Source organism: Haliotis rubra, unplaced genomic scaffold (assembly GCF_003918875.1).
Source record: "Haliotis rubra isolate DU_JTF1 unplaced genomic scaffold, ASM391887v1 Scf511, whole genome shotgun sequence".
Lineage (NCBI taxonomy): Eukaryota > Metazoa > Mollusca > Gastropoda > Lepetellida > Haliotidae > Haliotis > Haliotis rubra.
In genome coordinates this window covers 280,164-424,342 of record NW_025767204.1, presented here as the reverse complement: position 1 = coordinate 424,342, position 144,179 = coordinate 280,164, and the positions used below count along the sequence as shown (strand labels likewise).

The following is a 144,179-nucleotide window of genomic DNA, read 5'->3' as shown; positions in this document are numbered from 1 at the left end:
GTCAATGCTCATAAAACAAACATAATTATGATATGAATGTAAATGACTCTTATGTGGGTTGAAAGTGATGGGTGTTGCGATACGTTTGTTTTCATTTCTATACATATATGTATGGTGTTACAGTCGTAGATTCGGTCAGTGCCAAGCAAACGCAATCTCTCGCGCAACGTTTTCTTTTTAGCTCTTATGAAAATGTGCATGCCGAGTGGGTTTCCACGTGTTTCACGTTTAAAAATATACACCACACATTATAATCTCAGTTGATTCTGTTTTGTTACTGTTCCAGTCATACGGAAACCCCTACTTCATCGATGCCACCTTTATCTACGTCACCAACAAGACATCCTCCAGAACAACTAGAAGCCACGGGTAAGTGGGAATAGCAGATCAAAGCTTCAAGGGCCCCGACCACTGTTCCTTGAACTTGTATTCTGAGTAATGTTTGTTACTTGGCAGGTGGTATCTGTTTGACCACCAGCTTGATGTGGTGCTGAAACCTCCTCTTAAATGGGGGCGGTGGAGTTAAAGCGTTCGCTCGTCACGCCGAAGACCCGGGTTCTATTCCTCACATGGGTACAATGTGTGAAGCCCGATTCTGGTTTTCCCCGTCGTGATATTGCTGGAATATTGCTACAAGCGGCGTAAAACCATACTCACTCACTCCCGCCGCCATATAGCTGGAATATTGCTGAGTGCGGAGTAAAACTAAACTCGCTCACTCACTCCTCTGAAATGTTTCATTGTAAGAATGTTTTCATTCTACACGTATCACGGTCAAGCATGTCCTGCTTGACTGTATTGATTTTTCCATCAGAAGGGATATATATTTACATGTCAAAACAGTTAAGGATCTTTTTTATAATGTTAATTATCATTTAATAATTTGAATTTAAACTTACTATGATTTAATAATTTGAATTTAAACTTACTAACTTTTTAAGCGCAGTATATATGTCGTTTAAATTTATGGCTAGATTGTCTAACATTGCTAATAGCTGAAGGGATAGAGTAAATCCAGCTAGGATCCATGAAGGAAGCAAATGTACTGTAAGTGCCCATGGTCCCTGGTATGGTGATCTACCTTCAGCTGTAGTTTTAAAATTATAACTGTGCTATTCTAGTTAATTTTTTCTCCTTCGCTGTCAGGTTTTTATAATTTACCTTTACTTATTGTGAAATTAAAACTTGTTTTAGTGACGATATAGCTGAAATACTTAAAATTTTACCTCACTCATTCCACACGTAATCCCAGTCTACTAATACTGCAGCTTCCTGACATCACTTAAGACAGCATGCGTTGCAATTACATCTTGTTCAGTTTCAGAACGGAAGATTTCAATATCCAACTCAGACACATGCGATGAAGAAGAGCCCCATCACTGTGAGTAGAACTTTGTGAAATATTCAAAATCTTTGCATTTCATTTCTGCCCATTCATACCTGCGTGAGGCAATTAAGGAAATATACACTTGTATGGATAACACCTCCATCCCGTCAGAATTTGAAGATCCAATCAAGCAGTGGACAGTTTTCTGTAGAATACAATCATCTTATCTGACGGTCAAAAGAAATGTTTAGCGGCTCACAGAAAATGTCACCTGGCATACTCCGTCATTCCTCTTGGAGGGCCTGAATGTAGCTCAAAAGTTCAAAAGTTCTAGTGCATGGGTGGCTCTGTATGGGTGGCTCGTGGTAGTTCTGTATTGGTTTGGTATTACACAGGCCTTCCCTACCATTTATATTTCTTGACGTGTGGCTGCGGCATCGAAAGCGACATCTGTTTTACATGTGACATGGACGTGTATCACTTTCTGCATAGAGCATTGTTGTGTTTGGACGATTTCTTTTGGATTGATTTAGTTTAAATTTAGCTATTTAATTTGTGTCATTTCGTTGGTAAATTGCCTTGGTATAGTTTCTTTTGATTGTCATTTTTTTAAATTAGTATCCAGCTTGTTTGACCTTTCAATACTCACTGTCTACCTGTCACAACATTTGCCACTGTGGGTTGCAACTATTAACTGATTGCACTTCGTTTGACAACCAAAGAATTAAGCACCTGCATATGCTGCTTGAAACTAGGTCAATTCAACATCGTGTTGTAAACACCTTTGGTGTCAGCTGGGCGGTCACCACTTCGTGACTGCCACCACACTCTGAAATAACCGGCGAGACGCCAGTGGCCTTACCAAGAACAAGGTTACAGTACTTTTCAGTGATGAATCGTGACCAGACTTCATAAGCATGAACGATATCGCACGACCTCATTGTGACAGGGGCCAAAAACTTCGACAAGACCACTTTCGGCGGCTCCCAACGCAGTGCACTCCCAATTAGAGCTATATGGGTGCATGGATATAGAAACATGCCAGGAACCAAGTTCTCGAGCGAAGCCTATACCGAGATCCGATCGGGTCGTTTGTCCCTTCGGGAAGCGAAGAGGAAGTACCACATATCGCAAGCCCAATACACGCGAATCCGAGGTGGTATAGACAAGCCCCAGACGACGACATGGCCGAAGTCTTCGAGGGTCTGCTGAAGAAGTGTCGCCCCATGTTGCTTTTCGGCCGAGAGAAACAAATCCTGGAGCAATCGGGGACACACCTTCTACGAGCACTACCAGATACCCCACCAGTTTCTCGAACTCTGTTTGCTGTGTTTTCGCCCACTAGTAGAAGCCGGCAAAATAGTCAATTTCGTCTTCATCTACCCACCCCACCAATTTCGACCCTCGGCGGGCAAACTCCGAATCATTCTCGCCAACGACTGCTATCCGAGGCCCAAGGACAGACACAACCGATGCACCGACTGCCTCGCCACTCTATCGGAATTGCCTGCTCTCTTCGGCCCCGACAACTCTATGTGCAAGTGTGGTGCCATCGACCACTGTGCCGACAGCAAGAAATGCGTTCTCTGGGAAAAGAAAGCGATTGACTACACACCCCAGGAGCGACTCCCACTCGAGGTTCCAGAAGAGATCGTGGTCGACAGCTGTTTCGCGAATGTAGAGAACCTGTACGACAACGCCTGCGCTTTCTGGAGCATACGGTACGCACCCCTCGCCAGCAAATTGGTGGACCATTGTCCGTGCAAGGAGAAAGAGTCTTGTATCTTCCGGCAGCTGTCTGGGAAAGCAGAGGTACCACAGGGAAGGAGCAATATTAGGCATACACTATTGCCCAACTATGGCGGGTCCAAGGATATGGAAGTGGCACCCCCTCCGTGCAGCGAACACCGAAAAGCCGCGGACGTCCCAGAAGGAGTCTACACATGCAAAATGTTTGCTGTAGCAAGATACGAAGGGAAGAACCGGCTGTTGCTGCTACTTGATTCCCCGACTGGGGAAATGATTCCAGTCTATGGCTACAAGATACGAGAAACGATTCTGGCCACCGTTGGCATAGAATGCCTATGGTTGGTGCATGAACCATTTCTGTGCACGCTCGGCAAAATCTGCCGCTCGCCAATATCGAAAGAGATAGACGATAGAGAAGTCGAGTTGCTGCTTCCAGACCTTGGGCGAGAATAGGTTTTATTGGTCCTTTCAGACATCGCAGGGAGTTGTCGTCGTCTGGGGCTTGTCTATACCACCTCGGATTCGTGTGTATCGGGCTTGCGATATGTGGTACTTCCTCTTCACTTCCCGAAGGGACAAACGACCCGATCGGATCTCGGTATAGGCTTCGCGATTGGATCTCGGTATAGGCTTCAGATGTTTTTTTATCCAGTGTCTGACGTCACCAGTGGGTGTGCCACCACTTGGGGTGTGGGTGTTACCCCCTGTCAGCGACATGACCAGGGTTGATATGATGAAGCCCAATGCAGTAAGAATGCTGGTGACAGTAATTCCTTGCTCTCGGAAGAGGATTCGGATCCTGTTGGCCAACGTGGTGTCTTCATTCAGGACTCGATAGATGGTTTCCAGCACGCGGCTGATCTTGGATCGAAGCTGTTCCCGGTTCGAGGAAGCGGATTCCAACCGAGTCCGTCTCTCATCTTGCAAGTTGCGCAATCGTTTTTCGATGATGGTTTTCAGAGACTCGTCTTCCGTTTTGGTGAGTTTTATTTTCTCCCGAGCAATGTGCTCATCGATTTCGTTCAGTTTCCCCATGTTGTTCACGAGTTCTCCGCTTACAAGTTTCAAGGCTTCGTCTAGGCCTCGCAGTTCTCGAACAGGAAATTCGAAACCCGGTAAGGGTTTGTCATGGTACGTGGCCAATATTTTTTCGATACTGTCTGATGTTTCTTTAGACATATCACCTTTACCGCTGAGTTTCGGCCCTGATGTTCTGCAGATCTTGGGGGAAGCTTAGGCCGTGCTCCCCCGTAATCTATGAAGCCTAGTTCATCACGGATCAGTTGCCCCCCATAACAACTGACTAGCGTAGACAAGGCAAGCGGTTTTCTCTTGCGCTTATTCACGAGATCGATCTCCGGATGAGCTTTCAATCGCAGTGTGCCCTTCTTATCGATGGTAAACTTGGAATAGCCTAGCCCCAATGGATCGACGTAGTTTCTATCTGACTTCCACGCGTTGTAATGATCGTCGACGGTTGATTTTAAAAGTTCACTGCTAACGGTGTCGCCCATGAATGAGGTGTCATCGTAATCCCCATCATCGAGCGCACCAGCGCCAAAATCGTCCATCAAGATGTCCTCATGGCCGCCTTCAGCCATTATTTATATTAAACTTTTATAATTTATCTATATAACAATGTATGGTAGGAAACTAGATCCTTTCCGAAGATCAAGAGAGCCTCTAGGCGTCAGAGACGTGCGCCAGTCGGTGACCATCACCAACAATCCCAGCAAGATAGACCAGAACCAAACGCTGCTGGTTAGATTCCCAAACCTGGGTGAGAATGACCTCATCGTACCAGGCACGGTTCGACTGACGTTCAACCTCAGGTTGACCTCCGACAACGACAAACGCGAGCTCGTGTGGAACGTAGGTCGGGGCATCATCAAGAAAACCACCATCAAGATCAGCGGCAACGAGGTGCTGAGCATCGACGACAGCGACGTGTTTCACTGCTACGGGGACCTCTGGAAAAGCGAGGGAGAACGCGTCAATGACATGTACCAAGGTATCAGCAAATCGACTTGGTTGCGCGTGGGGTACGGCTTCACGCAAGACCAGCTAGACAAGATCTCAGAGGGTGAAAAGGCCATCACCCAAGCGTCGGGAACAGGTTCTGCGTGCCGCTCGACTTCGAGTTGCTCACGGGCCACGCGCGAATTACCAGGCCGCGCTGGGTGATAGGCTTGAATACGAGCTCACGTTTAACGACTACAGCAAAGTCGTGCGTACGCCGAACGGTGATGAGGCTAGTTACGCCATCGACAACATCTCTCTGGAGTTCGACATGGTCACTAGCCCAGAGCTGGTCAGGCAGGTTTGAAACCAGTACTCGGGGAAGGTGGCCATCCTGTACGACCGCATACTGATGCATAGAGCGATCATACAGGATAAGAGCGACACGCTGTGGAACATCAACCTAAACGTGCCGGCGCGATCGATGAAAGGCATCCTGATCGTCCCTGTGGAGGATTATGAGCCGTTCCGAAGGGACAGCGAGAAGTTTTTCAACCCGCAATTGAAAAGGTGGAAGTGACCATCGAGGGCGTGCCCAACCAGCTGTTCAGCACCGGTTTGAGGGCACGCCAGCAGTGGGACGAGATAACGAAACTACCGGCCCGGCACCAACACGTCATCAAGGACCTGGACCTATCCTCCGTGCAGATCGGTAAATACCTGACCACCAAGTATGCACTATGGTTGCACATGCGATCCACGGACGATGATCAATTGCACGGCAGCGGTCGCTGCATCGACAACGGCAGCGAGGGGATAACAATCCAGATTACCAAGAAGGCTCAACCCGCGGGCAAGTTGAAATTATATCTGTACGTGATTATGGACGCGCAACTTAATATGGAGAATGGGAGATTCGTGCGAGCCATCTATTGATTTGCCTGGCGGCAAGCCATCTATTGATCTACCACGCGACCCGCACTGCGCCATAGTGTGCGGGCAGACTGGCTGTGGGAAGACCATTTTCATGCTGGATATGCTGGAGGGGTACTACCAGGATGTGTTTGATAACATCGTTATCATGTGCCCTACTCTGCACATGAATAGAACATACACGGAAAGACCTTGGGTGATGATGGACCCGGACGTACACAGAGTCGACCCGGGAACACGTCTGCAGGACTGGTTGAAGGCTTATCACGGAAAATTAAAAGGGGAGTCGACGCTGTTCATACTGGACGACTGCAGCGCTAATCGAGAGATAACAAAAAAGAGAGACATGCTATCGTACCTCCCCTTCTCCGGCCGGCACGCAAAGCACAGCATCTGGGTGCTGACGCAGAAGTTCAACTCAGTGTTGAAAGACCTCAGGGAGCAGACGCGATGTGTGGCCTTATTCCTCTGCAAGGACAGGGATTCATTCGAGGAGTGCTTGAGAGAGAACGATGTGATGAACAGACTAGAACGAGAACGTGTGAAGAAACAGCTCGCTGAAACTAAGCATGCTAAGCTCGTGCTTAAGACCGACCAACCCGTGGCCTATAGGGTGTTTTAGCTTAGCAATGCTTAGCAAATGCTTAGAAAATGCTTAGAAATGCTTAGCAATGCTTAGCAAATGCTAAGTAAAACTTAGCGTTTAGCAGTTATAGTTATGACTTTTTTTGAAGTGCTAATCGTGTGCAACTTAACCTTCATCTCGCTATGTTTCACCTGCATCGGGTATTATATTATTAAAACTAAAACTTCCTTGTTACATTATAAGATGGAGTGTGATGAACTGCTCGAACAACTGTTGGTGTCGCAGGATCAGAGTGATGACAAGCGAGAGAAACTGGTTGCGCTGGCTGTTGGTGGTAAAGCCAAACAATACTTTGGGGACTACACTCTCGATAAAATTCACAAAATGTCAGCCGAAGAAATAGATAAGCTGTACGCGAGATACAGGCTAGACTCGGGGCCGAGATGACAAAGACTATAGGATCGGCTATGACCCAGATCTACACTGGTATAGCGTCGTACTTCCTTCCCTTCCCCAGGAACGTCGACTTTACCTGTAGGAGGACCTTGAGAAAGACCCGTTTATTGAACACGCCTTGAGCTCTGTCAGCTGCGTGCTGTACCACAAATACGGTATGTTTTTAGCCCCGGTGACGGCGGCTATTAACAAGCCGAAGCATTGCCAATTTAAGGAGGGAAAAAATAATAGTAATGGTATACAAGATGGATCAAGAAGTGACTCCGACCCCAATAGGGGAGACCCCAATAGAGGAAACACCAATAGGGAATCCTCCCCAGGAGGAGAATCCTACAGTCACCAGGAAGAAGAACCCTAAGAGAGTCGCCGCCGGTAGAAAAGGAGGCTTAGCCAAGCAACATAAGAGTAACTACACTCTGTGGATTGCAGGCGCAACTGCTGCCGTGGCTCTCTCATTATTGTTATATAATAAACAACCACCCCCGGCACCACAACCACAATTAGAGGTCAACCCACATATCATGTTATAAATATATATTTTTATATCATATACATAATGTCTGAGGGGAAAACGTTCGTCAACGATGCATATCACGCCACTGTGGTCGCCAACGTAGGGTACGCTCGGTTGACCAAAATGGTGCTTAAACAACCAACTATCAAGCTAGAGTTCAACCTGCAGGATATGGGCAGGCTCATAATGAACCTTGGTATGGCGATGGCCACCAAGGACATCCTCGTAAAACAAGGGATCATACCGGAAAATATTTTGAAGTAAATGTAACTATATATAGGATGGCTACGATCGCCATGATGGTCGGCGGGGGCGTTAGTAAACGCCCTGGCATTTTCCGGCAGTAATTTCCTCTTCTCGAAACTACGGGAGTCGAACGCGGCCGAGGTAGAGGCTGAACGAAAATGACACGATATAGCCATAGAGAAACTGCAAGCCGCGCAAGCTGAGTACGCGAAGAAACGTATACAGAGGATCAATTACATTAACGAACAACTCCAGCGTGAGAACCATGCCGTTAAAACATTCGAGAACGTTGAAGACGCAGCGAGAGAATTATACCTGCTAACCGGTAAACAGCTAGAACCACTCCATAAGCCCACACTCACTCAGTACCACACACCATCCCAGGGGCAAAAGAACCGGGAATTGATCTTCATTGCGCTGGGTCTAGCAGCGACTGGGTTGGTTGTAAAGCAATTAGACTAAGTCCCCATATGAGTATACCAAAGATGAGACCTGCTGCGTACCGATGCCAGTACATACTTAGGGGGAAGACCGAGACCTGCGGTAGGAAATGTAGGATGGAGGGGTACTGCTGTTTTCATAGGAGGTGTTTCATAAACTACACGTGTTCCGTGTGCGGTATTGGAGTGAAATGTCACTACTGTTTATGTAAAGCCAACGGGGCAAACGTAGTCAGGCACCAGCTTATCTACGAGAAGAAAAAGGACTACATAAACGAATGTAGGCGCCTCCTTAGTATGGAGGTGTAATTTTTTAACCCTTACCCAGTTAGAAACTGTGTACACCTAGGTATAATAATGCCTGCGTTCATACGAATTCCACCCCCGGCTTTTGGCCTGAGAAGCTGGTTGATGTTTCCGGGTAATTGTAGTATTGATAACATCAGACCTCTGGTCATTAGCAAACTCGAAGAGGAAATAAATGAATTGGGACACATCAACTTTCAAATGATTGTGACTACAAAGCTGGATGTCTTCAGAGAACAAGTATTGACTGAATCAGCTAATATATATACGTGTATCCCCAACGTTCTGGAAATAATAAAACGGGAAAGCTATCCTGAACCCAGAATCGATACGGTTATTCTAAATATGGCGCTGGAGGAGTTACCTCCCTTGTTGGCGACCAATTAGAGATTGTAACACATGAGTTAACAATGCCTACTGTCCGAGAGCTCAAGCACATTGCGAGAGAACGAGGTGTAGTGGGTTACTCCTGAATGAGGAAACCAGAGTTGTCGAGATTACTCAACATACAACCCCCTCCCATGGTAATACAACTAAAACTCCGAGCGAAAGAGCTGGGGTTGACGGGTTATTCCCGCCTGGGGAAAGCCGGGCTAGTCGCACTATTACACGACCCCGTAGTAAAGACCCCCACTGTGCAACAACTCAAACAGGAAGCCCGAGAGCTGGGGTTAGTAGGTTATTCCCGTATGAGGAAGCCTGGGCTAGTTGAACTATTGCGTCATCATAGAGCTGTTGATCTACAGTTCGTGCGCACTGAGCGCGCTATAGCATATCTGAGAGGCTGGCGCATGCATGTTGATAAGAACATAGACATCGCCGACATCAAGCCTCTAATCGCTGATAAAGTTAATGAGGAACTAAGCGATTTAGGAAGTATAAAGTTTCAAATCACAGTGAAAATGTCACTCGATAAACAGCAGAATGGGGCTATTGAGTACGTTCAGCCTTACTTCCGAGGTAAACAAGAAGTCGTGACTCATACCAAGACTATAGACGAGTCAATCGATATCAGTTTTCAGCAGATACGAGAATACCTAGAACACTACACGCACATGGGTTCCGGGTGGGTCATGGATAAAATCGATAAGGTCTATCTAGACATAGCTAACTACGTACCGTTCAGAGGCGGGTCGTACCTAGACTTACCCCCCTACTATAAGAAAAAACAGGCCAAAGTCAATATCAAGAATAGAGGAGACGATTGCATGAGGTTAGCTATCAGGTCAGCCTTGTTTCCGGCCGACGTACATTCGGACAGACCTTCTAGCTATTCCCAAAATGATGGGCTCAACTGGGATGGTATAGATGAACCCACCCCCATATCCCAGATCACTAAAATAGAAAAACAGAATGATATAGCTATTAACGTCTTTGGGCATGAAGGTAACACAACGATCGTGCACAGGGTCAGCCCAATGGGTGTGTGTGTGTGTGTGTGTGTGTGTGTGTGTGTGTGTGTGTGTGTGTGTGTGTGTGTGTGTGTGTGTGTGTGTGTGTGTGTGTGTGTGTGTGTGTGTGTGTGTGTGTGTGTGTGTGTTTCCCCCACAGGAGGGTCGCCGCGTGATCAATATATTCATGATCAGGCGAGGTGGGAAGTACCACTACGCCTGGATCAAAAAACTCAGCAGGCTGTTGCACGACCAGTCGAAACACATTGGGAAAAAACACTTTTGCGTACGATGCCTACACGGCTTCACACAAGCTGATTTATTAGAATCCCACCGGGAGGATTGCCAAGGTGTGGGGCAGACGGCCATACGAATCCACATGCCCAAGGAAGGCGACAATATCCTAAAAATCGCCAACCACAAGAATCAGATGCCCATGCCTTACATCATCTATGCGCAGACTTCGAAGCCTTGATCAAAAACGTTGACATCGGCCCGACCCCCAACACACACAAAACACAGGAGCACGAGGCATGTGGGTTATGATACGTGGTCTTCCGATGTGATGGGGAAACGAAAGCTCCCGTAGTATACAGGGGTCCCGACGCGGCTGAAAAGTTTCTAAAGTGTTTGCAGGAGGAAGAGAAAACTATCAGGAATGCTCTGTACACAGTCGCTCCCATGCGTATGACTCAAGCCGACCGGCTAGCTCACGGCTGCAGCACTCACTGTCATGTCTGTGATAAACCGCTGAGCGGCGATTCGGTGAGAGATCACTGCCATGTCACCGGTAAGTATAGAGGCGCCGCTCACAGCACGTGCAACCTCAAGCTCAGAATCAACTCCAAGTCAATCATCATCCCTGTGGTCTTCCACAACTTGAGAAGGTACGACTCTTACTTGATCATGCAGGCTACGCGAGGGTTGACGGCAACCTGACGTGCATCCCCAACAACATGGAGAGATACATCTCCTTCTCCCTGAACGGCCTGAGGTTCATCGACTCGGTTCAGTTCCCCCTGTCGTCACTCGACAGTCTGGTCAAGTCCAACGAGACCTTCCCCATCACTGATCAATACACCAACGCCGAGACTCGACCCCTGCTGATGAGGATGGGTGTGTACCCTACGAGTACATGGATGGCTGGGCCAAGTTCGCCGAGACCCGACTGCCTCCCATCGGCCGATTTTACAGCAACCTGACCGACTCGACAATCACCCAAGACGATTACTCGCACGTGATTAACGTATGGAATAAACTGGGCTGTAAGAATCTGGGTGACTACCACGACCTGTACTTGAGAACAGACGTACTCCTGCTAGCCGACGTGTTCGAGACGTTTAGTAGGATGTGTTTTAAACAGTATCAACTCGACCCTGCATGGTACTACACCAGCCCAGGTCTATCTTGGGATGCCTTGCTGAAGAAAACCGGAGTTAAGTTGGAATTGCTCACCGATTACGACATGCACTTGTTCATTGAGAAAGGCTTGCGAGGTGGGATCTCCATGGCTGCCAAACGCTACGCAAAAGCCAACAATGAGTACGTGAAGGGCTACGACTCGAGCAAGCCCACCACTCACATCCTCTACCTCGATGCCAACAACCTGTACGGCTGGGCTGTGAGCCAGTATCTACCCACAGCGGGATTCGAATGGGCATCACCCGAGATCGATGTTATGAGCATTGCGCCGGATTCGAACAAAGGCTATATCCTCGAAGTGGACTTGGAATACCCCAAGGCATTGCACACATCGCACAACAGCTTGCTGGGTGGGCGGGTGGCAGACGTTGAAAAACTCGTGCCCAACTTAATGAATAAGACCAAGTACATCGTACACTATCCCAACCTACAGCTGTACCTGTCGTTGGGTATGAGGCTGACCAAAATACACAGGGTGCTCGTGTTCGACCAGAGCCCCTGGATGGAGCCCTACATCAGAATGAACACGGACCTGCGAAAGCTGGCCACCAGTGACTTCGAGAAAATCCTCTACAAGCTCATGAACAACCGGTGTTCGGTAAGACAATGGAGAACCTGAGGAAACGCGTGACCGTGAAGCTGGTTCGGTCGAAAGAGGAAGACAAGCTCAGGAAACTGATAGCCAGCCCGGCATTCAACCGGAGCAAGATATTCACCGACGACCTGGTGGCCCTGCACATGAAGAAAAGCCACATCAAATTCAACCGGCCTGTTTACGTGGGGATGAGCATCCTCGATTTATCCAAACACCTGATGTTCGACTTTTACTACAACGAGTTCAAAAACAGTACGGCGACAGGTGCGAAGTGCTGTACATGGACACGGACTCCCTGCTGATGGAGATTCAAACCGAGGACGCGTACGAGGACATGGCAAAACACATCCATTTATACGACACCAGTGACTACCCAAAGGACCATGCTATGCACAGCACGGTTAACAAAAAGGTCCTCGGTAAGATGAAGGACGAGTGTGCTGGCACGCCCATAGCAGAGTACATAGGCTTGAGGCCCAAGATGTACTCCATCCTGAAAGCCGACAATAGCGAGATCCGGAAGGCGAAGGGTGTCAAGAAGTACATGGTGAAACAACACATCAAACACGCCTGATTCAAGGAAGCCCTGTTCAAGACCCGCACCTTCAGACATCAAATGAACACGCTTAGAAGCGATGGGCACAGGATATACGGACTGACTATAAACAAGACGTCCCTATCACCGATGGACACGAAGCGTTGGATAGCCATCGACGGGATCAACACGTATGCGTACGGGCATGAGAAAATTGAACGAAGAACATAGGTGTATATATACAATGTCACAGAACCAAAGAAAGTTTGAGGCTATTTACTACAGCCCGCGTGGGTACTGGAAAGGAGCTAGCGCCGTACATAAGCTGGCCAAATGGCCCGAGTACCCCCGGATGAGGCCAAAGCGTGGCTTGAAAAACAAGCCCTGTGGCAGATCTATTTATCGGCACCACGCTACGTGCCCCGAAGAAAGTTCGGCATTACCCTACCCAATAGCGTCCACCAGGCCGACCTCCTGTTCCTACCCCGAGACAAGAGGCACAAATATGCCCTAACCGTCGTTGACGTTTCCAGCCGCTACAAGGAAGCCGAACCCTTGACTGCGAAGGATGCGGCCCAAGTAGCCCGCGGATTCGAACGCATATACAAATGCAGTCCGTTGACATGGCCCACAGAGCTGCAAGTCGACCCTGGGCGGGAGTTCATGGGTGCCGTGTCACAACTGCTAGCCAAACACGATACCAAGGTCAGGTGTGGCGCGGCCGGAGCCCATCGCAGCCAAGCCATAGTCGAGAGATTCAATCGGACTTTGACCGAGCGCTTATTTGGACACCAGTATGCGAGAGAGATGGTCAACCCAGAAAAACGATCGACGGAATGGGTATCGCGGCTACATCAGGTGGTGTCGGCTATCAACCACCAAACCACCCGTCTCACCGGCAAGAAACCAGCCGATGCTATCAAACTGAAATCAGTGATAGCCGAACCGGTTGCACCATTGCGTAGGAAGGAGAAACAGATACCCGATAGGGCCCTCGTGAGGTACCTCTACCAGCCGGGGGAACACGAAGGGGACACTCGGAAACGAGCCACCCATCCGATATGGTCAGTCAAAACTTACAACATAGATAAAGTGGACATCAAAGCTGACGAGCCGAACTTGTACTACTTGAGAGATGGGCCAGGGAGACGTTTCGTTAGAGAGGAATTATTAGTCATACCGTACGGCACAATGTTACCCCCCAAGCAAAATATTTAACACTTACCTTGTCGGGTAATCTTAATGGTATCCTGTCAACACGACATAGAGTGATCAGGAAAGTGCTAGTTCGCGGTCATAGTGACCTGGAAGTTAACTGGGGATTCAAAAGTAGTATATACGATGGCGGCGAGATCTAAGGGCCTGACAAAAGCTTTTGTTGGACTTGATCTCGGACAATCATTGTATATACTACTACGTTTGCTCTCTTTTAAAAAAAAAATTCAGCACATTCTAATTAAACGTTTAGCATCATCTGAATAAGCTTTCATGATGACAGCTAGAAGCAGTCAATGTGAATGATCCAAACGGTCTATCACTGTGCAGTGCACAGGTAACTATCATGAACTGCACGTGCATTTACCTTTCTGACCCAACACTGCCGCTGTTACAGGTCATTGGCTCCCTCCCTCTGCAAGCAGTCTCCTTTCTGCTGTTTATTTTGTTGACAGTTACATAGACAGATTCTTTAATACAAATGCATACAATCGGTGATTTACAATGTGATTAGGTTGTCTGACAAAACATCCACTTGCACAGTTTGAGATCGATTGGATCATTGGATGATGGGATATTTACAAAAAAACGGGCCCACATGCATTTCATGCCAAGTTATAGTACCTGTTTGGCCGAATCTGGGTGAAAGATAAAGTTCTACAATACGTTGTTCGCGTTAGGAGTGAGCAATGTACAAATGACACCTCACAAGACAACAATGCTGAGCACTGGCTGCAACGCAGTAGTATCACGATGTACAGGTGGTCCCATTGTGCTCTATGAGAAGATTCACAGACATTGTTACCACTTACCCCCTTGACCCACTGTAACATCCACCAACATGTTATCCGTATTGACTCTGTTGACGGAGGTGACATGATTCCCTTGACAGTATTGTGGAGAGACGAGAAAGAGCCAGTGTATAATGAAGATTCCATAATTGTCTTATTTGTTATGCCATCACTTATTAAGTGTACATGTGCGCAGCATAGACATACATAGTTCGGTTTCACAGTCCTAATATGATTTTCGCGAAATATAAAAAACAACACCAAGGCGACGTGTCAGCCAATCTTATATCTCAAACATTACCATATTAAGCTAATTTGGATAATTGGAATATTCAGACGATATCTATTTCTGTAATGATTTGGACATAATGATATAGTGCCATAATTAGGTCATTCTACAAATGCAACTTCTTCACTTTCAAATGTGCCTTGTCCTCAGGGTTTCAGTGATCCAAAATACACGAGAATCCTATTCCATACATTTTAACATTCTCATCACAACATGAACTGCGGCACTGGGACTGTTTTAACATGTGTGACACGAGTTCATGATAATCAAAACAGCACAAATATAGCAACTTCTTTGCCATCATTTTTTTGGGATGAAATGAAAAACATGAAAAAAGTCCTGGCCCAGATGGCTTTACTTCGGAATTTCAAAAATTCTTCTGGAAAGATCTGGGCTCTTTTCTGCTAAAACCGCTAAATTATGGATATAATAAAGGCAACTTGTCAGTCACCCAAAAGCAAGGCCTTATAACGTATATCCCTAAGGGAAATAAGCCTAAGAAATTCCTTAAAAATTGGCGACCAATATCACTATTGAACACTTCCTATAAAATTGGTTCAGCAGCAATAGCTAATAGATTTAAAAGAGTTCTGCCAAGTAGTATTAATGAAGATCAAAAAGGCTTTATTAAAGGGAGATTCACAGGTGAAGTTACTAGATTGATTTATGATCTAATGGAACACACAGAGACCTATCAGATACCAGGACTACTTTTATCAGTAGACTTTGAAAAAACATTCGACTCAGTTGATAGAAATTATTTGATACATGTCCTATCGTTTTTTAACTTTGGTTCAAGCATTGTTAGATGGATTAAGACTTTTTATAATGATATATAATCTAGGATTATGGTCAATGGTTTTGCTAGACAACCTTTTATGATTTAGCGCGGGTGTCGCCAAGGCGATCCTGTTGCACCGTACTTGTTTATTCTTTGTGTGGAAATATTACGTATAATGCTACGTAACAATGATAAAATTAAAGGACTTAGTATCGGTAACATAGAATATATTCTGTCGAAATTTGCTGATGACACTACTCTTTCGTTAGATGGATCCGAAAAATATCTCTATGCAGTTCTGTACGTCTTGCAAATATTTGCTCGCTTTTCTGGTTTACAGGTAAACGTTGACATGACAAAACTCATTTGGATTGGTTCAAAGAAGAGATCACGTTACAAACTATGTAAAGAATACAACTTTGATTGGTCTCAAACAGATTTTAGTCTTCTAGGAATTAACTTTAATATTGATCTTGAAACCATGATTGAAGATAATTATAGGGACAAAACTGCAAAAATCGAAAAACAAATGAATATTTGGTCAACGCGTTCGTTATCTCCTTTTGGGAGAAATTCTATTTTAAAATCCCTTCTACTTTCAGAGTTAAATCATCTATTCTCAGCCCTTCCCAATCGACCAAAATCACTACTCGATAAATTACAAACAACATGTTTCAGATTTATATGGAATAATAAGCTGGATAAAGTAAAAAGAGACATAATCACTTTAAAGGGTACCAGATGTACAAAATGTAATTTATGCTCAAAAACTTAAATTGATAAGTCGACTTAGTCCATATTCCATATACCTAGTCCATATTCCATCTGGTCTGGTAATTCAAAGCAAATTAAAGAAATATGTATTCCAAATTTATCCAATAGATTTTGGAAAGATGTTTTTACTGTTTGGGAAGTCTTTCTTGAAAATATGAATCATATATATTATTAGAAAACCAAATTAAAAGTCAAACTATCTGGGGTAACTGTAACAATACTATTGATGACAAACCGATAATGTATGAAACTTGAAGACTAAAGGTATAGTTTTTGTAAATGATATTATACATGAGGAAGGTAGGTTATTAACATTCGAAGAATGTTCGAACAAATATCAAATAAGAACCAATTTTCTAACCTTTGAAGGAATCAAAGCAGCAGTAAGGTCATACGCACACAAACATAAAATTTACGAATTTTCAGAACCGTTGCAAAATCCCATCTTTCCCTTTAATTACCAATCATTAAATAATTCTGCGGGAAATAGACATTTATATAATACTCTTTTGAATTCATCCTTCATCGTGCTACCATGCCATTCCAAAATGGAACGTATTTTAGACAGATATTTCACTGACAATCATTATCCCAAACAAATGTACTATAAGTACTGAATTTGGGTGGTTACAATATAGGATTATCCACAACATTTTACCAACAAAATCTTTTCTTTATAAAATAAAATACATAGAATCACCACTTTGATCCTTTTGCCAAAAAGATCTAGAAACTACTGACCACCTCTTTTGGAAATGTTAAAATGTAAAGAAAATATGGAACGAAGTAACAAAATGGCTTCATGCTGTTCAACTATCAGTAAATTTTACGTTTGAAAAGGTTTTGTTTGGAATTAAAGGTGAAAATAATAAACCTATTAATGTAATCATCCTTCTAGTCAAACAAAGCATATTCAAATGTGCTACTGAAAACTAGTTGCCTAATATCAATTTTATTAAAAAAGAAGTTATTAAATATTATGATGCTACCAAATATCTCCATTTATCAAATGGTACTGAACAAATGTTGTTTTTTACAATTCTGGTCAACGTTACACTTGTCCTTAGGATAGATCTATATTAATCTATAATACTGTGTACATGTTTTTACATATTGTGTACCTCAGATGATTTACCATGTACTGTTTGCTGCCTACCTGTATGATCCTATAATGTATGCCTGTAAAAAATATTGAAAATAAAAAGAAATAAAAAACACTTTTTTGCCATCACATTCAACGCCTTTACCGACCTATGCCATTATTCACCGTTTTCTTTGTGATTTGATTTTTTGGGTTAACTTAACCTTCAGTACTCTTACTCTACTGTGTCCGTTGACAGATGCCGATATACACACCGAAGATGAAACCAGCCGTAAGTAATCAAGCAATGCAAGACGTCTTGATTTACATAGACTGTTCCTATATATCACCGTTTGCTTTAAAATTGCCCTACTTTATCGCATGAGAATATTCTACTTTAAATAACTTCAGTAACCCATGCTTGTGGTAAGAGGCGACTAACGGGATCGGGTGGTCAAGCTCGCTGACTTGGTTGAGTCATCGGTTCCCAATTGCGCAGATTGATGCTCATGCTGTTGATCACTGGATTGTCTGGTCCAGACTCGATTATTGTCAGATCGCCGCCATATAGCTGGAATATTGCTGAGTGCGGCGTAAAACTCAACTCAACTCACTCAATTTATTAGTAGACAGGCACTACAAAACCGGCATAAGTACATATGGTTGTAAAATGCTTTCCTGTTGCAGGTTGCGGCCTTTCAAGACCTGAATGGTAAATGAGTTCTTGCATCTTCAGTGTCAGTGAATTCATTATTTCATCTTGGAGGTAAAGTTAACAGTGAAACATGTTACTACGACATGGCACAACACTAGTGGGAACAGAAGGCTGCTTAATGTCCGTGATGAAAAAACAAAAAATGCAACCGAGAAATTTGGTCGGGCTTTCATTCGCCGTGAAATAACAAAACGAATAACACGGAAAAAGAACACAAGCATAGTATTACTGACAGAGAACCTTAAGGTCTGTAATTAGCGAAACCCAAATTTGATCACTGACAATTCCGGGTACATGTACAAAAATTGTCTCGATTCTCACAAACTGAGGTTATGTAGTGAATAAATAAAAAAATCTTTGGCTTATGCAACCAATATTATTCATAAATGCCTTCTCTGCCTGCTCATGTGGATAAAACGGGAACACTGTCTCATCAGGTAGAGTGTTTCATTTTGACCAACGATGTGTAAGTGTAATCAAAGTTGGTTATTTACAGGCTTTAATGACAGGTCAAAGTATCTAATGTGATTATGTGTTGTTGAAACAGTGACGCCGCTTACGAAACGATTGAACATAGAAAAGGACTGCAGCCTCTACAAAGTTCAAGCTTCTATGCCGCTTACGAAACGATCAAACATAAAACAAGACGGCAGACTCTACACAGTCCCAGTTACTCTAACGGAAGAACGATATCTACTAGTCATGGAGACATCATGACAACAGATAACAGCCTTGACTCATCCCTCTCCACTCCAGCGATTGTTGATGCCGCAAGACACAGGAGGCCTTCCAATGAAAATGAAACTGGCAGACGTTCCAGCAGTGCAGTCGGTAGGGCATGGGAGACACCAGCCCCTCGGCAAAAACCTACAGCTGAGAATGATTCCACAAGCTTGGATTCTGATGACCTATATGCATCTGGTTCGTCTGCTTTGAAGGGAAGAGCAATGCAAAAAATGCTGCCCACGGATGATGATGTGTATGGCGTAATCGATGGCCATGTTCCGCGGAAAGGTAAGAATGGAAAGAAGAGGAACAGATCGAAATCGAGGGATTCACGTACAAGTTCCCGGTCCGGATATCCCGTGCTGTATGATCCTCGCATTTTTAGATCCATGGAGGATTAATTGTAACGACGGTTGCAATAGGCAAGGTTTGAATTCATCCGAAAGGGAAACAAGCGATTAAATCTTAGGGACTGTTGAAGCTAAAACCTAATATGTAAATATAGAAAAATGACGATGTGTGAATATGAGGTAAACATCCTCCTCATACAACACGGCAACTGTGTGAATAATACTTCGTGATTCTGTGTAAGTCATTATCAACGTATACTTATTTCCTGCATATTTCCATTTTCTGAAACGTAAATGTGAGAAAGCTCACAGAACCTCAACATACAAATAAATGGTAGGGACAATTTTGTGTTTCTATTTGGCAATAGGAGTCTCCCTGCACCCTGCTGTCAGTATCCTGAAAATAAGTCTTCTGACTGGTCGCTAATATACGAAGTTTCTGCAGCAGTTCTGATGAGTTCGTCATCATTGAAAAATCTGGTTCGACGCGGGTGTGACTTCAAATTTCGAAACATGTGAGATTTGCCATGTGCCTATTTTAGGCTTCACTCCACTCGTTGATGATGAGGAGTATTAGACATGTGTAAATGGTCAAGATTATATTACAAACACTTCAATGGCTTTTCCCATATTCACAAGCTATTTTTCTCAAATTAGACATCATTAACACCTCCACTATTGCGATGATATCATTTGGGATATTTGTCATGCATTCATGAATTTTGGTCGCGTTGACTCCCTCTTTGGTGAGAAACATTATCACTGCTCTGTTCTCATTTGTTGTTTTCCATGATTTCAATAGGGTACCTCGAATAACACTTGAATAACAATATCGAAAGGTGCGAGATGCTTGAACGTTCGTTGCTAATTCATCAATAATCCAAGTGTGAAAACTCAATATCAACACAGCTGTCTTGTAAATGTAAGTAGTGAGTAGGAAGCTTTTGACCGCCCCTCATTAGAAGATGGCTTGTGAACGTTTCATTTTTCAGTTCCAAGACAAGTGAAGCAACTCATGCTTACGTTACTTTCGAGTGACCTTTGTTACATACAAAGAAAAATGTAGCTTTTTTTAGAATAATAACAACCGTTACGATAATAATATACCTCTCTCTACGATATTTTTAATTCTAATCTGCAAAAGCATAATACAATTATGTTGTATTTCATCTTAATCTGTGAAAACTATGTTGCTTTATCATCACTACGCATTAGCTATATAACCGGAGTTTTCTGTCAGTCTTTTGTATTCAAGTTTGCTGAAACAGTTTTACCATTCAATCATTAATGATACAATATTAGAGTGTCTTACATAATTACAAGGAACATCTTTTCCGCGATCAGCTAAAACCACAAATTTATTGTACATTTTCTGACATTTTCTTCATAAACATCACCATGGTTAGTACACACAACCTGGATCAAATTCATAGTGTTCTCAACCGTGGGCTTTTAAGACGCAGATTCGTTTGAAACATGTTTAATATTGACTTGTATTATGGGCTTTTGGAGTTTATAGAATATTCTTGTTAAACAAATGATCAACTGTAAACTATCTCACTCGGTTTAAAAAATCAATTAAAAATCAATTTATCCTTGAAAAATAGCCATCGATAATACATTCTCGTTATATACCAAAACATGTAAGGGATATTGGATTTACAAGATTGATAAAATGCAAATGATGAAGCCAATGAGGAAAGAGATGATGATGAGAAATTATGACAAGGAAAATGTGACAATTTATTCCATTCCTTTGGAAATGTTTGGGTATATATTTCTTTTCCCCATATGCATTTACATTGGCTAGTGTTATGCTCGCAAAATGGAATATCCCCTACATTTTGTGAATGGTATATTTGGAGGAAATGCAAACAACATGGCTGTCCGAAAATGTTTGAAAACACATAGTCCAACACTGAAAACATGAAAATAAATGTATATTATTTCCATAGTATTTACATTTGGAATAGGAATGTAATAGATTGTTGATATTTGGTCTATATCTGTTTTAGTTAATCATTAAACGAGCCAGCCTTGGGTGCATTTCAACTATATAATGATATATACTCTGACGTGTTTTGCATGAATTCATAATACGCTGATGTAAATCGCAATAAACAAATATGCACTTATCAATGTCTTCCCTCGTCTTCCCAGTATGTGCTAAGGAAGATTCATCCACTCTTCAGTAGGAGCATTGCCGAGGTCCTGTAGAGTTGCAATAAGAACAGGTAGTCGTGAAATTGCGATCTGCTACCTGTTCGGCATGTCTTCGATAAAGCTGAGATCTGTTGACCGGGTGTCCTGTTCAATGCATCTATGACCTTGGCACGATGACGTCGTGTCTTATCGTCTGTGAGGATGGAGTACGGTCTCACTTACACAACCAGAATGTCATCCCTGTAACGTCCTCGAAGGACAAAATTCTCCCAGCTATACAATCCAATGTCAAAACATGATTGAACAACTTCAATAGTTACGATGGGATTCTGGATCTTTTGCTCTTTGTACGGGAACCCCATCTCGTTCTGTCCAACTGACATGATCTCCAGCCTAATCCAAACGTTCCTGCCTGTGAAGTCGAGTCACTGGGATGCAAATGAATGTCCTTCGTGACCGGAGAACAGTCTCACAGACGCTTACGCAGCAGAAACGTTCAATTTCTGCATGTCTCGTGTGAGCATGGTGACAGTCTCAAAGAATTAAAATCCTCATTACCGAATGCTTATCATAACTTGATCCTCAGCAAACGTTGTGTGGCATGTAATATGTTCAAGCTAACGCTTCCAATTGTATTGACATATAAAGCTGTTTATGTGTATGTAAAAACATATAACCAAGTCAATTTCAGTGACCTGACACATGTTATGTTTACGATTTATAGACCGACAGGTAAAGGTTTTTGAAGAAATAAAATATTTGAGTTGAACTCTACATGTGTTCCGAGACTGTGTACTATGAACTCAATTACAAGTGATTGTGTTTGTTAGGATCAATGAACGTTATGTACAATAATATAGTCCAGAAATAATGTTTTAACCATGAACTGACGACGTCCGTGAAGATGTTTTTGATTCATCTTCTGTGGCACTTCCCTTCTTAATAATTATCAACAGTTTTTATCAAAAACAATTGATAAGCATAGCAATACTGATGTTACACAACCCCCTTTTCTCCTTCGTGGGAAAGAACATAAAGAAGACCGGTGCAACATTCTACCGTAATGCCTCGCGCACATTACCCAGTACGTATTGTTCACGGAAAGTAGGGTCGTGAAAAACTTTCAACTCTGAAGAATCATGGTATACTTACACGGCTCAGTGAATATGTTCAGTGCTATTTGATCAGTATTGGACTTTTAACTATGGTGCCAGTAGTGATGTTGCATACATTCAAAAGTTCATACGCCAAGTTTTTATATCACGATCGTTTGTTTGTACAACACAATTTGATTTGGTTCGGGTGACTTCTCGCTTACAGCGTTAGCCACGTAAACATCTCAGCAGTAAGGGAAGAAAATGGTTCACCAACAGAAGAGGTTATGTGAACGTATGTATTTTCAAAATGATATACAGAAACGTATTGTGGTATATACATGGTATAGGCAACTGTGGAGATTACCGAATTTGTCAGTGAACCATTGATCATTTGGACTATCATGTTCTGTGTTTGCTAATAGTTGTGATGTTCATGTCAATATTGTTGTTGAAGATGAATATAATGGTGGTGACGACAATGACAAGGATGGTGATATTGCTGATGTTCAGGTACATATCTCAACTGTAAATAAACTTGTTGAAAATATATTGGTTGGCATGCTTCATGCAGTGGCTCCGAATAATCACACTGGTATGGCAGATGCTAAATTAACAGATATCGAACTTTGTGCGCAAATTACGACATAAGGTTGACGCAGGACGCATCGTCAGTTATGTACTTTGCCATACACAAGCCAAACAGAAACTATGGGGGGAAAATCCGATATAAATTTGAAGAAAACAGAAACGTTATAGGTATTGATAATGGCTCAAACCATGAATTAAACTCAAGAGAAATACTTTTGGGCACACGTGCCAAGAAATTAACTGTAATAGTGTGTTCACAATGAGTATGATAAAATACGTTCTCATCTGGCATAACCCTAAAATCTTTATCAAAAGCCAGTGGTAAAGGATGCAGCGAGACCACCCCTAACCCAAGAGGGTGTATATACAAATTGAAATGTACATTTGGCACGAAAGAGCACAAAACATCAGTGAAGAAATCAGCCTTATCAGAACACATTATCCGGAATCCCAGCCATATGACACTGACATTTCCGTATAGGTCGACCCGTGAAGGTCCGGGTTAGAATGAACCTTCAGTAACCCATGCTTGTCGTACAAGGAGACTAACGGGATCGGGTGGTCAGGCTCGCTGGCTTGGTTGACACATGTCATCGGTTCCCAATTGCGCAAGACGATGCTCATGCTGTTGATCACTAGATTGTCTGGTCCAGACTCGATTATTTACAGACCGCCGCCATATAGCTGGAATATTGCAGAGTGCGGCGTAAAACTAAACTCACTCACTCGTATAAGTCGTATAAAGACCATGAAGCCCTCATCACTACTTGAAGCTATATTCAATCTATTTAATCTTAATAAATCAGACCATACTCTAACAAGTAACGCGTGTTGATTTAAAGTCATTTATATTGAATAAACTTAACTAGCTGGCTCTATATTTCTTCGTAAAATTTGAAATATTTTGTTTTGTGGACGTGTAATACTATATCCGCTGCTGGGTCACAACATTTAAAAATAACCGATAATGTAAATCGTATAAATGCTCTTCTCAATCAAATTGTAATCACTCTAACGAAATACGAAATTATAAGAAATGAATTTCGCAAGGACGCCTTGCACGGTTCAAAGCGTTCGTGCGCCAATAAACCACCGCAAAATCATTTCTTAATTGCATGTTGTAACTAAATCTGAACAATAAAGAAACAACGCGTAAGTATCACACTGTTGCAGTCGTATTCTAGTCTGGAGTCATTAAATTATATGAAATGTGGTAGAGAAAGATCAAGGTATGTGACTTTCTTTCTTTGGAGGATTGCTTAATCCAATAAAGGTATTTATTATAGCCCAATTAGCTCATCTATTGAACATGTTTTGCTGAGCGTATTCGTGAAGACTAGTTCATTGTTGATGGTGAAGATATTGTGATGGTGAACTTGATTACTATCAAAATCAGATAAATACTGACAAACACACTTGTTGTATTGCAAGTCTGGGATAAATGAAACTGGGGTATATTGTGTGGACCCACACCCTCAAATTCGCGGATCAAGCCGTATGTGTATGCTTACTGTTTGTGCAGAAGTTGCAGAAGAATTTGAAGTGACGGTTGACGTTTTCGGACAGGATTATGAAAGCCATCCAATAAATGTTTGATAGGATGTAAATCGACTAGTGGTGATGGTCACGACAGCATAACCATGTACTGGTTCTAAAGAACGTCCATGGTAACACACGTGATGTATTCGTCATTGCTTACTACAGTCCGTTTGAGTCAGAACGGACAGATGAATTGCAAATTTTATCATTGTACAAAATTGCCACATAAATATAAATAGTACACATGTTTATCATTTACTAATACCCAACAGCTTTCTTATATTTGAAAATTGTCCGGACTCCACCAAAAAAGTTGTTTAAGAAACTATCATCATTGAAAACGCAAAAGTTGTTATCTGTAGCGGCGGGGTGAAACCGCAGAAACGAAACAGCCACTATCTCGTCGTGCACGGGATACACATGCCTGATGACAAATGAAGTTGAATGCTGACGTGAAACAGTTGATGATTAAATTGTACGATTTTTTCCGTGCTGACGCCGAAAGGGGCAAACCATTTTATGCCATTAATAAATTCCGTAAGCGGGCAGCAAGAGCTTTAGGAGTATCAGCAAGGGTACTGACAAATGTTCTGGAACACAAACATTGTGAGGGTGATGCGAAGCAGGTAGGGGTCGTGTCAAAATCACACAAATTAAAACATTTGGACAACTTTCAAAAGACCCTTGTAAGGCAGTCTATCAACAAGCTCTATTCTGAAAACAAATACATGTCGCTGAAAATTTTTAAAAAGCATTTGAAGCAAGAACACAACCTCAGAGTATCAAAGTACACACTCTGGCGACTCTTACACTCTTTCGGTATCGTTATAAGAAAAGTTCGGGGGAGAATAGGTCAGTACTCTGTGAATGCCTCGCACACTGCCAGCAGTCAGTGGGTACCCGGTGGGGGTGATAAGGGGTCACGTAGAAATCTGCCTCTAGGGAAAGGAGAGAGACTAATCATTCTCCATGCTGGTTGCTCCAGCAAAGGCTTTCTCTCAGGGCAAAGCCCACAGATAACAGAGACTACCATTCCGAGATGAACGGTGCGGTTTTCCTCGATTGGGTTAAAAACAAGTTGGTACCAGCTCTACCAGAGAAGTCTTTTATGGTAATGGACAATGCCCCATACCACAACGTGCAGGACCCCGACAGTAAAGCCCCGACATCGAACAGTCGAAAAGGTGATATGATATCATGGCTCGACAAATTGCAGATCGCACGGCCTTCAAAGGCAACGAAGCCTCAGCTATATGAGATCATAAAAACCCACAAAGGTGAACCTTTCTACAAAGTTGACAGTTACATAAAAAGTAAGGGTCACGATATTCTGCGACTTCCACCCTATCACTGTGACCTTAACCCCATTGAAATGATATGGGGTATTGTCAAAGGAGATGTTGCCAGATCAAACACAACTTTTAGATTACGTGACGTAGAGGTTTTTGGTTAAGGAATCCCTTAACAAAATCACGACTGAAACTTGGCAAAACTGTGTCAACAAGGTAGCTAACGTCATTACAACAAGGTTACTGGTCTCGGGATGGCTTACAACAGGCAACTGTGGCACCACTTGTCATCCCTTTAAGTCGTGACTATGACACTACGACAGACGAAGAACCGACAGGTCTCCCGGAATAGATTTTGAGATCGGACCCTTAGTAGGAGGCGATATGAAAATGATAAAATATATCTTATGCTTAAAATCTGGCTGCTATAGTATAATTTAAATGGCGTAGAACTTACATATATAGCCTCTTCGGGTTAGGTTTGAGAGATGCGTTGTCAAGAGTCTCTATCACTAGGAAATGTGGCCAGTATTAGATCTGGGCAACCTATAACCGTAATCAGTATAAGGCTTCTAATGTTTCATCATCCGAGCCTAGATTTACTCCTCGCCTTTTGACATAATGCTCTGTAGAAATTACACGTGAGCATACGCAATATTCTTCACAGGGCATGACCTGACCAGCTGACTGATAGAAACGGGCCCATTCTACGACCTTTTGCAACACACGAAAACAAGGTTGCCCGATTCCATGTCAACCTCTTGAGATGAGAGTAATATAATGTGCGATCGTAGTCATGATCTGGTTCAAATACTGCAGATGAGCCTGACTGCTATCTCACCAACTCACTCACTTTTAACGTTAGCTTTATTCAGAAAAAGTAGCATTTCCCTGAAATATTAAATTGCAAGTGTATCTTTCAATGTTAATCTTGAGAAGTTATGTAAAAACTATTGCTGTTTTCGAAAATGGTGGGTACATACGACTGACTGACTGACTGAGTTTGGGTTTTACGCCGCTTTTAGAAATATTCCAGCAACATAACGGCGGGGGACACCAGAAATGGGCTTCACACATTGTACCCATGTGGGGTTTCGAACCCGGGTCCTCGGCGTGACGAGCCAACGCTTTAACCACCAGGCTGCCCCACGGCCCCGGGTACATACCAATCCAGAGATATGCAATTATGATGGCAAACACATGAAAGGTAGAAAGGCTTCATTTCTTTCGTTACCATATTAAAGGAGTATACATTCAAGCATTTCTCTAAAAGTAGTATCTACAGAGTATAATAGCTTCCATGGTCTTACGTGGTTCGTGAATACGGGATTTCATGGGTTAGCAAATATTGATTAGATTCACAATTTGTATAATTATTTTATGCGTTAATATTTCAATGCTGGATTTGGAAGTTTGTCAATGTTTCTAGATGTTTTGTGCAAGTATCCGTAAAGCCCTTCCATGAACTGAGTTCTTCTCCAAACAATCAACTGTAAAATGTCAACACTTTCCATGCTGTTTTATTGTAACCAGCAAATGATCATGACGTTCATAAGACAAAATTGTTCACAGTTCTGATGTTTTGGCGAGGTTCTCAAGGCGTCCACGAGAACGCTTTAGCAACGCGTGCGTTACTCAAAGTCGTCGTTTCGGGGATTTTCGACATTGGTTGAGATCTGTTCTACACTTGGCGCAAATACAGGGAAGTGACGCCACGTTGCAGCACGCTAATTCCCGCCGACATATATTCGTCTTGACTGTTTGAGGCAGCACATTCGTGTTGGTTAGCATGGCCAGCCTTTTTTCATGACCTTTTCCCAACATGTCTGCGATGTTATGGAACAACGCCTGCCCTATATGACCAGTAACGCTTCGCTCTGTCTTCTTTAGCCAATGTTTTCATTCATTAGCTGTCTTCAATGTGCAGCCATTGCCTCGGTGGCGGTCAGATCCGACCTTGTTAACCTGTTAACATAACCCTCTTTCGGGGCGCTTCGCTCTGTCTTCTTTTGACAATGTTTTCATTCATTGGCTGTCTTCAATGCGCAGCCATTGCCTCGGTGGTGGTCAGATCCGACCTTGTTAACCTGTTAACATAACCCTCTTTCGGGGCGCTGCGCTCTGTCTTCTTTTGCCAGATGTGCATTTGGGTAATGAATTTGTAATAAGAAAACATTGGTGAGACAAATTACCAAATATTATTTTAATCTGTAAATAACATGACGCTTTCACCGCCTGACATGAAACACTCTAACATTTCTTCAGCTAGACTAGCCACTGCTACAAATAATACGTAAGTTTATGTATGTTTCATTTACTCCATTCCCTTTATTCACGATGTAAGCAAAACTATAGGGATGCAACATAGTACAAAACAATAATATATTGAAGTGGTAACATATCAATAAGCAGACGGTTCATTAACGAGCAATGACCAGCAGATAGCTGGCATCGGTCACAATTCTGTAGATTTACACTGGATATGTATAAAGTATCTTCAAATATACGCTCGAAGGGAGTAAAATATCCGAACAAGAATCCAAGACACTTTCACACAAGAAAAGTGTACCATCGTTTGTTATACCTTTAGCCCTTGCTTAAATATCATTTACACTGGTTGACAGAGCCCCCCAACAATTTCTTCCATGAATCAAAACATACATTTACAATTATCCATGTCAAATATCAGTATACACATTTCCTCATATTGAAAGTAAGAAGCTCAAAATAAGTGAGGAAATGTTCTGACCTTAGGTTTCGTATATGAACATGCCTCAGTTTATGACGTAATTGGTTCCAATTTAGCAAGTCCTCTGTCAAGTCCCAACGCAAAAATCGCAATGACGAAGACAAAATATATAAAAGATACGCAAAATCTGCATTATATATGAAAACTGTAAGCAGCTAAATAGATTGATCGTGCGTTGTTTTATTCAGAAACCTTCACCTCACAGGAAATACTCAAAATGTACAACAATGTGGACGTATAACATTCCTACGGTTAACCGACTTTCCAGATTTGGTGCGTTCAATGACATGAGTATGCTGGATGTTACGAAGGAACGTTCGTTGAGTCAGAGAGATGGCATCTGTATAGATGTGAAATGTATGTGATCAGGAGCATTTTGTCTTTATGTGAAATAGTCAGAAATGCCGACATGTACAGTTGTCGTTGTGGGTGACGTTGCGTCAGTCGTATATATTATATGAAACTACTATTTATGTTGAAAAAGGTAAGACAAATAGATGTATTTTCAGCTAGCCCTTTTAAGACAGAAATGTTTTAGTTATGATTACAAATGCTTTCTTGGAAACGATATAATAACTGACTATTATAAAAATGTAACTGTGTTTCCCCAATATGTTTCCGGGTTCGATTCCTCATGTGGGTACACGGTGTGAAGCTCATTTCTGGTGTCCCCGCTGTGATATTGTTTGAATATTGCTAAAAGTGGCGTAAAACTAAATCACTCACTCCCTCCCTAATATGTTTAGTGTCACGAGATGAATCCTATTCCACCATTCTTCACTGACCAGTGGTCACACTGTGTGAGGCTAACTACTCCCTTGAGGTTAATAGGCTACATTCGGAAGATGTGTATACATTTGTGCAGAAAGGGTTTTGTCGGTTCTATTTACAATATACTCACCACTGAAGGCCACTTTACACGATGCTCTGTTTTCTGGAGCTTAGTAAAAATTAGAAAATGTTCCATATATTGTAGTTGTTCCGTCATAAAAAAGGTGTGGCTATCGTTACAAAGACGTGACCTTGGCCGGGATGTTAGTAATGTTTACAAAAGGCAGCTATTCCTAACAATATGATGGTGTGCCTACAGTGTTCAACCACGTTCCCGTGAATTCTCAGGCTGTGGCATTTGTTACACCTTATGGTATAAGAGCTCGCTCTATTTTAAAAATCAGAAATGACGCGCTGTCTAAATTGAACGAATTAAATGACCCCATATTCGTGCAATTGAGAGAGCAACATGTGTACAATCATATTTGAAAGAATATATTTGTGATATTTTTGTCAGATCATAAAAATATAAGGGGAAGAAAGGTTCATAGTATGGGCATTTTTGCAATTTGTATTGAAAAGAATTAAGAAATGGGTGGTGTGACGCACGTGTATGTTGATATATTTGTGTTAATGTATTCTTTTTATTAGGTGTTAGTTAGTTTTCCTTTGAGGAAATGGTACAACAGGATTGTTCTCTTTTCATGAGATATGAACTGTATCATTCATTCTCAAAACCACAGGCTTACACAAAACGGCTAGAACAGTAGTGGCACAACTTAGAGGATATTTAGTAAACAGTAAAAACAAACAGACATACGTTTAAATAAAACCGACACATTATATACCAACATGTTAACAGTGCTACGTCACAGCTCCCTCTATTCACAAATTGCACGCTGAAACAATAATAAGATAATAACAAACATATATGTGTATTTATACACACGGATATGGCACACTATTCTCTCGCTGAACTATCAATGATTGTCACACATAAATTCTGTCAGTAATACGTATGCAGGACAAATGCTAAACTGCAGGGGAGACCGGGGTCAATTGTAACACTTTTTACTTAACTTCTTGTAGTTCGATCCCAGACGACCGCTCACAAAGTTAATCGGTACTAACTAGTACATTGGCTTCTTGGCTTTAAACCTCAGTGTCGTTTCAAGTTCACTACCATGTCTTTACAAAGTTATTACGTATCAAATGCAATGACTACAAGTGTTACAATTGAACCCCTAGCACTGGGCAATTGTAACAGATGGATGGGGCAATTGTAACAAAGAAGGTTCAAACGTAACAATTTGCTTATTTTCCAAATAAAATCAAAATAAAATGTGGAAAGATGTTATCTTGATCAGTTGAGGTGGAAATGGATTAACAATAAACCTTTATCACCATCGACATTTAAAGTGTTTTTCGTTTAAAATTCTTGTTTTGGTATGCCCAAAAAATAATACAAAGACTAACACCAAAAACTTTCACCCGAGGCTAAAACTATCAACATAACACTGAACATATTCTACTATGATAAACCTAGTAAAGAACTAACATAAAACCTTCATCATAATTTGCTTTATTATTATAACACAAGGGAAAAATACACGGGGGCAATTGTAACAGTGTTACAATTGCCCCTGATGGCAGTAGCCATATTTCATGCCACATCACACGTGGGCTTCTCAAATATTTCTACTTCCAAATATGTCGTTATATCTAAATTTTACACTTGAAAAGTTAATTTCATACCAAACACCATTTACTGCATTAAGAACGCTTTAATACGTTTTGTGAAAAATTTACTTAACTATGTGAAAAACGATTTTTCGTCAACTGTATCTCGCCTTAATCGAGCAGATGAAAAACGCCTGGGTGAGTGCCGCAGGAAAGTAAAGGGTAATAACTCTACTCACCTACACTATGCTTGAGCGAAAACTTTTAGAGTAATCGCCCTTGTTACAATTGACCCGTGTTACAATTGACCCCGGTCTCCCCTACACCTTAAAGCACATACCAGTAATCTAGCCTGGAATTAGTAATATCATAAACATGAACACAATTCCACTCGTGTTGATTAACATCAGGAACATGTTGGTAATCAGGAAATGTCAACCATATACTTGATGTACAAGGCATGTCGCGTATGTGCCAATAATCACAACATTTGTTTTAGTTGGAGTTTTCTCGATTGTTATGTTTATGTTGTGGTTAGAATTGACTTGCCCCTTCTTCCTTTTCGAATAGAATAACTTTGTTCGTTTCTCATTTAGTTTGTCTATGCTTTCGGGAATGACGCGCCAATATGTCCAGTACGAATAAGCATCCCTTCTTCATCGTAGTTCATGGGCATTAACCATCAAATTCTACACAGGGATAAAACAAGAAAAATTTGCGATGCCATGCGATGATGATTATTTGCCGATACACAAGGCCATTTCACAATTGTTTGTCTGCAATGTGTATGGTGTACTCACTATTGCATCTTCTTCAACATTGCTACATGTTCCCATTTGATCCATCAGCATACGTACACAGATACCATCAATCACAATCAGGTGGTTTCAGTATATGTTTCGAAAGCAAGTGACTACGCACGCAGTCTCACAACGAAATGTATTGTTTTTCGATACACGGTTACAACAAAATTACGACATAATGTCTATTCAGACAATACATTACACAGGTGAGGCGTGGAATAATGTAATCAACAAATTCAACATGAGAAAATGTTTTTTAGTAACAAGCGCTTCCTGTATGAATAAATGCATACATTATATACACGGAAATAAATACATTTCAACAATAACAAATATCCCCGTGACTGTAAAGTGTAAACATCATATATAACTTATCCTGACTGATATTTCCCTCATGTTCCTGGACAAACATATGTTGAAAGTGAAGTATATCTGTGAAACCGAAATATATCATAATTATTATTATATCACGCGAACAATACTGTCAATACAATACGTGTTAAACGGATTAACTGATTTTACCAAAAGTGTTGAACATGACGGGACTTATATCCATAAAATAGCTCCCGGACACGTCCAACTTTCAACTGTTTTAGATCAGTGGCAATTACTGTGGAAGCCCTTTGATCAGTGATTTGGTTTTGTAATTGTTATGTTAACTGCGTTTTAGGCCGAAGGTGAGCTGCTGTATATATTGCAATATCTAATCTGCGCTACACAATATGTTTTGGAGACTTCTACCAGCCACCAGCCACCAGCCACCAGCCACCAGCCACCTCGAGTAGTATACACAATGGTGGAACTGCATCAGGTCCTTCCCAAGGCCTTAATTTTCCAAATTAAGGCCTTGATAAGTCCCAAATGCAGTTCCACCATAGTGTATACTACTACTGAGGTGCATCCAAAATTTTATGACAATCTGTTGAATAGTTTCTGAAATATTGACTTTTAAGTGAGCATGGGGTCGGTCGGGAAAAGGCAAAATGGCCAACTTTTTGTCGTAGTTAAGTCTTAATCAATCTAATGGAGTCATCGAGGGTGTTCCCAATGCCGGTGGCTATAGCGCAACCATCTGCCGAGATACATGCAAAATTTCACGAAAATCGGTCAAATAGTTTAGGCGATAATAACCTTTTAGTGAGCATTGGGTCGGACTGGCGAAAGGCTAACAATCCAACGTATCGTACTTGTTATATATTATCGAGGCGAAAGGTGTTTTCAGCCGAATGAAACGCAGCTCTCGGCAGTTCCCCTGAGCTGCCTTGCTACTGTCTCGTTAGGACGTACTTGTAGCGATGTGTGAGCTGTCTGAAGGTGAATGAAACGCAGGTCTCAGCAGTTATCACCTCGCTACCGTCTCGGGGGATGCTTTGAGCGAGCGCCGTGGACGAGTATAAGTGTGTGTGCGTGTGTGTCTCGGCTCGGCAATGATGATGCACGGCCGGCTGACTAGCGAGGCTACAGATGTCTGAAGGTGAATGAAACGCATCTCTCGGCAGTTCCCCCGGGTCGCCTCGCTGCCGTCTCGGTATCACCAGCGAGCGCTGTGAGCCAGTCGCAGTGTGTGTGTGTGTGTGTGTGTGTGTGTGTGTGTGTCTGTCTGTCACGGCTCGGCTTGTACATTCATTTTCGTAATGAAGGCTTGGGTCTGTTGCTTACCTTTTTCTATGAATTTTTTTTCTCGTGTTCGCTGATGACAGGTCTTATGACGATACGACACTGTGGGTGATTGTGTCTGGTATCTGCTATGAGCGTGGTGTGTGAATTGATAGTCAAATTTGAATCGAAAAAATCCCGATGGTAATTGGGTACGTCAAACCGTAAATATGAAGCCATGTCGTTTGAAGTTAACATGTTGCCCATGTCACCTGGTATTCGTAAAACTTGTACATCTCTGGAGTGAGAAGGATCCCATTGTTCGTAATTTTGGAGACATAATCATTGTTTTTGAAAGATATGTGGGGTGAGGTGAGGGTCATGTCCATCAACCAGTCGGGCTGTTTGATGTCTGCTAGTGACACCCGCTCGTATACGTTGTCTTTTAAGTGCAGGACGAACAAGGTGTTTTCCTCGCTGGGCAGATCGAATCCTCGCGTGTCCCCGAGATCTGCTAGCGTTACGTTGGGATGATGGTTGTTCATCGGTTGTTTTATACAAAATTACGAAATGGTTTTCAATTGGTTATCGGATAATTCCTCGGACGTGCACTTTAAACCCATGAGATGTATGTTGTCGAGTAGGAAAATTTTGGTGAGCGATATCGTGTCTTCCACGGTCATGGTGACTCCCTGCAGACTGGTGTAGGCGTTAACGTTCACCCGCACGTAAACGGAGCAAACTTGGTATTGTTGTTGTTTGGTGCAGCGGAGTTTGATCCCTTTCATGATTTCAATGACGTCATGCACCAACGGCAGTTCGCTGAGTTAGACTTGGATGTACAGCGTGGATTTGGCAGGCAGATTTTCCAGGACGTCTACCATGCTGTCGAATTCTGACATGTGTAAACGGTACACGCTTTGTTTAACAACCCGATGCAGTTCTGGCAGAATCAATTCAATTTGGCTGTGTGGTGTGCGACCACCAGGTGCAGCTGACGTTGAATGACACTCGTCGTGATGCGCTGAGTTGGTCTGTATTCTCGGTTCACGTGTACTACCAGATCAGACGTATCCTGAAAGAAATCAGTGCCCCGATTCCGCAGGACAAGGCGTGGAATGCCGTAAACAATCCGTACGATCGACGTGCGTACGAACGCATTTGTAGTGAATTCGAACTAGATCCGAAGACGGTCCATTGGCGTTTGCCGGGTCCGAACCATGGTTTGGGCATTCCCATCATTCACAACATGTCTCTCGTGGAAGCCAGCAAACAGCTAGTGAAAGATTGGGGTTACCATTCGTATCATTACGTCACGACGAACGAGTTGAACGACGATTACATGGCTTTCGACTACAGCAAGGATTACCGCCTTTGGAGGTTTGAGCAGGGACCCGCGGATGATTGGAAAATGTTCATGCTGGAAACTTCAAAAGGGTTTACTCGTGCCGGTTTCGTCAGATTAAACTATTAGATTCGAACGTATGTGTGGGCTGTGCTGGGCGCAAAGACACAAACGCGTTCCAGCATTGTGGGTCGTGAAGGGATGGCTTACGACGCGCAGAAACAGTTCATGGCTAGTGTCTAGGATGCCATTGCTAGACCGGTTGATCTGCCGAGTGCCATTGAACACTATGACCCGCCACAGCAACGACGAAAGCCCACAGGTTTTGACCGAGCCACGTGACTGTTTTTCGACAAGAAGCCTAACAACCAGGAAACGATACTGCCAAAGATGCCAGGCAGCGCCTCGGCGGCTTTGCTGGCCAGTTTAGCCAGGGCCTCGCTGAGAGATTTCAAATGTTTTTTTATGCAGTCTCTGATGTCGTCGCCTGATGATGAGCTTGTTGGTGATGGTGATCCCTTGTTCCCGGAACAGAATTTCGATCCTGTCGGCCAATGTGGTGTCCTCTTTCAAGATGGTTTCGCCCACACGGCTGATTTGCGATCGGAGGGCTTCCCGGTTGGAGGAAGCGGCTTCCATTCGGGTCCGTCTCTCGTCTTCCAGGTCGTGCAATCTTTTCTCGATGACGTTTTTCTAGGCTTCGATGTCTTCCACGATCCTGAGGTTTCTTTTCTCTTGAGCTATGTGCTCCTCGATTTTACCCATGTTGTTCACGAGTTCTCGGCGCACGTTTTTTAAGGCTTCGTCTAGACCTTGAGGTTCCCTAAGAGGAAATTCGAAACCAGGCAAGGGTTCGTACTTGACCAATATTTTTTCGATTTCAACCAACGCTTCTTTGGCGTGCTGGGGCACTTCTCTCGGATCGGCGGCAGCGCCAGCATCGCCGAGTTTGGTCCGTATGTTTTGCAGATCTCGGACAACCTTCGGCGGAAGTTTTCTGGGTCGTGCGCCACCGTAATCTCGCAGGTTTAGTTCATCGCGTATCAGTTGACTGCACGGACAGACGCACATATTAAATAATTAAAACGCACGCAATACATACATCATGGAGAAAATTTATTACAGCCTGCACGGGTACTGGAAAGCTGCGGACGCCATCACGAAATTCACCAAAGCTGCTATAGTCTCGGAAGACATCGCCAAGCTTGGCTTAAAAACAAGCCATCTGTCAAGTTTACCTGCCGGCGCCTCGGTACATCCCGAGAAGAAAATTTGACATTTCAACGCCGAATCGCATTCACCAAGCCGACCTCCTTTTTCTACCTCACGACAGGGTTTGATGATTCGAACAAAGTCGCCAAAGCCTTAGAACTTGACCTGGCCTGCCATATTGCAAATCGACCCTGGACGTGAGCCGTGTCACAACTGCTGGCCAAGCACAAAGTCCAGGTGTGGCAGGAGCTCACCGAAGGAAAGCCATAGTCGAGAGATTCAATTGCACCTTAGCTGAACGTTTGTTCTCGCATCAGTACTCACAGGATTTAATGGATGCCAAAAACTGAAACACGGAATGGGTCATACGGTTACCGCGAGTGGTGGATGCCATCAACAACGAAGTCACCAGACTCGTGGGCAAGAGACCCGTCGAAGCCATCAAAATGAATTCTGTCGAATCGTCGTCGGCAGCGGCACGTCGCGATAAAACAGAGAAAACATTACCGGACCGGGTCAGCGTTAGGTACTTGTACCAGCCGGGAGAATATGAGGGAGACAACAGAAATCGCGCCACCGATCCGACATGGTCCATGAAAACGTACAACGTAGACCTTGTCGACGTCAAAGACGGCGAACCGAACTTGTACTACTTGAAAGACGGACCGCCGAGAGCATTCGTCAGAGAGGAGTTGATGATCGTACCTCGCGACACAGTCCCTTACACATCACCCACCGTGTGATGATAGTTTCACGTCATGATTTTTTATCAGTCTTGCATGCCTATTTTTCTGCAAGCCAGCCACCCGTACACCAAGCCGAGAGAGACACACGCACACGCACTGCGACTGGTCCGCCCACAGCGCTCGGAGGAGCAACCACGCCCGAGGCGACCCGAGCCTTTTTCCCAACCGACCCCATACTCACTTAAAAGTCAATATTTCAGAAACTATTTGACCGATTTTCATCAATTTTTGCATGCATCTCAGTAGTAGTATACACAATGTTAGAACTGCATTAGGGACTTATCAAGGCCTTAATTTGGAAAATCAAGGCCTTGGGAAGGACCTGATGCAGTTCCACCATTGTGTATACTACTCTTCGTTACCCCCACCACCATCATACAAAAATAATGCAGGGGGTGCAACTATCGGTCATGTAGCTTAAAGTTACAAGCTGACATAAGACTCATATTAAAGCTATAATCAGTATCTAGTCTGACACAATTAACTTGATCCCAAAAATATATGAATGCAACACATGAAAATGTATAATACTGTTGCAATTGTAAATTTCAAAAACTCAATTTTTCAACATTGAGGCCTATAGGTGAGCCGAAAAACTATGATCGGTTGTTCGATTCCCAGATTTGTCCTGATTTTATTCACTCGGTTTTTCAACTTTCTTACTTACTCTATTTTCTCTGACGTGAAAATCAACAACACATTGTGGAAATGATGACGGACATCTAACAACCGGCGATAGACAATGTACCACAAAGTGGCTGACTTGACCTTAAGTCGAATGAACTAATTAGTGATCTGGTAATGAACATACGTCCAAGTCCCATTTTCACACAACATGACAAAGTCACCCACGCTTGAGTTCATAAATGAATATATCAATGTATATCTTTCAGTACACCACTTCACCATAGATTCTGTCGATCTTACTCATCACGCTAGGTGAGGGAGTTTGCTGACAGCCTGAAAACGCTGAGCAATTCTATAGTTTTCCTTCAGATCGTTACCATTCAGAACAAAAATTGTTTTCCCGTAGTATACCCATGGGCTATCATTGACAATATCAGGTCATTTTTTCAATAAACGCATTTCTGTGACCGACCCATTTTCATTTGGGCCATCTTGATAATAAAAAACAGGGCTTACTGTTGAAACAGTTTTAAGATTGATTGTCGTCAATATGTAAAAGAAAATATAATGATTGTTCAAACATTCCCATTAACATGGCATTTAGGGTTCTTGGACTCCATACTCTTCAATAATATATAGTCCTTTTTCTCAATTTTAGTCGCAGTGTCCTTCCGTCGACTGGTGGCCGCTGTTTTCGTTGTATCCACAATGTATTGTGTGGTGAAAGAATTACTCCTTTGATGTTCCGACCTTGACCTTTCTTTCAAGCATATTGGCAAGCATATTTTGAGATGGGACATTACCTGCAATGAATTGAAAAATGTAAAAGGGTATTGTAGATCACCTGGATATGTCAACAGTTTCAAATGTCCACAAAGAAACTGTTGTCCACAGCTGCAGCCTTCATTCATATTTGAATACATATTTGCATATATATGGAGGACTTCAATCAAACGAAGGGGCATGTGTGCCAAAGTTAAACGTCTTCATTTACTTCTCAGATTTTTACAGTAGAAAGAAAAATGATTTCAAAGAACTGGTTGGGGTGGCTTAACTCATTAAGGCCGAGAGACGCATATAAGGGGCAAATTAATCAGCTCATCACAGCGAGTGACTCGTTTATGGGGCAGGTAATTGGCAGTTTCTCACAGCGAGAACGACATTTATTCGTCAACAGAAATCACTTCTTATTCAGCGAGAGACGCACATGAGTGTTGTACTTTTAAAAATCGCACTGTACCGTGAACTCAAACAATTTAGTAGTACTGAGCAAATATTAGCTTTTCATACGAGAGATGCTACCTTTAGTGTCAATCAGAAGAAGTATTTAAAGTGTTTTGATAGCAATTGCAAATCATTATCATAGGCTTGTACAGCGTTTGGCAAATGAACACATGTCGTCGAGAAAGGGGATGATGATGTTTTTACAGAGGTAAGTGTCTGGTATTCTTCATACTAAAAACATAGTATGCACATTGATTGAATTAGATGTAATGGTTTAGAGGTTACTGAAGAATAAATTTTTAGGTATTGTTACGTTGTCATGTTTCATATAATGAAACACAATGAAACACAATGAAACATAATAAACACAAATAATATACATCCAAGCTCGAATAGATTAGACATAATTTATCTTACTAATTGGAAGCTTACTGAATTTTACATAGTTATTTTTCATAAACTAAAGTTGATAATGTTACCTAATCGAATATAAAGTGATAAGTCGAGCCTTTGATCGAATATATATATATATATATATATATATATATATATATATGTCAGTGTTATTACAACAATGAAATCTTTTACTACGCTGTTACAAATCACAGTAAGTTCGTAATTAAAAACAACAACAACACAGACACATGACAGATGTAGTATCATTGCCATGTTACAGAATATATGTTTTACTGGATAAACGTCTTAATAATAGGACCCGTGAAGGTCCGGGTTAGATTGAACCTTCAGTAGCCCATGCTTGTCGTAAGAGGCGACAAACAGGATCGGGTGGTCAGGCTCGCTGGCTTGGTTGACACACGTCATCGGATCCCAATTGCGCAAGTCGATGCTCATGCTGTTGATCACTGGATTGTCTGGTCCAGATTCTATTATTTACAGACAGCCGCCTTATAGCTGGAATATTGCTGAGTGCGGTGTAAAACGAAACTCACTCACTCTTAATTAATAATAGCCATAAATAGATGTTTCAATAAATCTATAGTGGTAAATGGTGTCCGAAGAGATGTTAAAGATGAACTGTGGACAAAAAGGCCACCGCAGTTCACTTTCTTGTAGACATGTGTAAATAGTAACTTAACAATGAAGACTTGTGTCCTCCAGTAACATAATCTCAGCCCTCTGGCTTCGTCCTGTTATGGTATCTGTTTACGTATTATATTATATGTATACCATGAGTTAATATCCATCTGGCCTCCAGTTCAATATCGTTATAGTATTGTTGGTTAAATAGTGTCTGTTGGGAAGGCAGTGGTCATGATACAAGGCCCAAGTTTAGATCTTCTAATGTAGTAACAATATATCGAACCCACAGTGCTTGTCTTCAAGTTCAGCGCTAGTTTTTGCATCAACTTCGTTATGACGAAACTTAAAACGTTATTATAAATGGCAGTTTCAACTATTCCACGTTTAAAAAGGCGTAACCTTCTGAATCAATGTTTAATGAATGAAATGAAATGTATATCTGCTACCAAACGTGGTTTCCTCGATATTTAATAAATGAGTGCTTTTAAATTATTAATACAATGTTGTATTAACATTGTATTTACTTCGTCAGTACACGAAGTGTTTTTTAAGGGTCAAGTTATGAAGTTTCAAATTCATTGACATCGTTTGAGTATTATTCATTTTTTCTGTTGTTTCGTTGGTAAATACTTGGAAACATTGAAGCAGAAGCTTCCTAAATCACAAGACCCGTGAAGATCCGGGATAGAATAGGTCTTCAGCAACCCATGCTTGCCACAAAAGGCGACTATGCTTGTCGTTAGAGGCGACTAACGGGATCGGGTGGTCAGGCTCGCTGACTTGGTTGACACATGTCATCGGATCCCAATTGCGCAAGTCGATGCTCATGCTGTTGATCACTGGATTGTCTGGTCCAGATTCTATTATTTACAGACAGCCGCCTTATAGCTGGAATATTGCTGAGTGCGGTGTAAAACGAAACTCACTCACTCACGGTTTCCAATTGCGCAGATCGATGCTCATGCTGTTGATTATTTACAGACCGCCGCCATATAGCTGGAATATTACTGAGTGCGGTGTAAAACTCATCTCGCTCACTCACCTAAATCACAAAGCGATCACTTGATATGTCTCGAAAGATTAATTTTTGGTGGGAAAAGAACGTACATATAACGCAAAAGGCTCAAGACTAGCTATGGAAAGAACAAGCTACGCTAATGAGAGAAATACCAAAAGGCAAAATATTGTTTCTTCTCGTCCCAGAAAACACGTGCTTAATGTACATTTAGTACAACTGTAAATACAAAAGTTGCATGCTTTTCCCTACCTTAATAGGAAAGATGAGATGACGTAACTTCCAGTCTGGGGAAATATTTTGAAGAATAGTTTTAGAAGCAAATAGTCTTATGTCCCCAGCCAAATTCATGACGAACATATACTAACAGAAAAAAGGTAACAGTGCTTAACATGAAATTGCATAAAATATAATTTATACGAAAAGTTATTAAAATAACTCTTAATAAAATTGAAGAACGGTTGATAATTCTCTACCCTCTGAATTTTGTGGAAAACACGGGGTTTTTTCAACCTAAACTGTGCGTACGGCATGTCACAGTTTACTGAAAATCGGCGTCTCCGCGTCGTGAGTATGCTGGAGACTTGAAAGGCCCAAAATGAAATGGCCAGACATTTTGGTGTCCATCGAAACACGATCCCATCTCTATGGAGACGTTTTCAACATAATGGGAACACGAGAGATTTGCCTCGGAATGGCCGTCCACGCGTGACATAGCGTCAGCAAGACAAACACATTCGGATGACCATCTAAGGAACCTATTCCAGACTGCCAGTTTGACGTCCAATCTTTTCCAGGACTGTGCGGAACAAACTTAGGGAGCACACCACCCGGCCCCTGCAATACGTCAAATGTTGCTCCATGGTCACCGACAGGCACGTCTTGCAAGGAGCAGACAGCATCTGCGGTACAGGAGACAAGATTGGGATGGTGTTTTGTTAACTGACGAGTCGAGGTTTCATCTGGACAGTTTAGATGGCAGTGCAATGGTGTACAGACGCCGAGGTGAACGGTATGCTGACGCGTGCGTTGTTCAACGTCGACAGTTTGGCGGCGGATGCGTTCTGGTATGGTTAGTCATCACATCTCATGGTCGGAGAAAACTGTCAATGGCAACCTGACAGATCTGCGACAAAGGAATGAGATCACTGGGCCCCATGTGCAGCCGTTCATTCAAAGATAGAGACGTAACTTCACACTTCAGCGAGATAATGCCCGTCCACATGTCGATCGGTGGGAGTTTTACCCCGCACTCAGCAATATTCCAGCTATATGACGGTGTTGCTCGTGTTATGACAGATTTCCTGAAACAGCAGAACATTCCGGTACCCCTCTTTCCAGCTATTTCTCCGGACCTGTCCCCTATCGAGCATGCTTAGGAAGAAATGGAGAGATGTTTACGTCCAGCCCAGAATCAGCCATTGGCGTTAGCTGAATTGGGACAAGCGTTGGTTCAGACATGGAGCAACATTGCCCAAGCTTTCTTCACTCCTTTGGTGTCGTCTATGCGTCGTCCTTGTCAAGCCTGCATCAACGCCAACGGTGGACAGTGATTAAGGAAACCATCACAAATCATGTTACCTTTTTGCACGGAAAAAGGCATGACAGCATATAATATGCACAGTTACTTTATTCCAGTAGTATATATTAGCTCCCTGTTTGGTAAAACATGAACAACTGCTGTGTGTACATCCTCTGCTGATATCTGTATTATATAATGTTATATTAATCATATTAGCATGCCATATGTATTACCCATAAAAAAACATTTAGGAGAATATGCCCTCAGCATTTAGCCTCCTGAATTAAATTCAGCGTTGTAAAGAGGGTGGATGGTTTCAAACAGATGGTGTGGGACAACTGAACCAATACTAGTATTTTGCAGATTAATACTAGATAAAAAACATTATTATCCAAAATTATCCTAATATTTTCAAGCATACAGAGTTAAAGAAGTTCAAGATCGCGAAATCTAACTTCAGTATTTTAGTAAGTGCAAAGCTCACCGGATGTGATGTCACAGACAGGGGTTGTCTGCAAAATAATCTTTCGTAACCGAATATTAGTAGTAAATTTGGATAATATAACGCCTGTCAAACACAAATTTAACACGAATGACTTCAGTATGATTAATCATAACTCATAGGAAAGAAGCATTGTGTTGTTGACTATACTCTAAATGTAGCCACTTACTTCAGTCAACTGATCTAAACTAGATTTTGCAAAATATTCCATACTGTTTAAGGGTACTGTTTACACATGAACTTCTAAAACCAATTCGTAACGTTGAAAAGATTATTGTTATGATTTCAATAAATTATGAAACTCAGTGGAAATTGGCGAATTCTTAAGAAAGCTTTACACTAAAACGCAGCTGTTCAAATGCACGATATTTGCACATGCTTTTCAGCAATATGATGCATGATCCTCGTGCATTTCATCTGCATAAGGTTTGCAGTTGGTTCCCCCAAGTTCGTGGAGAAATTCATCTTCGACGAAACCACATATATATACATAACATATAGTGAGTGTTTAAGTGAGTCTAAACTTTTGATGGGTAGTATATATAATTGGGATATCACAGAACCTGTTTGACCTTGTATACACCCGTGACCCAGTCAACACTCCACACGCAAGTTTCTCAATATCTTGTATTTGATTCTACAGTGAATATGTAGATATGAAACATAATTGTTGGTGATAGTTTGGGTTTTTTTCGGCCTCAACAACAGGTGCGCGGAATTCGGACAAAATTTGTGCTTCAAAATAACATTCATGTTTGTTTTTGTTATAAAATATTAGCAACTGCATGATGTATATATCATACTATACAGTATACAGTATTTAGTATCAATTATAGTTTCAAATGAATTAAGGATGATTTAATAAATTGTGTTTTCATGTTACATATATTACAAAATTATATGTCTCACTATATTAATCTATGCAATTTTAAAATTAACAGTGAATATTTATGTTAGATGTGTCAATGCTTAATGTTCCACAGGTGTTTACTGCTTTTTGATATGTTAATTGCTATTGATAATATTATTAACCTTTAACTCTCCCAAATGGTCATGGGTAAAGACTCTAAGACTCTGTCAATGCATTAGCAAACAATCTTCAAATACTGTTTTCATCTGAATTTCAGTGGTGTGGAAAACTAACTATTTGACAAAATTATTTAATACAACTATACCATAAAAAATATGGATAGATGTTTCATATTATTCTGGTGTATTTTGTTTCTGATCTTTGTTTTGTGAATTATTTTCAATAACAAATACCCGGCGTCAGATATGCTGTTGAGGTAACAATACATTTATCTGAAAATGTTATTAAGCTATGAAAGTCAACAGGACACATTATGTCGTTATTTGTCGGCCAAGGTGAATGGAAATTAACTTAGCTTAGTATCTTTTCCTGGGTTTCTGAGCAATGACATGAAAAGTATCTCTTCCTGGGTTTCTGAGCAATGACATGAAAAGTATCTTTTCCTGGGTTTCTGAGCAATGACATAATAAGTAATTAGTCAACAGAACTTTCAAAGATTGTAACTGATTGCTGAAATGTCTGATAGTGATATGCACCTATTATCTATAGTATGTAAAATCTGCCATCATAAAATATGAAATTTCAAGAAGAGCCTTCTTTGAAATTAGAAATGTAACACCTTTCGTCAAGGGTCTGCGGGTGTTTGATACTGCCATTGCCAAATATGTATGTAAATTAAATAATAGAACTAAAAATCTGAATACATTTGCTCCAAACAGGACAACAAAAATCGATTTCAGTACTCGATTTATGGAAATGAAAACTGTTTTCTCCTGGTGCCACCTTAGCTAATGACCTTGATGCCCCAGACAAAAGAAGTTGCACCTCCTTCTCAATATATAATTATCTGTTATTCCGAATTTTGGCATTGATGATTAACAACATCATTACAATAAAATTATTCTTGGTCTGATATGATCATTTTAGATTACTTCATAAAATTTCATGACATGAACAATAATTGACACTCTTACAGTCACTGTCCGTGTAATGATTGCTCCAATTTGCGGTGCGGTTTGTTTTTCTTTTGACAGCAAAATATGAACAGTGTGCAAGAAGGTATAAATATGAGGCTGCATTTTGTAGTTTTAGATTGCACCAGTACAAATTCTAAATGCTAAATCGAACCTTGGATTGGGTCACTTGACCACTATTTTTTTAAATGGACACACGTCAAACAATATGAAAAACTAGGTAGAAACGACAGGACCGCCATCCTTCTTGTAACGATACACACAGAACAATACTATGTTATTGTTAGTTTACCACATGGTGCATAGTTTACCTCCAAATGTGCGATGTAAGACGTGCTTCCAGTTTCATCAAGGGTGGATACAACTACATATATTGTGTTTATTTTTCATGATCTACATTTTTTGGTATTGAGCCGTATTGTTAGGATATATTCTGCTTATGAACGCGTATTTTCAAACATTTATCGATCGTGTCTTGCCACCTAAAAAAATCGCGAGTTGCGCTACGCCCTCACTTGTCATCTGCGGATGTCAACAATATCAGTGTCGGAAAGTTTATCAAATTAAGGAGGCACGTGAGTTAGTTGAGAAAATTAAGGAGGCACGTGAGTAAGTTGAGAAATTCAGTGAGGTAGGACGTGAGATGATTTGGGGGGTGAAGCTGATTTCAAGAGCATCACGATGACCATACCTCCATCTATTAGAGACTTGCTTTAAAGAAGGATAATTGCTTCTATTAGAGATCGGTACTCGCAACGCAAATACGGTACTCTCATCACCAGTGTATGAATTTCATATCAAAGGTCTGTCTCATGTCTAACCATGTCTGGAAATAAAGTAATAGTGACGGACGGAGGAAACAAGGTCCTATATATTGCTTATATATTGTGGCGGATAGTAACGAGTAACGAGTCATCAAAAGATGACATATTGCTCCGGCCCCCGCATATTTGCAAAATGCATGTAAATCCTACCCGATCAATGATTACTCAGCTCCTTAAGGATCGGAAAGGGTGCCATACCCTAACCATAACCGTAAGGATTGTAGACTGGCAGGGAAGGGAGACGAGCAATTATCGGGATATAGCAAGAGCGCAGTAGAAAGAGTCGCGCGGGCTGTGCTCGGCAAAGTGCATTCCAGACAAGAAATTAACTCATCCCTATACTAAGGCCAAATCCAACTCGTTTCCATGTGTAAGACTTGTTCGGATGCCATTGCCGGGCCAGCGTCTATAAGCGCGCGTGGGTTCGCACAGTGATTACTAAGACGGTGTAACATGTAGACTCAGCACTCAGCGGTCCTGTTACTGAACACGCCTCTCGCTCAATTCCAAAAGCTAATGGGTGCTACTAAAATGAAATGGATTTTCCGATTTTACAAATCGAAATTATGCAGTGAACTAGTACAAGTGTGCTCTATTACGTGTAAAATTGTTTTGAATTGAAAGTGTATCAGTTTATTAACGTTTTTGATCAGTAAAAACACAGAATGTGTTTAAAGTAGAGATTTATAGAAAATTCGATTTCCGAATTAACTATGAAGTAAAGCGGAACAATTATTTCGGATTACAGACATGGTCACGTGGCTCATTGGTCATTTGGAACTGAAAACATGCAAAGAGACTAAGCATCATTGGCTGAAAGTTATTTTGAATAATCCAAGTGTACACATAGAGAGGATTTTTACCTGAGAGACAAATTCAGCCTGATTAAAAGGTTGGAAGCGTTAACGCCCCCAACAAACAATCATATACTCGATGAATATGATAATTTCTTTACAAAGACATGAACAGTTACGTAATCGGACCATGTAATTAATTTCAGCGAATATATTTGGATATATTAAAAGGATGGCAATGGATGGGGACTTGCTTGTTTACCGCCGTTGCCATGACCGTTGGGTTTCTGTTCATCAAAGAACTAAAACATTGTTCAAATTGTTAAAAATTATTTCGTTTTGAAGGAAATATTTGACTGAAGTCAAAAATGGCCGTTGTTTGTGGCTGTGTGCCGAGAAGCTTGGCAAATATATTTTTAACTCGCCGTCCTGTCGTTTTATGAGACACAGACAACTTAAAGTTTATATATCAAGAAAGCTGAGCACCCTTGCATTCCATACATAAGTAAAATGAAACGTAAATGCTACTTTGTCAAAAGTTATTGCACGTTTTGTTTGGAGATGTCATTATGTTGCTCTCCAGTTGAATGGGTTCGACAGCAGCATTGCTAGGATTAATGAGGGTCCAAACAGGCCTTGTGAATTCAGATGTAACAGTAACTAGCCATGAGTGATATTAACACTTTTCAAAATAACATGAAAGATTACCTTTACTACACATTACTTGACATTTGTTGTAATATGGTGTGTTAAGGTATACTGTCAAGTTGCGTGTCTCGGATACAAGGATGTAGACATGTTTTATTGGAACCTGGACGATGACAGTGACCTATAGATAATCCCGTCCCGGAGGTGGTACATGTAAATACACACTAATACTTTAGTTGAGAAGTAAAGTATGGATCCAAAATAATGTAATTACAGCCATTTACCTCGTGGACATGGTAACCATAGTATTTGCCAAAACATTTCCCGAACATTATCTGTAGTGAAGGATATCGTCTAATATATTTGCGCGGTGTTTAAGAAAACACAAATATCGTGACGGTGACCTTGATTATGGAGACTTTGTCAAGAGAGGTGATCAGAAGCCGACATATATTTAACCCATCTTGACGACAACCTTTGTGAAGTCAGTTATTTGGCTTACGTCGCCGTCTGGCAAAGCAAGGCGGTCTTCGTTGTCCACTGTCTTGTAAGCGAATTGGTGACTCTTTAATTATACCTCTAGCTGTGTAATCACATACTTTTATCATGTATGTATCTTATATATGTTAACTTATACATGTTTGATGCCTTAGAATTTCCTTGCAAAATGACTGAGTCTAAGACGCTAAGACAAGTTTGCTATTCACGCGTGTTTTTCATCTATTTTATTGTCCAAGAGGCTTTTTAGGGATAGGCTCTCATTGTTTACTTCAGAGTTTTTTCATTTGTTATAAAGCGAAATGATAAAATACACTAAAAAAATCAATTTAGACAGTAGCTTTCATTTAACGAAGACTTCGTATGTACGGGTAGAAAATGGTATTCCGTAAGTCATGACCATATTCACGTTGCCAATCGATGAGATAAAGTTTATCTTTCAAGAAAAATGAAACTTATCTCTCCACCAATCAGTATTTCCCAAACAATGTAAACGAACATTCCAATTATCGTCCTATTGCACTTACATCCCAGTTTTCACGTGAAACCAAATCTACCCATGGATGGTAACTATTTAGGAATAGCTCTACAAAGCGACTCACCTTTGAATGATTGTTTTGGTAATATTGTTCGTAAAGGTCGCCCTATGTTCATTTGTTTGAGGAGTTGTATATATCGCCTATCGAGACAAACCATGGAAACTATATAAACATCTTTCATCTTGCCTAATTTTGACTGTTGCTCGCACATTTGTGATAACTGTACTCACAAACTATCGCGTATTTTAGAAAGCTTTGGGACGCCATGGGCGTTCAAAAAGTTGTCAGCCTAACTATATTCTCGATGTCCAATGTTTGAAAAGCTTCCATCTTATTTTGAAGAAATCATTAGCAAGGCGATTTTCAAAATTTCACGTATGTGGGTAATGTGGTTGACGAGATGTTAGTCATCACAACACATTGGGGTATAATATTTCTTTTTAAAAAAAGAGAGCAAAATTATGGTTTTCAAAATGGATGTACCTCTCTCTAAATCCGAAAAGTGGCATTTTGAAGGGAAACCTTTAAAAGCTGTAAATGTGTATAAGTACCTCGGACTAATGATGACGCCAAAGCTATTTTGACAAAAGCATGTAGAACATTATCGAGCCAAGCCAGTAAAGTGTTAAATCCCAGTTAAAGCTCTCATCAGACGCCTGAATATATCCGTAAATGAAGCTATCAATATATTTGACATGAAATTTGTGCATTTTCTTTCATATGGAGCGGATATATTGATCTTGTTCAAAGAAAATTCTACAAATACGTTTTAGGACAAGGCTATAAATCTTCAAACTGTGTAGCATATGGAGAATGTTGGAGAAACCCTCTATGGACTGTATATATGTGCAAATGTGTAAAGTATTGGCTCCGTTTGATAACTCTTCCTCCGAACAGATACACATAGCAGTGTTATAAGATGCGTTTATCGATATCAGCCCGAAGACGTAACAATTGGACAAAAATACATACGGAATCTTCTATTTAGATACGGATTCGGGCATGTATGGCTTTCTCAAGAAGTTGGTAATGAGGAACTATTTATAAACATTTTCAAACAACGTTTATTAGATACCTCAGCTCAAATGTGGCATGAACGTCTTGACAGCGATTCACTTACATTTTACTCTTCTTTTAAATCTCTATTAGAGTGTGAACATTATTTATCTGTAGTAACATCACCTATTCAAATACAGACCTTAACTAAATTTCGAAGTGGCAATGTGAACAGTGGAGTGGTGAAACTAAGAAGAGGACAGAGCACCGTAAATGATATTGACATATTGTGTAGGACATGTTTATCCCTCGAAGATGAGAGCCATATATTGTACGACTGCATCATATTTACGGACATAAGAAAAGAACTCATTCCAAAGAAAAACGATGGACATTACATATCTATTTATTCACTCTTCGATTCTCGAAACTATATATTTTCCATGTGTTTAAACACCGAGGAGAACTGTAAATTCTAACTTACTGTTAAATGGCTTTGAATGTTTAATGAATATGTACAATGGGTCGTATGGCCTTTAATACGAAATAAACATACATACGAACATACATACATACATATACATACATACATGCATGCATACATACATACATACATACATACATACATACATACATACATACATACATACATACATACATGGGGGAGTCACTGTAACTAGTCATTGTAGTTTCAAATTGCTGTTTTAATATCTAAGTTTGATTCTAGCGGATTTCTGCTTATCTCAAACACAAAATGTTTCTTGCATGTTTTGTTTCCTGAAGTTTGTGATGCATATATTGGGAGTACCAAGATGAAAAGTCAAACAAAATGGGGATCGTGAGGCTGGAACATAGCAAAACCAATTTGCTTGAGGCTGACAGATTGTGTAGAAAAATAAAACATAAAAACAGCTGCATTTGCATCATTTTCTAGGTGAGGCTGACTATTTTGAACGCCCCTCGCATATGTCGTGCAGTTTGTAATACAAGTCATGATAAACTTTATAGCGAGACCAAAACCTAGCCCTAAGGGACCGTTCATAATTTATGGCGGGGGGATGATTTTAAGGGGGAGGGGGTTCGCCCATTTTGTACTGGGAGGTAGGGGGTCAGCAATTTTGTACATACAAATATTTAAAAATTATGCTTAAAAAATATGGAAAGGGGAGGGGGTCATTGACTTTGTACATGACATGCAGGGGGGTCACTTACTTTGTACATAAAATTTAGGGGGGGTCATTCACATTGTACATGCTTCTCCATAAAAATCATCATCACACACACCACACCCCACACCCTAGCCATAAATTATGAACGGTCCCTAAGAGAGACGATAGAATCCTATACTAAGTTCTAAAGTACAAGGTATTTACTGTAGGACTGCTGTTAATGCCATATACTTCTTACCTGAAACAATAATTTTATGGAATGCTCTAGCTAATAAGTACAAAGAGTCCAGCAGACCCTATGAATTTAAAAAGTTAATAACAGGATTTGACAATACATTTTGCCCTATATACTTAAGATCTCGTTTTTGAGAAATCATATACTGCCACCTCAGGCTCGGTTGTAGTGACCTGAAAGCTGACATGCATAACAGACATGTATATGACCGGCCAGGCAGTTCCTACAGATGTCACTCCGAAGAGAAGAAGTTTGTATAACCATGGCTATAATCTGGAAAACATCATGAATGGAAACGGATATTTGACTACTTCTGAAAATATGAAAATTCTGGAATCAATTCACAATATAATCATAAAATCACAACGTTTCAAAATCTACACATCAATTCCATTGAATCCTCAGACAACCAACTTGTAGGTGACCAATTAATTATACAGTGAGACCTCGGATATCCGGACACATTCGTTTTTACGTAAATCGTCCGGATAATTGAATATCCGGATATCTGGATTTTTGGTTTTCATACACCTCAAGGAAAATCCAAAATATTTATGATCATCAAGCGTTTACTATACATGTATAGACATTCAAAAACAGCATCACAACATAACTGGCTTGAATATCGACACACTGCACTTTTATTGCTTTGACTGAATAAACAACATCGTATCACTTCGCGTGAACAAACAACAGAAGACAACTTTGTCAGTAGAGACGTCAAATTTGCAATTAAACATCACTAGACAAGATTATTTACCTTTTAAGTTATAAGTTGTTTTTTGCTGGGCATTGTATTATTTGCAGGGATTAAGATTATTGTATATGTGTTCATTTGATAGACTGTGTTTTAAATTATACTCTATAAAGACATCGTAAAGAAACGGTTTCAAAATGTCTTAGTAGAAATATTAATGTCGAAGGAGTGGAACGTTATCGTCAATCTAGATGCCCCCAAAGTCAGCAAGCGAACTGAGGTAATCACACTGACATTTTCTATGATATTCTCACGTCTGTCATATCTAAGGTTGGTTTATCTCGCTTTATCTAAACGCGACATGATACTCTGAAACGACTGCGTGTAAACAGTAGATACGGTTATAGGTATCGCACATTAAATGGTCTGAGAGCGTGCCTCCAATAACATATTTGTGATAATCGTACCTTCAAAATATACCCTAAAGATATTTTGGCTGACTGAAAGATTTCCAAATTAGAGGAACTATAAGCCATAACCCAATAGTCATCATTATTTTACCGGCAAGGCTATTATCTCTAGAACCTTTCGAATGTGAGATACGAGCATGTCATACAGTTTACAGTGTAATTTTGTGCTTTTTTATATCACCGTACTAAGAATCTAGAAAATGTGAAATTTCAAATATACCTCTTTGATTTATTTTTATAATCATCAATTGAAAACACGAAAACAAGCTTCAATAATATTAAGAGTTATATAATGTTATCATTAGAAAGACAAACACTGATGTTTATCATCTGAAACATTATTAAAGATTCATTTAAGTGATCATACAGTTACAGTACAACCAGACATTATTGAGAATTTAAAGATTATAATTTATTTTTTCACTCATTACTCACGTATTAATTGTGAATATTAGCAGAATATTAGCAGAACATAACTCCAGATTCAAAGACAGTATGAACAGTTAGTATTTTGTCAAGTCACCATGGGCAGCAATGTAGGCTTCAATGCGGCGGGGCATACTACTGATCAAAGAAGTTAGAAAGTCGTGGTCCATGCTGTCCCAATATCGGACCACCTCTTCTTTCATTTCAGCAATATTTGTCAGATTTGTCTTATTGACACTTTCCTTCATAAGTCCCCGAACATTTTCAATTGGATTTAGGTCAGGGCTATAGCTTGGCCAATCTAATAATGTCATATTTTGGGTCCGAAACCAGGCCTGTGAATGCTTTGAACGATGTTTTTGGTCGTTGTCCTGCTGGAAAATCCAAACATTTCCATAGAATACGTGAGCAGATGGAAGTAAATGAAAATCACATTGCCCCAGTTAAAATTTCTATGCTGTAAGAAGCACCAGTTCAACCTTCGCTCCTTTTGTTCAGGTTTCATGATCGGTGATGGAATTCCTCGACTTTTCTGCCAACCCATTGCATGCAGCTCAGTGCTAATTGTCTCCTTACAGACAGCCACAGTTCCTCTATCAATCATATCTAGCCTTAAGTTTTCCAAACTCCTTCGTTTGTTCTTAGAAACAAAAATACAAAGCCGCCTCCTGTCACCGACAGTCAATTGTCTGGGCCTACCTGCGCCTCCCTGGTGCTCCATGCCATATCCATTTGCAATATTTTTCAAAACACGATAAACAGTGGACAAAGGGATGCCTGTTCTACTTGAAATCACTTTAGCTGATCTGATGTCCTTGTAATAATACTCTAAAATCAACTTCCTCTTCTCTAAATCATCCATACTGAGGATCACTGAAAATGTCGTCTGCTAGCAAGTAAACAAAGGGGGATAAATCTTCACAACTAATGAAAAAGGATTAACGGAGTTGTCTCTCTTGAATGAAACCAAGCACTTGATAGCTGGTCAAGGTTGTTTATACTAGAAATCCAATTAAACATATTCCTAACATTCTCAATAATTTCTGGTCATACTATATATGTACGCTTCACATATGTACATGTATGCAATGATTGAATAGATATTCCCGCTTCCATTAATCTGTGTTCCATCTTTCACTCACCTCGCCGTTGAAGAAACAAAAGAGAAGAGCCACAACAGCACCCTGAAACAGCGTTCAACATGTCATATCAGCACAGACAGAGAGAATAGAGAAAAATAACACGTTCGTTAATAATTGTCGCTACAATTGTACTTTCACTGAACAGTGTATGACGCTGCTGACACTGATAATGATTCAAACCTTTCTTTCTCACAGATACATACAAATAAAATGGCACTTGCACCTGCGTATTGGTGATAACTTTGGCGAAGATTTCATACATCTGTGTCCAGAAACTGTCTGTGATCGGCCTGTAGACTACCAGGAATAGTTGAAGACCAAACAACGGAACCAACACAAAGGTGGCCTTGAGCGCTCGCCTGTAAAACGTTAAAAGACTTGCCTGTCATTCTTGTTAATTATTGAATCTGCTTGGGATCTGACACCGACAATCGTGGCCAGGGCAGATCTTCATCCACATGACTGCTTCTATGTTTAAAGAATGTCATTATTATGCCCCGAAGCATCTGTGGCCAAACTACTGCCACTAAGGGGCGCGTCCAGTTTGTCAACCATTAGTAACTATAGCGAAGAGTCGATGCCTACATTGGTAGCTAAATCTTGTAATACTGTTTTATATATGCATGGTGCGTGTAGTGATGACATCTCAAACCCTTAAAGTATTTATTTACAGGCAGAAGCTAGGGTAACCTAGAAAATGACTCTCACACTGAGGAGATAGGTCTACGGCGTTTACAGAACTTGAATGTATACCTCTTATTTTAATTTGTAACCAGCACTTCAGCGACAAGAGAACTTTGAAGACGGTGTACCCTTGGAACAAAAGGTCTGTTATCTCAGAATATTTCGAAAAAGGTAACGGGCAGTGTAACGGCCAAAATCACATTACTTTTACATTAACAGCTGTGTTAGTGCTTTTTTCTTTAGCGGTATGCATTTTAACCTTTGAGTTTGGAGTAACCTGCCTTGAGCACGGACTTTTCAAATCTGGCAGCGCACATGGTCATTAGCACGACAAGTTTCGATGAGACAAGTTGAAAATGCCACCGCAAACAAACGGTAACTATTTTATCACCAATGTTTTCTTTGTTAATCTTTCATAAAAGTAGGGAAAGTTAGAAGTAAACTTCATTCATTTTAGCTTTCATTTTGTATTTGAACTGGACATGTGTTAGCATTGTTTATGCTATTTTTCATAACAATTTATAGGCAATTACCGCAAACTTACAAATTATGTTTGTGTAATTTCAACTGTAATGTAGTGGTAGTGGTAGTGCTAGTTATATTTGGTGTGAATATTTTCAGTGAAGGAAACTTTGTTTTGCCTTTTTGTAAGAACTACCGTAAATGCCCTAAATATTTGCATCGATTTATTTTCTAAGAAATACATTTTATTTTGGGCTTTTCTTTGTTTATAAGTTGAAGACATTTTTCCAAATAGCTTTGGCATAAGGCCATTGATATTTTATTTACAATATTTCATTGCATAAGGCAATTATGTTCTTTTTCCTAATTGCATAAGGCAGTTGTAGGCATTATCATTCATTATTGTCTAAGGCTGTTTCAGGCTATGTTCTCATGTGACTGGATATAAACGCTTTTGTTTTTGTGTGTATATGATATACTATAAGTTACTATTATTGCTCATGTTAGTAATTAAGAATTTTGTTATGCTTTTTCAGTCAATCTGAATCTGTAACAGTGAAAATGAAACTGAACTGTAAGGATGCAAGGTTAAGAATGAAGAAGGAATGCAATAATAAAGAAAGAAAATCACAATAATAAAGAAATTATAACAAGAAACTGAGTTTGTGCACTCTAGAACATACAGGCAGTTATAAATGTAATAACTAATACTAATGTTCAAAATTGTAATATTCATAGCCTTTTCAATCTAAAATACGGGTTCGGGAACAATTTTTCTAAAAGAAATTAATAAATAACCACACGGCCGCAAATGTTTTAATTGTATCGTAACCTGTTGCAAATTTGCAGTTTTGACTCACCAAGTCATTTCTTGGAAATCCATCTCCCAATGTAGGGAAGAGAGGTTGGAGAAATTGTGAAAAAAATGCTGAACGAATATATTTTGCGTGTCTTTTTATAAATAGCAAATCAAGACATGTATGTACTACGTCACTAGCCATACATGTACAACTGATGCTGCTGATGTTGATGACCCTCTATTGTCTGTACTTCCTTACATCATTAAGATAAATTAACGTATGCACCTATCTCATACTTGATACGTGACATGTTTCGCTGCCTTCGTGACTAACTGACATACTCATGTGTTAGATGTGTAAACTAGCCACAAAAATAAGACATCAAATACGTCGAGTCCAAACTTCTTTAGCTGGTCGTATAGAACACGAATTACGACAGCAATGAGCGAACTTTCTGGCTCAGACATAAATGAGTTGATCGGATTTACACCGGCAGTCGGAATGTCAGAACATCAATAACAGTATTTGATGAAAGTGACAGTGTCGCGGGTTGGCCGTAAAGACATTTTACAATTCACTGGTGATGAGGATTAGAAATAGATTGCAATAAGCTACATAGCATTTGGCCTTTGAAATTATTCGACTGTCATAAATCAATCGCAATGATATAAATGCGAAATGATGAAATGCATTGAATAAATGAATATTAGTATTATCTTTTATTTAATACCCCCTTCACACTTGAGGCGGAATGAGCCGGAATGCCGTCGGAATGAAACCTATCGGAATATTTCGATTGCACTTGGAATACAGCTCGCATGTACATCGAATGCTCCTCGAATACAGTCAGAACGTCTCGAATGCGCTTCAAATGAGTCATCAGAACACCGCCGAATCCCTTAAAAACGTCACTGAAACTTCAGACATCATTCACACCTTCAATCTGTGCAAGTTGTCTCCAGCCTCCTGGCACCACGTTGTGCTGCTCATCTTCCTCATCCACCATACCATTGTGGAGATTAGGATAACGAGTCCTCATCAAGTTGTGCAGGCAGACACAGCATTCAATGATGTCCTTCACAACGGAAGGCCTTGGCAGCATGGTGGTGAGGAGGATTTGCCAACTGTGGGCCATGATTCCAAATGCATTTTCCACTACCCGTCGGCCCCGACTGATCCTGTAGTTGTTGATTCTCTCGTCTCTCTGGAGAGTCATATGACCATACGGTTTCATCAAGAAGGCTCTTAATCCAAAGGCATCATCTCCCAGATGGCATACGCTAGTCATCTTGTGGTAAGGAGAACGGATCAGGAAATCCTATGCTCCCGTCTTCAAGACAATCCTAGAGCTCGCATTTGTTGGAGATCTGAGCATCAGACATACTTCCGTAAGCACCAACGTCCGCCCACAAGGGCCATTTGGACCACAGAAAAGAAGCCCTTGTAGTTGTGACACATTGAGCTGCCCTTGGCAGGTTTCCTAATGGTCACATGTTTGTCATCTAAAGCTCCTACGGCATGAGGTATATTCAACCTGTTTCTTCAATGGGTGTCCATTCTGCTGGAGTGGTAGGGCAGATGATAACCTCATCCTTGTATTCCCCCAAATGACCTTACATACTTCTGAGATGATCAGGTTGATTGTGTTCCTCGCCACGCGGAAGCTGTACATGATGCTGGGGTATCACCTGAAGCCAGGAACCTCAATGTGATGGCTAGCTTCAAGTCTGGAGGCAGCACCCTTCTCCTATATGTATCCTGCTTCTGTATTCTTGGTCCCACTTTCTGCACCAACTCATCAAACATGGCAGGCTCCATCCTAAGGTAGTTGAAGAATGACTGCGTGTCCTCAAATCTGAGCTCTTCCATCAGTATTGTGTAATGTCAAACAGCCTTCTACTTTCCTCTGTCAGCCATGGTCTGGTCTGGAATCTCCTCGGTCTTCTCCTGTTTTTTTCCATATCTCTTTCAATCTGGGCTTGCTGGAGGACAGCAATCGGGAGCACCGCAACATGGTCCAGGTGGTCCATACTCTATGGGAGTTGGGCGGTGACTGATGAATAGTCCAGATTCAAGCGGTTTTTATACCCCATCGTGGACAATTCCGGCAGCATTCTTGATGCATACCGGACATTCGTGTTACATTCTAAGTGCATTTGAAGGACATTTGAAATATTCGAGCTGCATTCTGTTTTAATTCTTTTAACATTCGACCCATATTCGGGGGCCATTCCAAGAAGGTTCTGAATGCATTGTCTGTAAATTCGTGCAGCATTCGAGGTACGTTCCACCTGAAATTCGAGTGCTATTCACGCAGCAATCGATCCGGACTCGTACTGCAGTCGAAATTCATTTTAAGTATTCTTAGTGTATTCTAACGGCGTTCTAGCTGTTCCGATTCATTCGAACTGCATTCGTGATCTAGTACATTTGGAATGAGTAAGAATAATTCGAGGCGGGTTCGAAGTGCGTTCTAAGTATTCCAACAGCATTCTTACAAAGCTTGCAAAAAATTGTTTATTCAGACATTCTCTCTCGAATGCGGTTCGAATTTTGGAAATATTTTTTTTCTGGCTGATTCTCCTTGATTCCTGTCAATTCGAAATAAGTGTGAAGGACCCTTAACAAACGCTTCGTATGTACGTGTAGAACATAGTGTTCCGTAAGTCATTAAAACATGCACTTGAAACTTTATCTATCGAGAAAATAGAAACATTCTCTATTCAACTTATCTCTCCACCAATCAGTATTTCCCAAACAACTTAAAACCATTTAAATTACCGTCCTATAGCACTTACATCCTGGGTATCAGAATCATTTGAGAAATGTACATTTAAATATGTATTCAGTTTCCACAAAGATAACCATTATGATGTGTAGACCAGAGTATTACGTAATCCATTAAAACATGCACGCTGCCACGTCATGAAATAAACGTTAGCTGAAAAATCTATTTAGTATCATTCTGTTAATTTTCTTGCATGTGTAAATCTTATTAGTGCGTTAGTAATTACAATAAGTAAGTAATGCAAATTCAAAATAAATGCCACTCCAATTCAAAACTTGGATGTGGCTGTCAAGTTGTTGACAATCTGCGTGACAAGTGATACGAAGCCAGATGACAACCCCGATCTATGATGTATTTCAAACTATAGTATGACCAGAAATTATTGAGAATTTTAGGAATATGTTTAATTGGATTTCTATTTTCGAGTATAAACAATTAACCATGACCAGCTCCCAAGTGCGTGGGTTCACTCAAGAGAGACAACTCCGTTAATCCTTTTTCATTATTTTTATGAAGAGTTATCCCCCTTTGTTTACTTGCTAGCAGACGACATTCCTCAGTATGGATGATTTAGAGAAGAGAAAGTTGATTTTAGAGTATTATAACAAGGACATCAGATCATCTAAAGTGATTTCAAGTAGAACAGGCATCCCTTTGTCCACTGTTTATCGTGTTTTGGAAAAATATTGCAAATGGATATGGCATGGAGCACCAGGGAGGCGCAGGTAGGCCCAGACAATTGACTGTCGGTGACAGGAGGCGGCTTGGTATTATTGTTTCTAAAAACAAACGAAGGAGTTTGGAAAACTTAAGGCTAGATATGATTGATAGAGGAACTGTGGCTGTCTGTAAGGAGACAATTAGAACTGAGCTGCATGCAATGGGTTGGCAGAAAAGTCGAGGAATTCCATCACCGATCATTAAACCTGAACAAAAGGAGCAGAGGTTGAACTGGTGCTTACAGCATAGAAATTTTAACTGGGACAATGTGATTTTCTCAGATGAAAGTTCTGTGTGTCTGTTTCCTAAAACACTGAAATTCTGGACCAAACAAACTGAAAAACCTTTGTATCAGCGCCCAAAGTACAGTCCGAAAGTTTACGTGTGGGGTGGCATATCTGTGTTAGGGGCAACGCCCCTCTGTGTATTTGAAGGGAATATGAACAGTGAGCGGTACACAGATATTCTTGAGGGACATTTACTTCCATCTGCTCACGTGTTCTATGGATATTTGTGGATTTTCCAGCAAGACAACGACCCAAAACATCGTTCAAAGCATTCACAGGCCTGGTTTCGGACCCAAAATATGACATTATTAGATTGGCCAAGCTATAGCCCTGACCTAAATCCAATAGAAAATGTTTGGGGACTTATGAAGGAAAGTGTCAATAAGAACAAATCTGACAAATATTGCTGAAATGAAAGAAGAGGTGGTCCGATATTGGGACAGCATGGACCACGACTTTCTCACTTCTTTGATCAGTAGTATGCCCCGCCGCATTGAAGCCTGCATTGCTGCCCATGGTGACTTGGCAAAATACAAACTGTTCACCTGTCTTTGAATCTGGAGTTATGTTCTGCTAATATCCACATTTAATACGTGAGTATTGAGTCAAAAATAAACAATTACAATCTTTGAATTTTCAATAATTTCTGGTTGTACTGTAAGTAAAGTTGTAGGTTTACTATGATGATTTCACGTTTCTTTGTTGTTTCCTGGTTTTAAACCCTGTTCCAGTTAACTCGTGGAATTATCACGAAATATCCCTAAAACATCTTCACTGATGAATATATGCACATCCGACTTGAAAGTTGAAATAAGGTCACGTAAAACGACAGGCATTTTGTCCTCATTTTCAAACGTTTATCAGCAGTCGTACAATCGTAAATATATATTAATGTGTTTTGAAACCTCTCATTTACAGTCTAGAGCTCCAACGTAATGTGATCCTGCCTTCATTTGCAAGTGACACCGACAAACGTATGTCCATTTGATTTGTTTCGTTATTGTCTAAATCATGAGAAGTGTACATGCGTAAGTAATGGACATAAAACATTTCATACGTCATTTAATTTATACTAGTCATTAGCGCTATGTACCGATAACATAAACTGATATCCACAGCACTCGGAACGAAGCATTCATAGATAGTCAGTAGTGTTGCATTTTCATCAAAGGTAATGTCGCGCACGGCCCTTTGCACTGACATGAGTTATATGAATTGCAGTTTGCAAATAACATAATACATGTACATACCATTCGGTTTCCAAGATTGTCTCAATAACAGTATTGCATGTCCAATCACCATATAGCCAGTTGCTTTATGAATGTCAGTGCTCTCGTTGACCCGTATGTATGTTTATAATCCTGACTGTATATGTTTTATTGCCTTATTAAATCAATAGTTACAATTTCAGCAGATTTTGTAAGACAGTCGCGAGAGGTGCGTTAAGGGAGGAAACACTGACATACACATGAGCAATAATCAAACTCCACCCACCTTTTAAGGTCTGAAACAATACATGTTGTTGTGTATGCTTTCAAAACGAATTCCGCGTGTAACATGTTTTACTGATTAAATAAAAATAAAAACTGAAATTGATAGTTGGGGTAACAATTTACTTACAATCTGCAAGGAATACGTGAATATCAACAATGCAGGAAAGTAGAGTCATCATAACTAAGCCACCAGTCTGATTCTCATACAGTTCTCAAACATACTGAACAATACTAGAAATGTACCACCAATATAATGCGAAATATCCCCATCAGATTGAAATGTACCCATGTTATCTTATGATCGTCTGGAAGCTTAGAGATTCCTTCAACAAAGAACAAAAACATTTTTGCGAAAAAATATTTATTGACAGAGCATGACACGTATATAGGCACCAGGGGTCAAAACCCAAAGTCACAAGCTGTAAACACTTTTAGTAGCTGGTGTGTCCACCATTGGCGTTGATTACTGCAACACAGCGCTGTATGAGAGAAAAGATCACCGTCTTGATTATTTGCTGGGGTATCTGTTGCCATAGACGTTGCAGGTTGACCTCCAATTGACGGACATTGACATCAGGTTGTTCCATTAATAGATGTCGGCCCATTTCACCCCAGACGTGCTCAATGGGGGCCAAACCCGGTGACAGAGCTGGCCATGGAAGCACATCCACATTGTTTTGTGTCAAAAAGTCCATGGTGTGCCTTGCTGTGTGTGCTCGAGCATTATCTTGCTGAAGGATTTGGAGACGTGGATGGCGTTCAGATGGGGAATGACGTGGTTTTGTAAGACGTCGTTTCTGTATGTGGTGGTATTAACACGTCCTCGAAACACATGTAGTGGTGTTCTTGAATGATCACTGATGCCGCCCCAAACCATCACACTACCCCTACCCTAACGCGTTAGCTACCTGTCGCACACCGTAATCCGCATAGCGTTCTCCCCTTTCGCCATACACGAACTCTACCAGCTTCGTGACAGAGATGAAAAAGAGATTCATCAGTGAAGAGTACACCTCCCCACTGTCGCTGCGTCTGTCTTCGATGGGTTCCAGCCCAGACTAATCGAAGCTGTCCGTGCCAGGGTGTCAATATGGGGCCATTGTAGGGACGCCGAGCGTTGAGGCCATACTGACGTAAACGGCGCCGTATGGTTTGGTCTCTTATGATTCCACGTCGCCCTTGGATTGTCAAAGCTGTACGTGTAGAAGTCTGGGTTTTTTCCGTAAATAGCACAACACAATGTGTCGATCTTGTCTGGGCGTGGTGACACGTGGTTGTCCAGGACATTGGCGGTCACGCGTACTTCCAGTCGGCTGCAAGCGTTGGCGGAGTCTGACGATTGTGGAATGATGGCAGATGAATGTTTGAGCCACTTCCCGACCATCCAGCATTCACGTACCCCACTGCTCTTTCTCGTTGTTCCGATGTCAAACGTGGCATGGTAAACAGGGTCAAGTACTGTTGATTCTTACTTAAACTGGTGATTAACAGTTTGGAAATTGTGGTCATTTAGACCCATGTGCATGTGTGGATATTTCATCAGAATTCTGACTAATTTTGATGATATAGAGTCACAGATGTGGCTGCGTTTTGATGCAACAGTCCAAACCATCATGTGTGTTTTACAAGTTGAGATTCAACTTGGCGTCATACGAAACGCAACCCTACACCATCACCGAACTACAACCAAAGGGTTAAGCTCTATGGGTTATCTCCTGGTGATATTCTCGTAATAATGTTTCCATTAGCGACAACGCCCATCTTTAGAAGATAGCGACTTTCAACAAACCAATGAACCCAACGCCATGTCATCAAGGTCTCTTTGGAGCCTGCACCACGCCAGACGCCCCTTTCAACCCATCTGGGCAAGGGACGTTTGATCTGATGATGTTCCCACAGACCTCCTTTTGATGCTGGTGCTGGTGCTGGTGCTGGTGAAGAGTAGGACTCGCACTCTCCATTGCCAGCGAAATCCTTTGGCATCTGCCATGGGATTGCCAGGCGAATTAGGATACGGTCATTGCCTTCACTGGTCTTTCTCGGTCTTCCAAGTCTTGGACGATGCTTTACTCCACCGATGGCCACTTGCTTCCTCACAAGTCGGCTAATGGTTCATGTTTAAATTGCGACAGCACACCGACACGCCATGCATGCCAATACCTTGGCATGGTGTATTTCCGGATCATCCACGACCTTGCCACGTAGGGGAAAGTTCACTTTGAGTACTGGCATGAAGTGGCACGAAAATTATGCATACCAGAATTTTTGAACATTTCAAAATTTTCGTTGCGCACTGGTACGCAGCCGCGCACAGTTTATGCACACTTCACACCAGTTTACTCAGAAATTACTCATAATTGCGTACCAGTGTGAGGACAAAATTCGTGCAAGTTTCAGAGTGGCTTGATAGGAAAGACATTCCTTGTAAATGTATGGGAAAAGAATATTTTAAACTTATTGACAAAACAGGATATACTAGCTATAGAATAGACATACCTGTAACTGCTGGGCTCATTTGGGTGAGATTGCAGCTGGGTCAACAATATTTTCAGAATCCCGAGAAGGAAGAAAACGTTAACCTGTGATAATGCAAAATCATAGATATGAGCTCACCAAGTTAAAGAACTGACGATGGCACACAGAAAAGAGTATGCATCAAGAAACCCAAGGAAACGCAAGTATCTCAACAATGGGTAAGATATGTACATGATCAAAGAAAGCCTAATGAACAAATGCCACGTGCACATCTAACAGATACAATAGTGAGTGAACGAGGGAGACTGGTTGTCTATTTTTTTAGACAACAACAAGACATGTGTGGAAACAATTATATACATTTGAGAAATCTAACCGGGATGGCTGTTGTGAGGACATATTCTTATATAGCCATCGAGATACAATAATCGGAGTACACACATCAAAGAGGAAATAATGACATAGAACTGATTCTTAAATGTGAAAAACAATAAATTAAATGTATATTACAAAATTGTATATTTAACTGTCTTACCAGGATACAAAGAAGGTTTGGAACGTACACGAGCCATTCAAAGCTGCCAGCATTTTGGACCCAGCAGCTGTTTGACAAAGAGATGATAGTATCTTCCGTAAACATTTAAAGTCGATAACAACCTACTTATATAGAGATGCAACGATTAATAATACGTTCACTCTCCGGTACAAAACGGGTGGTATGTGAGGAAGATCTTATTAAAGCTGGGTTTTGTATGCGAACATAAATATTGACCTTTTCACGAAAGTTGAAGAGAAAGAGTTTCACAATTTATGTTGGTACATGTATACGATGTTTGTTTTTGGTTTTTTCTGTAGGATTACCATAAACTGCAACATTTTCTCTCGGAAATTGACTTATGTATTTTGGTAAAGTTCTGTTTGACATGGCAGCAATTACTTTTCCACGATACTTGCACTTTTAAATGAGGCTACAACGACTGAAAACTTTACGCCTTCACCATTGTTAGGTTGATCTTAAAGTGGCTGTACTCTATCACGCATGGCCTGACGTTTTCGCTAATAATATTCACCATAGGTTGCAAGCAAGAATTATGCTACCATCATGTTACAGGTACTCTGTGAAGTTCTTGATGACTTTCTCAACTAAAGGTGTCACGAGATGAAAATAATCGTTCACGGAAGATATGACAAATATATGCCCATTTCACATCTACTCATACAGCCAACAGTGTACTCCATACCAGCCCGTCCAAGTTTGGTGTCATCAAATACTTTTTGGTTTTCAAACAATCTTGTTTTCGATAAGCCAGCAATATATTAAACATCTTAATACTGATATCATAATAGCGTTCCAGTAGCCAATTCCCATCCAGTGCTTTACCCACGTGAAGGAGAAATAAATAGTACCAGAGAACCGCCTTTGTGTGTCATACTTACATCTGGGTATAAACATCTATCCGCCGGTATATATAGCCGGAATCGAACAATGGTCTCTGCTTTTAGCAGAGATTACTTATAATTATGGAAATAGTTTCATTTAAAATGCCCTTTGTTATGTCTATAATGTCTGTGCCAGTCTTATGCCATTGTTAGCAATATTCTAGATTTACCTCGGCGGGATATCCCACAGCTTCATACTAACGTCTTACCCTTTATCACCCCTGACCGCTCTGATCGCTGCGTATATCAGCACTGGAAGCAGCGGACCACCTGAAGCAGAAAACCGATTGTTTATCTCTGCATGACAGTCGTTTGTTCTATTAGGCTGACATGTTATGATAATTATGCTATAGGATAGCAATGCTGGGCGATATACATTAATATGATGGTTATGTATTGCTAAATATTATGATCAAATTAATTGGTGATTTACTGTTATATGATAGCAATACATAGATAACACATAAATGTGTACGGTTATATGGTAGTAATATTGGGTGATGTGTTGGTGTATGATAGTACTACTGAGTGATGTTCTGTTATATACTCTCCCAAAAAGGAAACGCATAGGTGACATTGATATATGAATTTCAAATATTTTTTTCAAAATTAGCGTTTGATTGCTATAATTTCGCTATTATAATGCTGGTTTGTGTACATGTTCGAATGCACGGCGCACAAACGCCTCTTCGGCAACGTTAATGTATGTTTAGGTTCGAAGGTGTCAATTTGAAAAATGTCATGGAGAGAAAGTGGCTCGAAATATGCGCGTAAAGTCCTGAGGAATCGTGAGGAGGGATATTGCCTATTTAAGTCTGTTTTAGCTAAATGAAAGAATATCATTATGCCACTAATCACTGCTATAAATCAAAACATTGTCATTGGACGTCTGGAGGCTGGGGAGTCTCAATATGACGTGCCACAAGTCACCTCAGTGTTTACGAGAGTAGCATCAGTTGTTTATGGGACCGATATCAACAAACCAATCCCACGCAAGATCGGCCACGAAGTGGTAGACGTCGGATTACCACTGCAGCGCAGGATAGGTACATCCGGGTACTTTATTTGCGGAAGTAAACTGTCACGGCAACTGCAACTGCAATGTCTGGTTTGAGGAGAGTGTAATAGATTCGTAATCGTTTACGAGAAAGTGGACTTCGAGCCAGAGGACCCTATTTTGCAAGAACTACTTCCATTGGTGCAATAACGATTTTAGAATCTACAAAACTTGCGATGTATTGTTCATTGATGAATGTCGCGTTCTGCTTAATGACGTAACGGAAGAGTACGTGTCGACGTCAAAATGAATGTTTTGCCCAGAATTGTGTCGAATCTGGTGGAGAAATCTAATTTTGGGTGCATTCAGAGCAATTTTACTGCAAGATACTGCCAGGCATCTCAAAGCACATGCCGCTATTCAGTATCTTCTGAATGAGAACATTACCGTGTTTCCATGGCCTTCAAAATCGCCCGAAATGCCGAGACTGTGCAACTTGGAAGGGATGCCTTCACTCATTGAACGTTTTATAGGCTGTACATGTAAACATATTTTGGTTCTTTTATACTGTGAAATTTGCCTGCAACTGAACCGGAATTACACGTGTTATCTCACTTTAATGATAGCAGAGTAAACGTATTGTTATATGATAGAGATACTGGGTGATGTATTATTATATGATAGAGATACTGGGTGATGTATTGTTACATGATAGAGATACTGGGTGATATATTGTTGTATGATAGAGATACTGGGTGATGTATTGTAATATGATAGAGATACTGGGTGATGTATTGTAATATGATAGAGATACTGTGTGATGTATTGTTACATGATAGCGATACTGGGTGATATATTGTTATATGATAGAGATACTGGGCGATGTATTGTAATATGATAGAGATACTGGGTGATGTATTGTTTTATGATAGAGATACTGGGTGATTCATTATTCTATGATAGAGATACTGGGTGATGTATTGTTACATGATAGAGATACCGGGTGATGTATTGTTATATGATAGAGATACCGGGTGATGTATTATTATATGATAGAGATACTGGGTGATGTATTGTAATATGAAAGAGATACTGGGTGATGTATTGTAATATGATAGAGATACTGGGTGAAGTATTGTTACATGATAGCGATACTGGGTGATATATTGTTATATGATAGAGATACTGGGCGATGTATTGTAATATGATAGAGATACTGGGTGATGTATTGTAATATGATAGAGATACTGGGTGGTGTATTGTTCTTCAGTAACACATGCTTGTCGTATGAGGCGACGGACGGGATCAGGTGGTCAGGCTCGCTGACTTAGTTGACACATGTCATCGTATCCCAGTTGCGAAGATGGCTGTTCATGCTGTTGATCACTGCATATGCTAGTCCAGACTCGATTATTTACAGATCACCGCCATATAGTTGGAATAGTGCGGAGTGCGGCGTAAACCTCACTCACTGTTGAGTCAACGCTGCATTCTTTGGCGTTTAGATTCCTGGTTGAACGTATTGTTTCAAGCTTGACGTAATCCCGTCTAGAGGTGGGATCAGTTAATTTGGAAGAATCGACTTACATGTCCAAAAACAGGACATGTGCACGGCGATAGGTGGGCACTATGTTGGTGAAATCTGACCGGACTTAAACGTGCCGGGGTCGTTGACGCCTACTTTCAACAGGAAACACTTCGCCTTGAATGGCCAGCCGTGTCACCAGACCCAGACCCTATGGAACATATAAATAGCTGCTGCTGACCTTCTCACGACGCCCTGTCGCCATGGCAACTTTATAGCACCGCGGCAACTGTAATAGTATGGAGATGAACTGTCTTTGAATATTAACATATCTGTACAGTAGTACGCGTAGAAAGGTTTGTCAACCAATCACTACCACCACGTACTAATGAGCCTTGGATCATCGATGTGTATGTCAAGGAATTAAGATGTCTACAGTTAGATCTGTACCATTAGTGGCAGCTTTACAGCCATAAGTACACTTGTTTTTTGGTGATCACTTATTTATGCTGAAATTGGAACCTACATGTCGTTAGCAATTCCCCTGTAGAAAGGGCTGCATTACAGCAGGCATAAAGAGAATGTTAAATCTGATTCCGATGTAAAACCACTTCACGATCTTTAATGTAAACGTCAGTGGTACAAAGGGACTCAAATGGATGCTACTGTTTCGTGGCGCGTGTGCCAAGCTTAGATGAATAGTTGGGTTTTGCACGGCTATTAGCAAAATTCCCCCAATATAGTTCTCAGGAATTGGTGTCGTCGGTAGAGAGTTTTGACTATGTACTGTAACATTCTACCAGAAAGATCCTACAGGGATACAGAGAGACGCTGAACAGTCGTCCTCACATCGTCACATGATACGTTCATAACTGTCTATGCAGAAGGCTAACAGAGGCTGCTAATGAAGAAACACACACCGAAATGTAAACTATGTCTTGCAATACCATGTAATTACCGTGTATTAATTATCTTACATGCACAGGTATCCTTAGACATTATTCAGCAAATATGCGAAATGAACACTGTCAGGCCAAGTTTCGTCTTCATGTGTATGCTTGTTTGAGAGGAGAAGACGGAAATGCAGTGACACGAGATAAACAGGGTACGTCAAGGTCAAAGGTTTCACGGAGTTTTTGTACCCCTCTGAGGGGTACGTGGTCTAGACTACCCGGATGGGACTCAACCCAACAAAAGTACTAGAATCTGTTCTTTACTAAGAAAGTGTAATCTCAAATGTAAGATGTGTTATATGGTTAGAACTACAAGAATCTAATATGGTCACCAGACCAGGTCACCAGAACAAAAACTGTTCAGCAAATCGAGTTACTACCGACTGCCAAGTTCTAACAATATATTTGTGGTAGTAAATAAAGACGGAATTGATTACGGAAGATGTCTACCTCACTGAAACGTCAAAGGCCTCTGACCATCCGCCGAAACACGTGACTTTTGACATAAGATCAAGAATAGAAACCAACTATGTATTTCAGCAACCAAAGGCGACATGCTTTTTATGTTGCATAATTGCACTGTGTTTCATCGGCACAAAGTATGGACATTTTGGAAACTTTTGAGCTCGTAGCTGGGTCAAACATCAACTGGGACACTGTCAAAACACTTACAAACAACAAACATCATTACACTCAACGCAAATTGGCCGAGGCTTTACATATACGCCGTTATAATCCGTCTATTAACAGGGATCATGGCTATTTCATCCCATCAGCTTACAACCACCTTATCCCACAAATACTTAATCCAATGATTTACTATGATTTACCTGCCTAATTCACATTCCTCACCACTGGTTTCCCTCTAATTGATCCCCGCCTCTTTGGCTTCTGCGGGGAATTAACTTACATTCACTAATTTTCATGGTAATCTCACTCATCTCATTTATGTTATTTTAGCTCATTATCATGTAATCGTAACTCATCATGCAACTTTTTTTGATACTTTGTTATCCCACCTTTGTTATTGTTATCTCATTATCATATGTACATGTATCTTGTATATAAACTGGTGTACCCCATCATCCCCCCATATGCTTGAAAGCGTTATAAGAAGCTATACCGAAACGTCGCTATTGTGAAAATAAAGAAGTTGTTCATTCATAAAGTTTTGTCAGCTCTGTATTGATGCAAAATGAATTCCTTTCGAGGTAATAAATCATTATTATTAAAAAAAATTACACATTAAAAATGATATGCAGCAGAGAGGGTTCTGGAGATCCTCACATAGTCGGGCTGGTAAGGCTCATCATCAGATCAGGGCCCTCGCCCCCTCTACACGCAGCCCAGAGAGCGAACAGGACTTCTCCCAGGAAACGCTACCTAGTCGAACCAACCAAGAACTTTCCGGAGAATATGTGGATTTCCCAACACTGCAGTCTTGTGCATTACCCAGAAGGGCTGTGTTCCCGGGCTGTGCTTGATCTGCGCCAAGAGATCAGGAGGCACCAAACCATGGGCACCGAGAACAATGGGGAGACTGACGACAAGTGTACTGTCGGCAAGCAAGACATTTCAGGGGCGATGTCCGCAAACTTAGCATGCTTTTCTTGAATCATACCAATAATGTTGCTGTCAAAAAGGACAGAAATTCATTAACTTTATCAAAAAGGACAAGCTCAGGTTTGTTTGCTAGAATTCTGGCTTGACTGCTATTCTGTTCCTCACACTGCATGTACACACGATGAGGTGGTTTCTCATAAAGTTTCTCCACAAATGACCGACTCTGGGCAGACTTGGTGAATGACTTCACCTGGTTTACTCCCATCGCTGTACCGTCCAGCAGTACATCACCATCAACAATCATGAGTCTTGACATGCATCACCAGAGGATCATCCGATAAAATATATGTGCAAGCGTACAGAACAAAACTCTTTGATGAAGAGCGTCCACATTAATCAAACCCCGACCAGCCGAATTGATTGGTATATATATACGATTAAGAGAGGAAAGAGGGTACCGGTGGTGGGCTCTGTTATCAGACATGATCCTTTTGGTCACTAAGCGATTGGAATAGATTCCATAGTCTGCACCTGCCCTTGCGAGTACATCAAGTTGAGTCGACCAGCACCTCATTAAAGATTTGAGAAGAAAATTAGGTAGTCGCTCAGGGATGTAGATATAATAACGAGATTTCAGAACCCATTCAGGCACAGAGTCGTATGCTTTTTGTAGACAACCAAGCAGGTGGAGAGATTGCGGAGATATGTGTCAGAGGCAAGAATCATGGATCGGTCTCCATATTAGGGAACCCGAATTGGCGAAATGAGTCACCCCTCCCCCATCGATCAAGAATCCGATGGGGGGAGACATAACCCTGGCGAAAGACACAAACTGACCACAGGGACCTATACCAAACATGGAATGGGGGAAAAGCCGGATATGGGCAAGGAATGTCAGCTATGTCAATTAATGGATGGTATAAATGATTGTGAACCAGCAGTGCTGGGCAGTTCGGACTGAAACTCAGAGTTCAGAGCCACCCCTTGTAACTAGACCAGAATAAATCGTGTGGACCCCAAGACGGACTTGTGTGCTGATTTGAGTCATATCCCCCCAGAGAATCAACATACTGAGGCGGATATATTGGTGGATCCCAGTACCTCTCAAGCTACAAGAACTGAGGTTAGTTTGACTATTTTTCTACATTCACTTCGTCTGGGGTCCACACCAGCAACGATTCTATTCTGGCCCTGTGTAAAAACTCTCAAACACCTAATAACTGGTATCAACTTTATAACCACAATCTTGTCAGTGCTTGCAAAACCAAGGGCTGTCGACGCACTTAACGTGAGATCTTTCTAATGAACGTTCAGCTGAGCAATAGCCCCATCAGGACACTGAGCTCACCATCTCTAAAGAGTGTGTTTCAGCAGTGTCAAAATTCATTGTTACAAGCTGTGCCTGCCATTCAACATATCCACGACCAAGATCTAGGTTCCCTGCTCCCAACCAACTGGAACCATTGCTCCTAACGACGTCAGGAACCATCATTACCTCGACGACACCCACCTAGATCCCACAGTTCCAGCCTCTTGTTACCAACACCTGTGTCACTACACCAACAGTGCAAGACCATCCAAGCCTGCTACAGGACATAGTGCCAAGTGACAATTGTGAAAGGACTGTGCTACACCACTCTCCACGTTGGTGAGCATTTGTTTTTGTTATTGGTGATTTTGTGCATGGTAAATTGTTTTCTACGGTTGTCACATTTCTCCCACCATCCATTACAAAATGTCTTTCTATAAACTCAAGCCCTTAAATGCCGAAGATCGCCTACCACTGCTTAGTCCGGAAATAGCATATCAGAGTACTCCCGCTACCAATCCCCACCAGCCTATCACTCGTATAAATCGTTGGTCCCCCTCCCGCGACCCCTTCTCACCTAATTGGGTCACATTCGATAAAAACTGGGCCGGACACACCTTTATCATCCCACGCCATTAGGAACACCTCCCCAGGCCTCGCCGCTAATTACAGATTCCTTAGTACCAACTTTCCCTCCCTCTCTCCTCGAAGCCCCTCCTCGCCCATTCCCCTGTACTCCTCCCGTCCAGCAGTCCCAGTCCGATGCCTTGGCGACCGTGTTCCCGCCTTCCCCTGCCAATGTACGATGGGAAAGATCCCATAGCAGCAACTGCTTGGCTTCGCTGCTATGAGAAATTTGCATCTGCCCAAAACTATTGTGACGATGACCACCGTGACATCTTCCCACTGTATTTAACGGGCATGGCAGCAAAATGGTACGAAGGTACGAAGAATACTGCATTAATGTCATGGTCGGTGATACGAGCGGCCTTCCTGCGTCGGTATTCCCCGTCCTCCATTAGCCTCCTAGACTAACAACTAGTCCCTGAAATGAACATATTTTACTGAAAAAAAGTTCATAGAAAAAAAAGAATAAAATATAATGAAAAGGAGCCCTGAGACTTAGCTGAGGAAATCTAGACTTACCACATTTTCTAGACTTGCGTGGGCTTTCTTGGATATATTTGCTTCAGTCTCTGTACGACAGACTATTAGCCTCCTTACCGACAAAATGCCCTTTTAGACCGTAAACAGAGGGTGGGCGAACAATTCTCGACTTTTCTCCAATCTATTCGACATGAAGCTGAGTTGTTACACAGTAATGATGACCCGTACATAAAGGATCTCATAATCCGTAATGCCTTGCCCCATATCCGCCAGTTCATTCTTACACATCCCCATACTTCATAACACCAAGTGATAGAGAGCGCTGAGATCTCAGATGCGACATCTGGGTTGTCTGACGCCAAATCTGATCAGCTAATGTCAGCAATTAATGAACTTACCGTTAAGGTAAATGTTCTCCAATCCAACAATCTTAAGGGGTCTGATAAATTCCCCCTTACGCCCAGTGGTTCTGCTCAATTAGCTGGTCCAGATGGTATAACGCTTAATGTGCCCGGGTCAGCTGACTTAGTCGTGCACATTGCCAATCTTAAACTATCCCATAAGTTCTATGTAGTGGAAGATCTACAACAGGACATCTTGCTTGGCCTTGACTTCCTCAAACAACATTCAGCTTCAGTTGACTATTCCAATAACAAACTCTGTCTTTACCAGGGTTTAGCCGAAGCCCCATTCCTTAGCCCGCCAGGCAGATCATATCTTAGCCAGATGTCCCACACATGCCTGTATTCCTCCTCGATCAGAGCTGTATTTGCAATTAGGCATCCCAATTAACACCCCGATAGGCTCCCCTGGTATGCTGCAGCCACTCTGTACTTTGACCCAAACTCATCAGGTCATAGGTATACATTGTGTAGTGAGATGTGTCGACTCTCCCCTTATAGGTTACTCAACCCCTTGCCAGCAAACGCACCTGTTGCTATGTTTGAGTCACTTGAGCCGAACTTTGACTTGGGTCCACTTAGAGATACCTCATCTGAACAGTTAAAGACAATCAATCGCGTATCTTTGACTGACACCCAAACTACTACTGACTTGACGCAACCCAAACTGACCCCCACGGAGACGACGACGCTGATTTACATCACGACGGTGCCTCCACCAATGTCCCAACCAGTTCCCAAAGAAGCCACACAAGCCTAGACGAGCCAAATCCCATCCCCCAAAATAGCAGTTGGGACCCCGATGATGATATTCCACTCGCTGTCCTACAGAGGAGATGGAATACCCCAAACCAAATCTCACCTGTCAGTGACTCTGTGGACCAGACACCCTTTATTGAACAAGTGTTGTCGTCGAAACGCATAGGCGGCATTCAACACTTCAAGGTACAATATGTGGGCTACCCCACCCCACAGTGGGTCTCCCAGCCACAAATACCCACATTTATTGTTGAGGACTACGATGCAAGATGCACACTGAAGAGCAAACAAAAACAACAACAACAGAAAGCTAACAAGAATTCCCGTTACAAAATAATGTGACCCAGTCCCACAAATCAGAAATCAACATGCGCTCTCGTTACATTGTTCGTCGGTATCAGTACATCACACACCACATGATTGTCCTTCCTTACAACACAAACAATGCATGATCAACAAACGGATATTTCTCCATATCACACCCTCGAGGTTCCCACATTGATTACCCATTAGAAGTGGGTTACTACTTATGATGCATCACGCATATAATAGGATACATGCAATAGTTCGGTCATCACCTGTGTAGATGCCTTGTTTGTTTGGGTGTTGTTTTGTGTTTTTTAAATTATTTTTGTTTACTCATGTATGAAAGACTTGAAGAATGGAAGGTCTGTGCCGTGTTGATATTTGGTGTCAACTGTGGAGAAACAGGTACAGGACAACCCACAGACGAAAGAGCCATCACGCCATTGTCTGTAGGCCCTGGAGCGACACTAGGTGTTTGTGAGTAGTAGTGAAATGATGTAGAGTGAGGTGTCAACTGTGCAGAAACAGGTACAGGACAACCCGCAGACAAAAGAGCCATCACGCCATTGTCTGTGGGCCCTGGAGAGACACCAGGTGTTTGTCGTTACGCGACAGGGAGGCTGATGGATTCCACCGTCTACCCGTCTCTTGATCACGGACGGGTCAACAGGTGTGCTCGATACCCATGGGACGGGGGGATAGAGCAATCATCCCCCCTCCCACAACCCCGGTAGTAGTTAAAGGGCCAGCCGACCCGAGGGAACTGTTGAAGTAATTGTGAGAAGACGTCTTGGGACTATGTAGGTATAATTATGTGGAGAACGTGTGTATCAGCACAGCCGAAAGATGTGTGAATGTTCCATGGTTCATTAAGAATTTATTTATTGAATTTTTTTTTTTTTTTTTCTAATGAATTTCACCACAAGGTCATAATAAAATAATTACTGGAATGGATGGAGAGTAGTTTACCAGTGGGTTACCAAATGACCTTTATCTTTACACAGGATGATGACCGACATACTTTCCTGTGCTGGGTTGCTGTTGGTCATTTTGACCAGTTCAGTCCACGGACAGGATCATGACCGTCTACACTACGGGGTACTATTCTCAGAGAGAGGGAAACTCACAACGTATGACGAGTCATGGACACACACATTCGCCTTACACCTACCACAGCCGTACTTGAAAGGCATGTCTTACCATATACCTGCCTGCACGAACCACCGTAACGCTACATGTAGAAACACGCACTTTCATATAAGCACTATACTCAGTCTGGTTAGTTCCATCCACAAACGCGCCAATACTGACCTAGTAAACACCATTAAACTGATCAAGGATCTTATCCCGGACACTCCCGAGATCAAATCCAGATCACGTAAAACACGTAGTCTCTTACCTTGGCTGGGCCAATTAGCCAAGGGGGCCTTTGGACTTGCCACAGAACGCGATCTCAAAATAGTGACTGACCACATCCGAATTATTGCTGAAAACATACACGCACGCGACATAGGGTTCAATGTTTCTCAACACCAAATGGCCTCATTCATGACAAAAACAAACGCCCGTTTTGACAACATCATCAAGCTTATTAAAAGTAACCAGAAAGAAATAGTTCAAACAGGTATAGTTACTCTTCAAGAGGTCAAGTGGTATGAAAGATTTTTCTCCACATTTTTACTAATAGTGGGCCGAGAAAACCAGCTAGCGTCAATAGTTCATTCTCATTCTCAGTCTCTGCTGGCAGGTATTCTCCAACTGTTAAGGGGTCGCTTGTCCCCTAACATCGTACCTTTACACACCTTATCCGGAACTATTTCCTCCATTCAAGAAAAATTGGCCCAAAACTACCCTGCATTCAAACTCCGATACACCGACGCCACCATGTATTACACAAACGTCGACGTCCACTTCGCCCGCCATAACGACATGATATTTGTGACCTTACTAGTGTCTGTAGTGTCTAACAGTGCTGTACTGCGCGTTTACAGGACATCGACGTTCTCACTTCCGACTCACGTGGCATCCCCTCACGCAACTATAGTCCGTGATGTGGCTCCATACATTGCCATCTCCAGGGAAAGTGAGAAGTATGTAGAACTTCAGGTTGAACAATACGAAGCGTGTAGTGCACAGTCACACATTCACTGTGATATACTGCCACCAGAATCCTCGTTCGCTTCACCGAGTTGTACACTCGCCCTATTCCTTAACGACATCGATTTGGTACATAGGTATGTAACTTTCATTTTTTACCAAATGGCACTAGGCCAGACATTTTTTAACTTAGGTCGGGTAAAGTCGTTTTACAAAACGTACCTGATATCAAGTATAAATGTGGAGGAGAGGTTAAGACCCACAAGGGATGTAGTCTGTGTCTCGCCCCCATGTATTGTTCATGCTCACTACACGCAAGCAATAAAACTATTCCTCCACGTCTTAATGACTGCAGTATCCATAATAATGTCACCCAAATTGAATATCCAGTAAACATTGGGTTCTTACGCCATTTCTTCGATACAGATCAAATCCAAAACTCCATCCCTACATTGTTAGCTCAGGGACCGGTTCGATACAAAACGGCACCACTTCGTTTGGCAAATAGTACTTTCAACAAACTTATCAAAACTGATAAACAACTAAGTGTCAATCTCAAACATGTGGTGGCACAAGCCAAGGCAGACCAAATTATCTATACTGATCCTTCCGACCCACTATTTCTAAATTCCTTGAGCGGAGAGTCCGATACATTTAGTTGGACCAACCCTTTCACGTATATCAATATGGCAATGTGGGGAATATTGATTTTATTTGGATTTATACTATTTACTATGAATCGAAGAATTGGTCAGCTGAGGGTCCAACTATTAGCCCGAGGTATCACTGCGGTCACAGTATCAACCACGTCAGATATACTCATCTGGACTCCCTCCACCCCTGCCAGCCCCACCCCCTCCATGCTTGACCGTATTCAAGCTTATCTCAAATTAGAAATTGTTCTCCTCATATTGATGTTCCTTATTGTGTTATCGCTGAGTTTGTATGTGTATAAACTTAAAACAAAGGTTGCGTCCGTACTATATATCAGCTGTTCTTCAGGCACGGAGTCCGTTTGCGTAAAAGTGGCTGAGATTAATGCACCACCCCTTGCTCTGTCCCTCTCACACCAGGACTATTCGCCTTCATCTGTGGTCATTAATGACTCTTACAGGTTGTTCGCTGATCAACTCACGATTACTTGGCCAGGGAACAACTTATCAGTCGTTAATCGTGTCTCAACAACGCGTCTATCTCTCCCTCCCAATCTCACCATATCGAAACTAGCAGCCAGGAAACTCAAATGAATATTTAAGTCCAATTATATAACTAACTTGTACTTAGTCCATGCTAATGTCCATTACTCCGTCAGGGCACTCGACAGGACTACCCAACCAGACCAATCACCCAGTTATCCATATCGACTGTACCCTTCTATCGACTCTTAACGGTTGTCACTACACACTATAGCAGTGGTATGTGTGGATGGCACTAACAAGTACGGGAAACACTGCTCATAATCGTGGTGAGTGTTCATTGGTATATTGTAACGTTGACACACTTTCTGTATCGTATCAACGAAGCCAATGGCTACATCCATGTGTTTGTTGTTGGTTTGGGGTTGTTTCTGTTTTTTTGTCCATTCTCATTTATAATAAGGTAGTCAACATCATGTTGACAATATTGTCCATTATAAATTAGTCATTTGTACTTTGTGTACTGTCAGTATGTATTTTTGTACTAAAATCCTGTATATGTCGGTATTAATATGTACATGTATATAAAATGGTCCTCACGCAAATTATTGTAACTTGCCATGAATTTAAGTCAAATACTCTATGTCCATCTATAAATGACAAATTGAAATACCTACATATTTGTAGACAATATTATACATAGCTGACAGGCCTGCCGTATCACACCTGCTTTCCCATCCGGACGCGTGGACGCGTCCTTAAATATTGGGGGGGGGGGGCGTATATCAGAGGCAAGAATCATGGATCGGTCTCCATATTAGGGAACCTGAATTGGCGACATGAGTCACCCCTCCCCCATCGGTCAAGAATCCGATGGGGGGAGACATAACCCTGGCGAAAGACACAAACTGACCACAGGGACCTATACCAAACATGGAATGGGGGAAAAGCCGGATACGGGCAAGGAATGTCAGCTATGTCAATTAATGGATGGTATAAATGATTGTGAACCAGCAGTGCTGGGCAGTTCGGACTGAAACTCAGAGTTCAGAGCCACCCCTTGTAACTAGACCAGAATAAATCGTGTGGACCCCAAGACGGACTTGTGTGCTGATTAGAGTCATATCCCCCAGAGAATCAACATACTGAGGCGGATATATGTTTTAGACTCTTTCAAAATCATTTTTTTAACAAGAAGTTGATCCTTGCACTCCCAACATTCATTCCATGCTCCCTATAAATTATGTCATAAGAAGAGCAGTATGATGACACGAGGTTTGTCAAACACCCTGTGAATACTGAGTATTCAAACGTGTGATAGGGCGGAAGTTTTTTGGATCAGTCGAGTTTCATTTTTTGGGAAGAAGTATTATGCAACCTTTGCAGAACCATGGAGGAACACTGCCTGTGTCCACGAAAGAATTGAAACAGTAAAGTAATCGGTCCTGGTGCTGTATTAGATTGACTTTTTATAACACTTTTCAGGCAATCTGTTGACATGTAACAGACACACGACCCAGTTATTTTCTCATGCATTGCGTGATCATAATCACGGACCCATGGTGCCTGAATTTTACAGTCGCCAAGTACAGGTCGCAACTGTTTCCAGAAACTTTCACTGGCATCCATGGAAGTCCGTTTATCATGTTCATCTATACGATTTGTTTTGAGTTGCCTTTAATATTTCATTATTTCTAAAGAGTTTGTTTGGGTTTCTAAATTTTCTTTCTTTCAGTTCAAACCTTTCATTTTGCCCTCAGGGAATCGGCAATTTGGAGAAGTACCTTTTATTTCGTTGTCTTGTATTAGAATGTCAATTTTCTCCAAATTTACTTTTTATCATTTTTATTTGTGGCTGTGTCATCGGTGACCAGCTCTCAGACAAGGACAGCGTTTTGACAAAGAGTTGTTCCTGCAATGACATCGCTGGTATCCCGGAACATCACATTTTGCCCTCAAACAATTTCACGAATGCATGGCACTTCTAGTGAGATATTTTGTGAGCATAATCCTCCGTACTGAAATGTTTCTGACACGTTTATCGGTGATAGTTCCTAATTGTTTGTGCCAACTCTGTAGAAATTCTTCTCTCCAGGTGACACAACACCTACTAAATTTGATGGGTCTCTTTTACAATTGTTGTTCATCGGGTTACGTATATTGTCTGGCCCAGGAGTCAGTAGCTGGACACCTACAGATGATGCTCCAGGAGCTGTGTGTGGGTCATTTGTGGAAATAGTCACCTGTACAGGGTGGCTCAGTTATTCAGTTATAGGTTGTATATTTTTTTTATGGAGAATCTCCAAAGGTCTTCAATTGCAGAAGGAGTAGGGATTCTTGGAGCAACGGTGGGTCGGTCGTTCAGATAGGAAGGCCGGGTTGGTCGTGCTGTCCTTTCAAAGTATTTCTGTGTAAATCTTCGGCCTCATCTCCACCAAAAGAGCTGGATAGGGAGGCATCTTAATTGATGGTAGCTGCTGCTCATGGCCCAAAGGACAAAACGGACACTAACACTTCACAAAGTTGATTTATTGTCTCGCAATCAACCCTTTCCGAAGGTTACTCACAAGACTCAACGGGTCAGTGTCTCAAAATGATTCTCTAAGAGAAATGAGCATAGTCATGCATTTTTTTCAAAATTACATTTCAAATAGTATTCGGTAAATACCTCTACTTAATGCAAGACAACCTTTAAATTCAAAAACTTGTTGCCATACACATGGAAAAAAGTATGAGTAATAAAAAGTCCGAAAAATCCCTACATATTAAAATGCACCAGCTTACAAATGGATTCAGTAACATAACACTGAAACTAATAATACTGAAACAAAATAATTACAGATGGGCGGACGGACAACGGAAAAACCACAAACCACCCTCGTATGTTATAAACCAAAATTGTTAAATGTTAAAAAGTTTGCTGTCCAAAGGATCCAAAATGTTAAATATTCTAAATCATGAGGTTTTATAAACAATTAACCCAATGAGCCAAGCTCCATGGATAATCAAAGTTACTACCAAGGTTTTCAACACTATTACCACTTTCCAGGTCACGAACGGGACACTGTTGCAATAGATAACTTTATTTCCTTTGTCTTAAACCTATACAATATTGTACATAGAGTAGTGGTATGGACTTAGTAAGAGGTTGTGCCCTCTGTTGAATGATGAATCCTCTGTGATGGATTTTGTGTAGCCAGCTTTATGATAATGCTTGGTGGCCTTCATACAGCAATGCTGGATTGATGATTATATAAAACAAGCATTTGTTTCCAGGGAACAGGAATGAACTCTCTTGCTCAAAGTTTCAAATCTTACATGCGCATGACGTAGCAGCCTCTTGACATTGATGTCAAAAACATACACAGAAAATACAGTAAACATATGAATAGAACCACTTCAAATTCCAGCACAGGATTAGATGATACAAAACAAATATGTTCTAATTGGGGTAACAGTTACAATGTAATGTGACCTTTTAATGTTTGTATATATGATTCCTCAGACAGGCTGACGGTGACCTCTATAGGTACTCACACGCAAAGCTACTACCCATGTTTTTGTCACTTAAACATGTTAATTATGTCCATTGGCTTCTACTGTATGTGCGTGACTTGACTACTGTGACATCCAAAAGTCATAAAGAAGAGGAATTTAGGAAAGGTAATTTTGTTTCGAAAAAAACTCACATCCTGCTTTCTCATCAATTCCAATCGATCAAGCACATGAACATCTAAAATGTTAAATGGAATGGTGGAGATACTGGTAACAGATTCCTGGGAATTTTATCCTAGCTTTAGCGGTGGTGTTGTTGTCGAAGGTTCCACGAGCTTTACTGAGGCGACATCACATCCGGCAGCATGAACAAAGGAGAAGTGTTCAACAAGCATTCACAAGATGGGTTCTATCACTTCGTGGTGTTTTTGAGGATCTTGGTAAGCTGTTTCTGCATCAGGAAAGCTGTACGCTATTCGTGGTAGATACTACAGTATAGTACACAGTTAAGCATGTACATGTATATTTTGTGTCATGAAAATCAAACCTGTAAACCATAAGGTCAGCCAAACTACGTTCCAGCCATAAATGTGATCTCAAACTTGTATAGAAACACGTCTTGTATAATCGGACTGTCACACGCAGCATGAACTATGGCAAGTCAAAAGTTATGTGTTCTTGAGAGTGAACACACCCCTTCAAACTAGTCATGTAAAGCTCCGGGTTAGAATCTGCCTTCAGTAACCCATGCTTGTCGTAATAGGCGACTGACGGGATCGGGTGGTCAGACTCGCTGACTTGGTTGACACTTGTCATCGGTTCCCAATTGTGCAGATCGATGCTCATGCTGTTGATCACTGGATTGTCTGGTCCAGACTCGATTATTTACAGACCGCTGCCATATAGCTGGAATATTGCTGAGCGCGTCGTAAAACTAAACTCACTCACTCACTCACCTTCAAACTAGTGCATTCATCGCTGATGCAGAAAAAGCTTTGCAACTGAGAGATTCTATCGGTGGACGTGACAGTGGGTTGATCCGGTGCTCAATGTCTGGATGCAATGTTAAAGCTCCGGGTGCCGTTATGTTTATTGGGTCTTTATAGTGTTTGGTCTAGTTTCATTAACATTAATCATTAACACAAGTTTGGAAAGTGAAAGTATGGGATAAAGCATGTCACTTACCCCAGCCTCCGAGATAGTAACCTGCGATGGAGCGTGGCACTTTAAAGGCGCTCATGATGAGTCTGTGGAGGTGAAAACCTTCTAAAAACATCCACAGAAAATTGGCAGTCCAGGAATAGCGGGCAAGGATGTAGAGTGCCTTACAGCCGATCTACAGAAAACGAAAAGAAGATCAGTTATATTTCACTGAAGAGTGATATCTTGAGTCCTTTTAGAACGAATACAGATCGCTAGTGTTGAAAATGGCATATCGAAACTAAACCTGGAGCAAACGACAAACATAGCATTAGGACCAGAATGTATACCACTGGAATAAAATAACTGTGCATCATTCGATGTTATGCCATGTTTTAATGCAAACAAACAATAACATGATTTGTGGTGTTTTCTTTAATCCTTGTTGAACTGTTGACAACATAAAATCGAAATGTATATGATTTGACACTATAGTTTGGCATGAAATGCATGTGGACCCGTTTTTTGTAAATATCTCTTCATCCAATGATCCAATCGATCTCAAACTGTGCAAGTGGATGTTTTGTCAGACAACCTAATCACATTGTAAATCACCGATTTTATGCATTTTTATTAAAGAATCTGTCTATGTAACTGTCAACAAAATATACAGCAGAACGCAGACGGCTTGCTGAGGGAGGGAGCCAATGACCTGTAACAGCGGCAGTGTTGGGTCATAAAGGTCAACGATCGTCAATGTAGGTCAGCTATGCACGTGACAGATATGAAGAGGTGTCACAGGTCGTGAATAGGGTAAGGTGGGTGCCAACTGTTAACCATCATACGGAGTTGTTCAACATTAACCACAAAACCCATTAGTGAGAATTATTCTGTAGGCTAAAATCTTTAAATTTGTCATGTTAATGTCATATTTTGTTTATGTAGTACCTAAGTGGAAATGCATTTAAAGAACACAGAAAGTATATTTACACTAAATCATTAATCGGACCACTTACACAGTTTGAGATCGATTGGATCATTGGATGAAGAGATATTTACAAAAAACCGGGTCCACATGCATTTCATGCCAAACTATAGGCATCATGTCACGCCCTTGAAAGGATGTGGTGTCCCTTCACAACTTCAGTGTCGTGTTTGTCCACCTACAGCCTGGATGTAGGCTTGACAACGAAGACGAATATGCGACAGTAAGCGATTGAAGAAGGCTTGCGGATGTTGCTCCATGTCTGAACCAACGCTCGATAGCTGTTTCTGAGCTTGACGTAAACATCACTCCATTTCATCCCAAGCGTGCTCGATAGAGGACAGGTCCGGAGAAACAGTTGGCAAGGGGGTTACCGGAATGTTCTATCACAACACGAGCGACACGTGGGCGGGCATTATCTTGCTGTAGCGTGAAGTTACGTCTCTGTCCTTGAATGGACGGCTGCACATGAAGTCCAATGATCTCATCCCTGTATCGCATACTTGTCAGATTGTCATTCACAAGTTATGTCCAACCATGAGATAACATAACATCCCCATTACATACCGCTCCCGCCACCAAACTGTCGACATTGAACAACGCACGCGTCAGCATACCGTTCACCTCGCCGTCTGTACATCCTTGCCCTACCATCTCAGCTGTCCAGATGAAATCTTGGCTCGTTAGTGATCGAAACACCGTCCCAGTCTTGTCTCCTGTTGATGATGTCAGCACCAGGCAAGGCGTGCCTGTCGGTGACGTTGGAGCAAAATTGGACGTATTGCAGGCCGTCGGGGCCAGATGTTGTGCTCCGTCAGTTGGTACCGTACAGTCCTGGAACTGATTGGACATAATCCAGGAATGGTCCGAACAGTAACACTGGCGGTCTGGAATCGATTCCTTAAATGGGTCAGCCGAATGTGGTTGTCTTGCTGATGTGACGTCGCGCACGGACGGCAAGTCCGTGGCAAATCTCTTGTGTTTTCATTATGTTGAAAACGTCTCAATAGAGATGAGATCGTATTTCGAAGGATACCAAAATGTCTGGTCACTTCATTTTTGGCCATTTCGGTCTTCAGCCTACTCATGGCGCGGAGAAGCTGATTTTCCGTAAGCCGTGCCATGACATACGCGCAGTTTAGGTTAAGAGTAACGTGTTTTCCACAACATTCAGAGGCTAGAAAATAGTCAACCGTTCTTCAGTTGTCAAAAAGCATGCAAAAAGTACACGAGCAACGCGCGATATGTGACATCAAATTTCATGCAATGTGCTTTGCTACATGTTTATTGAGGGTCGTTTTTATAATTTGTCTTCAAATAACTTCTATTCCATGCAATTTTATGTTAAGCACATTTACTCTTTTCCGTTAGTCGATAACCATATGTTTGACCACAATAGTTGGTAGTTGCGGCTGCTATTTCAGAACTGACATATTGTTTACGTGCACCTGGAAAAGATTGGCGTTTTATTACACTCGGAACGTTTTGAGAAAAAGCATTGAGACACCTGCAGTATTTGTGATACATGTTGAAGGCTCCTATTAAAGTTCCTATCTCAAAATTTCATTCCAGTCTCAAACAACATTTTATAATTACTTTTTGTATGACGGAATGGTGAACAAAAGACAACTATTTCAAACGGTTTTTGATCTTGAAGACTTTTGAAATGGTCCTTTGTTTCTTTTCAGAAGTTAATGTTCTGTTCTCATCAAAGAACATAATAATTGCCCATCATGATTATGATTCCAGAAAAACTACACAAAGCCTCCCTCAAATACATCTTTGTGAAAACGGTCATTTCATTTACCTGTGTGAAGGGCAAATATGTTAGTCTTGGTGCTGCCAAGCTTTGGCCTTGTTGGCTGTTTTACAGAAGATACATGGAAATGAAAATAAACCTTATTGAAAACATATTTGGACATAATCCTATGCCCTTTCACGTAATGTGTTTTAGCAAACAGCGGTCGCGTCATGACCATGGTGCTCCGACATACGATAGAATAACCTTTGGTTTGTCTGATTCAGGTTCGACTTTCCACAGGACGCCGTGATAAAGGTGAACTATCGATCTTTGTGGGGTTAATGACACTGGTAATAGTTTTCGTGTTTGCACACTTGCTAGTGACTTTTTACTCCGTCTTTTTTTTCATTAAGAAGACAAGGTTAATGCAGTCAATCGATATCACGTGTACTGTTCATGCACGTCTGGCAACTGGCAAATGAAAAGATATATTAGTACCTGGAGGGAACTGTTTCATCGTGTTTATCAGAAGGCGTGTTACTTGGAGCCTCAGAGCAAAACATCCCTTCCTGTGAAGTTCCCATATTATCAATTTTAACTACGTGTGATACTGTTCCTATCCTCTAGCGTGTCCTAGCCTTTGAAGGGTATGTTATACAAAACACACCGCAATTACTAGAAAGAATATCTATCATGTTCTGTACTTGTCATGATCAATATACACGATGGTAACAATATTGCAATATGAAGTATATAAGTATGTTTATTTTCTGTTCCACATTAACGGACAGCATAGAAGACTCATTTGTAAAGTTAGAAGCCCATTATCCATTAATGAGGCACTCATCATGGTTAGTCAACGACACGTGTGTTATAAAAACTGGCATGAGACAATCACATGTTTTAAGACGATACCGTGAAGAAACTCATGACATTCCACGGATATAAAACATGGCCACTCGAGGTTTAAGTCTGTCTTCTTTACACATAGCAACCGTTACTCCGGTGGCATTGACATCATGGAGATGGCAAACGTCGGTTACCATTAACATTTAGAGGAGTAAATTCTCAGTAATGGTCTATAACGACATCTAAATCAATAATGTAATACTTGAAAAGTGATCAACAGCTACAGGACAGTTTGCCTCTTTCCCGAATTGATTCAACCTTGTGGAGATAAACACAAATAGTGTTCGTGAAGGCCACGTTTGATTTTCGTTCTAATGATAATATTGATTGTTGAATCGAAAAGCTGTTATTTGGCTTGGCTAATATCTACTTATTCTGGTCATTAATTGGCTGTTGAGGACTTGATACCTTGAGTTTGAACAATTAATTAAGATTTTTGGTGTTATCATCAATGGATCACAGAGTTCATTTTCTTAACAGAAGACGACAATGGACATTTTATATTCGATCTACAGTTAAAAGAATGGCGTTTAATTAACTATGTGGTATATACCTATCATACAAAATTGCTGGAAAGAAATATTTACAACATACAAAAATGATTTTGCTTGTGCACGTACCTGCATGCATGCATACATATCCTCTTACATGTAGACACTTATTTACCAATTACGTATCGTTAACACTGTCCAACTTTGAAACATATATTGACAAAGTATGCGCAGTATGAGTAGTTGATGCACAAATGCCTGTCTACCAACTCTTTTCAGTAAACCCAGAAATGACATGTATAACTGAGCATGCTATTATCATAGGTATATTCTAAGGATGAAATCATGAACAGAATTGTTTTCGAAAACACAAAATGTAAAGTACCTCGCCCAGGGGCAGACCAAAGGACGGAGCAGTTTAGCCCATGGGCGACAATATTAACGCTCGCTAACGTTTTGGGGGATGCAAATGAATGAACGTGTGTCTCCGAGTAAATTTCAACTCATTTTAACTTAATTCGGCTCATTTACAGCGTTACTGAAACATCCCGAGGTGACAATCAGCATCAGGGACTCACTTAACTGTGGAACTCGGAGGACCTCGTTGACAATGAAGGGGCGCGGTGGGCGAGCTGGCTAGGGTGCCAGGCTAGTGATCCATCGAGCTTGAGGTGTCGGGATCGAGCCCACCTGTGACCGGGTGTAAAAACCTCGGAGTCAACTTTGTGTGCAGACTCTTTCAGTGTTGTCACAACCACTAGTGTACAGTACACATCCCTGTGCACTTAAAAGAACCCGAGAATCCATTGGTATATGACCAGATGGTGGCCACATGAATACGTGCAAACACCAAGTTGCGGGTACAGCAACGTGCAGTGAACTTGGACAAAGTACTGTGACTATGTGTCCCAGTCCACCCAGCTGTGAATGGGTACCTCGTTAGGATGAGAAGGCCACAATAACTCGGTGCGCCTAGTGGCTGCAAGACTTGTATGATCCCCAGGGAGTTGAGATTGATAACACGATGTGTCGTTGAGACTGACATCCAGTGATCGAAGTAAAAAATACCAGCGCCTTGAGCAAGCACTAGTTGCCTGGATATGTGCGCTATATAAATATCATATAATAATTACAATAAGACGAATCCCCTTGCATCTTCGCATTTGATTTGGACATTGCCTTCTAAAGCTATTAACTTTGCAAATTCATCTGTGTGTGTAAACGTGTTCGTACAGTTATGTGGTGCACGTATTTTTGCACCGTTAAACATGGGTTCGTAAACTCGAATCAGAGAAGGGCATTACTTTTCATTAAAAACAATGTTATTACTCCCTCCTTATCATCCATGACCCATAAAGACCCGGGTTAGAATTGGTCTGGAGCAGCCAATGAGGCGACTTGTAGACTTGCTGACTTATTTGACATATATATCATCCTATCCCAATAGTATAGATCGATGCTCACGCTGTTGATCACTGGATTGTCTGATCCATTGAATGCACTCGTTTATTTACAGACCGCCGCTATATAGTTGTATGTCATATGCTGAGTGCGACGTTAAACAACAAACCATCCAAAAAAACCATCCATGTTTAATGCTGTTTTCTTTACACGTGTGTATCCGTTGCCATCCACTTGATTAACGTTCAGTCCTGCCTTTTAGGGTGTCATGGATACACAGTAATTAGTGGTTAGCATTTGTCTCGGTTCTGGGGGTAATGTGTATTTTCGGCTTACTGAAGCAATTCGGTTGGTGCCGTTTCGCGCAGCACTACAAGAATACAGCCGAACCTATATTTTAAATTGGAAATGTTGTTTCCCTTTAGTCAGAATTTGCAAAATGAGTGAGGACAATCTATCTGCATCATTTAGTGGAACCGCTAATAACTCGGTGCACCTTTGACAGTCAGTACGCCTTAGTCCAATGTTAGCCCAACCAAGCGCAACAGTGCTTTGCCATCTCCGACACCCACTGAATTACCATTGACACTCACTTTACCGTTTACCACGCTTCACTTGTTATATGTGTTCTCAAGTACGTCGGCCCATTCCCCATATGATCTGCATTTTCAATTAAGTCATTTTATTTTATCAAGTGTCTTGTTAATGTATTGTTAAGTTTCAATTGGATTCCAATTTGAAAAGTTGAACCACCGCTGATGACAAGTGCCGTATGACATGTACATTTATGTTTCTTCAAAGCCATGAAACGATGTTTTAGTAAAGGAAAACATGTTGGCCCTTGTAATTGTACCAAAGTTTTTATATAGCTACAGACTAGTTTAATTGTGTTAAATATGTTGAAGTGAGAGTCATACTTATTGTATTTATACAAAGTCATGCATTATTTGGAAAACAAAAAGAACGTGCTGGTTGTAAATTGTCAGTCCACGGTAAGTACTGGGTTGTGATAAGTATTAACCTAACACAGAGCCGACCGGAGCTGGTTTTACCCCCAGTGCCGATCACCAGGCAGGTCAACAAGTATTTTATTAATTCTTTTTTAACCTGACGCGACCGGGAATCTCATAAAGATTCAATCAGCAAGACCACATTGCGATCTGTAGTGCGAAGACACCTACAGTGTTATTTGTGTGCACAAAGTATAACATTTGTATATGCTGAAATTAAATTATAAAGGACCTCACGAGATCGAGTTCATTTTTTCCTATTTCTATTGACTGGACATTACTGATGTCATATATATTTTTTAATTTCACTACTCACAACAAAGATTTCACATCTAACTATTTCATCAAGAGAAAATGTCTCGTGTATCACATAACTGAACTCTGCATTACACACGTTCACGTCATCTGGCATAACATGCAGGATCACACGGTTATACAAGTATTAATATTCATTTAAGAAACAAAACGATCGAATTGTAACACGAATCATAAAGAAGACGATATACATTTAATATAATAACGCTAAAAATGTTGAAATGTATGTCGCAGTACTTATTGCTACACCTTTTGTTGTATTTTAGCATAACCAAGAAGTGAGTGTCGAGATGAGGACAATTTTATTGCCTCATTTTATTCTCACTCGGACCAAAATGTTTGACCTATGGGCGAGATATCAATGCTAATTGAAGGTAAAATACGTTGAAGTTTGTGTCATAATACGTGCATCTATTCTTGTATGAATTTGCAGTATAAAGAAACATTAGCTTTGTGCATTGACAAGATGTTTTCAGAACGCTATGAATTAGCTCAATTAATTTCAGTTAGGTGTATTTTGTGTCGTGATACTGATAGATACACTTGCATTTATTTAGAACAGCGAGAACCTGCGCTTTGAGCGAGCGTATATATTCTTGCTTATGGGCGAGATATTTAAATAACGCTATAAATTAGCCGAATTAAGTTTGCCGAATTTGCAACCTCTAAAACGAGTTTTGAGCCAGCGCAAATATTGTCGCCTACGGGCCTGGCCATGTTTAAATGATAGTTTAAATGTTGTTGTTTTATGTTTTCATCCTCAGCATATACCAATGTTAATATGTTGACTTTTTTTAATCCTTTGTCCGAAACTGGCCAGTGTGCGGATAGTTTCTGGACAGTTGGGTTTCCAGAAACATAATGTGACGAGTTATTATATAAATGTGGTGTAAGGGCTGCAAAGACTCATGGATAACTTATACTCAAGCTAGCATAACTAGTTAAGTTTGACACGTGTTAGGAGTCATCATTTATAAGAATGTAAGGTAATTTTTAAAAACATCCGTTTACATCTACGGATGCCAACAAGCACTACATATATGTGAAGGTTTGTAAAAAAAGTATGATATTTACCGTATTTTTATGCATAAATGTACTTTCTGTTGGATTTTCTATACGGTCGTTGTAGACTAGATGTTCCCACAGTACCATCAACACGTTCGTCATGACACACGACAGGAACAGGTTCAGGTGGATCTGTATGCGATGCTGTGTCCGCAGCTGCCTGGTGGAGGAAAGATACAACAGGATTAGGCGTATGTTCTGAACAATATGGTGTTCATGCAATCTTATCACGTTTCTCTGTTTTCACTGACTGCAAGTAGAAATTTATGTTTTTTCCCCGATGTACACATCTCTGTTATGGCGTCCTAACGTTCTAAAAATAGTGACGAGATGGACATGACTTCACAGAATGTGATAGAGTAGCTATATGTACGAGGGGCTATGAAAAGGTTTTGAGCCTAAAATACTTCTGATATGTGCATTATACAAATAAGTGTATGATATTGAAGAATGGTTTATATCATTCACATAAACGTAATATTGAGATACACTTGTCGCTAGTTTCCAGTCGCGTCACATTGAAGAGCGATTGACAGCTGTACGAGTACCCCACGTGACTCAGCACTCGAACTGCTGTCAGTCGCTCTTCAATGTGCTTCGCCGGGTGGCTCTCAAGGACCAAAACCTGACTGCTCTGTACACAAGCTTATCCATTTCTGCCGTTCAAATAGGGGCACAGATCGTGGAAAATACAGTCCTTCATCAGTTGATGATTAAGTCCAACAGCTATTCTCCTCTTAAGTTCCTCGCCCAACAAGTTCTTGTTCTTTTCCTCCTTTTTTTTGCACTACCAACTCATTGTACTCTTCACCCGTGAAGGTCAGGGTTAGAATATTGATCTTCAGTAACCCATGCTTGTCGTAAGAGGCGACTAACGGGATCGGGTGGTCAGGCTCGTTGACATGGTTGACATATATCATCGCTACCCAATTGCGCAGATTGATGCTCATGCTGTTGATCACTAGATTGTCTGGTCCAGAATATTGCTGAGTGCGGCGTAAAACTAAACTCATTCACTCACTCATTGTACTCTTGCTCTGCTTCCAATAAACACTGCAGGAAACCAACATTCAGCATGTTGACAGCTGCAAACTTGTTCGTTTCACAGGTAGAAATATCTCCCAAATGACGAACCGGTTAGAAACGCATGTATTTATACCCTACCTTGTCATATCGTACTGCACACGGTGTTGACGTAGTAAGAAAAGCATTAGAACTACATAAAAGTACTTACAACGAGTAGAACATAATGAAAACCTATTGCGAACTTTTAGAACGGTATAGAAACGTACTACGAACTTCTTCGGAACAGTTCATTTAGTTTTGAACATATTTGCACGGAATAGCAACTAACTAAGGACATAATGCGGTCGAGATAGCTATGTCCGCTAACGGGCTCAACGTGGTACAAACTGTACAAGCGTATTGCAATTGATGCCCGACTGCACTACGCACGCACACGTCCCCAGTGAGATTGAAGTAGGGCAATTCCGTTCGTAATACGGCAATTCCGTTCGTAGTACGACAATTCCGTTTGTAGTACGGAAATTCCGTTCATAGTACGACAATTCCGTTCGTAGTACGGCAATCTCGTTTTAGGTACATTGTAACTCCGTCCCCTTTTAGAACGGGTAGAACGTTGGACATGTTCAACGTTCTGGGGCACCCTTCCGTCCCTGTTCCTTCCATAAAGTTCTTAAACAGACTGGAAACAGATGCCACTACGGCCAGTCTGTTCGCACACAGTTCGAGCCCGATCCGTACATGAGAACGAGTTTGGTGTGATAGGAGTATAAGAAATGTATGAGCAATCGTTTGAGACACCAACGATTGGATTATGCACACAACGTAAGCGTTTCATAGACCTTCAATTTTTAGTGGCGATTTCGCCAGGAAAGAACGGAAGGAAGGAAGGAAGGATGATCTGATGAGAGAGTACTGTATTAAAACTCATCCTGGCTGCGGTCGGTACAATGGGTGACGCGCATGGTAATAATTTGAATATTTGTGAATAATGTTCACTTGAAAACCAATAATACATTAATTCGGTGACAACAGTTAGTTAATTTGACCACACTTGCTCAAAGAGGGCCGATAATTTGTAGATATGAAATGCCATTGTAGTCCACATGAATACACAATGTCATTCTGATGAGGGTCAAATGTAACACATGTTATATTTGGGATTATTCTTTCTGAGCAAAGTAGAAATTCTACCATTCGAGTTTTCATCCCTCAGTCGACAGAAACAGTCGCCTAATCACCAGCACACAACATCAGTGATCTAACCCACTCAGCCAGCGTGGCTTCTGACTCCTGGTAGCCCAGACCAGGTACTTTGACAAGTGTAAATTGGCACGGACCCCATGGGCGAAGGCTGTGAATACACAATATCATTTAGAAAGTGGTCAAATGTAACATATTTGTTAAATTTAGGATAACGTATCCCAACTTTGCAGAGAAAGTGCAATCCCAAATATGACATATGTTACGGTGTTACGTATTGTCTACACATACGCCACTTACCTATACAGCACAAACACCACACACGCAGGCAGTAGAAGGGCCAGACTAAAGATGTTGCAGGATACACCTACATAGTACAAAGTCTTGAATCCCTGCAATCAAATGACAACACATGATCCAAACAATTTTACTAAGCAATTATCTTAAGGATGATATAACATCAGTATCAAAGGAAACGTAATTAAGCATAATGTTTGAGAAAGATGTTTGTCACTGTCAAACCTGTACAAAAATACTCGATATTTTGGGGGAGACTATCTTTTCAATAAAGGCAATACATGTACGATTAAAAATTTGTCACATCTGCAGGTAGGACATTCTGATGGATAAGGCATTCGAAAGATCGGGTGGTTGCACTAGCGGGGTAAATTACTGTATTCTGGAGCGTAAATGACCGGGCTCGAGTTTAGGAACTATATTCAATTTGCACCAGGTACATATTTACATGAAACCTTCTGCACCAGGAAAAAAATCAAGTTCCACCTTTGTTCAATAAATTTATTCAAATATATACAATCCCATATATCTTTGCTGAATGTGTCTTTCTTATCAATGCAATGAGCACTGTACCACTAGTTACTCGGCATTGTCATCACTCGCAACCATCATGTAGGTTATACATAATTATAATTATTATCATTGGTTTGCCTGTACGACCTACATCGGTTAAACCTCTGGAAATATGTTTTGGGGCTTGTAACACGTCAAAACTCCTAACTATCATATGCACATCGATGTCTTATCTTTGCATGACGTTGACGTTGAAAGAGTTTGCCAAAACGCAGCGAAGCATGCTACCGACTCATATCATGAAAAGTAGTATATCTGCCTTGCCGTGAATATGCCATCCGTTTCATCCATACCCGATAACATGGCGAGAAGAACTCTTTCATTGGAACTGAGATGACTGATAGTGGGTATCCATGCAGCTGGCATGTCATTCAAGGTCATCGCACGTCAGCTTGGTTACTGCCACTCTGTCATCTGTTGACGTATCAGGAAATACCAACAAACAGGCACTGTCAAGGATGCCCAACAGACGTTTGTCAACCAAGACTGTCAGTAACAGTCTCAAGGCGCTTGGTTTGAGGTCCCGTCGGAGGATCAGGCGTCCAACTCTGACTCCGGAACATCAAAGACAGCGCTGCTTATGTGCCGAGGAACAATCGTCCTCCTGTTCCCTTTGGTTGAGATTATTTTATTCTGTGGGATGTGTCTCCCATGCCTGTAGGTTGACTGTGGTGACTGTACGGGGAAATCGTAATTGCCGCATCACGGACATGCTTGATCAACTTCTTGTGCCTCATTTTGATAACCACCCACCACCCTCCCCATATTCATGGACGACAATGTTTGGCTGCATCGTTCACATGCAAGGCCTGCAAGGAGCCCTGATCTGAACCCCATCGAACGCATTTGGGACATTCTTGGTCGTTGTTTGCAGGCAAGGGTCCCTCCTGTACAAAATGTGTGTGGATTGGAGGCAACATTACATGAGGAACGGCAGCAATTGCCTCGGGAACGTATCCGCAGGCTCACTGGGGGCAGGATAAAGGTGGAGGCTGTCATCCAGGCATGTGGCGGATACACGAGCTACTGAGGTCAAACATCTCGATAGATATCAAGGGTCTACCCACACAGCGCCAGCTAACAGCGTCGTGCCAGGACAATACGTATTCGGTTAAATGCTTTTCCACAAGATAGGCAGTGTTGGCATGTCTCTAGTCCAGAGCATACAAAATAACATACTGCCTACATTTTGTTGTTTTTCTGCAGTCGATTACTAGTATTCAATCTTCCACTAGAAAATCAAATTACTGCCCTTCTAGAAGTATGGAAGTTCTGACACCTTTCTGTTCTTATCACTGTTCTAAAGCAGGGGGCTGCTTAATTAAGTTCCATGTAAGTTACATGAAATGGTAGAATATTTTAGTGACCCAGCACGCTCTCACACCTGTAACTATTTTTCCACAGCAATAGCGCATTGTTATTAAGACAAAAATAATCAAGGTCTTACAGTCAGTCCAATCATTAATTGGATAGTGTGTACACTTATGAGGCCGTGTGATCTGACTGACTGACTCACTCACGCACTCGCCAAAACGCATGTTCCCGATAACAACGCAGCTGTCCGAAAATGTCGTACGAAGTGTGCATTTTTTCAAACGCTACGCATGGACAGTTATCAGATGTATCACAACTAGTAAATAGCTCCTTACTAGGTGTTATTCTGTAAATGTGAGGAAATCTGGATATAACATAAAGCCTTAAGAGATTTGTTCATCCCTGCTTCTAAACGGATGTGAACTAGTGTCTAGAATGATATTCACAACTTCACAGCGCCTGAATTGTTTATGACAAAAAGGTGTTATTCCACTTAATAATATTATTGTTTTCCGAGTTGAAACGAGTTAACCAGAAATCTGCCTGTAAAAAACACACAACTAAGAAATGTACAATGCACAATTTCTGCAAGGGAATCGCAGTGACAGTACAAAATGAATTAGCAGTGCAATCACAGTTGCCAGATAGTATCAAAGCAATTGTTACAGCAATACAGACATTGATGCTAATGTGTGATCTCATATTACATTTCTCAGATCGCATCAACTTTTAACCTGATACATCATCTTCAGGGTAGAAACGCGAATAATGATCGTATTACGTGTTTAGTGTAACACACACTTCGCATCAATCATCTCCAATACAGATTACATTGAAGTCACGATGTGGTGAAATATAATGCACGCGCTTCAGCACGTGACAGTGCCGGACAACTATTGTCGATGGTAAGGCTGTAACTTGATAACACCAGATAAGCAATCGGTGACTTGACAGGTAGGTATAGAGTATCGGAGCCATAGCCAAGTTGAAAATAGCCTAGTAATCACACCAGCGCAGCGTTACAGGCTAAAAGACAGAAATGAGAAAAACAAACACTTTCAGCGGTTACCCGCTCATATGAAGAACAGAAATGAGTGGTTGTCTCTAGTAGCCAGCTCCGATGATTGTAGGTTCGAATCCCAACTTCATCCCGATTATGATCTTTCACAATAACATTTACCCAGAACTCGACCAGCGATACTATAGTTCACTAAGATTGACATCCCCAAATTTGTAAAGTGAACCGAAATAATCACTGATCTATAATTATATGTGGATGCAAAGGTATACTCATGGAAACGAATAAGGGAACACCTGAAAGTACAAGTGTTCCTTAGTCTTTTCCAGGTTTCTTCACAAGCTTTGTATTGCACTATGGGTGAAATTCTGGAAAAGAGTATTGGAACACTTGTACTATGATGACGTTGCGGTTTGAAAAACCGTATACATTGTGCAAAAAGTGTTACCAGTAACCTAATTGTGTAACATTCAACATGAATCGGTCGTCTTTTAAACATTATCTCTTTTTCAGATGCACTGTATCAATCCATGAATGTGACGGAATTCAAGTTTGCTACCTAAATTTCTTCATAAATCGTGCAATATGTCCCTCCTTTTTATCTTAACTTCGATGTCGAAACCATATCCAAATATATCACGAAGTTATATGCACTCGGCAGTTTTGAATTCCGTTTGAAATTCGCTCTACTATGATATCATCCGCTCATTGTTGAGAGGGCAACATTACATTAATCGTAAATCTCGCCAGTCTAAATGCACATTACTAAATCACCATTCACGGCCTTTTGCATAAGTTTGTATAGATTCTATGTCTTAATTTAAATGTCCAATTTTACTGGGAGAATTGAATTTAAAAAAACCCAACCTTTCATTGTTATCCCCGGTATTTTGGCCGTTGTTTGACCGAATCACCAAATGCCATATTGAAACATCGTCGATGAGACGAGAATCGCTCAGAATGTTTTGGAAAACGTCAACAGTGAACATTCCGCCATATTGCAGAGTGTTTATTGTATGTCGGTTATGTTTCGCCCATTACATATAACTATAATTGAGCCATATTGCAGAGTGTTTATTGTATGTCGGTAATGTTTCGCCCATTACATTACAACTATAATTCAAAATCAGCTTGCTTACACGAACCCCTGAAGTCCTCATACAGTTCAAAACACAATGAGAATTGGTCTTTGTCGCCAATACCAAGTGCCTCAGTGAAATCTAGCCAAATATATCAGATGTGAAAACGAAACGCAGGGAAAGGACCGCTCACAAGTTGAAAATGTAAACAAAGTGAAGCTCAGATGTTACACTCTGTATCATTTTCTCATACCGTTGGAGATCCGTTCGCAAACTCTTTGCACATACGTGATAGCTAAGGTCTAAGCAGGGTCCCCCACCCCTACCCAACCCACCTTTTTCCCCGAATTATTTTTCCATGGGGAGCATTTCCCCCTAACCTTTGGACTTCATGATAAATGTGCACCGCTCTTCCAAAATCCTGGATCCGCCCCTGCTTAGTAATGTTGGTACATATATTATCAATTTCTTTATTTCTGTAATGCAAACAACACTGCACTGAAGCCTTACAAAAGCATACCACTGTGAGGCCAGTGTGACCACTGACGCCATGGGAACATGTCTTTCCAGATGTGGGCTTTGTTTCCTTGTTATAAGGTCTTGATTCTGGGTCACTGAATTGAAAAAAAAAAACACGATCTTTCCTCAATGGGGAAATGATCATAATAAATACTGGGCAAAATTTTACATTTCTTAACGGATGTCATGAGATAATAAAGAAAAATCTAAACGTGCCTGCATAAAAGAAATTGTCTGACACCATGTAAATCTTTAAAACTGAAATTATTGTTAAAGAATATTGCAGTTGCTTGTGAATACCACTTGTATGTATTTATGTCACATCTACTATAGCCACAATGTTCTGTTACCAAGCACATTTTACTCTGAAGGTAAATGTACATCTTGCAAACCTTAAATATTTTTTTCTGTTTCAGGAGCCGAAAAATTTTCTCCTTTCAAAATTATTATTTGGACTTCTACAGTTCATAGATAACAGTTTTGCGTTTTCTGCCGTGGTCTATCTGACATAAGATGTTTGAAAGAATTATACCGGGTACACACTATTGTTGAGGTAATGTTAGATTCGTAGTACTAGAATGGGTGTTGTCATGCCCTTGTATATTTTGTCGTGCCTTCCGGTAGACTGTACCATTGATAGGTGGTCGTTCAGTTTCAAAGTGAATACAGGTCTGCAAGTTTGATTTCATACTGTACAAGTACTGTCTGACATGGTGTATAAAATTTGAAACGTTTCTTGTATAATGTGATTCTATATTTGACGTAGTATAACATAAACAAAGTAATCTATACCCAAAAAGAAACACGCGAAGTGTCTAATGTCTAACTTGAAGGGTTTTTCGCTTCATCTACACTGAAATTGTACTGCGTCGCTCCGCATCAAGAGTAGTATTCGTTCATCTTTCACTCTTTCTGGTAATTGTGCTGATCATATCTAAAAAGACCATGGATAATCTGGTTTCTTGGTTTCAATTATCACTTCCGTTCCAAGCACTCTTACGCGTGTCCGCAACTTGTCTCGCTCGCGCATTTCGTATGACTGGGTATTGCTTGCTGATTTAGTTTGGTCATCTGTTAGATCGGTTTGAACGCTCAGGAGTCTTCTGGATTCCTAGATGGCGTCCTTGAGAGGCAAATATAACAAATTTGCTGTCATGCAAGGAGGTGCGTGCGGCTTGTTCGCATATTCTGTTGATATTCTGATTTAGGGAGTCGGTGAACAGTTTTAAAGAAGATATTTTCAGTCTTCTCTCCTGTGATGTACAAAACACATGCCATAAGCTTAAATAGAGTAAAACGATGTCTTTCAGTGGCATTTAGAAGTTGTACTTTCGAGAAATAACAACGACTGGCGTCGGAGAAAACTACAGGAGGCTGTCGAGATAAGGAGACATAAACCAGCAATGAATCGTGATCAAGGTGTATACCTGCCAAGTGCGTGGGACCTCTTGATTAACTTTTGATGAACTTTAGATAAAAGAAAAACGAATCTACTATTCTTTATGGAAAGCCTGCTATCAAGTAACTTTTGAGTAATTAGCAGTTGTTGTGAATTGACAATTCAACTTTCAACTCTATTATTTAGCATGAATTTTCATCATTATGTAATTAACTCTTCAAACTCACTTATACAGTACTCTCCCTAGTGTACTGTGATGTCACTTGCATTGTGACGTCATAACTCAGTTATGACGTCATAGTGACGACGTCATAGTCCTAACTGCCAGTTCACCTGATGAAGGGACCTGGAATGGTCTTGAAACGTCGTGAGAGAAATTAAAAAGAAGTTTCATCCATAAAAATATCTTGGACATTAGAGTAAAACGGTTTGTAACTTCATATTGAACTCCTTATAATACGATTTCATTTTTACCATGCGAAGAAATTGTTTTGACAGTCTTAATAAAGGTCTTGCAATATCGTAATCAACAGTAAACGCGATATCACGGCAAACAAATAGTTTGATGCTATGTTGCAGAACAGACAAAAACGACATATCTATAACGCACAATACGAAAACCGGCACGGTACGAGACATCACGACTGAGCGAAAAGACATTGTGATTTTTTAAAGTAATACGATGACATGGCAATCTAGCAATGTGACAATATATTAATGCGATATGATAAAACTACAATCATCTCCAATCGAAACAGATTGTCGCCATATGCTGAAGAAGTATGTTTACCTCATTTCATGCAGGGAACATAATAATATGGGCATTATTCAGTACCTGGACCATTAACATATTAAATATGTTCACTCTTCCTGAAGAAATATTGTTAAATGGTAGATTTGTGAATATATAGATAATGATAACAATGAATAGTAGATGGAAAATACCAGAAATACAATCACTTGATTCCAGCAAACAAGCAAGGCACAGCAGTTTCTGTGGTGAGTATAATCTAATTATGTGTTATACACATACTGCATAGAGACGCATACACAACCTATTTAGCGGTGTTTAGGTCAAGGAGTAGCTTTGTGGGTTATGCACGCATGGGTACAAAGCGTGAACCCATAATTTCCCCGTAAGATTGTCGGAAGAGTGCTAAACGCGGCGTAAAACCATACACGCTTACTCACTCATCTAAAAGGTCATAGAAGTTAGCACGGTATCTAGACTTTGGTTACCCTAACTGTGTTGTCTGTGTCACCTACGAAGGTTGGTTTTCCGAAGTATTTTACGGGAACAGAACATTCCGGATACAAATCATTAACAAATGCAGCGTTTGCAGTGTTTTGTGTCATCTGAAATGTGAAAAGTTTTCTGAATAATTTCTACTACGAAACAGCCTTAATGTAAATGTGAAACTCAGTTATTATATGTTGAGCAAATGAACATTAATGGAACTGACTATGAATTAATCTCCTCAGTCATTAGTGTGAACAATATGGGGAGGTAACTCTACCTGTAAATGCACACACGTAGTGTAGTCTGTCCACTCCTGGTTGGTTAGGTTCTCCCGCCACCAGGTGCCATTCACGGTGCACTGCTTGGATGCAACAGCTGGAACAAACATGCACAAATCATGTCATTTAATTGTTTAAATGCATGCAAGACAGGCAAGACAAGTGCAATACATTTAATTTATTATACCCCTAACTTTATAGTGGTGTCATCACATACCTTGTTATAACGCATTTAAGTTGGTTGGAGGGCAATATTAAATGCGATGTTTTCGTGTGTGAATTCGCTCTTTATATCAGATATTTATATATTAACGTTTAACATGTTTTCTATTTAACCACATTTGATTTCACACACTGAGACAAGGGATTTTCGTGTCCTGAAACACAAACTACAGGCAATGTTTCACATTTGTCATGACCAAAAGAGCGTAGATAAAGTGTCGCAACCACAGGAGATTACGACTCCTGATCATCATGATAATCAAACAGGGTTCATTATAACAAACCAAGGTTCCAACCCGTCGTGTGCGATACACAGACACATTGATGGAAATCTTCCAATTGGAACACCCATTCACGTGACATAAACTGTCATCGCTGGTACTTTCACGGCGAATAGGAATGGCCACGAAATGTTCTGTTCTGGTACAACACTGATGATTATATATGCATTAGTATTTGACTTGTTTCCATGTTATTTAACACACAACTAATGCCACGTGTGTAATGAGCGATCCGATGACCACATGGATAAGAACTGCCATAAACCAAACAGAATCTTTTCTGTAATTTTTAACAGGGTTAGACTGAATCCCAAAGAATTTAAAATCAGGATGAAGACAGGAAACTGTATTATGTGGTGACGCAGTGGCATGTATTGTGCTTTATATTGAAGCCTTGGCGTGCATGGTTCATGTTGATATCATAAGTTGGAATAGTACACTGTACACAGTATTCTTCTAGATGGTTTATGAGCCATGGCATATTTCATATACTGTCTATCAAGTTGTACACAGGGATCAGATATATGACCGTAGTTGTTCCCAAGAATTATGACAACATATAACATTTATGCTTTGGAAAAAGTGCGGATGGTATCCTTAGCTTTATTTTGTCTCTCTAAAATTCGGTTTGATGTCCCATGAGAGTACCACGTGAACCTGTAGTGTTGTGTACCTGTGCCGCCCGTCGATACATCATTGGGGGACATCCTAACCAGGCCTATATCCATACACCTCCAGTCTAAATATGTGTGTAACGAATACAGGTAAATGTGTATAGACATTGAATGTTACCTTATGACAATTTATGAACCAGATTAGAAAGATCACAGATTAGATCTAAATGTTTAGATTCATGTTAAAGTTTGTATATGTTTTAGATTTTAAACATGTCTAAACACGTTTAAATAAAGTGCATGCCAACAAAATGGGTACAAAGATGTACATGTGTCATATGTATCTAAATGAGATGTTAAACTTGGATGCACATGCATCTTGTGACGACAAGAGACTCCGTAGCACAGGTGGCAGAGTGAAGGGCCACAAGTCAAGGGGTTGCTGTATAGTAAATGACAGATGTGTTGCTGCTGTATGTTTAATACTATTTCTCACAAGTGTAAAGCTTAGAATGAAAATATATCAGATTACTACGTCACACAAGAATGTATTTTTCGTTACCCTGACCCTACTTCTACAAATAGGTCAGCTATGTAAAACATAGACAGTTGAAGGAAGGAAACTGACATCACACCGAGACCATCAGCCGACTTACGTTGGAGGTTGTAAAAGAGTGCAAATATCTGGCTACAATCGAACTCAAACTGACACTTTTCAAGAAAACTGAAAACAGTGATTCTGAAATGTGGAATGTTGAAGTTTTATATCAAAAAAAATATTTGGAGGAAGGATAACAATATATGGATATATATATTGACTGTACAGCTGTTAGATCGAGGAAGTCGAAACTGTGAAATGACACCAGGCTAGCTATCTTGGAGTGTTTCAGTAATGCGGTTTTTGTGTGTGTTCTAATGACTAGAATAGAGTCAGCTGTGAGTTCGTTAACCCCCTTGGTATTGCTTACGGGTCATGAAACGATACTCCAATGTGTCGTTTGGGGGCGCGGTGGGCGAGCGGGCAAAGGCGCCAGGCTAGTGATCCAGCGAGCTTGAGGTATCGGGATCGAGCCCACCTGTGAACCTGTGACCTGGTGTAAAGACCTTGGAGTCAACTTTGTGTGCAGACTCTTTCAGTGTTGTCACAACCACTAGTGTACAGTACACAACCCTGTGCACTTAAAAGAACCCAAGAATCCGTTGGTATATGACCAGATGGTGGCCACATGAATACGTGCAAACACCTAGTAGCGGGTACAACAACGTGCAGTGAACATGGACAAAGTACTGTGACTATGTGTCCCAGTCCACCCAGCTGTGAATGGGTACCTCGTTAGGATGAGAAAGCCACAATAACTCGGTGCGCCTAGTGGCTGCAAGAGTTGTTTACTCCCCAGAGGGTTGAGATTGATAAAACGATGTGCCGTTGAGATTGACATCCAATGATAGAAGAAAAAATGCCAGCACCCAGTTGCCTGGATATGTGCACTATATAAATATCCTATAATGATAATCATGATGAGGTTACACACAATCAGCATAAGCAAATCCAGTGTGCACTCACTATGGGTATGATGCTTTAGTGACGATACTGTTACTTTCTGCAATAGTTTTTAGATTTCCGACGGAAAACGGTATATGCGAATTGGAAAATTACCCTCGACGGATCTGCATTTCGATGGTGAACTTGCCCCTGATTCGAAACCTGGTGTTTAGTAAAAAGTCCTGACGTAAGTGTTCTTGCTCTGGTTTATGTATAGCTTTTCCTGCTAAAGGGTTCTTATTCCCCTATCCTGAAATCTGCTGTGATGCCAACTCACGTATACAAACGTAATGATGTGTTACTGGTTTGATCTGAATGTATGAGGGTAGCCAAGCTGAATCTGGGAGGCAGATAACAGACCTTCCAGAACAAATATAATGCAATATCTGGTGGCGGGTCAATGTTTCACAACGTCTAGCGACTATAAGAAGACCGTCGTTGGCTATGGTGGAACATTGAGGCAACTTTTGACATTCTTCACAGCTGTCAGCTTCTTTAGGGGTATAATATAGATCACTTCTATCTGATTGTAGAGCAAGCCAGCCAGTTTTCGCATCTTTCTTGTCTTGGCGAGAGAAAACCAAGACTTCTGTACGTGGCACAAAAGGGCTAACTAACAAAGCTGGATGAGTAAACTCCTTGTCATTACAACTTGCGAATTCTTACGGAATGTCTGCTGTTGCGGATGGTTGTGAACGGAGGTTTGGCAGTGGCTAAACGTAGATTGAAATGTCGACACTCTTGGGCATTCAGAAAGCCCAACACACAATAGTTCGTGCTAGAGATGCAGACTATCCAAAATGTGCAGGAAATGACGCACGCACTCCATGGCAAAGGATTCAGATGCTGAGAATTTTAAGCTTGATTGCCAGTATGCAGGGGACTGATAGGTGTGTCAACACCAGGAACTGAGGCAGTGGCTGATAAATGACATCAATGAATTCATCGTGACAATCAGATGGTGGCATTGCCATGGTGACCACACATTCTGGAAGTGCTGATAGTCACGTTCTCATGTACTGCTCTTACATTGTGAGTAAATTGTCCAATTTCAGTTTTGTTTAATCAGAGTAAGAGCGGTTACCATTACCATTTGAATAAGCGGAATTTGTAGTGTTTTCGTACTTACATAAAAGAGGGGTGGTTGTTAATTATTGCGCATCAGTATATCATAATCGGAGCGGAGAACTTGCCCCAATGGTTAAAGAGTTCGCTCGTCAGCCCGAAGGCCAGGGCACTATTAGCCTCACATATGTGATGTCCCCAGTGGTGATATTGCTGGAAGATTGGCAAAAGCATCGCAAAACCCAACTCACCTACTCACTGATAGTGACTTGAAAGTGGTTTCAGGTGTAAAGAAAATCCTGCAAGTTAACTTGGATGTAGTCTCATAGCCATACTGAAACACTGTTCTGAGTGTGTTTCAAATGGTGTGCCGAGATGGGGTGTCTTTCATGGAACTAAAAAGGTATGTGGTGCTTCCCCATTCATGACGTGATCTTTAGCCTGACAAACTGCAGCAGTATTAATTTCTATGAATGGTAATTCCATCTTAGAACCTGAACCAGATCCTTTCTGCCCTCACATACGAAAGTGAATTGAGTTTAGCCTTGACTTTAGATGGGGAGACTCCATCTGAAAGACGAGCAGACATTGTGGTGTTGTGCAGCTGCACGCCCTGGAACGTGGTGGTGGATACGCCAATAATGTTCTCTGGTGCCCCACAGTTGAGGATGGTATTAGCTACTATCCCATAAGAGTGAGTGAGTTATTGTTTATCGACACATCGGCATTATTTCAGCCATATCGTGACGAGAACAATTCATAATTATATTATAGATCAATAAAATTGTAAATTAACAGCCTGTTGACGAAGAACAGTAAAACTACTAGTGTATAACAGATATCCATTTGAAACTAGTAATTAAATCTAAAATATTTGAACTATAAATGACAATACAATATAAAAACAGACTATACATTGCCAACAACTGAAGGTAGATCATCATACCAGGGACCATGGCTATCCCATAAGACTGTCGTGATGGAGCGGCCGACCTGTATACACAGTGCAGTAGCTTGAACGAGAATTGGGCGCACTGATTGTGCTATGCAGGTATTTTGCACAGGTCGACGTGAGTAAATTCGGACCTGCGACCAAACCAGTATAGTCGTAACTAATCAGGAACACTCATGAATACAGATTTATTTGGCGAGGCGAGTACAAGATTGAGGCCCGACATAAACAGCTCATCAAAATAGTTTTCTTCATTTCAGGGCCTTGGTTTCTTGTTTTCCTTTTCACATTTGTAAGTCAAGTACTTTCTTAGTTTGATATCTATTCGGGGCTATTCTGGAGTGGTTAACCCACAAAGTACAGTATGGTTGGATTATGATTATTACATAAAATGTCTAACCCAAGTCTTGTTTTCACTGGTTTCAACAAACTGTGCTCTTTCGTCCATCTTGTACATTGAAAGGTACGAACAATTTTGACAATGACAAATCTTTGAATGTCTTGAGAAGAAAAGCAGCCCAGACGTAATTACCTGTTCTACTGGCAATAAAGAATCACATCTGTAGCCTGTTTTGTACATTGTGTTTACCATCACAACACAGCTATATTTGTCAGTATCGTAAGTCTGACGCCCTGGTATTAAAAACAGATAGGACGTAACCATGAAAATACGGAATGACGTTGCATTAGCGGTAAATGCATGTTATGTATACTAATGCACCAAATAACAGTCTGAAGTTGCTAAATTTGAAAGTTAGAGAAGGTAAATCTGTGACTCAAGTGTCTAGATAACAAACGGTTCGGAGCACAGCTGATATGTATGTTTATTACATGTAACCTTGCAGGGGCCTACCTGTTGACTTCCACACATCCAAACGTCGCCGTCCGAATAACGTGAGAAATATTTTGCAACCAATCACTTAGTTCCTTAGGTACAGGTCTGGTAACTATAAACAACAAGGATGACAGGTGCTTGGGGTCGATCTGGTTTTCACCCTTCTACTCGTGTATTTTATAAGTACAGGAACCGAAGCTTTTGTCCGGTATTCTTCTACTAATTTTGCTTCCTCTTGTTTAATGCTTTTCACACATAAGCGTCGAAAGAACATGATAAAAAGTTTCATTTTAAAACATTTGGCTACTGGAAACTGACCACTCTCACACGCTAAATTTGTTCATTAATGATTTGAAGTCGACTCACCCTCAGTTCCTTCCACACCACTCAGTATCCTGTAGGATATTGTATCCCAAATGGCATCGGGATTATTCGGAATGTGTCCATAGATTAAAATCATGACACTCAATGTATTATGTCCGTGAGCTATTCAACAGTTCATACATTTGCACAAAGTGTAACAATGTCTGCTCTTAAAACATGTGACCTACGGCAGAGATCGTCGTGACGAAAGTTGTGGTGATGTGTTCTAAAGGTGCTTCTGTACACATACATACACATACATACACATACATACATACATACATACGCAAAATGTTAAACGTCTGACAGATCAAGCCAGCTACTCGAGGGTCTTAGATTGACGTGAGTGATCGAATAATGCATAGATTTCTATATGTAGATTCGGTGTTCTTGAGCTTCTGGTTGACAATTAATGTCGATTACAGTGCGGATTATGCCTTTATATTCCATAGATTACGATTTGTGCTTTATCAAACTGTCCAGTCATGACAGGCCTGCAAACATTGCTGTCAATAATTGAATGTATTGTATATATGGGTAGACCTCGGTTTCATTCTTGTGCAGTTATTCTCGGAGAAGCAGTATTATCTCTTTTCACTTCTACATACCAATTTCATTATCATGCAGTTATATATTGTTCCAATCACCTTTTTTATATCAAACATCACATACCACACTAATTATCTTTGTTAATACGTTCTCAACAGTACAATTAATAGGCATTAGCAGAAAAGAATGGGCTGGAATCCATCCATAAACTACCTCAGAACACCAACAGAAAACACATGAACATCTAATTTGAACCACAGTTATCTTAATATCATAAGTCTATAATGTGGAGCTGAAAGGCAATAGTGAAAGGATATATTTAGATATGCCATGATCGAGAACGACCAGTATGTAGATAATGATATTGATGTCTCGGGGTCTCTGACGCCAGCTCGCTTTGTCAGTGACTGAAATGACATCAGTTCAGACTCTCATTGACAGATTATTATCATATAGCCGAATATTAGATCACTGCATGCCATCTATTTTCTGTTCAGGTTATATTACTTTGAATAATCATGATAATTGTGAGAGCATAATTGGATAAACTTTACACAGAGACAGTAGGCGCGAATCAAGGTTGATGGGTAGAAAGATAATTGTAATTAATGTATTATTATCGAGTCCCATCATCCTCGGTAAGACCATTCGCAGAAATCTCTGTATTAATAGTCATTATACAGTAATCAGGGTGAGTGATTCACAGTTGTCAAAATTTCATCTATGCTCAATAATATTCACATTGCTTTACTCGGCCTTGCAAACGTAGGCAAGGCAATACTTGATTTTAGCATAAGGTGGCCAAAGACAAGACATCAAGACATAATTTCTAATCTGTATGGTACTATCAAATGGAAATGATGTGATCATATCTGCTGCTGGGGAGTAGGGAATCAGATCTAATCTAAGGATTCACAGGTCCTGTAAGAAGTGAGGAACACACACACACACACTCCCCCGAAAAGTTTCCCTGAGGAGCACTTCCTCCTAACCTTTGCACTTCATGATTTATGTGCATCGGCGTCGGTCATCGATGTTATTGGTGTGTGCCCACAGTGGCAGATTAAGACACACGCTACTTCAAACGACGGTATATTGTGACGTGTGAACACCTGCATCGTCAGTATGCGCCTGCTCACACCAGAATATCAGTGACAATAGTAAATCTGGCATACCACCCCTCCCATGTGCTGGCCCGGGTCTGGTGCTTCATCACTGTCACAGTGTTGTGTTTGTCATCTTTTCTTTTCAGAGTGAGTTAAGATTTTAAGTCACATCGGCAATATTTCAACCATATCGTGACTAAAACAAGGTATAGATTTATAATGATTACAAATTATATTATAAACACCTGTCAGCGAAGGACAGTAAAACAACTAGATTATCACAGATATATATTTAAAGCTAGCAATTAAATCTAAAACTGTTTAACTATAGAGGACGATACACTTTTAAAACGGGCTATAGATCGCCAACAACTGAAGGTAGATCACCAAACTAGGGACCAGGGGGACTTATTTTATTTTCAGAAGTGTTCTTGCTACATTAATCACTAATTGTCATTGCCAGATATCGGCGTAGGGCTCTACTTTGTTTGCATAGCAGCAGACGAAAGATATAAATCGCACACTTATCACCTCGCTTTGTCTGGACTGCCACGTTGATCGATTGATACAACTGTGGTCAGTATCGATACATTGCGAATACTGCACGTCACTAACTGATGATACTGATGAGTCTTTGCATTTTGTGCTGCTTGAAGTAAGCATTCACAAGTCGTGCACGGATGTCGACCCACATGCCTTGCAAACCATGCCTAATCGTTCTGTCGGATTGGGCTTTGCTCAGTCATACTGATGCCATCCCAAACCGCAACCGACCCACTGCAAAATCTGTCAGAGAGTCTTCTGTTCACATTGGCTTATCGTTCATTTCAACATCGCCAGACACACCCACGCCTATGATATATGTGTAACGGTAATCAGGACATATCTGAAAAGTGACAATTGGCGAGAGACGATTACCCAGTTTGGATGTTGTGTTCGCCACTGACGTCTGTTACTAATAGGGTGGCTTGAGAGGGGCATGGAGTTGGCATGCACACATAATAGGTCGTTCTAGAGTAGAGTAGATAATCCAGTTCTGTACACTAATCGTTGACCCGGGACGTCATGTACGGGGTCGATCGTCAATATTTTGGGTTTGCTTGTTATCGTTACATAATTTGCAAATGACGCACTGTGAAGCATTAAACACACATACAGTGGATGAAATCAAGTAAATTAGAACTTTATGATAGTCAGGATCAAGAAATAGTGGTCTGAGTGACTATAGGATGAGACTTGGTTGCTGCGTTTATCGACATAAACATTCTCACTTAGGATGTTTGTCTTCAGCATTTATATTCGTTCTGATACTGAATTTGTTCTGATAATTTTTTTTGATGTCCCCTTTATTTTTAAGAATAGATAAAAAATTATGTCTGCGCACAATCCTCCGGGATGCTCTACGATCAGTTCATGGAAGTGATGGTTTACAAACTTTTTAAGATTACTGGGAAGTAATTTTCAGGTCGTTTTGAACCTACCGAGAAGCCGTCTGAATCTAGGATCCTGCCGATTAGTGCATGACGAAGGTCGGGGACCCTTATGACGCCTAGGACCACCGAGACTAACAGGCAACCTTCCCAGGAAGAGCACTTCTGGCATGTTGTAATTGGTCGTGTTGCTGGTTGGTATACCGGCATGAAACCTCCACAGAGACTTATATATCAGAAATACAGGAGCTATTTGGGGGAAGTGATGAGGAGATCGTCAGTTGATGGTGATTTATAGCAATCTATATACAGCTATATGCAAGCTGTACAAGAGCGAACGGAGTCTCTGAAACAGAAACATACCATAAGTGTTCGATAATGCATGAAAGGCACCAAGCTGTCGAAGCAGGTGGACATACTACCGGTGAGGATGTGTCTTTCTTCTTCTGTTCTTAGTGACCATGCTCGCAGTGTACCCTTCATATTTTGACAAAGACATTATGGCGCATTGAAAAGTGAAAGTCAGTCCCTGCTGAGGATGGAAGAAGATGTTTCAGCATTACTTTGTAACGACAATGCAGACAAGTTATCTTCAGTTGATGACGGCTTCTGATATTCGCCCCCAACCATAACACAATTAAGGCTAACCAGTGTGACAAGCTTCAATCTCCTATATGTTTTAGTACAGTTTAACGGTTACCATAAACCAGTTTGTGTTATATGGTCAAGGACAACGTGTGTGAAGTCATCTGACATGATCCTTATGATCTTGCTTGATGTGGCGATAAATCAATGACAACCCAAGTTATTAATACAGGGTGTTCTTAGAAAATATCAAAACATTATTAGACGTAATAACATAATATAAAGTGGTCACTATTAGTTTTCATAACCGATAGATAATGACAAAACATTAATCACAGGTGAGTAGACATTACCCTTGGGGAACCTGGGGAAATGTTTGATGTGTACGAGGATTTCAGTCGTTTTCGTGTCAGAATAATGTCATTCAACTGCAATCATAACCCCTCTGATTATATATCTTCATAACATTGGATTAAAGCATCACTTACAATTTTATTACCAGTTTTATGACATTTATCTTTACATTTTGTTGATACTTTATTTAATTTGAACACGTGAAAGTTTATTTTCAATTATCCAGCCACTCACTATCTGTGTTTCATTGTGATAGTAAAAATAATTTCTTTCGTCTGGAAAATTAGAACAGATTAAAATTACTGTAAAGACGATCTATGCTAAATTGCAAAGCATTTCGACGCAGACTAAATCTTGTAACACCTTGGGAAATTATAACAAAATTTGAAGCAATTTATTAATACATAAACGGAAAAGGAAAGGTAACGTTCATGCGAATGTGTGGCTGTTTGTGCTGGTCTGGATGTAAAGTGCAAGCTGGGGAATGAGATACCTCATTTCGACTCATCATACACCGACCACTGCTTGTTGTATTCCCTTGAAGTGGCCATTTCCAATCTTAAAATCTATGTTTTTACAAATGTGCCTTAGTGTAATTATAGTTATTGTTATGAGGGGCGTTCAAAGAGTACTCAGTCTAACTATGTTATCGATGCCCGATGTTTGAAAAGCTTCCATTATATTTTGAAGGAATCAGCAGCAAAGCCATATCCATATCACAACACATTGGGGTATAATGTTTCTTTAAAGGTCACATAAACCCTAGGGGGGTACAAATACATAAATCACTAACTGGCATCGTTATAAATGAAACCCCGTCATTAAAACTACTCATTTCAACCTTTAATTGACTTAAATCGACCTTTTTGACAACAGTGCACAATTCTCACCCGCGAACGAAATTTCAACCAATCAGAGCGGCGCGCCTCTGTGACGTCATATGAGGAATAGCTTTGAGAGCCGATGCAGAATTCATCTACATTTTAGGGGGGTAAATTATCGTGTTTACAGGCTTGTATAAACCTGAAATCGTGACAATTGTTGTGGAAAATGAAAGCTATATGTTCTCACAATCTACTGTCATTTAATTTTGTGTCCTGCTTTGCCTAGTTTCCGAGTTACAACTTGTTTTCATAGACGATTCTGTCAAAATCGATTGGTGTCGTTAGGCCCTATTTGTATAATGACTGATCCAAATTGATCCCATTTCTGTGTTGTTTTACCTCGATATTTAATCATGTCATGTAAAAATCTGTTTGTATTCTCAAAACAGTGTCGGCCCATAAGTTTTCACATGCAATACAGCAATTAATACTCCCTCGTTGTAACCCGTGTTAGGTGGTATAAACCTACACATGTTATTTGTCATCATTCACTTGATGGTCAGTTAATGAATTTATAACAGGTATAATTAGTGGTAACACACTTAGATTACCCGACAAAGGTTCCCATTTGGCATTTCTTGTGTCTGGAGTAAATATTCAACATTATAAACATCGATCAAAGGATTAACCGATAACACGCTGATTGATTAATTACTTTTATCTTACACAGCGGAATTGTCAAAAGGTAGTGTTTATGTATGTAGATTTACTAATCTATACTGAACACCCTCTGTCGTGTCGGCGTCTGCGTAAAAACAACGTCCTTCTTTCAAAGGATTAACCGGCAATACATTGATTGATTGCCCATTATTGGCTAACTAAATTACTGTTTTTAAAGAAAGGCGGACATTATGCAATTAGTTGCCAGGTGTGCTATCTTGGGTGACCAATGAGACTATACACCAATACCTGAAAAGATTTATCACTTTTTCGTATATTAAACTGTTAAAAGACACATCATTTGGAACAGTTTTGTGGATATTGATGGATACATTCCTCGAACAAGGTAATGGCCTGATATTGTTCCTATAACTTTAATCTGTTTTAATTTTAATATTTGCATTTTGTTTTATTCATTTGTCGTAGCATTCAACAGAATCATTGTTTTCGCCGTGAAGTGTAATGAGACAGACAACATGCACTAGGGTGTGTGTGCGAATTATGATTCACATTGGCAAACTATAAAATGTCTAGATATAACAGTTCTGTTATAAATTCACTATAAGTATCAGCAGATCGTCTGCTTTTTATTTAGTTTCAAAATGCATACAAGTGTGATAATAAACTAATTAGGATTATAAGACCAAATATAAAGACGCACATTGACTAGTATCTACATACTGGTGAGTGGACATTAACCATGGGAATGTAGCAAGAAATTTATCGCGCAGTATTGTGACTTCGACCCCCACCTCGCTTCCGTGGAAGAAATCGTTATGTTATAAGTTGTGTCATGCAAAATCCGTTTGGTTATGATTCCAATACATATTTAACAACGAGTAGAAAGTAGTCTTGATTTTCTAACTTGATGAAAACAAACTATAATCTCATTAATTCTAACAGATTTTTTTATTTTTAAAATGGCGGCGCCCTGTCGGGAACATCCGCCAGTCTGAGGATAAATGGTATTTAGGTTTGTTTTCACCGAGTTACAAAATCAAAACTACTTTTCTACTGGTAGTAAAATATGTATTTTATTGATGGCCAATAGGATTTTGCATGACATAGCGTATATCATAACAATTTCTCTCGTGGCAGCGAGGTGGGTGTCAATATAATACTACTTACAATATTATTGTTACTTCGACCACAACCTCACTTCCGAGGAAGAAATCGTTATGTTACAAGTTGTGTCATAGAAAATCTTTATGGTCATCAATCATATGCATATTTTACTACAACTAGTAAGTAGTTTTGATTCTTTAACTTCCGTGAAGCGATCTGAACACAAGTAAGATATCGTTTCAGGCTTCCACAACGCTCGCTTCGCACTGACAAACATAACCCATTTAGCACGAACTGTGGGGTCCTGTGGAAATCTGTGCATGGGGACACCATCGCCCGACCCCTAGGAGCAATTGACGACAAAGCAACGATTCGGCATGTCGTCGTTGATGTCGAGAAATCATCAAAATGATGAGCGTGCTACACATTTTCTATACAACTAACTGAAAATCGTTCCTCATATGACGTCACTGCAGTGCTCTGGCGACAGAGTTACGTAACCTGTCTGTGGTTTCGTTGGCGGACGAGAGGGAAGCAGGCGACTTTTTGGCCACTTTTAATCGCTCGGTATTAATTAACCACAAGTTTTTAAAGAATAAATTTGGTGTTCCGCATAAGACTAACCACAAATCTTTCATATGTAATGGTTAAAAGAGTAACAAAAAACAAAGTTTAGTGGTTCTTTAAGAATTGAAGAAAATGAAAAACGATATGTCATTTGGTACCTCTTGGATAAAGGTAGGCCCTCGGATAATATCATATAAAATATGTTCAGTATAGTATTGGATGACTTCCCGTCATAATCAGCATTCAAAGATTTGGATTGTTTGATTTATATTTAGACGGGGGCTGTTTTTTAAGGACACACCCATTTTAATCTTTCAAAAACATTGTGTCCAGATATTCAAGCTGGCACTGTGTACAACATATTGAGAGCTGACTCTTGTGTGATTATTCAGTATTTAGTTAGAACCCTTGGCATCATGCATGAATATGTGAAAACATTAGAATAAGTTATGTCCTTATGATTACGTCATGTGAAAGTGGGGGAGGTAGTGTCTCCAAAACAAGCTCTTTCAGTAAACATGAAGGGAGTCACTTTTATAAACAAGCGATTGTAGTTTCAAATTGTTTTTTATGCACTTTAACATCTAAGTTTGATTCTAGCGGACTTCTGCCTATCTCAAACACACAAAATGGTCCTTGCATATTTTGTTTCCTGACGTTTGTGATGCATTTACCGCAGATTTGGCGTTTTTGGGGGTGCCAAGATAAAAAGTCAAACAAAATGAGGATCGTGAGGCTGAAACTTAGCAATAGTAATTTGCTTGAGGTTGACAGATAATATGTTGGAAAATAGAACATAAAAAACTGCATTTGTATCATTTTCTAGGTGATGCTGACTACTTTATGAACGCCCATTGTAACTTAACATGCGTAAGTCAAACCAATCGAGTCGGTGCTCGCTAAGACCAGACAGGGTAACAAAACATACCATTATTTTGGTACGACGTGACCAGGAGATCGAATATTGATCTTCTTCACTGCAAGCAGACGTTCTGTCCACTGCACCAAGAGGCTGTCAAGAGGCCTAATGAGATCATTTACCAATGTACATAAACATACATGGCTAAGTGCAATCAGTTACTGTGTAAATCACAGTGACTTAATGTGTATCCGATGTATGCACCACAAAGAGTTCTACTTCATTTTTTCCTTATGCAAGTGCTGTGTTCTATTCCACGAATGTGAAGTGCAAAACGTGTTCATGATATAAATGAATAAAGCAAACAGGTGACGTTGAAGTTTACTTTCGATGACTTTCATAGTGGGGTATTCAGAGGCTGTGAGTATGAAAGGTTTATTTTCCGATTGACATACACTTCCCTCCAAGGAGTACATGGTATTTTATCAAGGTCACGTGAACTAGTCAGATCTCAACATTCTGAGTTAAGATAAATATGTTGTTTCCTCTAATCTAATTACATCTATATCAAATCCGTTATATTCACTTTAACGTCTTACATTTCTTCGGAGGCATGTTTTTTCTTCTGCAGTATTGCATTCATCAAGCCTGAAACAATACAAAAATATAGAAACACCAATAAATTAATATGTTTCTGAAGAGCATCTTAGCTGAAACACTGACATTATCAATCTAATCAATCTTCGGGATCGTCAAAGATCATTTGTGATGATTTGGTAAAAATGAAACAAAGTCATCAGCCAGCATCATTTGTACGTGAAGAAGAGAAGAAGAGTCACAAATTCCATCACAAATGATGATACCATATTGATTATGCTTTGCTAATCTATCTCTCGTGTCGTGGAGCATTCTATATTTCCACAAACGTGCATCTTCATGATCCGCATGTCAATCAGTCTTTTTGCAATTCTGACACGGACACGTGGAATCTATCACATTTGAAAATTACTGGTGTCAATCAACAATTCAGTGTCAAACGCATTTCATGCAGAACATGTACACTGATGAATAACATTGATAAGACCATGATTAAATCTATGTAAGGGATTGTAAACAGATTTAGCAATCTAAAGATCTTAGGAATATGATCTTTGAATCATACCGTGGACAGTGAGGGGTGCGTCTTCCATAGTCAGGAAATGGGGGATTTGATATATTGTTTAAGAGGTTTGATGTAGTACTGATATGAACACAGTTTGACGGGATCTTGTTTCTACTGAATAGGACGTGCTATCTGCTATATTGACTCTGTGCTACCAAACACGGGACTGACATAGACACATGCACGACCTGTTTGTCCAGGTGTTTGTTCATGTCCCTGCACAAATTGCTCCCTGTATGTCTGAATGGTTTTTCTTATACTTCACAGAAAATGACTTTTATCTATTTGATGCTATCAGTTTTACTCAATATTCGAGAAGATTTAAAAGTCAGTCATGCTTTATTGCCATCAGATATGTGTCAGCGTCTATAGCTGCCTGTATCCCAGTCACGTAACACACCCACATCTGACTATTTATATCATACAACTCTGTTCGGCCCTGGCTCCACTTGCTAGAAGTTTATTACAATCGACCTTAAGTAATGAAATTACCATAATCTTACCTGATACATTTGGTGGAGAGAAAAAAAGACAGGGCGTATAAATAATTAGGGACCGATCATTTGGCATTCTTGGTGGCCACAAATTGAGGAATTAGATTTGCTTGGCACAAGAGAAAATCCCAAGCCCCTTCTTCCCGCAATATCTCATGGTCTGTTCATTACATGAGTACTCTTAAGTCCACTACAATTCTAGCCGGTGGTTTTTACACGCATGAATTGTAATCTGCTTGAATGTCAACTACTCTCTTGTGGAAACAATGAGTGAATGTCCACCTTTTGACAGTTTAAAAGTCTCAGTCACAATACACAAGATTTCTGATTCTTGCAGTCAAACTGGGGCCACGGAGTTGTCTCGAATGTTTCTACCGTTAGGGTTACAAGGCGGAATGGCGACAGAAATGACGGCTGAAATGCGGATCGAGTGATTGCACCATCATTGCTATTATTATTTATCGGTATGTATTTATCCCGACATTAAGGACGCCATGGTTTATCCGCAGTATTGCATATTGCGGCGGAGGAATATGAGGAAATCCCTCTTTTACCCTTGTATTGCGGACCTCTCTATATATCTATGTAATTAGAATTTCCCCTTTGTCTTGTTCATGTTCCACCGCTTATTCGGACAACTACTAAATGTTTATCATTTGCTTGATAACGGTGTTAGCATGTTCACCGAAACGTTGCATCCATTGAAATAAATGAGTTGTCTATCCATCGTCACCATCACGTTACACCACATATGATGTTAAAGCGGTCACTCTAGTGCATCACACTTTTTCCAGTGATCCACTCGGTTCATGACGCTTTCTGAAGAGAATAATTATTAGCTGCATAGCCTAATAATGAGTTAACGGCGCCAATGCAATACTATAACCATATCACTACATATATGAATGTACTTTTCGAAGAAGGAAGGTTTTCCAAGTCCCTGGACTGACAGATGGATTGATGGTGATCATAGATAGATGACGGACAATTGAAAGATGATTTTGGTGTATGAACGATGGACTTGATAGATGAAACAATGAACGATTGACAGAAAAATCTATGAATGAAAAAGAGAGTCATGCAATCTGGATGGGAGTGTCACCTTACGGTCTACGGTTATATGAGTGATTCATCTTAATTCTTAAAGATCCCTCGTGTCATTTTATGTCACCATCACGTTACACCATGTTAAAGCTGGTCACTCTCGTGCATCTATCGCCTTAACCTTCTTAAAGTCGTGTAGACCATACATTCATCTACCTTCTTAAAGATCCCTCGTGTCATCGTCACCATCTCACGTTACACCACGTATGATGTTAAAGCGGTTGATCACTCTTTGCGTGTCATACACCACATAAACATCATTCATCTGACCTTCTTAAAGATCCCTCATGTCATCGTCACCATCACGTTACACCATATGATGTTAAAGCGGTCACTCTCGTGCATCTATCGCCTGAGTGTCTGATCTAACCTTCTTAAAGATCCCTCGTGTCATCGTCACCATCACGTTACACCACATATGATGTTAAAGCGGTCACTCTCGTGCATCTATCGCCTGATCATTCAACCTTCTTAAAGATCCCTCGTGTCATCGTCACCATCACGTTACACCACATATGATGTTAAAGCGGTCACTCTCGTGCATCTATCGCCTGATCTAACCTTCTTAAAGATCCCTCGTGTCATCGTCACCATCACGTTACACCATTAACCTTCTAAAAGTGTCATGATGTTAAAGCGGTCACTCTCGTGCATCTAGCGCCTGAGTGTCTGTGTACAACATTCATCTAACCTTCTTAAAGATCCCTCGTGTCATCGTCACCATCACGTTACACCACGTATGATGTTAAAGCGGTCACTCTCGTGCATCTAGCGCCTGAGTGTCTGTGTACAACATTCATCTTACCTTCTTAAAGATCCCTCGTGTCATCGTCACCATCACGTTACACCACGTATGATGTTAAAGCGGTCACTCTCGTGCATCTAGCGCCTGATCTGTCTGTGTACAACATCCATCTAACCTTCTTAAAGATCCCTCGTCTGTCATCGTCACCTTAACCTTCACGTTACACCACATATGATGTTATAAGCGTCACTCTCGTGCATCTATCGCCTGAGTCCCTCGTCTGTGTACAACATTGATGTTATCTAACCTTCTTAAAGATCCCTTCTTAAAGTGTTATCGTCACCATCACGTTACACCAAATATGATATTAAAGCGGTCACTCGTGCATCTATCGCCTGAGTGTCTGTGTACAACATTAATCTAACCTTCTTAAAGATCCCTCGTGTCATCGTCACCATCACGTTACACCACATATGATGTTAAAGCGGTCACTCTCGTGCATCTATCGCCTGAGTGTCTGTGTACAACATTCATCTTACCTTCTTAAAGATCCCTCGTGTCATCGTCACCATCACGTTACACCACATATGATGTTAAAGCTGTCACTCTCGTGTATCTATCGCCTGAGTGTCTGTGTACAACATTCATCTTACCTTCTAAAAGATCCCTCGTGTCATCGTCACCATCACGTTACTACACGGACGATGTTAAATCATGAATCATACCGTGGACAGTGAGGGGTGCGTCTTCCATAGTCAGGAAATGGGGGATTTGATATATTGTTTAAGAGGTTTGGTGTAGTACTGATGTGAATACAGTTTGACGGATCTTGTTTCTACTGAATAGGACGTGCTATCTGCTATATTGACTCTGTGCTACCAAACACGGGACTGACATAGACACATGCACGACCTGTTTGTCCAGGTGTTTGTTCATGTCCCTGCACAAATTGCTCCCTGTATGTCTGAATGGTTTTTCTTATACTTCACAGAAAATGACTTTTATCTATTTGATGCTATCAGTTTTACTCAATATTCGAGAAGATTTAAAAGTCAGTCATGCTTTATTGCCATCAGATATGTGTCAGCGTCTATAGCTGCCTGTATCCCAGTCACGTAACACACCCACATCTGACTATTTATATCATACAACTCTGTTCGGCCCTGGCTCCACTTGCTAGAAGTTTATTACAATCGACCTTATGTAATGAAATTACCATAATCTTACCTGATACATTTGGTGGAGAGAAAAAAAGACAGGGCGAATAAATAATTAGGGACCGATCATTTGGCATTCTTGGTGGCCACAAATTGAGGAATTAGATTTGCTTGGCACAAGAGAAAATCCAAAGCCCCTCCTTCCCGCAATATCTCATGGTCTGTTCATTACATGAGTACTCTTAAGTCCACTACAATTCTAACCTTCTTAAAGATCCCTCGTGTCATCGTCACTATCCCGTCACACCACGTATGATGTTAAAGCGGTCACTCTCGTGCATCTAGCGCCTGAGTGTCTGTGTACAGCATCCATCTAACCTTCTTAAAGATCCCTCGTGTCATCGTCACCATCACGTTACACCACGTACGATGTAAAAGCGGTCACTCTCATGCATCTAGCGCCTGAGTGTCTGTGTACAACATTCATTTTTCCCTCTTAAAGATCCCTCGTGTCATCGTCACCATCACGTTACATCACATATGATGTTAAAGCGGTCACTCTCGTGCATCTATCGCCTAATATAACCTTCTTAAAGATTCCTCGTGTCATCGTCACCATCACGTTACACCACGTATGATTTTAAAGCGGTCACTCTCATGCATCTAGTACCTGAGTGTCTGTGTACAATGTTCATCTAACCTTCTAAAAGATCCCTCGTGTCATCGTCACCATCACGTTACACCACTATGATGTAAAAGCGGTCACTCTCGTGCATCTAGCGCCTGAGTGTCTGTGTACAACATTCATTTTTCCCTCTTAAAGATCCCTCGTGTCATCGTCACCATCACGTTACACCACATGTCATGATGTAAAGCGGTCACTCTCATGCATCTAGCGCCTGAGTGTCTGTGTACAACATTCATTTTTCCCTCTTAAAGATCCCTTGTGTCATCGTCACCATCACGTTACACCACATATGATGTTAAAGCGGTCACTCTCGTGCATCTATCGCCCTAATATAACCTTCTTAAAAAGATTCCTCGTGTCATCGTCACCATCACGTTACACCACATATGATTTTAAAGCGGTCACTCTCGTGCATCTAGTACCTGAGTGTCTGTGTACAATGTTCATCTAACCTTCTAAAAGATCCCTCGTGCAATCGTCACCATCACGTTACACCACGTACGATGTAAAAGCTGTCACTCTCATGCATCTAGCGCCTGAGTGTCTGTGTACAACATAATTTTTCCCTCTTAAAGATCCCTCGTGTCATCGTCACCATCACGTTACATCACATATGATGTTAAAGCGGTCACTCTCGTGCATATATCGCCTAATATAACCTTCTTAAAGATTCCTCGTGTCATCGTCACCATCACGTTACACCACGTATGATTTTAAAGCGGTCACTCTCATGCAGCTAGTGCCTGAGTGTCTGTGTACAATGTTCATCTAACCTTCTAAAAGATCCCTCGTGTCATCATCACCATCACGTTACACCACATATGATGTAAAGCGGTCACTCTCGTGCATCTAGCGCCTGAGTGTCTGTGTACAACATTCATTTTCCCTCTAAAAGATCCCTCGTGTCATCGTCACCACCACGTTACATCACATATGATGTTAAAGCGGTCACTCTCGTGCATCTATCGCCTAATCTAACCTTCTTAAAGATTCCTCGTGTCATCGTCACCATCACGTTACACCACGTATGATTTTAAAGCGGTCACTCTCGTGCATCTAGTACCTGAGTGTCTGTGTACAATGTTCATCTAACCTTCTAAAAGATCCCTCGTGTCATCGTCACCATCACGTTACACCACGTATGATGTTAAAGCACCGTGCATCTATGATGTTCAAAAAGATCCCTCGTGTCATCGTCACCATCACGTTACACCACATATGATGTTACAGCGGTCACTCTCGTGCATTTAGCGCCTGATCTAACCTTCTTGAAGATCCCTCGTGTCATCCTCACATCACGTTACACATTCATGTTAAAGTGGTCACTCGTGCATCTATCGCCTGATCCCTTCGTGATCCCTCATGTCGTCACCATCACGTTACACCACATATGATGTTAAAGCGGTCACTCTCGTGCATCTATCGCCTGATCTAACCTTCTTAAAGATCCTCGTGTCATCCTCACCATCACGTACACCATGTGATGTTAAAGCGTCACATCACTGGGATGTTAAAGTGGTCACTCGTCGTGCATCTATCGCCTGATCAAACCTTCTTAAAGATCCCTCATGTCATCGTCACCATCGTTACACCACATATGATGTTAAAAGCGGTCACTCTCGTGCATCTATCGCCTGATCTAACCTTCTAAAGATCCCTCGTGTCATCGTCACCATCACGTTACACCACGTCATGCGATGTAAGCGGTCACTCTCATGCATCTAAGCCTGAGTGTCTGTATTCATTTTTCCTCTTAAAGATCCCTCGTGTCATCGTCACCATCACGTTACATCACATATGATGTTAAAGCGGTCACTCTCGTGCATCTATCGCCTAATATAACTAACCTTCTTAAAGATTCCTCATGTCATCGTCACCATCACGTTACACCACGTATGATTTTAAAGCGGTCACTCTCATGCATCTAGTACCTGAGTGTCTGTGTACAATGTTCATCTAACCTTCTAAAAGATCCGTCGTGTCATCATCACCATCACGTTACACCCCTATGATGTAAAAGCGGTCACTCTCGTGCATCTAGCGCCTGAGTGTCTGTGTACAACATTCATTTTCCTCTAAAAGATCCCTCGTGTCATCGTCACCATCACGTTACATCACATATGATGTTAAAAGCGGTCACTCTCGTGCATCTATACGCCATAATCTAACCTTCTTAAAGATTCCTCGTGTCATCGTCACCATCACGTTACACCACGTATGATGTTAAAGCGGTCACTCTCGTGCATCTAGTACCTGAGTGTCTGTGTACAATGTTCATCTAACCTTCTAAAAGATCCCTCGTGCAATCGTCACCATCACGTTACACCACGTATGATGTTAAAGCTGTCACTCTCGTGCATCTAGCGCCTGAGTGTCTGTGTACAACATTAATCTAACCTTCTTAAAGATCCCTCGTGTCATCGTCACCATCACGTTACACCACGTATGATGTTAAAGCGGTCACTCTCGTGCATCTAGCGCCTGAGTGTCTGTGTACAACATTAATCTAACCTTCTAAAAGATCCCTCGTGTCATCGTCACCATCACGTTACACCACGTATGATGTAAAAGCTGTCACTCTCATGCATCTAGCGCCTGAGTGTCTGTGTACAACATTCATTTTCCCTCTCTTAAAGATCCCTCGTGTCATCGTCACCATCACGTTACATCACATATGATGTTAAAGCGGTCACTCTCGTGCATATATCGCCTAATATAACCTTCTTAAAGATTCCTCGTGTCATCGTCACCATCACGTTACACCACGTATGATTTTAAAGCGGTCACTCTCATGCAGCTAGTGCCTGAGTGTCTGTGTACAATGTTCATCTAACCTTCTAAAAGATCCCTCGTGTCATCATCACCATCACGTTACACCACGTATGATGTAAAAGCGGTCACTCTCGTGCATCTAGCGCCTGAGTGTCTGTGTACAACATTCATTTTTCCCTCTAAAAGATCCCTCGTGTCATCGTCACCATCACGTTACATCACATATGATGTTAAAGCGGTCACTCTCGTGCATCTATCGCCTAATCTAACCTTCTTAAAGATTCCTCGTGTCATCGTCACCATCACGTTACACCACGTATGATTTTAAAGCGGTCACTCTCGTGCATCTAGTACCTGAGTGTCTGTGTACAATGTTCATCTAACCTTCTAAAAGATCCCTCGTGTCATCGTCACCATCACGTTACACCACGTATGATGTTAAAGCGGTCACTCTCGTGCATCTAGCGCCTGAGTGTCTGTGTACAACATTCATTTTTCCCTCTAAAAGATCCCTCGTGTCATCGTCACCATCACGTTACACCACATATGATGTTACAGCGGTCACTCTCGTGCATTTAGCGCCTGATCTAGCCTTCTTGAAGATCCCTCGTGTCATCCTCACCATCACGTAACATCACATAGGATGTTAAAGTGGTCACTCTCGTGCATCTATCGCCTGATCAAACCTTCTTAAAGATCCCTCATGTCATCGTCACCATCACGTTACACCACATATGATGTTAAAGCGGTCACTCTCGTGCATCTATCGCCTGATCTAACCTTCTTAAAGATCCCTCGTGTCATCGTCACTATCCCGTCACACCACGTATGATGTTAAAGCGGTCACACTCGTGCATCTAGCGCCTGAGTGTCTGTGTACAACATTCATCTAACCTTCTAAAAGATCCCTCGTGTCATCGTCACCATCACGTTACACCACGTACGATGTAAAAGCGGTCACTCTCATGCATCTAGCGCCTGAGTGTCTGTGTACAACATTCATTTTTCCCTCTTAAAGATCCCTCGTGTCATCGTCACCATCACGTTACATCACATATGATGTTAAAGCGGTCACTCTCGTGCATCTATCGCCTAATATAACCTTCTTAAAGATTCCTCATGTCATCGTCACCATCACGTTACACCACGTATGATTTTAAAGCGGTCACTCTCATGCATCTAGTACCTGAGTGTCTGTGTACAATGTTCATCTAACCTTCTAAAAGATCCGTCGTGTCATCATCACCATCACGTTACACCCCTATGATGTAAAAGCGGTCACTCTCGTGCATCTAGCGCCTGAGTGTCTGTGTACAACATTCATTTTTCCCTCTAAAAGATCCCTCGTGTCATCGTCACCATCACGTTACATCACATATGATGTTAAAGCGGTCACTCTCGTGCATCTATCGCCTAATCTAACCTTCTTAAAGATTCCTCGTGTCATCGTCACCATCACGTTACACCACGTATGATTTTAAAGCGGTCACTCTCGTGCATCTAGTACCTGAGTGTCTGTGTACAATGTTCATCTAACCTTCTAAAAGATCCCTCGTGTCATCGTCACCATCACGTTACACCACGTATGATGTAAAAGCTGTCACTCTCATGCATCTAGCGCCTGAGTGTCTGTGTACAACATTAATCTAACCTTCTAAAAGATCCCTCGTGTCATCGTCACCATCACGTTACACCACATATGATGTTAAAGCGGTCACTCTCGTGCATCTAGCGCCTGAGTGTCTGTGTACAACATTAATCTAACCTTCTAAAAGATCCCTCGTGTCATCGTCACCATCATGTTACACCACATATGATGTTAAAGCGGTCACTCTCGTGCATCTAGCGCCTGAGTGTCTGTGTACAACATTCATCTAACCTTCTTAAAGATCCCTCGTGTCATCGTCACCATCACGTTACACCACATATGATGTTAAAGCGGTCACTCTCGTGCATCTAGCGCCTGAGTGTCTGTGTACAACATTAACCTAACCTTCTTAAAGATCCCTCGTGTCATCGTCACCATCACGTTACACCACGTATGATGTTAAAGCGGTCACTCTCGTGCATCTAGCGCCTGAGTGTCTGTGTACAACATTCATCTTACCTTCTAAAAGATCCCTCGTGTCATCGTCACCATCACGTTACACCACGTATGATGTTAAAGCGGTCACTCTCGTGCATCTAGCGCCTGAGTGTCTGTGTACAACATTCATCTAACCTTCTAAAAGATCCCTCGTGTCATCGTCACCATCACGTTACACCACGTATGATGTTAAAGCGGTCACTCTCGTGCATCTAGCGCCTGAGTGTCTGTGTACAACATTCATCTTACCTTCTAAAAGATCCCTCGTGTCATCGTCACCATCATGTTACACCACGTATGATGTTAAAGCGGTCACTCTCGTGCATCTAGCGCCTGAGTGTCTGTGTACAACATTAATCTAACCTTCTAAAAGATCCCTCGTGTCATCGTCACCATCACGTTACACCACGTATGATGTTAAAGCGGTCACTCTCGTGCATCTAGCGCCTGAGTGTCTGTGTACAGCATCCATCTAACCTTCTTAAAGATCCCTCGTGTCATCGTCACCATCACGTTACACCACATATGATGTTAAAGCGGTCACTCTCGTGCATCTAGCGCCTGAGTGTCTGTGTACAACATTAATCTAACCTTCTAAAAGATCCCTCGTGTCATCGTCACCATCACGTTACACCACATATGATGTTAAAGCTGTCACTGTCGTGCATCTAGCGCCTGAGTGTCTGTGTACAACATTAATCTAACCTTCTAAAAGATCCCTAGTGTCATCGTCACCATCATGTTACACCACATATGATGTTAAAGCGGTCACTCTCGTGCATCTAGCGCCTGAGTGTCTGTGTACAACATTCATCTAACCTTCTTAAAGATCCCTCGTGTCATCCACCATCACGTTACACCACATATGATGTTAAAGCGGTCACTCTCGTGCATCTAGCGCCTGAGTGTCTGTGTACAACATTAACCTAACCTTCTTAAAGATCCCTCGTGTCATCGTCACCATCACGTTACACCACATATGATGTTAAAGCGGTCACTCTCGTGCATCTATCGCCTGAGTGTCTGTGTACAACATTAATCTAACCTTCTTAAAGATCCCTCGTGTCATCGTCAACATCACGTTACACCACGTCAAGACACTGTCCGCGAGGCAGTTTTGATTTCAAACACTTAAACATCGTTTAGAAATTCCATGTGTCAGCTGGTTGCTTTAGGGAGACAGAAATAAACTGTTGTCAGTCAAAGTCAGGGAAAATTGTAAACGGTATGTGCCATCAGCGTTACAATCGTCCAACACTGATTCTTAGATTAATACCTTCACGACACTCTATTAACTATGTAATTGAAAACTGAAAAACATAGTTACAGCGCTGTAATAGTGGTTAATGCAGAATCTTTTTTTGTCTTCATTTGAGACACCCGAGCGCTCATTCTATAAAACATACACACCCAAATCGATGGATATCGTCGTTGTAAGTCTGACGTCTTAGGTGTGTAACGACTCTTGCTATCATCAGGGACTACGAAGGGAGAGTTGTAAACAACTTGAAGTATCGTATCGCCGACATTTAAAGGTTCAGTTTCCAAACGAAGCTGATGCCTCATAGACCCTTGCCACCAGGACAGCGCTGGCCTCTAATACCGCGGTGATAAGACTGCGCTGGCCTCTAATACCGCAGTGATAAGACAGCGAATTGTTGCTTTAAGATCCATATTGCGCAAGACTATTTATGACTGACCAACAGATTCTGAAATGGTTCTGGATCTATGGAAAGTGTGACATGCTGTGAGCTGGTACAGTTGGATTCACGTTACACAAGCAATGGTAAAATCACATGATTTTATGCATTTTCTGCAAGGTAAATTGAAATTATAACAAACGTGATATTAAATACGAAATAGCCCCAAGTATTGTGAAAGTAGGTTGTTTCGTAAAAGTATTCGAATATAAATAAACCCATGGTAATGTCACATGACGTATAAGAGCGTATGTCAAAGTCTCTTTATCTGCCTACGCACGTCAAAAAGCCCATGTAAAGACAGGTGAAATCCTCACGCAGAATTGAATGTAGAGGTACAAAGACGACTGAAGAAGGTGACAATACCCGCAATGTTGAGTTTGTCCATAATCCCAGCTAAGGAATTCAACTTGACGGCTGCTTTGTGACATCTGCATTATGTGATACTGAGGTGATGGTGCATTATAACTCGTATTGTACATATTACAAACGTTTCAAAAGCAATAAAAAAGCAACATCCATCACACAACAATGACAGCAACACGAATGTATTTCAGAGACAAGTGTATTGCCCAGCGTACTATTAACACCTTCAACGGATTCAATCTTTTCAAAGCTGACTTGAAGACTTCAGCTGTGGGGAGCTCCAAAGCCAATTTATCGAGGATACCTCCCTCCAGCAGTGTTTGGGATCCTCTTGATTGGAGTTTATCTGCCTTGAGGTGTTTCTCCAACGACCTCTCCAGTGTTTAAGGCTCAGCCACACTCACAGTGATCATCACAATCCTAAATACCAGCTTCAGGCACGAAAGGAGGACGAGAGGTAGTGTAAACTGAGGCTTATCTTCTTTATTCCAAAATCCCTACGGTATTACAACAGGCGATGCTGACACAGATTTGTCTGAATAAAATCAGGAAGTTCGTCTTGATTTGGGGTTTAAACGATTGGATCAAGATTGTAAATACACGCCTGTCGATTGGTGATTTTACACTGGGCTGTCAGTATACTCTACCAGACAAACCAGAACTTTATACACGAAGGCAGGAATTATATCAATTGTCCTTTAAAGGATTACCTAATATTATCCTGAAGACAAACTGCATACTGCAGCGTGTGGGATGACTGAAAACCATTACTAGTCTAGACTTCCTTTCACTACAAAAGAATAAAAGAAAGTAATGGCACGGCGAAGTAGATCTTAGAAGTTGAAATATGAGGTCTAAGCGACATGACGAACGGACATAACAAACATTATATGCGTTAATTTCACGACCTAACGTCACTGAACGGAGATAATAAATAGCAAGCGCATTTACTTGTCTGCCCTAACATTTCGACAGTTTCTATTAATTCATGTAATAATTTTGTCATGTATTCTTGGGTTAACTGTATGAACGCGACCAGTGAGTGGTCATATCTTGGTGCACGGCACTGAAGGAATGAGCCTTCCTGTATGTTTCTTAACTTGACACGACTAATTATTAATCCCGGCCAATTTCAATGCTAATCCCTCTACACGTTCTGAATCTTGTTAAAATTTAATGAGGGGTAGTGGGGGTTATCTAGGTTCAATACTTCGGATAACAGGAGGAGTCCAATTTTGGTGTTTCACTCACTCAACTTGGGAATGATTTCTTAAGTTACGAAAGGGAAGTGTGATTCTTGTTTTTGACACTTTCAGGAACGGTCGAGTTTTTCAAAGTCTGTGATAAGCATGATATGGAACAGATGTCAAAATCTCAAATGCCGACGATGGCCTCCGCTCAAGGCGTCCCAGGTCAACAACAACAGGACCCATTGATCCCAAAGCAACCTCTACGAAATCGAACTCATACGGCGATTCAAGCTCCTGCAAACTTTCATCAGGAAGCGGAAGTACGAGTTACTGTCAGACGATTAGACATCGTGTGCATGTAACTCATCTCCTTGCCCGACGGCTACATGTTAACTGGAGTACGTACTGGCTCCCTTTGTTGTACATCTGTAAATCGTTAAGGTCAACGTTGTGGGATGTACTCAGTCGCAGTAATGAAAAATTGCCAAATCGTGACGGTATTACGCGCAACTTATTGGAACATTCAAACATCTAGTTACTTGACGGTCATAACATCTACTGTCCCTCTTCACTACCAGTTGTAATCCGTTCATTGTTATCATAAAACTTTTTATTAACTTTGTACTCTTTGTAAATTCTTCCTTCATCAGTGCTTCATCATTCTAATCAGCTACCTAATCCCTGTATCATCATGGTACCTGCAAACCAACATCTTAATTTTGGGTTTTGGGAAAAATAGAAGTACTATTGATCATTTAGTACGATTAGAATCCTTTGTTAAAGATGCTAGTGTAACTAAACAACGGAGTATCAATAAACTTTGACCTCGAGAAAGCATATGATACTACATGGAAGCAGGGCATTTTAAGGATGTACATGATTTTGGTTTGCGAGGTCGTTTACCTCAATTTATATAACAGTTTTTAACAGACAGGCAGTTTCAAGTGGGGTCAACCCTGTCTGATCATTACAGTCAGGATCAGGTTTAACTGATTTAGTCGATGGATTCCTCTCGTGGATGATTTTCATATTTCTTGTCGTGGTAAAACATGCGAACCATTGAGAGACAGTTACAAATCTGCCTCAACATAAATTCAACTGGTCTACATTTTCTAAATGAAAAAATCATTTGTATATACCTCTGCAGAAAATAAAACCCCACAAAGACCCTGAATTTAATGGCACACCCATCAAACTTGTGAAGTTGTGAAGTTCATCTCTGACCTTGCTGCCACATATTAAATACATAAAAGCCAAATGCCTGAAGGCACTCGACTTGCTTAAAGTCGTTTCAAATTCAATGTGTGGAGGGGACCAAAGTAACCCCCCCCCCCCCACACACACACACACACACACACACACTTATATCGATATCTAGTCCAATCGAAACTTAATAACGGCTCCATCGTATATGGTGGATTCAGTAAAAGCAGCCTCCGACCACTTGATTCTGTCCACCACCAAGGCCTAAGACTTTGTCTTGGATCTTTCAGAACTTCTTCACGTCGATGCGGATGAGCCATATTTAAAACATTGCCGTATCCAATTATCTTTACAATTTATCACAAAACTATATTCTAATCAGTCAAAACCTGCTTACAATTGTGTTTTTATTCCTCTTGATGAAGAATGTACAATGAAAAATCATCTCTGGTTCCGTCTCTTGGAATATGAATACAACCTTCATTTTTGCTGCTGGCATTGAGCTAGAAAATATATATCCGTCCCACCCTCATTCTTTTCCTCCTTGGCAATTGATGAGGCCACAGGTGGACCTAGCATTAACCACATTTAAGACGTCAGAAACAAACAAATTACAATATACACAAGAATCAAGCTGTTTGATTAGCATTTTAGAACTTGATGGATAATAGAAAAGCATAATACTTTATGGATAACAACTTTGTTATGATGCGACGTTTCGGTATAGCTTCTTATACCGTAGTCAAGCAAGAGTAAAGTATTGCACAGAACCGACTTATATACATGTAACAGGGATTAAGTAAGACAACATCGCCGTATACAGTTAATTTCCGCCTCCTCAAACCTGGCTTCCTCCCATTGTTATTGTATCATTACCTACCCCATCTGCTATGTATACCTTGTTCTGCCTCCTCAACATTGGCTTCCTCCCATTGTTATTGTATCATCACCTACCCCATCTGCTATGTATACCCTGTTCTGCCTCCTCAACATTGGCTTCCTCCCATTGTTATTGTATCATCACCTACCCCATCTGCTATGTATACCTTGTTCTGCCTCCTCAACATTGGCTTCCTCCCATTGTTATTGTATCATTACTTACCCCATCTGCTATGTATACCTTGTTCTGCCTCCTCAACATTGGCTTCCTCCCATTGTTATTGTATCATTACCTACCCCATCTGCTATGTATACCTTGTTCTGCCTCCTCAACATTGGCTTCCTCCCATTGTTATTGTATCATCACCTACCCCCATCTACTATGTATACCTTGTTCCGCCTCCTCAACATTGGCTTCCTTCCATTGTTATTGTATCATTACCTACCCCATCTGCTATGTATACCTTGTTCTGCCTCCTCAACATTGGCTTCCTCCCATTGTTATTGTATCATCACCTACCCCATCTGCTATGTATACCTTGTTCTGCCTCCTCAACATTGGCTTCCTCCCATTGTTATTGTATCATCACCTACCCCATCTGTTATGTATACCCTGTTCCGCCTCCTCAACATTGGCTTCCTCCCATTGTTATTGTATCATCACCTACCCCATCTGCTATGTATACCTTGTTCTGCCTCCTCAACATTGGCCTCCTCCCATTGTTATTGTATCATTACTTACCCCATCTGCTATGTATACCTTGTTCTGCCTCCTCAACATTGGCTTCCTCCCATTGTTATTGCATCATTACTTACCCCATCTGCTATGTATACCTTGTTCCGCCTCCTCAACATTGGCTTCCTCCCATTGTTATTGTATCATTACCTACCCCATCTGCTATGTATACCTTGTTCTGCCTCCTCAACATTGGCTTCCTCCCATTGTTATTGTATCATCACCTACCCCATCTGCTATGTATACCTTGTTCTGCCTCCTCAACATTGGCTTCCTCCCATTGTCATTGTATCATTACTTACCCCATCTGCTATGTATGTATCATTACTTACCTTGTTCTGCCTCCTCAACATTGGCCTCCTCCCATTGTTATTGTATCATTACCTACCCCATCTGCTATGTATACCTTGTTCCTGCCTCCTCAACATTGGCTTCCTCCCATTGTTATTGTATCATTACCTACCCCATCTGCTATGTATACCTTGTTCTGCCTCCTCAACATTGGCTTCCTCCCATTGTTATTTTATCATTACCTACCCCATCTGCTATGTATACCTTGTTCTGCCTCCTCAACATTGGCCTCCTCCCATTGTTATTGTATCATTACCTACCCCATCTGCTATGTATACCTTGTTCTGCCTCCTCAACATTGGCTTCCTCCCATTGTTATTGTATCATTACCTACCCCATCTGCTATGTATACCTTGTTCTGCCTCCTCAACATTGGCTTCCTCCCATTGTTATTGTATCATTACCTACCCCATCTGCTATGTATACCTTGTTCTGCCTCCTCAACATTGGCTTCCTCCCATATTGTTATTGTATCATTACCTACCCCATCTGCTATGTATACCTTGTTCTGCCTCCTCAACATTGGCTTCCTCCCATTGTTATTGTATCATCACCTACCCCCATCTACTATGTATACCTTGTTCTGCCTCCTCAACATTGGCTTCCTCCCATTGTTATTGTATCATTACCTACCCCATCTGCTATGTATACCTTGTTCTGCCTCCTCAACATTGGCTTCCTCCCATTGTTATTGTATCATTACCTACCCCATCTGCTATGTATACCTTGTTCTGCCTCCTCAACATTGGCCTCCTCCCATTGTTATTGTATTATTACCTATCCCATTGTTGTTGTTGTTAATCCCTTTGATGTATTCTCTCATGTTGTCTTACTTAATCCTTGTTACATGTATATAAGTTGGTTCTGTGCTGTAATACTTTACTCTTGCTTGGCAACGGCATAAGAAGCTAAATCGAAACGTCGCATCATAAAAAATAAAGAAGTTATTATCCATAATGTATTATACTTTTCTACACAAGAATTTAGTCAGTTAAGAAATAAATATAAAGCCTTATGTGCAGTTGGATTCAGAGCAATATTTAAATTACGAGGTGACAGCTCAATTTCCACAGCAGAACCAAACGCAGTACTAACAGCTCTGAAATATATTAACAAATACCCTAAATATAAACAATATATATTCCTTCGTACCTTAGGGCCATTAACATTTATCTTGTAAACATCCACTTTCAACCGAAATAAACGAGTTATATAATGATCTTGCTACTGGCCAATTCGACATCGTCCTCTGTGGGGATTTCTGGGAACACAATGGCCAATTTTGCTGCTAAGGTAGCACTCAACAAATCTTTGACACCACTTTTTTCCATACTCGGATTACAATGCTACCATTAGATCTTACATCCGGGTTCTGATGCAGAAGAAGTGGAACACCCAGATAGGTATCAATAACTTACATGAAATTAAACCAACTATCGGTTACACCTGCTTTGGTTGTCAGTCCAGATTTGAAGAAGTCATTTTGCGATGATGTGGCCACACACGATATACGCCTGAATATCTATAAAAAATGTGAGGATGCTTGATTTTTTTCATCCCTTGTGAAGCAGTCAAGCATGTCCTGCTTGACTGTATCGATTTTTCCATCACAAGGGATAAATATTTTAGTGTACAGACGGTTAAGGATCTTTTTTAATAATATTTATTGTCATTAGCAACTTAGATTTTTGTTGGCTGTACCGTCGAAGAAGGGGGTTGAAGAAGCGTAAAATTATTGTCCGGGGGGTGTACGTTCCAAAACGTTCGAAGTAAATTTAAATCTACCCGTTTTTTAATCGTAGGTTATTTGTGTTTTAAGTGATGGCTAAATATGAGCACAATCGCCACCATCAGAAGGGACGATGTAAATCCAGCTGGTACCTAGTTGCTGGCTATCTATAGCCTGTTTTTATGTTTTTATTTTAACATTACATGTTGGTTTTAAAACTGTGATACTGTCCACTGATGGCAGGTTTTATGTTATCCATCTATTCTTTACCAATGTCAAATTGGTTTTTATATTATAATTTCACGATATATCTGAAATATTGCCCATTTATAACATGATATTTATATAGCGCACATATCCACGTGACTAGTACATGCTCAAGGCGCTGGTATTTCCCTCGATCACTGGATGTCAGTCTCAACGGCATATCGTGTTATCAATCACCTTTACGAGGTACCCATTCACAGCTGGCACACATAGTCACAGTACTTTGTCCAAGTACACTGTACGTTGCTGTACCCGCAACTAGGTGTTTGCACGTATTCATGTGGCCACCATCTGGTCATATACCAACGGATTCGTGGGTTCTTTTAAGTGCACAAGGTTGTGTACTGTACACTAGGGGTTGTGACAACAATCTGCACACAAAGTTGACTCCAAGGTTTTTACACCCGGTCACAGGTGGACTCGATCCCGACACCTCAAGCTCCATGGATCACTAGCCTGGCGCTTTAGCCAGCTCGCCCACAGCGCCCAAGATGTGAAGAGTAATATTAAGTCACCCACTTTTCACCTCGCTAACTGCTGGACATGCGTCTACAGGTGCACGTGTTGATGTTTCATCAGGTCATGTGTTCTGGAAGGGGGGTCGTTCTGGGAGACGTTACGACAGTAGGATAACAGCTGCAGCAAGGACACACATTGTGCCCATGTGGGGAATCGAACCCGGGTCTTCGGCGTGACGAGCGAACGTTTTTACCACTAGGCTACCCCCACCGCCCGCTGGTATCATTAAGATCCCCCAGTCAGTATTGTGTGTGACCTCCATGGGCATTGATGAAAGCGTTGCATCTTCTGTACATAGAATGAATTAGCCGGTTGATGAAGGCCATAGGCACCTTGGTCCATACTCTGTGAGATGCCTGATCGAGTCCAGCTGCAGTTGTCGGGATTGGTCGGTGAGGACAGGACTATGATATGGTCTGTGATAGCAGAGGTTTCTTCCGCGCAAACGTCGACGCACTGTATCGGCACTGATGGGTCTGTTGTGAGTCCCAATGGTCTGGCGTGCTGTTTCCGTCGCTCTGGGGAAGCGATCCTGCAGATGGTTGCGCACAATCTGTCGGTCTTGACTTTGTGATGTTACTGAAGGTCGCCCACTGCGTGGACGGTCTTGGATGCTGTTAGTGGCCTGCCACTACTCCTGCAGTCGGTAGATTGTCCTAACATGAACATTAAAATGATTGACTACCCTCCGTGCAGTCTGGTCAACTTGCAATGGTCCCAAGACTTGGTTCCTCTGTCTCGTAAGTCGTAAGTCTCGTAAGTCGTGCCATGGCGATTGTGTCAAAACAAAAATGATTTCAGGCGAGTTTGGGACTCGCATTCATTGGTAGGGTTGTCACCATATGCACGTGCATTTTTATTTCTACGAATGTCACACGGAACCTTTTACCACGTCTGCCGTGCGTTTGGTCTATATGCTTTTTCATCAGAAAACACACTGATGTTGGTAACAACTGTCAATTTTAATTGAAAAAACATGTTACAACAAAATGATACAATCATTATGAAAACACCACTTTGTAAGAACAAAATCTTGCATTTGATTTTGAAAGGCGACGTTTCCTTTGTGGTTCAGTATATTATAATTTCATTCGCGGCATAAAGGTGTAGCCCTGATTTCGGTTTGCGTATATATACTCTCCCAAAAAAGAAACGCATATAGGAATTTCAACTGTATTTTTTATGTTTATTTTGAAACATCTTGTAGGCTTTATGAGTCAATGAAATATAGCGAAATTGCACACTGGGAATGTAGACTAATTCGTCTTTGGCACCAACTCGAGGAAAGTCACGTGTGGTGGCGCTGAAGTCAATACCTCGTGTGACCACCGTCGGCATCCAGAACTGCAAGGCATCGCCTCGGCATCGAACGAATAATCTCGTGTTGCCCAATCGCAGCCCACTCTGCCTGTAGTGCCTGTGCGAGTTGCTGAAGTGTCTGGGGCTGAGGGTTACGGCGTCGCACCCGCCTGTCCAGGGCATCCCACAGATGTTCGATCGGGTTTATGTCCGGTGATCTTGAGGGCCAGGGCAGCACATTGATGTTGTGGTTCTGGAGGAAATCTCTAGTGTGACGTGCTGAGTGGGGCCTGGCATTGTCCTGTTGAAACAACTCCTTCTGGCGATCAATGATTGGAAGGATGTGTGGGCGTAGGATTTCGTCACAGTACCGTTGAGCTGTCAGGTTGCCCTGGATCATCACCAAATCACTTCTCCTACGGTAGGTGATCGCTCCCCACATCATAACACTTTCCCGGTCGAATCTGTCCACCTAGGGAACGCAAGCGTCGGCGAAACGTTCACGTCGACGTCTGTACACCCCCATTCTTCCATCGCGTCGTTCCAATAGAAATCGTGATTCATCACTGAACCAGATTCTACGCCAATTCGGTAGGTTCCAGGCCTGAACGTTGGTGCACCATTGAACTCGATGTCGACGATGTTGTTGTCGAAGCACAGGGCCAAAATAAGGTCTTCTGGCACGTAAACAAGCCTCTCTCAACCTGTTCCTGACGCTCTGTGCAGAAAGCCTCCTCAATCCGGGTATTTGTCGAGCGGTACTGGTCGCCGTAGCTGTTCGATGACGCAGGTGATGCACCCGGATGTAGCGACCCTGCGCCGCAGTGGTCGCTCGAGGCCGCCCACTACGAGGGGCATCTGCTACCGAATTCTGTCGGCGATATCTCTCCCAGAGCCGTGAAATGGTGCTTTGGGGAACATTCATGCGTCGGGCAACTGCACGTTGAGACAGGCCAGCTTCAAGCAAACCAATGGCGACATGACGGTTGGCTTCACTTAGACGTGGCATTTTGCGTTCGTCAACAATATTCCAAATACAGTGAATAATCGGCAGACAGCGATCAACCTTTTATACCCATCATTGAGACTATCTGATCCCCAAGTTTCACGTGCATTGCATGTGAATTGTGTATTCTGTGACACTACACGCCAAAATTGAAAATCATGCTGTTAAATACGGGTATTTTCCGGATGGTGCGTTTTGTTGTGATCTTTCAGAACATACACACCATAGGACTCATGAACAGAGCAAAACCTTTTGTAAAATGAATCACGTTTTAATTCATTGCTACATGAAGTTGCTCTTTTCATGATGCGTTTCTTTTTTGGGAGAGTATATATTTTCCATCGGTAATACGATATGGTTGTGTGGTTAAAGCGTACCTGCCAAGAGATGCAGAACAATTTTGTAACAGAAAGCCATATGCCCTTGGCTATATTAATAACAGTTAATAAATCACTTAGATCTTCAATCTCAGTATGGAACTGCCGAGAGATCAAATAGCTAAAGAAAAATATCGGGTATACATGTTTTTTCACGTCTACTTCACTAAGAGAAATTGCCATTCAACGCCATCCGAACCCGTGTGAGAATAGACTTAGGTGGCGTTATTTTGTCAAATGAATACTTTTCAAAAGAACCTATTTTCAAGTCATGTAATGAGTAAATGACCTTTAAGGTGACCAAGACATTTGACACAACCATAGCAAATGACAGGTATTTAGTTAATTATCAGTCATATATGATTGAATTATGCCTAAATTGTTCATGTATTGCCGCAGTTTCTGTGCAATTTGTGCCATTTTGACATTTGCCTTATACGATCGATCGATGCGATCGAGACCCCGCATAAGAGACAATATGTCCTAAATTTCATAAAGGTCCATTTCAGGGGACTGCTTTGTAATTAATGAAGCAAAGCATACACAACTTGTGCTGGCGGTAGACCAGGACTTACCGACTATCCTTTTCGCAAATACTGGGTGTCGTCACGCATTTTCAGTGGTCCATTTATTTTCACGTAAGACTTGTTTCGGTCTCTAATTACAACACACTGGACGGTGGGGTAGCCTAGTGGTTAAGGCGTTCGTTCGTCACGCCGAAGACCCAGATTCGAATCCCCACATGGGTACAATGTGTGAAGCCCATTTCTGGTGTCCCCCGCCGTGATACTGTTGGAATATTATTAAAAGCGGCGTAAAACCAAACTCATTCACTCACTCACTACAACACACTGCGGTTTTCATTCATCCAAGAGTCAAACGCTTGACTATTGTCTCACCCTCAAGCCACCATGAGGTTACATAACTGATGCATTCGTCAAAACATCGTTTAAACACCCTACACCCATAGTAGCATAGGAAATTACACATACCTTGTGAGCAGCAAAGTTTTTGTATGAAATGTCTATTTCAAGAACCATTATCTGAAGAAACCAACACTTGATCCAGAGGACTTGAAGAGCTTTAGGCCGGTATCTAATCTGTCATTTTTATCGAAGTGTCTGGAAAGAATTGTTGCTAAGAGGCTCCTCGATCATCTTCACGCTAACGATCTCTTGGAAATTTATCAGTCAGCATATAAATCTAAACACTGCACAGAGACAGCTCTTGTGTACATTCACAACGATATCATGACTGCAATGGACCATCAGCAAGTTACTCTTCTTATTCTCCTGGACTTATCAGCGGCTTTCGATACCATCGATCACTGTATCCTCTTCAGGCGGCTAGAGACCAGCGTTGGACTCACAGGAACGGCACTGCAGTGGGTAAAATCGTATCTTTCTTCTCGGACAGAGTCAGTAAAGATCGGTGACAAAATCTCAATACCATCATTGGTTCGCTATGGAGTGCCACAGGGTTCTGTTCTGGGACCCCTTCTCTTCAGCTTGTACATTCTACCAATTGGAGACATCGTGAGAAGTCATTCCCTAAAATTCCATCTCTACGCTGACGATAATCAGTTGTATATTTCCATCAAACCATCAGAAGTTTCACAAGGAGTTCATAAGATCGAACGCTGCATAATGGATATCCGGGAATGGATGGCTGTCAACTATCTGAAGTTGAACGACAGCAAGACTGAGTTCCTTGCCATAGGCTCACGGCAACAGCTGCAGAAGATGCCGCCTGGAATCACACTCAAGATAGGAACTGAGGATGTGAAGACCTCAAACTCAGCCAGAAATCTGGGAATCATCTTCAAGTTCAACATGTCCCTAGATGAATATGTCAAGTCCCTCTGCAAGTCATGTTTCTTTCACATCTACAACATCGGCAAGATCCGCAACTTCCTAGACACTGAGACAACAAAGCTCCTAATGCAAACACTTGTAATCTCAAAGCTGGACTATTGCAACTCACTCTTTTGCAACACGGCATCTTCAACACTTTCTAAATTGCAGAAAATTCAAAACGCAACAGCTCGTGTGGTCTCTCGAACCCATCGCCATGACCATATATCGCCAGTTCTGAAATCCCTTCACTGGCTTCCAGTAAAGTACAGGATCTACTTCAAGATTCTGCTACTGACTCATAACTGCCTCTACGATGACCAGTCCTGTGACTACCTTCGCCAGCTTGTACATCTGCATGTACCCACCAGAGCTCTTAGATCAAAAGATACGTTAAGACTAACACAGCCAAGCACTAAAACATCAATGGGTGATAGAGCCTTTTCTGTAGCAGCACCAGCTCTGTGGAACAATCTTCCAGTCACCCTCAGATGAACTGAGTCCCATTCACAATTCAAGAACTTGCTCAAAACCTACTTCTTCCAGATGGCTTCTGAATAGAACTCTTTTCACACTTATTGTGTTTTTAACGATGTATGCAGCGCCGTTGAGCATCTATGATGGAAACTAGGCGCTATACAAGCCAATTATTATTATAATTATTATTATTATTATTATTATTATTATTATTATTATTATCTTAAAGGTCACATGCAACCAAAAAATCAAACATAATTAAAACACAATTATCACTTATTCATGACATATAATATACATTGCTGGTTATGAAAAAACATATAAACAAAATTATAAGCGTACAATCGCAAATCAAAAGTGCAATATTGTGTACTTCGGTTTACTTCCCAAGAAACGAAGCAGCCGGGATACCGAACCCAGTCAGAGCGGGTGGGTGTGCACTCAAGTGTAATGGCTGGTTCATTTGCAGATGCCCTCACAGCTGATTGTGTGTGTATATATAGAGATGTTGGGTTTTGTAAATACATGCTCATTTTTTGTGTATAACATTTTGCAATCAACAGACATCATAACATGTCATGTGTTCAAGTATCAAACCTGCCTGTCTGTGTAATTACATAATGTGACAGAGACCGAACTCGGGCCATAAATCAATGCATTTTGTTTATGGTGTATAGCCTGATTGGTGTTAAGTTCAAATTGCATGTGGTCAGTGATAGCAGCTGTGTATTGAATATTGTCATTAGCAGACAGGCAGGCAGACACACAGGTGTCAATAAAACAAGACATTGAGTTTAGTCTGTGACAACGACATATCTATATCACAGTTAGAAATTCTGTCAACGCTAAATAATGGCATTGCTTTTAAGTATCGAACTGAGAAAGTGACTCGGTAAGAAGAACGTGTGGTGAAATAGACAAATGAAATTATATAAACAGTTAATTTACTGTCATAACATATAAAAAAGCTCGCGCCTGTGAGATATCGACAAAACATTGGAAAAATAGCTCACACCAAAGCCTTCACCGAGTATTCACCGGACAACCGCTTCCAAGCTGCGCGAACCTACTTCACTGCGCACGTGCTATAAGCGCAGCCCAGCTGTTGAAACCCGTTTTCCCCAGAAAAGTCGGGGGAAAATTAGTGAAACGTTTGAACTCCGATTTCGGCGGTTTTTTTCATCGCGTTATTTTTCAACTTTATAAGTTGAATTTGCATTTTTTGACGCTTTGTTTCGGTAAGTCCATACCGAAAGGTATCAGAATCTGCAAAGTTGTGTTTTACGTTGCATGTGACCTTTAAGGGCACTAAAACACAAAACCCGAGGCGATTCTTCTGCAAGTTCTTCTCAACTACACCGATAAACACAAAGACCATAAAATACCCTCTGTCTATAACTACCTTGGTTTCCCCTAACATACCTTGAAACAAATGGAGTAATATTGTCTTGATGGCTTGGAAAGAGAAAACAGCGGTAGAATAAGTCTTTTTCGAATGTAAATTAATCAGAAAAAGAGAACGTTTGCAATAAAACTAGGTAAGGTTCCGATCGAGACTAGCTTGATGACAACTCCTCTGGTGATATAGCATATCATGTTCGAAAAAGTCACTCGTGTAGACGCTTATCTGAGATTTGACATTTTGAGTCGAGAAATCAATAGTTTAAAACAAGCATGGAATACTCATGTTACTCGCCATACTAATTTCCTATGGTAGTAAAGGATTATTTGCTCATTAACGTTGAGTAGGTACAATGGTATACTTCACATTCACTCAAGCATCACGAAATAATTTCCTTGGTATGTCTTATTCCACTTCAAAGAGAGACTTGAAATATCGCAGTCCGAAATGTTTCCACATAACCATATTTGTAATAATTCTTAAAACTGTTCTATTGAACATTTCAAGACACAGTTCATGTACTTAATTTTGGACCACCACATCCAGCGTATATACAGAAAACTGCACGAGGTCTCATTACATGCGAATTATACGAAACGAGTGTCCTTCCTGTGGTATCTGACCGAGCGAAAGCGAGGTAGGATACTATAGTTAGGTCACGAGTTTCGTATTATGTAATGAGCCGAGTGTGGTATTTTATTTATTACCCACGTCTTCCCTACATACAATTGACAAAATAGCGTATTTTTGTTACATTTATGTTTTTAAACCGAAACCGGTTTCATAAAGTGAGTGAGTGAGTGGTTAGTTTCACGCCGCATTCAGCAATATTCCAACTATATGGCAAGGTCTGTAAATGATCGAGTCTGGACCTGACAATCCAGTGATCAATATCATGAGCGCAAGTGGGACGCAATGAAATCTTATTTGTTTTACTTAATAAGGAAGACAAAACATGTGGAAACGCTTTAAAAATTTTAAAGATGTTTTGCTAAAAGACCGAAGGTGCCGACAGTACTTAATCAGGCGGTAGAGTACACTTTTTGCATGACGTCACAAAGTATTGACTTCACCACGCCATTTTCGTCTGCCCCCTCGTTATGAAACGTACACTACTCCGTAGAACACCGTTTCTTGGTTTGCAGTTGCTTCACTCGGCGGTGGAAACATCAAAGGTGGAAACATTACGTTTATGTTTTGACGGATAAAATGTCTCAGTTCGACTAAGTTTAACAGCGACACGGCAACGTTCACAATGTTTACATTCCCATAAGGCATCCGTGGAATGTCGCGTGACAAGTCAGCTTCAACTGGGTGTACTGATCTAAAGGTTGGTCGTAGAAATGCGACGTTCATATTGCCCTATTTCGTTTATGTTAATCACAGATGTAATTAAAAATATTTAAAGAAGATATTCAACCCGAACGTAAACCGTTATCAAAATGTTTATCATTAATTTTGATATTCTGGTAACGTGCGTCTTAAGGTTGACAGACACGTCAATAGAACAGCGCGTCGGGTTAGCCCTGAGCGAGGATTGTTAATTTAGGTCACCGACACCGTCGTTTTTCTTTTTGTTTTCTGCCGTAAATTAATCGCTATTAACCATAGAAAGTATTAAATTTGGCATCTTAGAAAAGAAATACAGTTCGCTCTACCACCTGTTTAGTGTAATAAAGTAAACTTTTGCCGTAAACTATTATAACTTAATTGACGTAGTAAAAGTTGTAGAATGAATGAGTTCACGTGCAGTAGTTCCGTCACAACGCTACCTAATTGAGAGGTCATCGGTTATCCAATATAATCGTTAGAATCTCAGTTCAAGTCGTTAAGGCACAGGGCCTAGATTTTCGAAGCTCTCTTAGCACTAAGATAGTCGTAAGTGCCATACATTAACATTAACTTACGACTATCTTAGCGCTAAGAGAGCTTCGAAAATCTAGGCCCAGGTCATTGCTATACGACACTCGTAAGAATGCAACTACCCATACGTTGACCACGTGGGTAATAAATAGGGGTATCCTCGTGTGTTTGGGTTAGTGACCAAAAGAGCAGTGAGGAGCATTAACGGCTGTCTAACATCTAGTAAAGAAAGCTATATGCAGGCATCACAAAACTCCCTAACTACTGCACCACTTAACGTGCAACAGCAAACATTACTGACAACACACAACTCTACACATCAATTCGAAAATTCACAAGAAATATACACGCATACAAAACGCACACAGATCCTATCGAGTTAATTAAAAACAGTAAAATGCAACCCACTCCCAAACACAACATTTCAATAAAAACACTGTTCCCATATCGGGTCTGAGATATCCACTTACCCAAGACAACACTAAATACTAGTTAGAACGTACAACCCCTTAATATGGACACGTAATCGAAATCGGAAATTTTATTTATGACTTGAAGCATCACTATCTGTGAACATATGTTGATCAGAATTGTATTCTGTAATATTGCGTAAACCAACAAACACTCTGGATCCGGTTGTATCATTGCTTCATTATCAGTGCACGATAACAAAACGGAGAAATTTGCTGTTTTTAACGCATAACAAAATTCGGGATAACATTTAGCAGCGTCTATATTTCAAACAGCCTAAGTATTTGTACTTGAGTTTACACTGTGGGATAGGCAATTTAATATTCTAAATTTCTGCTGTTTTAGCTGTAGGTAGATCCAGTGCTGCGCAAACAAAACTTTTCCAGGAAGTTAATGACGTTCTAATGATACCCCAGAACCTCCATTAAGTTAATGGCGCGCTAATGACAACACGACGTCATTAAAACCTTAGTACAACAGAATTTTAAAACGACTCATTACTTATGAACGTTTAATGGCCCGTTAATGCTTCATTAAAGATTGATACAACCAGGTCCTGGTGCTTTGTGCACATGTAAAGAAGTCTCTATGCTCAATCTAAACTTGTCGACATCAAATCAGGCATGTTCAAGGCCGATGTAAATTAACATTGATAACTGACACGTTTAGCAACAAAAACATTTTCGTGATGCATTGGCTTTGACGGAGGAAAATTCCCGATGTTCTGACTTCAAACAAATAACAATTGTAGAAAAGGTTTCGGATTAGACAATTACAAGTTGAAGCCGAGACTGTGAACGAACAATTGAGATTTCAAGCTGAAAGAGAAAGAGAAGAGGGAGAAGTTCTAATTGTTAAGATGGAAGAAATTGATTTACGGCTCACACTCACATGACAGATCGTTTTACCTTTCAAAGCAGACTAGACTTGTTAAAATATCTATTTGAGCGTGATGTGGAAATGTTTTTCTTGCAGTTTGAAAGGTGGCTAACAGTTTAAATGGCATCAGCTGTATGTGTTGCTGCAACGTGCATTCAGTGGTAAATGTCAAGTACATTCTGTCTTACCTATCAAAAGGAGTTGTGATTATCAGGCTAATTATCAGTTTTATACTCCTATGAACTAGTTTCCGAAAAACATTTAGAGCTGCTAAGAAAAGGAGTAGTTGTAATTATGTTGTTGAGTTTGCTAAGAAGAAACATTATTTGATAGTCGGTTTACTTCAGAAGAAGTTAGTGGTGAGTTTGCGGCAGTTGGTTTTGCTGGAGGATTGACGTGAATGTCGTGTCACAGCCTGTTTGTGGATTGGCTGATTAGTTAGCTTTGTAGACCAGCCATCTGTTGTCAAGTAAGGAATACTCACCTTTTGTCAGTAATCAAAGGTTTTGTTCAGGTTAAGGTAAAATAAGGTTAGGGATTATTAAACCCATTACCGTTTGGGGGATACTTTTACTCTTCAAAATCTGATTCTGTGTGGTATTTTGCTACTTTTGATGAGTTTGGAGCTAACGCAGAGGTTTTGGTGGATGCCTCATGTAGCTTTACCAGTGTCCCCACCATTGTGTAAATTTGCAGACAGATATGGTGTCGTACTCTTAAAGGTATAGACTTGCTTACTGGGAACGAATTGACATTAGGAAATGTTTGGCTGCTTGGCACTTTGGAAATGTATAGTTTTGTCAGTACAAATGTCTCCTGAGAATTATTCCAACTGGCACATTTATGGATCATTCTCTTGACCAAACACAATTTAACGTGGTATACTCTTAATCATAGCAAGTTGACTGTTGATGAACCCGTTTTGGGCATGGTATGCTAGGTTACATTACAGAGGGGAGAACGAGAGGTCACAGTTCATGCAAGAAGGTCACTCTCTCTAAGAAATTTGACATGTCTAAACTGGTTTGCAATATAACATATGTTATATTTGGGATTACACTTTCTCAGTTAAATACAGATCCATCCAACTGTTACGTGAATCCACTGACTAGCTATGTTTGTAAACCCATAGAACATATAGTCAAGAACCGATTACTGTGAAATTTAATAACCTCTTTACCACCGCCCAGGGTGTGAGAGATGGTACGGCTTTCTAAGTGCATCTATTATACATGTCTCAGGGCTATGTGTATCCCATGGAAGGGTTTGGGATAATGGGATAAGGATTATGTGGAAACTTAGGGCTTTAGGAATTTGAAATTGTCTCGTAAGTAAATGCCACTAAGATATGATTGAGATAAAAGATGGGAAATTGGACTACGTTTCCATTATATTTATGGTGATAAATGTTATTGTTATCGGCGTCCTGCAAGTAACGGACCACCTTGCAATATTAAAACTGAACGACACTCGGAAACGCGTTGTTATAAATGCATCGGTCAAATTAAATCATACAGTCGTGAACTTATGATAATTTAAAATAATCGTTTTGAAACACGTTCGATATTTAATATGATCAGGAAATAGCATGGAAGGAGGATGTACAATAAAAATCAGACATGTGGCGTTCGTATTCGTGTAATATCATTCGACGCCAGAATATGGGAAACAACAAACAACATCTAAACATACAGAGCAAAGTGTTGTTAATTCCTTGCTTCCTACAAAGATCACTGTTACTAGCTCTCTTCAGGTTTTGTCTGAGCCCCTGGAAAACTCTCTAGTTGTGTCTATTGTTCAAGGTCAAGACGATATGACCAATGTACCCCAAATGAAAATGGTCATACCGCGTTAGTCGGGACCATATTGTACGCTGGTCACCTGCGAATAGTGATAGATCGTGCGTTAGTTTCTTGGGTTTAACGACACATTCAACAGTGTCACATATCAAAACACTCGCAAGTTGTGGACGTTACCACTCTTTGAAACCCACGAATGAGCTAGTATAGTTTTACTGCGCTTTTAGCAATATTCCAGCAATATCACGGCTGGAGACACCAGAAATGGGCCTCACACATTGCACCCATGTGGGGAATCGAACCCGGGTCTTGGGGGTGACGAGTGGACGCTCTAACTACTAGGATACCCCACCGCCCCTTGAAACCCACGAGCATGGTTGCCCTATAACGGAAATTGGAAGCAGCGACAAACAAGTCCTGCTGGCAGGAAAGGCAGAACACCTTGGGCAGTGGACACACAAATATTTCACATCAAGGGGTATGACGTTTACTTGAGAGGGGAGACTCAAGTCAATTAGTGTGTACATGATTAGGATTATGAGGATTTGCGCCTGTTTTCTAAGATACAAATGTATGCTGCAATATCAAAGATAAATGGTCTGGTGCATGCTCATGTCTCTAATTGAAATTATGTTCATAAAGTCTTTTAGCGACGCAAGTTAAAGATTCTTTAAAGATGGTCATGTCTCACTGACGTGATTAGATGGCACAGGCAAACTGTATTGCATAAATCACGAGTACA

General features: G+C 41.0%; 2 protein-coding genes across 2 annotated transcripts in view; one reads left to right on the top strand and one right to left on the bottom strand.

Moving 5' to 3' along the window:
- The window catches only part of LOC124292288 (titin-like), a 194,577-nt gene extending 173,261 nt beyond the window's left edge, over positions 1 to 21,316 (top strand). Inside the window, exons 27-31 of the mRNA XM_046729354.1 lie at positions 287 to 369; positions 1,319 to 1,381; positions 17,650 to 17,682; positions 18,078 to 18,102; positions 18,653 to 21,316. Of these exons, the coding sequence (XP_046585310.1) occupies positions 287 to 369; positions 1,319 to 1,381; positions 17,650 to 17,682; positions 18,078 to 18,102; positions 18,653 to 19,232 (784 nt within the window). The 3' untranslated portion in view covers positions 19,233 to 21,316. The remainder of the gene's footprint in view (positions 1 to 286; positions 370 to 1,318; positions 1,382 to 17,649; positions 17,683 to 18,077; positions 18,103 to 18,652) is intronic.
- A 31,789-nt stretch (positions 21,317 to 53,105) lies between these two features.
- Positions 53,106 to 100,139, bottom strand: LOC124292285 (calcitonin gene-related peptide type 1 receptor-like). Its single transcript, XM_046729351.1, has 9 exons — positions 100,106 to 100,139; positions 98,929 to 99,026; positions 91,513 to 91,604; positions 89,019 to 89,146; positions 64,491 to 64,551; positions 63,377 to 63,443; positions 62,863 to 62,945; positions 53,356 to 53,491; positions 53,106 to 53,174 (listed from the first exon to the last, which is right to left on the bottom strand). The coding sequence occupies exons 1-9, from the start codon at positions 100,137 to 100,139 to the stop codon at positions 53,106 to 53,108; spliced, it is 768 nt and encodes a 255-aa protein (XP_046585307.1).
- Between the last annotated feature and the right edge of the window lie 44,040 nt (positions 100,140 to 144,179).

Bases quoted from the DNA above. Each gene is read 5' to 3' on its own strand.
- LOC124292285 (XM_046729351.1), bottom strand. From the start codon at position 100,139: ATGTCCCCCAATGATGTATCGACGGGCGGCACAG. The intron at 99,027-100,105 runs GTACACAACACT...TGTTTGTTCCAG, and splicing joins TGTATCGACGGGCGGCACAG to CTGTTGCATCCAAGCAGTGC. The intron at 91,605-98,928 runs GTAGAGTTACCT...ATTTGATTGCAG, and splicing joins CTACGTGTGTGCATTTACAG to GGATTCAAGACTTTGTACTA.